This window comes from Macrotis lagotis, chromosome 1 (assembly GCF_037893015.1).
Source record: "Macrotis lagotis isolate mMagLag1 chromosome 1, bilby.v1.9.chrom.fasta, whole genome shotgun sequence".
NCBI lineage: Eukaryota > Metazoa > Chordata > Mammalia > Peramelemorphia > Peramelidae > Macrotis > Macrotis lagotis.
The window spans coordinates 239,896,833-240,018,587 of NC_133658.1; the positions used below are offsets into that span (position 1 = coordinate 239,896,833).

General features: G+C 41.8%; 5 protein-coding genes, 1 long non-coding RNA gene, 1 other non-coding gene and 1 pseudogene across 12 annotated transcripts; 4 read left to right on the forward strand and 4 right to left on the reverse strand.

The window, feature by feature from the left end:
- Positions 1-12,432: 12,432 nt before the first annotated feature.
- LOC141515511 (uncharacterized) lies at positions 12,433-14,558 on the reverse strand. The gene is made up of 3 exons (XR_012476340.1): positions 13,997-14,558; positions 12,746-13,379; positions 12,433-12,520 (listed from the first exon to the last, which is right to left on the reverse strand). It is a non-coding gene; the product is annotated as an uncharacterized LOC141515511 (long non-coding RNA).
- SLC30A3 (solute carrier family 30 member 3) lies at positions 13,124-20,721 on the forward strand. The gene is made up of 8 exons (XM_074227149.1): positions 13,124-13,489; positions 15,981-16,165; positions 16,685-16,831; positions 17,028-17,181; positions 17,580-17,778; positions 18,006-18,111; positions 19,209-19,343; positions 19,780-20,721. Exons 1-8 carry the CDS (start codon positions 13,395-13,397, stop codon positions 19,926-19,928), a joined length of 1,170 nt encoding a protein of 389 aa, XP_074083250.1. The 5' UTR covers positions 13,124-13,394; the 3' UTR covers positions 19,929-20,721.
- Positions 20,722-35,772: 15,051 nt separating this feature from the next.
- On the reverse strand, positions 35,773-62,848 carry CAD (carbamoyl-phosphate synthetase 2, aspartate transcarbamylase, and dihydroorotase). Its single transcript, XM_074209848.1, has 44 exons — positions 62,719-62,848; positions 62,400-62,539; positions 60,093-60,222; positions 59,614-59,756; positions 59,076-59,217; positions 58,754-58,925; positions 58,361-58,546; positions 58,076-58,179; positions 57,570-57,715; positions 57,174-57,305; positions 56,816-57,049; positions 56,499-56,720; positions 56,087-56,275; positions 55,530-55,654; positions 55,231-55,361; positions 53,809-53,921; positions 53,153-53,397; positions 52,642-52,888; positions 52,120-52,218; positions 51,781-52,005; positions 51,519-51,701; positions 51,112-51,330; positions 50,483-50,650; positions 50,156-50,338; positions 49,913-50,017; positions 49,117-49,356; positions 48,403-48,484; positions 47,938-48,104; positions 47,574-47,738; positions 47,266-47,397; positions 46,822-47,023; positions 46,316-46,506; positions 45,990-46,130; positions 45,199-45,297; positions 44,370-44,466; positions 43,617-43,661; positions 43,327-43,493; positions 43,160-43,234; positions 42,429-42,641; positions 37,772-37,897; positions 37,370-37,525; positions 37,101-37,202; positions 36,815-36,909; positions 35,773-36,602 (listed from the first exon to the last, which is right to left on the reverse strand). The coding sequence occupies exons 1-44, from the start codon at positions 62,798-62,800 to the stop codon at positions 36,500-36,502; spliced, it is 6,663 nt and encodes a 2,220-aa protein (XP_074065949.1). The 5' UTR covers positions 62,801-62,848; the 3' UTR covers positions 35,773-36,499.
- Positions 62,849-63,314: 466 nt separating this feature from the next.
- Positions 63,315-69,816, reverse strand: ATRAID (all-trans retinoic acid induced differentiation factor). Of its 3 annotated transcripts, XM_074209878.1 has the most exons (9): positions 69,581-69,660; positions 68,193-68,243; positions 67,935-68,056; positions 67,380-67,655; positions 65,031-65,102; positions 64,258-64,329; positions 64,055-64,176; positions 63,737-63,840; positions 63,315-63,502 (listed from the first exon to the last, which is right to left on the reverse strand). In XM_074209878.1, the coding sequence occupies exons 4-9, from the start codon at positions 67,562-67,564 to the stop codon at positions 63,398-63,400; spliced, it is 660 nt and encodes a 219-aa protein (XP_074065979.1). In that variant the 5' UTR covers positions 67,565-67,655; positions 67,935-68,056; positions 68,193-68,243; positions 69,581-69,660; the 3' UTR covers positions 63,315-63,397. The 3 variants fall into 3 exon arrangements, with proteins under 3 accessions (XP_074065979.1, XP_074065978.1, XP_074065977.1); XM_074209877.1 differs by lacking the exons at positions 67,380-67,655; positions 68,193-68,243 and having other exon boundaries at positions 63,737-63,837; positions 69,581-69,816; XM_074209876.1 differs by lacking the exons at positions 67,380-67,655; positions 68,193-68,243 and having other exon boundaries at positions 69,581-69,813.
- Positions 69,817-69,902: 86 nt separating this feature from the next.
- On the forward strand, positions 69,903-85,907 carry SLC5A6 (solute carrier family 5 member 6). Of its 4 annotated transcripts, none has more exons than XM_074209852.1 (17): positions 69,903-70,259; positions 70,834-70,900; positions 74,735-75,283; positions 75,563-75,628; positions 76,095-76,146; positions 76,817-76,884; positions 77,020-77,174; positions 77,695-77,835; positions 78,022-78,151; positions 78,819-78,907; positions 79,395-79,507; positions 79,967-80,034; positions 80,515-80,601; positions 80,767-80,945; positions 81,129-81,232; positions 81,529-81,644; positions 81,955-85,907. In XM_074209852.1, the coding sequence occupies exons 3-17, from the start codon at positions 74,876-74,878 to the stop codon at positions 82,105-82,107; spliced, it is 1,929 nt and encodes a 642-aa protein (XP_074065953.1). In that variant the 5' UTR covers positions 69,903-70,259; positions 70,834-70,900; positions 74,735-74,875; the 3' UTR covers positions 82,108-85,907. The 4 variants fall into 4 exon arrangements, with proteins under 4 accessions (XP_074065953.1, XP_074065952.1, XP_074065954.1 ...); XM_074209851.1 differs by lacking the exon at positions 69,903-70,259 and adding an exon at positions 70,326-70,420; XM_074209853.1 differs by lacking the exons at positions 69,903-70,259; positions 70,834-70,900 and adding an exon at positions 70,329-70,420.
- Positions 83,776-90,189, reverse strand: TCF23 (transcription factor 23). Its single transcript, XM_074209879.1, has 3 exons — positions 89,477-90,189; positions 88,532-88,774; positions 83,776-85,706 (listed from the first exon to the last, which is right to left on the reverse strand). Exons 1-3 carry the CDS (start codon positions 89,690-89,692, stop codon positions 85,530-85,532), a joined length of 636 nt encoding a protein of 211 aa, XP_074065980.1. The 5' UTR covers positions 89,693-90,189; the 3' UTR covers positions 83,776-85,529.
- A 7,546-nt stretch (positions 90,190-97,735) lies between these two features.
- On the forward strand, positions 97,736-98,499 carry LOC141504691 (eukaryotic translation initiation factor 4E pseudogene; annotated as a pseudogene).
- An 11,146-nt stretch (positions 98,500-109,645) lies between these two features.
- On the forward strand, positions 109,646-109,749 carry LOC141510477 (U6 spliceosomal RNA). The gene has a single exon (XR_012474961.1). It is a non-coding gene; the product is annotated as a U6 spliceosomal RNA (small nuclear RNA).
- The last annotated feature ends 12,006 nt before the right edge of the window (positions 109,750-121,755 follow it).

Consider the following 121,755-nt stretch of genomic DNA (forward strand, 5'->3'; position numbering starts at 1 on the left):
GAAGAGAGGGTGATGAGGTTGCAAAGGTGGGAGCAAAGCTGATTCATTCACATTCAATTAAATCAGGAGCCCCCAACCCTTTCAGGAAGGAGTTCTTATTTCCCCTAAAGCTTTATGATCATTGAGATTAGGGATAGGGGATTCAAACAGTGAGGATCAGGAGAACAACAAACCAATCAGAGCATTGCTACCTGCTTTCTTTGCCTCCATCCTCTCCCTGCTTCAGAGACAGGGGATGTCAGAGAAGGCACATGATAATGGTAAAACTTTACCAAGTAAATATTGTGATCTACCTGTGGCTTCCAATCTCCTGGCATAGGCTAAGATACTGAATGCTATATAGGAAGACTCACCTGACTTCAATTTACAGAAAGGATCAGAGGTAATGGTACTATCTCATGGCAGAAAAGCGGAAGCCTACTAGGGTAGAAAATTCTTTTCATGGTCAGAGTCTTGATAGTTTGAGATATTTTAAAATGTAACTTTTTTCTCTTTTTTACAAGGGAAGGTTCAATTGGCTGTGAGTGTCCAGAAATAACTGTGATGTAAAAGCACAAAATTATAAATAAAACTTTTAAAAAAAGATTGGATATGAGGAGAGAAGAATAGGGAAAGGAGACTAATTACAAGGTGACTCATTGATTTTTAAATTAGTAGTGCATATAAAACTTTTTAATAAGAACAAGTAATTTTAATTGTATTTATTGAGTTCTAATTCATTTTCATATAAAAGATCCTATTTCTTTATTGGAATAGGAACTGTACCTATCTCAATGACCTATGTGATTCCATTGAAATATTTGCCCAATTGGCAAGGCCAATATGTACCAACAATGAGATTTGAACCCAAGTCTTCCTGCATCCCAGGTGGCAAAGTAGATAGAGTGCTGGGCCTGAAGTCAGAAAGACTCCTCTTCTTGATTTTTTGCTCAATAACCTATCAGACACTTACAGCTGTATGACCTTGGACAAGTCACTTAATCCTGTTTGCCTCAATTTCCTCATCTGTAAAATGAACTGGAGAAGAAAATTTCCAAACTGAAGTAGTTTGCCATAGCTAATAAGTGTTTGAGGACACATTTAAACTCAGGTATTCCTAGCCCTAGACCCGGTGATCTAGCAATTCATCACCTAGCTGCCCCATGTATTCTACATATGTGTGTGTATATATATATATATATATATATATATGCATATATGTACATGCTCTCTGTCTCCCCATACCCCTCCCCTTTAGAAAGTAAGCTCTTTGAAATCAGGAACTGGTTTATTTTGGGTTTTTTTGTCTTTGTGTCTCCAATGAATGTATTAAGTGCTTAACAAAATCTTGATGTTTAATTAATAATCACTGCAAGTAGAAAAAAATGGACATTTTTGAGTGTTTCAAAATTTTGCTAAATAACATCTTTTTAAATTAAATTAAGTAAGAGACAACAGAACTAATAGGAATCAACTTGGATTATTTCTGCAACAAGTACTAAGGGGAAAAAAAAGGCCCTGTAATCCTCTGTCCACAGAGTTCTACTCATTCAATCTAAAATGCCTCCATCAACACTGTCTATTTACCATTTACAGCTGTACTTGGACCAATGACCTTGAAAGCTAGAGCCTCAGTGGACAAATATTTCTATAGTGCCAAGTCTGGGCCCATAATCGACAAGTAAAGGTTATCCTAAATAGAAAAGATCTGGGTGAAACCCAGGAATTAACATTCTACTAGCTCACATCTGGAGGGGGGGGGGGCTAGGAGGGAGGGGAAGAGAAAGGAAAAGAGTGAGAAAAGAATTAGGACTAAGGGGTCCTTCAATTGGAAATGTATGGCAACACAGTTCCTTTTCTTACTCAGCTTCTCCCTGCCCCCCCCACCTGCTATCTTCAAAGTAACTTCCTCTAAATGCTAATGAGCCAATTAACCTCAGGTCTTTATCCCTCAATTCAACAAACATTTAGCTAAAGGCAAAAGCAGTAGTCCTAGGGGTGGGGAACCTCCATCACTTTGGGCCATTTTGGTCTGGCATTGCCAAGGCAACTACAGGTGGGACTCAAAATTCAACAAATCTACTAGCTTTTTAGGAGTGAATTAATTAGATGTCTGACCAAATATAGCCTTCAGATGATGTTATAAATATCCAAATGGCCCTTGGCAAAAAAAAAAAGATTCCCCACTCATTAAGATATGGTACTCCTGAAAAAGTTATATAAATATATATTTTGTAGAGATGTGTCCTTTTTTCCTGTTTTTCTGGGTCAAAAAGTACATATAATTTAATAGTCTTTGCTTTCCAAAATGGTTAGACTAGTTCACAGCTCCACCAACGGTGCATTAGGGTATCTATTTCTCCATATTCCCTTTAATATGTCATTTTCCTTTTTGGTCATCTTAACTAATCTGATGAGTGTAAGTTGGTACCTCTCAAGGTGATTTTAATTTATAGTTTAAAATTATTTGTGATTCAGAATATTTTTTCATGTGGCTATTGACTGGATTTCTTCTGAAAATATATTAACAGTCTTTCAACATTTGAGAGCTAACTTTTATTCTTGTAAATTTGACTCAGTCCTCTATATATTTGAGAAATGAAACCTTTATCAGATAAACTTGCTGTTTTATTTTTATAAAAGGTTTTGATTTTATATCATTAAAATTATCTATTTTATCTGTTGTTTGGTCATGAATTCTTCCCCTTATTCATAAATCTGACAAGTCATTTCTTTCCTGCTCCAATGATTTGCTTATGATATCCTACTTTTTTATCTAAACCATTCACCCATTTTAAGCATATTTTGGTGAATCTAGTTTCTATCATGTTACTTTTTAGTTTTCCCAGAAATTTTTGCCAAATAGTGAGTTCTTGACGCAAAAGTTGGGATATTTGGGTTTTAATCATACACTACATTTTTATGTTCATTTGTTTCTATATTATATGTACCTAGTTTGTTCTAATGACAGTCTATTTCTTATCATACCAAATTGTTTTGATTATGTATAACTTTGTGGTATAGAGAACTAGTACTGTTCCCTTCTTTTCCATAGATTCCCTTGACTTTCTTGACCTTTTCTCCTTCAGATGAATTTTTTTCCTACTCTATAAAGTAATTCTTTGGTAGTTTGGTATGGCACTAAATAGGAATTTAGGCAGCATTGTCATTTTTAAAATATTGGCTCAGCCTACCTGTGAACAATTACTATTTTTCCAATTATTTAGGTCTACCTTTGTGTGGTATTTTGTAATTGTGTTCATATAGTTATTGTGTGTTCACTATCTATACCTTCCCACATCCCTCAATTTGTTGTTTTCTTCTCAATCACAGTTTGGTGAAACAGAACTTTGATTCTGGAGTCAAGAGGATTTGAGTTCACATCCTTTCTCTGACATTTGCTTACCTATGTGAATTTATAGTCACTTAATCTCCCCACTTAAGTATCAATTTCCTGATCTGTAAAAATTAGAGAAACCAATCTGAAGACCTCTGTGGTTACATCTATGATCCTTTTTGTATTTATTCGGTGCACATGATGCATCCCTTCAGTAGAATGAAAGTTCCTTGAGGGCAAGGGCTGATTTAATTTTTGTCTGTCTTCCCGCCCCCTACATAATTTTTGTTGTTTTTTAAAGGTCTACCAAAGGTCCAAGGATAAAACATTGCTTCACAGTAAATGTGTGGAGTAGGAGAAGATCTAGAAAAACTTCAGGAAAAGGGTGACATAGAGAGGTGGAAATTCAACTGGTATGAAGAGATGAAGGACATTTTAGAAATCAGCATGAGCAAAGGCAAAAAAAAAGAAAAAAGAAAGAAAATAGGAAAGGCATGTTCAGGGGTCTGAGTCTTTTCCCAGTAAATGTACATCTCTTGAGGGTTTTGGGCTAGCCTAGCTAGCACATGGTAATTAATCCTTTTTGGATTGTATTGAATGTAATAGTTTGACAGGAAGGCATTGCCAGTACAATAGTTGCTTGACAAATACTTATTGGATTAGATTGACTGGAGTGTAGAAATCATGGTGGGAAGAGGTTGTGTTTTAAATAGAATAGCTGTTGTTCATCAGAGGATAAATTATTCTTTGGACTGAAATGATCATAGAAATTTGACTCTGGGGACACGGACACACACACACACACACACACACACACACACACACACACAAACAAGGTCCACCATCCACTAACCTTGAAAATCCATTCCTTTCCCCCTTTTCTCTCCTCTTTCAGAAGCCTGGTGGCTTCTTTCAAAACACTGAACTAGGGAGTAAGAAGAGATAGAGTCCAGTGTCAATTCTGACACTCCCTAGGCTGATTTCTATGCATTACTTAGTATGGTATCTGACAAAGACTAAGTCCTTAATTGGTACTTTTGATTGATGCTGAAACAGTCACTTAAGCTGTATATTTCTTCCATCTATAAAAACTGTCAGTCATACCTGTTCAATCACACAAAGACTCAGTTTTGAAAAATATGTTATAACTGAGCTAAAACCTGTTTCTCTTCCTTGCAACCTGCCTCGAAGTCTGAGATTTTTTTTTTAAATCTATTTTCTACTTTCAGAGACATTTGGTCTCCCCTGGAGAAAAGAGAAGAGATAATTCTAATTTTATACACAAGACTTTAGTCCACTGGGTGGGCCAGACAATCATCTGAGAGACCCAAGAATCTCAGGCCTGGGCACCTACACACATATGCTAATCGGAGATAGGAGGCACAGATGCGAATACTCCCATCTGGAGGCTATGGTCTATAGGGTTATTGCCTGCTCTGTTCTGCTTCCTTAATTGCCTACTCTGAGATTCTTCAGTTGAAGTCTATTACTATAAAGGTCTTTCAGATCATAGATTTAGAGGGATCTTTGAGGTCTTCTAGCCCTTAGTATACAGAGGAGACTAGTAAGAAAGCCTCCTCTAACTCAAAATCCAGAGCTCTTTTCATCACACTATGCCTTGGGGCATCTTTAAATTTGCTGTTTGCCTTGATCTTGAAACCTTGAGCCCTTTTTCAAAGGTAACCCCAGACACTCTGTAAGGACTATATCACCCACAAAACAGGCAGCATGATTCTCTATATAGATGCTACAATGAATACTCACTCATTTATGCATTCACCAAATGTTTATTAAATTCCTATATAATGTATAGAGAGAGCAATGTATGTTTTGCCTGGAAAAATCCATTCCTGGAAAACAGACCTGGATAAAGACCAGACAAGTGACTCATACATTTTCCCTTCCACAAAGGGTGGACCCAGATGACGTCAGGTAATGATTCTCACCAGCTCTCTATCCACCCACCCAGGTTCTGGGTATGCTTCTGACCAAAAATACCTCTGTGAACAGCTTCTGTTTGCCATTGTCCAATATCTTGGAAGCTCTGGGTTTTCTATAAGAGAAAAATTTGAGGAAGCAGCTCATGATCCCCTTTTTAAGCTTCTTGCTACTCTTCACCTATCTAGGACATGACAATGGACTGTGGAGCTTCCTGATTGGGGTCTGGTTATTTGAAGGAAAGCATGGTTACTTATCTACAATCTGGGAGGAGGGAAGGATTGAGGGCAATCCTCCAAGAAGTACCTTCATGTCTTTTCTGTTTCTTCTTACAACCTCCTGTCAGCCCCACTCCCCTGTTTCCTAGATGTTTAGTGCTTCATGTTACCCTCCTCTGGTTTGTCTAGAGCACATCCCCCAGATCTGTTCTTTATCTCACCATCTCATGTATCAGAATTATTTTTGGCACCTCTCATTTCTGCACATCTAAACTCCTATTCTCCACCATGGGATTTATCAGACCCATTCTTTGGAGGGTAAAGGAATCAAACTACACCCATTTCTACTATACTTCTCCTTTATACTCATCAGATCTTAAGTTAGAAGGGAAGTCATAGACTCCAACCCAAACTTCCCCTCCCCTTAGGAATATATTGATAATTGAATTTTTAAACAAACATACACACACACACACACACACACACACACACACACACACACGCTACCTTCTATTCTTTGGTATGGAGGTGGTAGACCACAGAAACAGAATATTACATTTGTCAGATTAAGTAGATTTCATTGAACAGTTTTTCTTTCTGGGAGGGTTCTTGCAGGGGATTATTGGAAAGTGACTTGCAAAAAATAATTGTCAATCCAACATTTTTAAAAAGAAAAAGTCACTTCTCAACCCAAATGAATTTTTAATTGGTAGAATTTCAGTTACTAACAGAAAAGTTAATTGAAAATTTTCAGGCAGGTTGAGTGATCAAAGTTCTTTAAATTAGTGCTTGCTTATAGGTCACTTGCAGAGTCTTTGGGGGGGTTTTAGGGGAGAAAGAAGTCTTTATGGTCCTCCAGTTCCTTCTTCCCATCTGACCACACCAAGTATACTACTATGATGTTAAGAAAATAAATATATTAATATATTTAAATAATTTTGGATATGAAGGAGAAATATGAGATTTTCCTTTTAAAAAATAAAGAAAACTGGGGCGGCTAGGTGGCACAGTGAATAGAGCACCAGCCTTAGAGTCAGGAGTACCTGGGTTCAAATCTGACCTCAGACACTTGATAATTACCTAGCCATGTGGCCTTGGGCAAGCCACTTAACCCCATTGCCTTGAAAAATCTAAAAAAAATTTTTTTTAAATAATAAAATTAAAGTGTGACCCAAGTGAGAAGCATCACGTGATAGCAGCAAAAGCATTGGGCTGGGAAGTCCCAAGACCAGGGTCTTTCCTCCTGAGGACCCAGTTCCAGTCTTGACTTCATCTGTAAAATGAGGGTGTTGGACTAAGTTGATCTTGAACATACCCTTCCAGTTCAGACATTCTTTGTTTCTAATGTTTCCAATAAATGTACATGATCTAACCTTGCCCTCTCTTCCTCAGCTTCCTTTCCAAATTGGCTTTCCTGATTGTCGATGGTTTGATTTGAGCCCCAAATTCAGACTCAAAATAATTTTTGACTTATCTCCTTTTTGCAACCTCAAATCATAAATTATAATTTATCATTCATGCTTAGTTCTTTGATGACAAAGTCTCTCCCCAAAATTCTATCATTCTGTCCTTTGCAAAAGTAGGAAGGGAACATATGCCTTTCTTTCCACTACACCAATTCTCAGAATTTCTGTTCATGCATTCTTCCTCAGTATGTTATTGTTGTTGTTGTTGTTGTAGTTTTTGCTTTTGCCTGTTTTCCTGTTCCCATTCCAGCTTCTCCTCTGACTCAAATTCAGAACAGATAGTGCAGTTCTTAAGAAACTGACCTCAAATCACTTGTCTGCTCAAATTCCGTTTTAGTTCTCCTATGGGTTGTTGATCAGTTGTGTCTAACTCTTCGTAGATTTTCTTAGTAAATATGCTGGATTGATTTGTCGTTTCTTTCTACAGCTCCAGAGGAAACGGAGACAAACAGGATTAAGTGGTTTGTCCAAGAACACAGAACTCGTGTCTGAGTCAGGGTTTGAATTCAATGCCTCGCTACCTGTGGCTTTTTCCACTGGGCCACCTAGTTCAGTATGAAATTATAAAATCCATATCCCTTGCCCTGGCATTTAAGGTTTTCCAGAGTCTGGCACAAGTTTACATTCCAACTGTAATAAAAGTCCTTTATATTTCATTCCTCCTCAAAAAAAAAAAACCAGTCTTATAGTCCTTCAAACTCTATGTGCTTGCAAGTTACTGTTATTGCCTGAACCTCCCGCTCCAATCAAGTTGGTCTGCCTACTCAGATTACCGCACTAAAAGGAAGATTATATAAAAGACGTTGGATGACAGACAAGTGTCAGCAGGGGCCAGTCCCAAGCATTCTAGGGACAGCTTGTGAGAAGCAGGGGAGATTGGGAGGGAAGAAAAGAAATACCAAGTTCATTTCCAGCACCACGGGATTCGTTGGATAAACTCTGAACCGGGATAGGCGGGGGATGGGGGCGGAACTGGGGAAAAGGGAGTCGGCAGACTTAGCAAAAGCCGGGAAGCTGCTGCGTTTTACTCTCCCCTTCCCCTTACATTACTTGCCAAATTTCCTACTTGTGTTTCAGGTGCGAATCTACACCTCCTCCGCTCCTGGCAGCCAGCTGAGAACATGGAAGTGGCCGCAGGACCAGAGAAGTCAGACCGCAGGCTAGTGGGAAGCCAGAGTTCTGGAGTCCCTGTCCCAAATGTCCAAGGTTACTCATTCGCCGGGACCCTTTGTGCATCCCTTGGTTTCGTTCAATTCCTCTTAACAATAGCTCTCGTGTCTGTGACGCTTAGCAGTTTACAAAGCTCCCTGGCCAGACACCCACTGTGAAGCAAGCCCGGCACTTTGTTCAAGCCCGCTGCTGCTGTGGCGAGGCTGCTTACTCAGAAACTGAAGACCATCCATCATCACTGGTTTCTTGTGTTCAGAAAGAAGGCATCCTAGTCTAAGGGTGAAAGCCTGACAGTCATCATGTATTTATTGAGCAACATATTTACAAAGATTTGCATGCGTATATACATATATATAATGTGTGTATACACATACATACATATTTATGCATCTGCATATATCATATCTATTTGTGTATATGCCATATACACACGTAGTATATATGTATGTATGTATGTATGTATGTATGTATATACACAGAACACACTGGATTAAGAGTCACAGATCATAACGTTGGAATTCTTCTGTTACTCCCTGTGTGACCTTATGCAACATTTCTCCACTCTGGACCTCCTTTCCTCAAATGTAAAATAATGGTGTTGGCATGAAGAAGGTGGCCTCTAAAGGAGCTTCCAGCTCTAAGATCCTGTGATCCTTTAGATCTATGACAGAGAATTTTCTTCACATTTTCCTAGATCTCATAACTCCCCTTCTCTCTGTTCCTTTATCACCTCTCAGATCAAAAAAGCTCTTTATTCCAAGAGCCCCGATTCTGTATGTAGCATTCTAATGTCTTTACCTCACCTGAAGGATCCTTGGGCTTGGGAGAAGCAGAGTTAGATTCTGGCTCTTGACTGCAAAAATTAATGAACTATGTATGACCTCACTAAGTTCCTTGCCCTCTGTTGACCTTTGCTTCCTTACTGTAAGATAAGTGGGGTGAAGTGGATGATTTTAGTCTTTTCCAGGTCTAAACTTTTATTCCATTTTCAATCATGGTCCGAACTTTGCACTCTAGCAAGTCAAGACCTGAGCGTTTATGCTTCAGAAGGTGAGAGACAGTCACTGGACCTTCATACATAAAATCTAATCCTAACTTGATACTGAACTGTCTCCAGTTTAAAGGATTGTTGTGAAGATCAAAGCATACCACATTGCTTATTAACCTTAAATCCTGTACAAGTTGTCAGCTAGTATCAATAGCCAGGTTTTAACAAACTTAAGCAACTTAAATAATTTAACAATAGGAGCGGCTAGGTGGTACAGTGGATAGAGCACCTGCCCTGGAGTCAGGAGGACCTGAGTTCAAATGTGACCTCAGACTTTATTAATTACCTAGCTGCATGGCCTTGGGCAAGCCACTTTAGCCCCATTTGCCTTGCAATATCCTAAAATAATAATAGTTTAAGAATATGCCTCAGAATTTTAACCTTGTTTACAACATTATACAGTCCCAGGAGCTGGGTTATTGGCACCAAATAGACAAAATTTATCATCATCATTATCATCACCTGATCTGTGCTTCCCTTTCATTATTTCCCTTATAACAGGGGTTGGAATCTTTAGCCCATGATATTTTTATCTTTGGTTTGAGCTTGTAGTCCCTTCTTTATCAAGTTTAGCAAGCTCACAGGAACTAATATAGACAAGCAAATGGTGGGGATGAAACAAAAACAGTGTCAGGAAGAGTTGGTTAGATCCTTCTTCTGGCACTAGTGATGTGACCCTAAACAAGTCATATAATCTCTCTGAAAATCTCTAAATTGTCACAGAGTTATAGAAGGATTGATATCTGCCTCAAAGGACCTTCAAAATCACATATGTTTTAAAAGAGTAGAGGAAAAAGAATTGACAGGTGGTAAGAATTCGGGGGGGGAAGGGGGGTAGAAAAAGATCATAATGCTCTGGAGTAGTCAGGAAATATTAACAAGAGCTGACAATCATATAACATTTCATAGACTACCACATGCTTGATATATATCCTCTTGAAGACTTTCTTGATAACCCCCTCCCTCTAATACTTTTGCCCTTAAAGTTGCTTGGAATTATATATAGTTATACATATACAAATATATAAACTATATATATATGTGTGTGATTACATTTTATAGTCTTAGCCCTATTGAATATAATTTTTTGAGACCAGATACTTTTATTTTTTGTCTTTTTATCCCCAGTAGTTAAAATTAAAAATATTAATATTGATTGAGTGCTCTTATTTGGTCCTCAAAAATAATTTGGGCAATAGGACTTACCTAAATATTGTGGATCACTATTTTATAGACAGAGGAACTGGGGTGAAGTGATTTCCCTAAGGTCAGGTGGCAGATAAGAAGCCAGCTTCCCTGATTCCAGGTCCCAGTTTTTTCAAAGCACCCAGTTGCCTCAGGCCTCATGAAGGAAATTCTACTTGACGTTGATAAATGGAAAGGAATAGGAGAAGATAAGATAGAAGCCGCATGAGCAACAGTGAAGAGAAGACAATGTGGAAGATCATGGAAAGGGGAGGAGAGGAGAGGGAGGGATTGGGGAAATGACATTTTCACTTCTTGTTACTTACTCCCAATCCCCTATTTATCATTCAGTTTTTTTTTTAGGTTTTTGCAAGGCAAATGGGGTTAAGTGGCTTGCCCAAGGCCACATAGCTAGGTAATTATTAAGTGTCTGAGACCAGATTTGAACCCAGGTACTCCTGACTCCAGGGCCAGTGCTTTATCCACTGCGCCACCAAGCTGCCCCTTTATCATTCAATTTACAAATGATTTGTTCATTCCGATCTCCAAGCCTGGGCACATAACCATCCTCTCAAGTTCTAAATACCTAATTATCCACCACACCCTTCACAGTTCCATTCCAGTCCTCAGGCTCTTCAGTTTGTCCTCTACCCTTTCCTTTCTTAATTGCAATCATCTGATTATCTGGCATCCCCTTTTAGCCCTTACATAGTGATATATGCTATGGTCCCCATTCTCTTGTTCACCTGTTTCGAAAGGCTTTGTTGTGTATGTGGATTGTCTTCTATCCTCAGTTAGACTGTAAAGCCCTTGGGAACAGAAACTGTGTTAATTTGGTGTCAAACTATTTGCATGACCCCACTGACCTGATCACAATCTTTCTGATCTCAGGTTTCCTCTCTAGCCTCACAGAATGATTCTAAGATTCTGTTGGGAGACTGCATGTGAAAGTACTTTGCAAACAGCAAAGAGTTATGCAAAATGTAAGGTATTATTTTAACCTGTTATTCTATTTCGTTTGTTTAAATGTTTGTGGTGTGTGTGTGTGTGTGTGTGTGTGTGTGTGTGTGTGTGTGTTGTGAGAGATAGAGACAGAGACTGGCAAACTACCAGGGTTGAAACTGTCTTCATTGCAGACCAGCAATTGTTCTATATCTTAAGGGGGAGGGGGGCTACACTGGTAAATGTAGTTGATTCCCTGATCAGATTGGCAAAGATGACAAAAATGGAAAAGGAGAGTTGCTGGAGGGGCTAGTTAAAACAAGTATATTGATTTTCCATGTTGGAACTGTAAATTGCAGTCTAGCCATTTTTGAAAGCAGTTTGAAACTATGTGTAACAAATGTCACTAAAATTGTATCTGCATTTTGTTCCATTAATACTATTGTTAAACCCATAGATCACAGAGATAAAAGAAAAGTAAATAAATATTTATAATAACTCTTAATTATATAGCAACGAACCAGAAACTGAAAAAGTCTATTAATTGGGGAAGGGTAGAAAAATTATTGCATATGGATCCAATATGAAATAGTATTGTCCCCCCAAAAAAATTAGAAAAGGGATGGTTTTAGAGAAACTGGGGAAGACTTGTTTGAACTGAGTCAGAGTGAGGTGATCAGAACTAGAAGAACACATTATGTAAAACTCAAATAAAATCTTTAATAAAAGAAAACAAAAAAATTCCCTCCCCAAAAAGAGCACATTAGACAATAACATCATGAAGAAAATCCTTTTTTTCCCCTTTTTCTAATGGGTATAGAGGAAGCCCTAAAAGAGGAAAGAAAAGAAAGACCTTTGAAGCACTTAAAAAATGCAAGAAGAAAATAGGTCAAAAAGAATCAAAGATGAGGCGGCTAGGTGGCGTAGTGGATAATTTAGCACCCTCCCTGGAGTCAGGAGTATTTGGGTTCAATTCGGTTTCAGACACTTAATAATTACCTAGCTGTGTGGCCTTGGGCAAGCCACTTAACCCCGTTTGCTTTGCAAAAAAAAAAAAATAAAAAGAGTCAAAGACAATTGGGACAGCTTTGAAAGTTACATGTCATATATTTTAAAAGAAAGGCATGTTATACATGAGATTCACCAGCTTTTCTCGAATATAGCCATCTGAGTCTTGGCTCCGGGCAGCCCTTCAATTCTATTTGGCCCTCAGGCTCCACTTGTTCAGCTCCTGTCCCTGATACAGAGTCAGCCTGTTTGACTTCTCTAAGATTTTCTCTTTAATCCTCTTCCCGCTCCCACCCACCTACCACAATCTCCCCTACCCAGAGTAATAACAACGGCTCATATTTTTATAATGCTTCCAGGTTTACCAAGGGCTTTCAACCCCTGTATTACTCCTAGGTAATAATAGCACTATTCTCATTTCCCAAAATGCAGAAACTGAGATTCAGTAACTCACCGAGTGGCTGTGAAGGATCCTAATCAGGGCTGGTTTAGAATGGTTTTAGCCGCCCCACGTTGACTGCTTCCAGAGGTTCTAATTGCTCCAAATATTGTGCAAACCTCTGATAGATTCATCCCCTCCCTGCGATGGTCTCCAGTCAGGGGTCTAGGTAGGTTCTTGAATGAATGGGTGAAGTGCTCTTGGGCAGCCGCCTGCTTGATGGGGGTTAAAGACTTCGGGAGGCTGGGGGTTCCCGAGGTCACATTCCTGAAGCCTGGGGTGGGGGTGGGGGGCTGCTCTAGCTCTAAAGCCCTGGTCACCAGGTAGCGAGTAGGGGGCGGGGCCTGGTAGGAGGAAGGTGGGACCTGAACCTGAGGGCGGAGCTCGCGCTGAGGGGCGGGGCCCTAGTGGGGAGAGGCAGAGCCCCCAAGATGCGGGGTGGGGCGGGGCTCCGCTAGCTGGGGGCGCTGCAGTCCGGATGCCCATCGCCACTGTCGTCGCCGCAGTTCTCACAGTCTCTGCTGTCCCCGCTGTCCTGAGGAGCCCCTCTGGGGGTTCGGGATCCTGATCCCACCTGAACCATCCTCCGGCCCCGGCCGGGTCGGTGAAGAGCCGGCCTCTCTTCTCTCTAGGGCCCCGGACTGACGGTCTGTGTGGACCCAGGATGGAACCTCATCCGGCGGCCGCGGGAGACTCCGAGACAACTCGCTTGGTGAATCCCCGGGCTCACGGCGGCGCCGGCAGCCTCCGTCTCAAGAGGTCAGAGCCCAATTCCTCCCTAGTCGACCCTGGTCCCCTGACGTTCCATCCAGCTCCTCTCTGTCCATCTCGCTCCCCCCACTTTCGTGGTCTCCTTTCCTCTTTTCCTATCCCACTCCCCCCCCCCAAAGTCTCTCTTCTGTCTAGAGTCCCACCTTCTGTGCCTCGACCTTCCAATTCATCTGTTCGCCACCTTCCCTCAGTTTATCCCTAGGAGGACGTCTTCTGTCTCCCCACCTGTCCCTTCGAGTTTCCGGGGCTTCCTCTGGTCCCCTGTACCTCCGCTACCTCTGTGTCCCCTCAGCTCCTATATCTCAGTGCCCCCTCACTCCCCTATTACTCTCCTCTTTCTCGGCCATTGGGTTGCAACTGCCGCAGGGACAGCCTCAGACTCTGCTCTTGCGGGGTGCCCTCCCCTCTGTCAGCATTATCCCCCTCCTCATTTCGTCATTCCCTCCCCTCAATCATTAGCCCCTCATCCCATGCTCCCCCCCGCCCCCGACTGACCTGAGGACTCAGAGACTGGGAAGAAGCGAATCGCATTAGGCTAGCAGAACTGGGACCCAGTAGCCCGCAAATTTAGCCGCTGGAGGAAGAGAGGGGCACATTTGTGGCCGGCGGCACTCCTTCCGTACCATCCTGGGTGCCCCGGATCCCGAAGCTCCCAATTCCAACACCCTCAGCTCCCCAAGTTCCTCTTCTTCCTGATCCCCTTCCTTTGGATCCCCAGTCCTGATTCTTTTCTGCTGTGAGAAGGTGGGGGCTTCACCCCTGCCGCGTCCGGGGGGCAGTGGGGAATTCAGGCCTTGGCATCTGACAGTCTGTGAGGAGGGTGATCCGTGAGGTCGGCGTCAGGGGAGATGGGTCTTCTTGTGGGGGGACAAGAGATCAAAGCTAGTGTCAGGGAAAGCAAGGAAGGGGGGAGGAAAGGAGCAGGTGCGGTTTGGGCGGTGGGGGGTATTCCCGGCTCAGCACAGACGTGGTTCCGGGGGCGGCGAGGTGTGAAATGAGCCGCGAAGCCGCCAGGGACAGAGGGGCTGGGGGCGGAAGAACCGCCCCCATAGCTTCGGTTGGTTTTCCTATTTAATACCGCCCCCCCCAACCCATCCTGCTACACCCTTCCCACCCACCCCCTCAATCTTGCATTCCCTCTCTTTGCACCCTGGCCAACAGACTGCGTGCGTGCCTTGTCGCTCTACTTATCTGTCTGCTGTTTGCGGTCCTCGGACCGACTGTCTTTCTCTAGCTTTGATTTGTTTCTTCGTCTCTCTCTTTCTGGTTAAGCCTCTCGGTCTTTCTAGATGTCCCTCCTCATATGTCCCTTTTTCCTTTGTCTTTCCTATATTTCTATTCTTTTCTCTTTATCGGTTTTAGGAATTCTGTGAAGGAAAGCTGGACTAGGATGACGCTCTTAAGAGGAAAAGACTTTTTGCAAAAGAGCGAATATATAGATAGATTTAGGACCTCTGGTCCCTGAAGTTCTGGGCAGGATTTTTTTGACTCTGCCTTCCTCTCTCTTCCATGCACACCTAAACCCCCACCCTCAAATTCCTCTTTCTAGACAAAGAAGGGGGCTTGGAGGAAGGTTGAGAGGACTGTGAAGGGTATTCTTGGAATCTTAGACCAGCACTGAACCATCTCAATCCTGCTTCTGAAAAATAAACAAAAACCCCCTCCTCATATCTGATAGAACAAAAGAGGCCTGTTGCCTCCCTAGAGCGACAGATTCTCGATATCAATGTGTGTTTTGTATTGAATGGCCTTACAACTGAGTGTGTGCTTCTACACAGAATGCAGTCTGTACATAACTATCATCATTTGGTGCAATTACCGCAGCATAGGTCTCTGAATCTATGGGAGACCCTTTTGGAGCTCAGTTCATGCTGCACTCTATAAAACAAGAACTGGGTTGAAAAATTCATCTAAACCTCAAACACCTGGTTATGAAATTCATCCTCTTTATCTCTTAGGGGAGGAGGCCCAACCCTAACTTGGCTTCCCCCCTCCTCATCCCACCCCTCTCTAGAACCCTTTCCTCCATTTTCCTCCTCAACTGTCATGGGTTCTTTGGAATTCACTTTAAGAAAGGATTCCATTTCCTCTTAATGGGTCATCCTTTAACCTTTTTTTTTGTCAAAAGCAAAGGACCATACTACCAAAGGGATTTGGAAATTTAAGGATTGATTCTTAAATTCTGACAGGAGGGAGGAATGGAAAGGCCAAGGGCTGGTGAGATAGACTGAGCTTAGACCTGTGATTGAGTCCAAACTGAGGTGTGGGAAAGAACAGCATCTGAACCTCATGTTATTTTTGGGAGAGTAGGCTCCCAGAGACAGATATTGATGGACTCTGTCCCCAACCCTATTGTTTGTGAGGTTTGCTGTATGTGGATCAAATTCCCATTGATAGCCAAAGCAGAGCAGAGCCCTACCCCAAAGTCTAGGGGGCTGCCTGAAGAAGGCTGCTTAGCTCAGGGTTTCCCTGGTATCAGTCTCTTCACAGAGCCTTCAAAGTCCCCCCCGGATGAACAAGATCCTCTGGAGCAGCCCAAGTTCCGTCACTGCCACATAGACTGTATCCCTCCGTCTGGCCTTAGCCCTGAGCAGCTGCAGGCCCAGAAGCAACTGTCTGCTGCCTGTGCTGTCTGTTTCCTCTTCATGGCAGGGGAGATTGTGGGTATGTCATGCCACTCCCATCCCACTCCCTGTCCAAGGGTCCTTCCAAAGCCCTAATCTTCCTCCCTGCTCAACTTTCTGTACCTACCTCCTTCCAAACTCAGCTTCCCTAGAAAGGGTCAAGGATATAGCAGGAAGAAGTTAAGGATGCATGATTGAATGAAGAGAGTGTGCTGTGAGGACTTGGTGGTTCTGGGGTGAAAAAGAGTAATGAGGGCATTATCACAGACATGCATTTATGAATTTACTATTTTTCAAGCCTATCCTAAGTGCTTGGAATATAAGAGGCTTATACCTTAGCAGAAGACATGTGTACACACATACACTCATGTAAATAGACATTTTCAAAACACATAGAAAGCTGGAAAAGGTCGGTGTTAATTGGTGGGGGTAGGGTCCAGGAAAATTTTCCTTCTGGAAGTGGCATTTGAGCTGATTCTGGAAGGAAACCTGGGGATGGAATTGAGACTTTGTTGTAGAATGGTATTAAGGAGCTAGCACTAGTTTTGGGGTATTGCAGGTGGATATTTAGCTCACAGCCTAGCCATCATGACCGATGCCGTCCACCTGCTGGCAGATGTGGGCAGCATGGCAGGCAGTCTCTTTTCTCTTTGGCTCTCCACTCGCCCAGCCACCCGAACCATGACCTTTGGCTGGCACCGCTCAGGTAAGGGTTTCTATGTGATTCTATGTGTCCCCTACAGAACCTTCTGGAGCCCAGAAGTGGGCTCAACCAGACCTTGTTAGACTTTCCCTTCCAGCCTTTGGCTTTCATATTGTCCCCCAGATTCCCTTACCTTTTCCCTTCTCAGAGACCTGGTCTCCATTTAGATTACCCTAATATTTTGCTTTTCCCTTCACAGAAACCTTAGGGGCTTTAGCCTCTGTGCTGTCCCTCTGGATTGTCACTGCTGTCTTGCTCTATCTGGCCTTTGTACGTCTTCTGAACAGTGACTACCACATTGAAGGAGATGCCATGTTAATCACTGCAGGTGTTGCTGTGTGTGCCAATCTTTTGTACGTATGTACTGCTCTAGGATCACCTGGAATGCTTTGTGTTTAAAAAGGAGCCTGGCAGGCAGAACTTAGAGACGGGAGACAGGTGTGACTCACTCATTCATAGACAGGGAGAAAGATTAAATGAACATACACATACTTCCCACTGGTCCTTGGGAGGAGAGAGTTTGCTTGGAGAAGAGGCTGGAAATACTAGAGCTCCTCAAGGATTTTCTTCTACCCCTTCCTTCTCCTACCCTCCCCTTTGGGGCCTGAGCCTGAATGAAGCAGGGCTAGGGAAAAAAGATGCAGAGAAGGGACCTCTGGGGAATATGAGATTAGGTGAGAGAATAGCTCATGAGGTGAAGCAGGTGATGAGTGCCACAGGTCCAGTATCTTCTGGCTTTCCCCCTTCCCAGAATGGCTTTTGTGCTGCACCAGGCCTCTCCCGGACATAGCCATGGGTCCAAGGGAACCGAGTATGCTCCACTGGAGGAGGGGCAAGGTGGTCCTCTGAATTTCTACAACACCAGCGTGCGGGCAGCCTTTGTGCATGTTCTGGGGGATTTACTTCAAAGCTTCGGGGTTCTGGCTGCATCCATCCTCATTTACTTCAAGGTATGGCCAAGGGGAAATCCTGGTGCCTCTTTATAGACTCCCACCCTAGCTCCAAGCTCTACAACCCACTACAATTTCCTAAAGAACCCAAACCCTTGACCTACTTTCAGCCACATTTCCTACACTTCCTTCAGAATCACGGGTCATTTAGACCTCTTGGTCTGGTCCAGCTAGGAGCTCCTACTTCTCTTACTACCCCACCCCCTTATTGGTGTCCTTCTCTCTAGCCCCAGTATAAAGCAGCTGATCCCATCAGTACCTTCCTATTCTCCATCTGTGCTCTGGGTTCCACTGCTCCCACTCTCCGGGATGTTCTTCGGATCCTCATGGAAGGTAAGTTATAAGCCTCCTCAATGTACTCTGTACAGGGTATTTCTAAAATACACACCTCCCTCTCTCCCCATGCCCCCCGAAAAAAAAAACCCTTCCATTATCAGAAGCCACCAATATTAAATATACACACACACAACCCACTTTCTTTTTTTCTTTCCTTTTTAGAAGCAATCATTGTTAAGTGGCTTGCCCCAGGGTCACTGCTAGGTTAGTCCTGAAGTCTGACACAGTCTGAGGTCAGACACACAGTCTGAGATCAAATTTGAACACAGATCCAGGATTAGTGCTCCAAACACTGTGCCACCTAACTATTCCCCACTTATTTGCCATCAAACAATAAATCTTAATAGTATCAAAATGGTCTATTTTGCTTTTTTATGTCCAAGAGACATCTCCCCTTATTTCCTTCTTGGAGTTCAATTAAAACATGGGTTCTAATACATACATACAACACACCTGTTGATCCAATTCTCAGTTATTGAATACAGGGTGGTTTTCAATTTGTAGGTATTATAAATAGTACCACTGGGGATACTTTTTGTACAGATAGATATTTGCTCACCTCTCTGAACAATAACATCTTATTATCCTTGCAATGAGATCACCAGGTCAAAGACTATGGACTTGTTTTGTGGTCTTACTATATGATTCCATATTTGCTTTCTAAATGAACTCACCAAGTCCCAGATCTCCCAACAATGCCATTATATCACGGTGCTTTTATCCTCTCCCCCAAAGCTGACTGGCCCTGTCCCAGATTCTTATCTCAGTTCTTCCTTCTGGAAAAGGAGAGAATAAAAATATGGAACAACTACCTAGTAAGGTTACTTGGACACAGTTTCCTTTGGGAGGATGACTTTTGAAATTGTTTAGGGATTAGAGTATTGATTAAAGGTAAAAGAAGGGATCAAGAACTAGAGATAAGCCAGGTGGAAATGAGATCACTGGTCTTGAAAGAACCTCAGAAGTTAATTATTGGTCTAATTCTAGGTATTTTGGAGTTGAGGAAACTGAAGCTCAATGACTTACCTACAAGTAGAAGAGTAGGATTTCAACCCAGACTCTCTTAACTCCCAAGTCCCTGTATCACATTATAGGTGCCCCCTATGGCATCCACTATGAACCCGTTCGGGACCTGCTTCTGTCAGTGCCAGGAGTTAAGGCAATTCATGAGCTGCATCTGTGGGCCCTGACTCTCACTTACCATGCTATTTCTGCTCATATGGCCATTGGTAAGTATTAGGGCTGCCCTAGGTCATGTGTGTGCAGGAGATACCCTGACCCTCAGGGTATCTTCTTTTTTCCTAACTCACATCCTAGAATACAGAACTAGAGTGGGAGGTGGTGGGGAAGAACAAAAATGTCTCTCCTTCTGTGCTCTCTATTTTATCCCCTCCCCAACACACACACACACACACACACACACACACCCAAGGTTGAAACCGGAAAATAATATTTAAAAATAAAAAACAGATTTTCTGGAAAGAGTTTGGCTCTTTCACTAGTGTTAAACCTTGTTTCTATCTCAATTCAAATTGGTTTTAACGAAATACCTAAAGGCTTCCCCCCATAAACGTCAAGCCCCATTAGTCTTCATCTCATTCTCTTTTGCCCCTATTCTAATATCCCCTGGGACTCTGATGCTGCCTTCTTATCATTCTTCCACAGATGCTACTGCAGACCCTGAGGTCGTCCGGGCAGAAGCTGCCTCTCTGCTCCACACTCGCTTTGGATTTTGTACTATAACTCTCCAGGTGGAGCAGTACCAGCCCGACATGATTCAGTGCCCAAACTGCCAGGAACCCCCCCAGGCCTGAGCATATCAGGATCCCCCACCTCGTTCTTCCTGCTGCCCAGGGACCTCCTTTACTCTCACCACTATCATCTCCTCATCAGGCTGTCAGACCCAGATTTAGCACTGGACTCTTCTTATGCTAGGATCCTTTTAGGGAGGGTAGCTTCTTACCCAAGTCTGAAAATTTGATTTCTCTGCCCTAGGCAGAATGGACCATGGATGGGTCACCAAACCTCCCTTCCCCAACAACCTCAACTCTGAGCCCCACCCTCCTACCCCCCAAGCCTTGTAGCCCCTGTGGGCATGACCAAAGTAGGGGGTACCCTACTGGGTATGACCAAATCCAGAGGAGGAGGTCTAGAGTTGAAGTGCAGCCAATATGAGGAGGGGAAAAGGATGCTAGAGAGTATCATGATCTCCCTTCCTCTGTTCCTCCAAGGAGTTCCACATAGCCTCATGTTTGTGTACCTCATTTATCTGTTATCGTAGGCTGGTTGACTGACTCTGCTGATTGTATGATTGTAGTCCTTGATGTCTGTCTGCCTGCATCCTCCCTGTCTGTGTATAGCCCTTTGTCAATGCTGCTCTCTGGGCATCCATGGGTCCCTCAGTCTGCACTCTGTGTCACAGCCTGTGGCTTGTCCGTGTATTGGTGCTGTGTTGTGTCTGTGTGTGGCAGTGCTGTGGTCTCTGTGAGCCTACATCACCTGTTTGTCTGTTCTGTGTTCTGTCTGTTCCTCTATTGGTGCTGTGCTCTCATTATGCCCCAGGTTAGAGGGGTGATACCACAGCAGCTTTGGGCCAATAAAGGAATGTCAAACAGTACCAAGCACTGTCTTCTCTGTGTGTTTGGGTAGGGAGGAAGAAAATGGAAGGGAAAGAATCAGTGGAATCAGAAACCGGAGTTCAGCACCTCTTTGAGTCATTCAACTAACATTTATCAAGTACCTACTACATGCCATGCTTTGGTCCTGGAAACTAGAGGTTCAAGGCAAAAATGAAACAATTCTTGCCCTCCAGGAGCCTACATTGTCACATGTTTCTTATTCCTACCCACTGAAATCAAATAATTCTAATAATCGAATAATGCTCTACATAACAGGAACATCTTGAATCTCATTTCCACATTCTGAGGGATGTAGTCCCATGACAATAAAAGTTTGTAGAGTCTTGGGGTGAACTCATTATCATAGAATCCTAGGTTTAGAGTCGGAAGGACCATTAGAGGCCACTTAAAGTACAATGTCCTCTTTTTATAGATGAAAAAGCTGAGGTCCAGAGAAGTTAGATAACCATGATATCACAGGTCATAATAGCAGAACCAGGATTTAAACCCAGATCCCCTCACTCCATATCCTTCTGTATGTCATGCAAAAAAGATTCAGACTTTGGGAAGCTTTAATTCTGCTTATCTCAAGGTTTTTGATGTCATAGGACATAGTGCTAGAATTGAGGCATCCCAAGTCCCCACAGCTTCACGTTCCAGAGAGCAGGTGGGAACTGGTAGGGTGAAAAGTAGCATCCTGAGATTGGGAGGGCAGCTATGAAGTATAAAAAAATAAAAGAGGCTCAAGTCTTATGCTCTGGGACTAGGATGAAATTTTTAAAAGGGACTATTATAGACAATGAAGTGAAGAGACCTGACAGTGTGTCAAAGAATTAAAGGAGGGGAAGTCAGACCAGCAGCCCCAGCTGGTTTCCACGCTTAGCTAGTCCCTGATACCTTCTCGTTTTCTGTCTCATTAACTATGGGCCCTAGGGATGGGATGCGGTGGGGGTGGAGGAGAAACAGGAGAAAGATATAAAGATGAGAAAGGTGAAGGAGAGAAGGGGAGAGGGAAGGAAGGGAAGGGGAGAGAGAGAGAGAGGAAGGGAGGGGAAAGAGAGAGAGAGAGGAGGGGGTTGGAGGAGGAGTCAGAGACAAAGAAATGGAGGAAGAGAAAGAGGAAGGGAAGTTAGTTTGTCTAGTTTTATCTTATATATAGTCTCCAATGGCAGTTTTTCCAGACAAAGTTGAGTGCCCCTTTCCCTCTTGGATTTGTAGCATGGAACCCTTCTGGAGGGAATACTGGAATCCATCCTGGGGTTAAACAATTGAGTCTTAGTATATTGCTTGTGTGTTAAAAACCCCTTTGAGACCCAGACCAGTTTCCCACTGTAAGAAAAGCGGCTCAGTTTGCCCCACAGTGTATATTCTGCCTACCTACTACTATGAATCTCCGAATTAAGTATTTCAGCACTATAAGAGATCTTGGCCACCAACCAGTTCAATGCCTTTATTTTATAGAGTGGAAAACCAATTTAGGAACTAGACCAAGAGAATAGTTAGTACACATCTGGGTCTTGTGTCTCATAGGCCACTGTTTTATCCATCTCACATTGTCCCTAGCCTCCTTCCCAGTTTTCTCCAAGAGTTTCAATTCCCTCTATAAGGAGGGCTTTTCTTGACCCTTTTCTATACCCATGCCTGCCTCATAAACCCTCATAAAACCCCTACCCTTTCTGTTGTATGAGAAATAGCATGTATCTTGAGATATAGTGATTCCAGGATAAAGGAGGAGCCAGACCAACTCTCATCAAGGAACAGTTCCTGCTGTTGATGGGTTCATAGGATAGTCATAGGTCCTTCCCCATCAGAGAATCCAAATTCTTAGTTAGTTTTTTTAAGTTAGCCTAAGGAGACTAAAACACTGAACATCCTCAGAGGGAACACTCATCATGCATATTCTAATTTGTGATATTAGACAACATCTGAACTATTTAGGGATGTCTGTTTTGGAAGAGGCCCAGGGCAGGTTTTGGCCCAGAAGGTCGGGAAGAAATTTCCAGTCAGCTGGAAAGTCTGGTGGGGTAGGACAGAGATTGAGAGAAAATGTCTGGAGGATGGATGGAGCCTCAGTTAAATTGCAGTAAATTCTCTACTTTGCCTCACAGATAACAGGCTTCAGAGTATCTGTCAGGGTAGGACAGTGAAATACAGTGAGAATGGAAGAGCTTGGTCTCCTTGGAGTTCTTCCCCATTAGCCATGGTTTCTCCTGGGGGATTTGACTTCTGCCTTATCTCTTCTTCCAGCTGCCTCAACTGAGATTAGTTGTCTTTCCTCCTCTACCTTTCTCCTTTATCTCAGAGGGGAGAGGGGGGAGAGGGAAGGACAATCTGTATATCTGGATGAGAATATGGCAAGAAGAAGGGGGATAGGGCTCCAGAGAAGAGAACAAAGAGAAAGTAGGGAATGGGAGTCCAGTGCCCCCCCTATCCATCAGCAGTGGCCTTGGCAGCACTTTACACAGCTGATTAACCATGAGAGAGGAGGGAGAGCATATGAGACTGAGCAGTGGATTACACATGCACACACACACACACACACATACACATAAGACACACACACACTGTATAGCAGCTGCAAGTGAACACATGTATAGTGAGAGAAAAAAAGAATCAATGTGAGGGTGGAGTTGGATGACAGAGTACAAAAACCTTAGAACTAACAGATCCCTTATCAAGATTTATAGTTCCCTCCTAGTGGAAAGGAACCATTCCTAGAGACTTGGACTTCCCATTGTTCCTCTTATCTTGAAGCTTTAGGACCAGGAGCCTCTTAGAAGCTCCTTCCAAGAAGACCCAAACTAGGCAAAAGAAGAGCCTAATGCATAAGGTCAGAGCAAGAGCCAAACCTTCGGGCTCCCACCTTAAACATTTCAGTCTTTATTGACTTCTCAGAAAATATCCTTATTTCGTGGCTACCCTTCCATGTCCCCCCTGCCTTGATGAACTTAATGGTGGATAGCATCCAGATGCTCTTATTCTCTTAAAGCACCCTTTCACTTTGTTTTGTTGTTGTTTATCAGCTACTTTACTGATACAGAGCACTTAGGATTGATATTAATCAAATTTTCAATCCCATGTGATGTGCACTTTTCCTACATCTAAGTATCGTATGTATGCATGTATTTATTCATTCTTTTTTATTTTAATCCCTTCCTCTACTTTTTTTACAACATATTGATTTTCCAATATATCCTTCTTCCCTATCCCCTACTCAGTAAGCCTTCCCTTGCAACAAAGAATAAGAAAGAAAAGGAAAACAGTTAAGCAAAATTAACCATCAACACCGTTTCTAACAATTCAGAATATTGCAACATACCACAGACATAGACCACTACTCTCACCCCCTATCTCTAGTGAAAGGGGGACATGCATTTTCTTAGTTCTTCTCCAGGGTCAACTATGATTAACATTCGGTTTCATTTGATTGTTCCTTTCTGTTCATAATTATACATAAACACACGTGCACATGCGCACACACACATATGCATGCACACACACACATATATAATATATATATGCATGTATGTATTATGGTTGGTTAGTTCACTCTACTTCTACTTATATTCCTAGTTTCTCTGAATTCTTCATACTTGTTATTTATTACAGTGCAGCAAAAATATTATTACATTTATGAAACATGATTTGTTTAACTCTTCCCAGAGTAATGGGAATCTATTTTGTTTCTAGGTACCACAAGTGCTGCTGCAGTGACTATTTTGATGCATTTTTCACCCTCCTTTCTGACTTTGATCTCCTTGAGGTATATCAACAAATCTATAAGCATTTATCAAGTGTCTACTTTATGTCAGATACTATGTCAAGTGTTCTGGTATAAAGAAAGAAAAGAAAAAGTCACTTCCTTGAAGGAGCTTAATAGATGTAAGGCAATTTGTAGGGGGAGAGATCAGCAAAAGTTTCATGTAGAAAGTGGAACCTGAATTTTGCCTTGAAATAAAGCTTTTCTTTCGAGCTTAGCAATGGAATCTCTGTGTCAAAGAGTATGGACATTTTAGTCACTTTCTTAGTATAATTCCAAATTACCTTCTAGAATAGTCAGACCAATCCACATGGTCCTCACAAATGTATTAGTGTACTTATTTTGGGAGACCCTTTTCCAACTTTATCTCCAAATTCCTTAATTTTTTCTAAGGGAGAATTTCAAAAAGAGAAGTGTTGGACAGCTCCCAGACTCCACCCCATAAGAAAAAGATTATGTCTATGATGATCTTAGGATTTGCCTCACTTCCCTCACAAAACTCTGTGAGATACATAGTATAAATATTAGTATCCCAGTTTTATGGTTGAGGAAACTGAATTTAAAGTACTCTAAAAATTTACCCAAGCTAGTAAGGGATAGAGTTGGAACTTCAACAAAGTTGGCTAGGTCTAAATTCAGTGTACCATAAGACTGCACAGTGCTACTGAGATAATTTTTTAAAAAACAATTTCATTTCATTTCATTTCATTCATGCTCAAAAGCTGTAATGGCTCAATATTGCCTTTGGCAATGTTTCTAAATTGATCCATGAAACACTGAAATACTTATAAATTTGAAATATATGGATGGACCCCAGATGATAATTTGGGGGTTCAAAGGATGTTGATTGCTCCTTAAGGTTAAGGAAATTGAGTGGGGAAGTGGTTTTTGTTGTAATAATATTCAATGATTTTTTTTGGTTCTGAATTTTCTTCCTCCACCCCTCCCCCACCCATTGAGAAGACAAGAAATACAACATCCACTATACATTTGAAGTGATGCTTTTCCATATTAACCATGTTGTGGGGGGAGGGGGAGCAAGAAAAAGGAACTGAAAATCTGCTTCAGTCTACAAGGGAGTGGTTTTTGAAGCAAAATAAAGACAGATTTATTTTCATTAAAAATTGGTACATATTTTTGACATACATATGTCTTTATATTATATATATATATATATTACATAAAAATGTATATATACCTATGAAAAGCTAGGTGGTATAGTGAATAGAGTGTCTGACTTAGAGTCAGGAAGGCTCACCTTTCTGAGTTCAAATCTAGCCTCAGACACTTACTAGCTGTATGATCCTGGGCAAGAATTTTAACCCTGTTTGTCTCAGTTTCTTTATCTGTCAAATGAGCTGGAGGAAGAAATGGCAAGCCACAACAGTCTCTTTGCCAAGAAAACCCCAAATGGGATCACAAGGAATTGGACATGATTGAAAATGACTGAACATATAACTTCATATTTTAGTGGGAAAAATAAAACTAACAGGGACACACTGTCATAGAGCCTCTATTCACATTAAATGGAACAGGGGTGGCTAGGTGGCATAGTGGATAAAGCACCGGCCTTGGAGTCAGGAATACCTGGGTTCAAATCTGGTCTCAGACACTTAATAATTACCTAGCTGTGTGGCCTTGGGCAAGTCACTTAAGCCCATTTGCCTTGCAAAACCCCCCCCCCCAAAAAAAACCCACATTATATGGAACAATCAAGTAAAAGTATTTATATTTCATCAACCTAACATAAGCTTTATGCTAGGATGCAAATAAAAATGCAATGTATAAAGCAATCCCCATTCAAAAAGAGTTTACATTCTAATAGGAGAGAAATAAATAAATATTACATACACACACATATGTATATGCAAAATAAATATAAACTATACTTAACTCTAAGATAGTTTGCGGGGGAGCTAGCAGTTGGGATCAGAAAAGCATACAGAATCTGGTGTTTTAGTTGCATATTGAATAAAGAGGATTCTGTGAGGTGAAGATGAGAAGGAAGTATATTCCAGGCATGGATTCAGTAAGAAGTCACAGAGATGAGAGATGGAATTTTGGTTAAGGAAATAAAAATGTATTAAGCACTTACCATATACTAAACACTATACAAATATTATTTCATTTAATCCTCACAACAACCCTGAGAGACAGGTACTATTAGTATCATTCCTATTTTACAGTTAAGGAAACTGAGACAAAGGACAGTTAAGTGATTTGCCCAAGGTCAGGCAGCTAGCAAGTGTCTGAGGTAAAATTTGAACCCAGGTCTTCCTGAAGCCAGGTCCAGCATTCTTCACACTTTGCTACCAGCTACATTCAGAGAATACCAGCTTAGTTAAATTACAGAGGAGTATGTATTAATGTTGGGGAAGTAATACACAATAAAATATAAAGATAGGTTGGGGGTAAGGTTGTACATGGTTTTAAAAATTAGAGTAATTCATATTTGATCCTAAGATGCAACAGAGAACCTATAGAGTTTATTAAGTAGGAAGTGACATGGTCTGATCTGTGTTCGAGGAAAAGCATTTTGGCAACAGTATGGAGGATGGAGTGGAACAAGAAGAGGTTTAAGGAAAGGAGATCAAATAAGAGATTATTCCATTAATCTAAGAAAGTAAAGATGATGACCTGAACAAAGCAGAAGTCTGGGAGTAGAAAGAAAAGAGTCCAATGGAAGATTTGTTGAGGAGGTAGAAAAGCAAGATTTGGCAATTGACTGACCATGTTAAGATGTGGAAAAATGGGGTTCCATGGAGCAGTTTAGAAATTGGTGGCTTACAGGATGAAGTCCAAATTTCTTAGGCCTGTATCCAAGCCTCTTCATAGTCTGTTCCTAACTTAATTTGCCCGATTTTATCCTTGTTCCCTGTAGAACTTTTCCAAATCCTATTGCATTACTGTCATCTAATGGGAAATGTTGAGTTTTAGTGTTGACTTTTTATTTTTTAAATAAAAGTTTTGTTGACGCCTTCTTAAGATATTGCTGCCACTTCCCCAATACTTTTACCCCTCCAATTGAATCATATCTTGTCCCTAACACCACTCATTCATTCCTTTCCAAATCCAAACCCTGGATTACTCCTACTTTTTTCCACTCCTACTTACATGCAGTTTGACCACTGATAGTGGAAATCTCATATTTCTAATGATGGGGTCTGCCCCAAATATATGTTATATAATCTCAACTGGGTAATTCTCATAGCTCCAAGTCAATCCTTTTATTCTACTATGATTGATTCTTTGATTTCCCACTGAGTCTGTTACAAATCTTCTCATCTTAACTGATGATGCATGCTTGTAATTCTTGCTACTGGAGGGGAGACTAAGGCTGATGAATGACTTAATTTTTAGAGTTACAAACCTCAGTGGGCTAAATCAATTGGGTGTGCACATTAAGTCCACCAACAATATAGAGATTCCCTTGGATCTCCCAAGAAAGGAATACTAGAATAAATGAAACTCCCGTGCTAATTAGCAGTGAGATTGGGCCCAAGAGTGGTCAATACACTCACAGTCTGGGTAAGATATGGAAGACCCAATGTTATAAGAACAAATAAGCAAACAGTAACAAATCAAAACAAAACAAAATCCCGTGCCTTGTCTTTTTTCTTATTTATTTATTAACATTCATTTTTAAAAACATACTCTCCCTCTCACCCCTTGAGAAGGTAAGCAGTATGACAAATTATACATGTGAAGTCATACTGTTCTCTCTCCATCAAGCATCTCCCCTCTCCTGTTCTTTCTCCACACAACTGCCAAATAGAACAACTTAAAGCATAAGACTAATTGGCGACACTCTCCTGATCAAAAAGCTTAAGTGGCTCTCTATTGTCTTTAGAAGCAACACAAACTCCTCTGTTAGTCATTTAAAGTCCTTTACAACCGATGTTCTAGCCAAACTGAAATAATTGGTCTGCATAGTTGTCCATCTCCTCCTACCTCTCTCTCTGTTATGTCTAGAATACTCTCCTTGCTTCTGCTTTGTTAAACTTTTGGTTATTCTTCAAGGTTCAGCTCAAATAATTACTTTTATTTATAAGAGGTCAGTTCTTGCTCCCCAATGGCTAGAGCCCCACTCATAATTATTTAGTAGCTAGGTGTTACAGTGGATAGAACACTGAATCTGAAGTCAGGGAAGACCTAAGTTCAAATCCCAACTCAGAAATTTATTAGCTGTGTGATCCTGGGCAAGTCACATAATCTCTCTGAGCCTCAGTTTCCTTCTCTGTAAAATGAGGATAATAGCATCTACCTTTCAGGGTTTTTTTTGAGGACAAAATGAGATATTTGTATGGCACTTTGCAAATCTTAAAGAATTCTATAAATGTTAGCTGATACACACACATAGACATACACATCAATGTCTATGTTGTCCTTCATGCTAAAGAGGACCAAAATGATATCATTATGTTGGGGACAAGATACAACTGGCTGATCAGACCAAAACCAACTATCTCAGGTAGTTCATATGAACATTTGGAGTAGAGATGTCTCAAAATCTATGCAAATCACGTTTCTTGCAATTCTGTCTTACTCATAGAGCAACCTGGTTTAGCCTGTCCACCAGACTATTATTCACCAGGGTATGGCTACTATGCATGCTACAGCTTCTTGGGGTCACAGGTGAGAGTTGGGTGAATAAGATATACTTCAAAAATATAAGGCAGCTGTGAAAAGGGCTTGGCAGTCCCCATACCAGAGGGACTAGTCTTTCCTGAACTCTCTCTCTCTCTCTCTCTCTCTCTCTCTCTCTCTCTCTCTCTCTCTCTCTATATATATATATATATATATATATATATATATAATTTACATATATATGGGGCTGTATATAGACATGTATACATACATATACCCCATGAAATATACATATAAGAGATATAATACACACCTATAGGATATGCACATACACATATTGTATATACATATATGTGTGTGTGTGTGTGTGTGTGTGTGTGTGTGTGTATTTTTCTCAATCCATTGGCCTTATCTGACAGCATATGCCTTATTCCACACCTATTATCCAATCCTGTCTACTGAGAGTTGAAGGAGACATACTTCAGCTTTGGTGCTCTGAAAGCATCATTGATCATTGCATCCATCAGAGTTTTTCCTCTCTTTCACAATTACTTTTTTGTTACATCATTGTATATAATTTCCCCTTGGTTCTGTTTCCTTATTTATTATCAAAACTTATCCATCTTCCCAAAGTTTTCTGAAGTCTTACTTTTACCAATTCTTTTGGCAAAATATTGCTTCATTATTTACACATAATAAAATTTGCTTGATCATTTCCAATTATTGAATACTTTGTTTTCATATAAAGTGCTTCTATAAATATTTGCAAATAAAGAGCTTCTTGCTCTCTATCTCTGATGTCCTTGGGGTTAAAGGCCTAGGTGTGACACTGATCAGTCAAAGGGTATGCACAGTTCACTGACTTCTTTTGTACAAATAAATCCTAATGATTTGTTAGAACAGTTGGACCAATTCACAGTTCCACCAACAATGTGTACATTAAATGTGCATGTCTTCCCACAGATCTACAAGCATTTTCCTCTTTAGTCAAATTTACCAATCTGATGGGCGTGAGGTGAAATTTCAGATTGTTTGAATTTGCATTTCTATTATTAGTGATTTGGAAACATCTTTCATATGCTTGTTGATAGCTCGTAATAATTTCTAATAACATTCCTATCTATCTCCTCACTTACTAATTTCAGCCACAGGAAGATTTTTGCTTTCCTCCCTCTTTAGCTTGCCAGGGGGTAGGAACTGTCATTTCTGTATTCATATCCATAGCACATAAACTACAAAAAGTATTGACCTCAAGAGTGAGGAACAGTTGAAGTCCTGTCCTCTGATGCTAAATTTCAGTAATTTGAAACTACTAATTTGAAAAAGAGCAAACCTGAATTAGTGAGGGGAGGGATCATAATATTAATGAAATCATAGGTTCAGTCCCTATCCTCAGCATAAAGTAGATGCTTAGTAAATACTTGCTAATGTGATGGGCTTAGCTTCTTTCAGTAGTTCAGTTATTGAGGACAATTCTAAAAGACTTAAGATGAAAAATGCCATTCACATCCAGAGGAAAAAACTAGGAGTCTGAATTCAGACCAAAGTATACTAATTTTACTTTTTAAGCCTTAATTTTATGTTTTTTCTTTCTCCTGATTTTTTTTCCCCTTTAGTTCTGATTCTTCTTTCACAACAGGACTAATATGGAAATATGTTAAAAAATGATTGTACATGTATAACCTATATCACATTACTTGCTGTCATGGGGAGGAGAGAAGGAAGAGAGGTAGAAAAATAAGGAACTCAAAAGTTTGCAATAAGATGAATATTGAAAACTATCTTTGCATTTAATTGGAAATAATAAAATAAAGTAACATTTAAAAATAAAAAATAAATGCTTATTGTTTGATTGATCTGGTTTTTCATTCACTAGACTAAAGGCCTTAAGACATAAATGGCTCCTTTCTCCTCACTTGTCAATACTGATGGGAGAGCTTGTGGCAAGACTCCAATATCTCCCATTAGAAAGTGCTTCAAGTTGGCTCAGTGGATAAAGTACTGAGCCTGGAGTCAGAAAGTCCTGAATTCAGATCTAGCCTCAGACACTTAATAGCTTAATAGAAAAATGTAAAATGAGCTGAAGAAGAAAATGGGAAATCACTCCAGGATCCAAAGGAGTCACAGAGTCAAACTAACACTGACCAACAAGAATGTCCTTTCCTTGGGGGCAGATTGGGTTTGTTTTGTTTTGGTTTGGTTTTTTGCATTTTGTATTTTCTTTGTATCTCTAGTTTTTAGGGACATGTAGCAAGCACTTAAAAAAAACTTGATTGTAAGCTATTCAGATCTCCACTTCCAGTCCTCTGCCACTCCAGTTCAGCTCCTCATTATTTCACACCTGGAACTATTATAACAGATTTCTAGTTTGCAGCCAAACCTTCATTTTCTCCATTTTGCAGCCATCTCTTCTCCATGCTGCTTGTTCTTTACATATTATCTTCATCTCTCTCCATTCTAAGGATACTGGCCTCCTATCCTACTGGGAACCACAAACTTGACCTAAATCTTGTTGGAAACCAAGCCCCAACTCTACTTCCCAGACAGCCCCTCTCCATATTATTGTTATTCTGTTGTGTCTGACTCTTGGTGACCTTGTGGACCATAGTATACCAATATTATCTGTGGAGTTTTTTGGCAAAGATACTAGAGTGATTTGCCATTTTCTTCTCTAGTGGATTAAAGTAAACAGAGATAAGTGATTTGCCCAGGAGTCAAACAACTAGGAAGTATTTAGGGTTACATTTGAACTCAGGTCCTCCTGATTCCAGGTCTGATGCTCTATCCCCTGAGCTACCTCACTGCTTATCTCTTCACCAAGCCCCTTATGGCACCCTCCCTTTCCCCTTTAAGTGTTATGTCCCTCATTAAAATGTGAGTTTCTAGACAGGAATTGTCTTGCTTTCTTTTATTCATATTCTCAGTGCTTAGTACAGCGCCAGTATACCTGATCTGTCTAATTCAGGGTACCTTTCTGCACTTAGACTTGTGTGAATCCTCTCAACATTGATAGATTGTTCCATCCCTCCCTTCCCTCCCGCAAGGGACTCCCCACCAGTATTTTACCATTTGTCCTGCTGGTAGCCCCCTAAAAATGCTTTTCCTCAGCTGGACCAGCCTTCCAGAGACCTGCTCCCCTTGGAGGAGTTAATCTAATCTATTTTGGAACTGTGTCCTAAGGCCAAATTGTATAGATTGATGTATGAAAGGCAAGTTAGGAAGAGGGGAGGGTTTGAGGGGAAAGATAATGTGTTCAGTTTTGGTCATGTTTTGATTAAGATAGCTATAGGACATATAGTTTGGAATATCTAATAGGTACTTGGAGATGGGAGATGGAAGCTCAGCAGAGAGGTTAGGACTGGATAAGCATGTAGATGTAAATTGAATCTATGGGAACTGGTAAGATGACCAAGTGAAATAATATATAGAGGGAGAGGAAGACTCAGAACAACAGCCTACAGTGGGGATGGGGGATGGACAGCATGATGACAGCAAAGGAAACTGAAAAAAAATGGTCAGATAGTTTAGGAGGAAACTAACCAGTGGTCTGGGTAGAGAGGAATATACATGTATATTAAGGCATTCAGGATCTCCATTACTGATTTATCAGCTAGCTTAATTAATAAATTATTAATTACCCAGAAACTGTGGGGATTTCCAATTGCTCCAGGGGAGGAATAGATTATGGGAAATGACTAATTTGAAGAATTGGGAGGATAGGGTATTTAAGGGAAAATCAATATGTATACTGAAGTTTCTAAAGGGAGGTGAACACACACATTTTTTTTTCCTTTTCTAACTTTACTGGCAAGGTATGTCTTTGTGACTAATTAACCAAGAATAGTTTGTTTTGATTCCTGATTATAGATTTTACTCTTTTAGGCAGAATTTGATCATTTTTCCCTAAATATATTTACTTTCTTGTGTCAAGTTTTATCACATCTTTGAACAGATCTGTTGACTTAGTATAGCTTCTGTCATCTTAGTTTTTAAAACATGCATTTATTAAACATTCACTGACAAGGCACTGAGTCAAGTGATTTACAAATAGCTCATTTGATCCACCTCACCCTGGGAGGTAAGTGCTAGGATTAACATCATTTTACAATTAAGGAGACTGACCAGTGAATGGGTATCTGAGGCCCCGTTTGAACGTGGTCTTCCTGCCTCCAAGCCTAATTCTCTATCCAAGGCCCTACCTAGCTAGCTACCTTTCATTATCATACACTTTCCAGCTAACTCAGAGAACTGTAACCAAATCAGTGTTGCCATTGTTTCTGCAAAAGGCAAGACAATCCACTGCCCTATGACACCACTCAACATTTCTGTAGCTCCCTTTCCTGCCCTAGCTACCACTTTCTTATAAATGTGCTGGCTCTCCTTTATAATAGAAGCTGGAGTATGGGGACTATCTTGCTTGTGCCAAGTTTGAATTTGAATTCCTAGCATAGTTGCTTTGGGTGGTTTCAGTTGTATCTGGCTCTTTGTTTTCTTGACAAAGATAATAAACATTTCCTTCTCCAGTTCATTTTACAGATGAGAAAACTGAGGCAAACAGGGTTAAGTGACTTGCCCAGGGTCAGTGTCTGAGGCTGGATCCACTTCACCACTTAGCTGCCTTTGGTAGATAGCAAGTAGATATAATTTTGTACATTGTAATCCTCTGCCTAGGTAAATGGTTTGCAAATTTCTATCGAAGAAACTTTGTAATGAGTTACTCCAAGTGCAGTTGGACTGCTCTTTGGTAAGCACCAAGTCCAAAACACTGGTCAGATTCCTACATGTTTTTATATCATTCAACTACTAAATGACCTATACCAGTTATTATTTATCCAATCATTTTAAACTGCTCACACCTATATTCAACATCCTAATCTTACCCAGTAACATTTAATCTAATTCTAAGGTATTTTAGCAAGTATGTTGGCCAAAAGGAAGACTAGTGAATGTATGTAGCAAAATTTAAATGCTTAATTTCCAGAACTAATAAGTCTTTCATGGGAAGCAGGTGCTTAAAGATACATATTAATAATTCAGAGGCAAATCTATAGCTTTATAAAGATAGTTACTAGGAGTAGGGCTGCTCTAATCCAACTAAGGGCATCACTCAGAATTTGAATAGATCACTTTACTGTATCTATCAAAAATGTCAATATTTTGTAGTTCCATGTGACCAATTCTTCATGACCCTATTTAGGGTTTTCTTGGCAAAATACTGGAGTACTGATTTGGTTTGGGTTTGCCATTTGCTTCTCCTGGGTATCCCTATATTACTGAGACAAATAGAAGTTAAGTGATTTGTCTGGGGTCACACTGCTGGTATCTGAGGTTGGATTTGAACTCAGCACTTCCTGACTCCAGGCCAGGAATTTTGCTCCAATTCATTTGTGAAGGCAATATAACTCTTCTCCAACAGATGCTCCTTACAGGCAGCAACTGTTTGGTCTTTGTCCCAGATGTCTACCACGGTGTTTGTTTGGCACATACATAGACAGCCTAAGAATCAGAGCTTGCATTTGAACCGGTCTTCCTGAATCTTCTGTCACTCTATGGAGGCCTTTCACCAAATAACCTCACAGCTTTCATCTTTTATCGAGTCTGAAAGAAGCCTGGGGATCAATGAGGCCAGGTTTTGAACTATTTCCCTTTGCTCCACAAGGAGGTAGAACAGGCCACTAGTCATGGTGAGCAGGTAAAAAGGTCTTAAAAGATTAAGAAAAGAATGGGCACTGAGATTTATGAATGGCACTAGAGATAGAATGGTGCAGCAGAAGATAGCACTGGATTTGGAGTCCCAAACACCGGATTCAAAAACAATCATTAATATTTGCTACCTGTCCCATCTTAGGCAATTCATTTAACTTCAGATTCTTCACTCAGAGAGTGGGACTGGGAAGAGGGAATGAACTAAATTACTAAATTCCCTTTCATTTCTGAAAGTATGAAATTGTGAGACAGCAGGGCTGTTGTGGAGGCCAAAAGAAATTGTGGGTCTCATTAGTATTAGAAAGTCATGCTGGCCTAGTCTAGAACTCTGAATCTACTTGGGAAACAAGAGAGATTGGAAGGGAAGGATATTTTCCTAGGGAACTTTGCCTTGAAATGAGATAATCCTGCCCTGCACATGTCTAGCTTGGGATGGTTCCAACTGTTTGAAATGAAGTGCTAAGTTTTTCGCAAGGTGTAGAAGCAGACTCATGTGCTCTGATCCTTCTTTGGAAAATATGAAGAAATATTAGTATACTCAGTCTCAAACCTAATCCTTTCAAGGAGGCAATGTGTGCTTTAAAATTCTTCTATTTCATATTTCATCCTTTTCAAAGTCCTAGCTAGGTGGATAGAGCACCGGCCCTGGAGTCAGGAGTACCTGAGTTCAAATCCAGCCTCAGACACTTAATAATTACCTAGCTGTGTGGCCTTGGGCAAGCCACTTAACTCTATTTGCCTTGCAAAAACCTAAAAAAAAAAAAAAAAAAAAAAAAAAGTTCATAGGAGAAAACCCAAACTAAAAGCAGGGACATCTGATAAGCCAGTTAAGGAATCCTGCCTCCTTCCCCATCCTTGAATAGAATGATTGCTGGAAGATGTTTCTTCAAGGAATCAAAAATTTAGTTAATTTATCAGGATTCCATTAAAATGACTAAACCCCCCCCCCCCCACAGAAACCTGAACTGTCTCCTTGTTTGTTCCCCTCTACGATTTTGTCTATTTCATGATGACTATAAAAATACGAACCAGAATGATTGGTGCAATGTGATTTTTCAGAAGCATGGGGAGGCTTTGCCCTTTTTTGGATCTCATTCTCTGAAAAGCTAAACTGTCTTTGAAAGGCATGTTCCCTGACTGCAGAATACTAAATGCAGCAACAGATTCAGTTTCAGTAAACCTAATCCTATGTACATTTGGCCATAAGACCTCCCCCCTTTTAAAGTTTTTACAAGGCAGTGGGGTTAAGTGGCTTGCCCAAGGTCACACAGCTAGATAACTATTATGTGTCTGATTTAAACTCAAAGTCCTCCTGACTCCAGGACCAGTGCTCTATCCACTACACCACCTAGCTGCCCAAGACCCCTCACTTTATGGACAATGGCAAATTTGGAAAAAAAAAAAGATAGAGACAGCTCAGCTGTTTATTAAATTCAGGAAATGGCTCTTGTAATAGAAAAGTTACTATATATTTTTAAAAGCTAATGATGGGGAGGGATGGGGAGGTGAGTGAGGTGAGGTGGAGGCCCTGGCACCTGACACCCTGCCCCAGCCCCAAGCTGGAGAAGTCCCAGCCTGAAGGCTTGCAAGTTTGTATGTATCTGTGCTCGGGGCTACCCCATAATCTCACATTTAATGTGCTGCCCCCGTGGGGGGCACCAGGAATCCTTGCCCAGTGGCAGGAGCAGCTGAGAGAAGTCATTAGAGATGGGCTCTAGAACCGACCCAATACAGTTGCTAGGAGGGCCATCCGCATGTACATGCCATTCTCAGCCTGACGGAAGTAGGCAGCCCGGGGGTCAGAGTCCACCTCCACACTGCAGAGAAAAGGGAGAAGTCACTGTGGTGCTCCCAGAAAGCATGGCCCCAGTTATTCCTTTATCTCTTTTCCCCATTGGGCAGCCCGTAAAGAAGAGATGCCTAAACTAGAGGAGGTCTGAGTTCAAGGCCAACGTCTGAGAGTTGGGTCCTGACAGTTGTATTTCAATATACTAACAGCTCCACTGCTCTCACCATAAGCCCTTCTCACCTGATCTCATTGACTCGAGGCATTGGATGCATCACAACCATCTTCTTCTTGGCCCGGGTCATAATGTGGGGTGTGAGGATAAACTGGCCGAAGCACTGAAGGAAAGGAAAGCTGTTTGGCTCAAGGGCTCCTCAACAACCCAGTCAGAGGGGGGCAGAGGTCACAGTTGTGCAGCCAACAGGGAAAACCCAAAGTGGTCACTGTGGTGAAACCATCCTTTTCACCTTCCAGCTGCAGCCCTGGTTCTCCACCCCACCCCAGCTAAACCACTGTCCTGAGCACTCACAGCTTCATATTCCTGGCTGGAGCCAAACCGTTCCTTCTGAATCCTTGTCATATAAAGGACGTCTGTGTCAGGCAGTGCCTCCTCAATGCTCTCAAATTCCTCCTAGGAAAAGAAAGGGGTTAAGAATCCAGGGCGAAACCCAAGACACCCAGAACCCACTGCAGCATCCAATTTGCTGCTGTTTCCTGGCCCACTCTGCCCAGGATGAGCTGCCACCCTGACAAGATGGCAGAGAAACCAAAGTACAAGATTGTAAACAGTAAGCTCACCTGCTTAGTCCCTCTAGAAGCTACAAAAGACAAGACATCAGGTGGCATGCGCAGGCTGGGGGGTGCCACATAACGAAGGCTGACTCGATACTGAGTGAGTAGGCAGGCAAGGGAGTGTACTGTCCGTCCATGTTTGAGATCTCCTACCATTGTAATCTAGGGAAAAGAGTCAGGGCCCTTTGCTCAGAGGTTACTCCAAACACAAGAACCCTCAGCAAGACCTTTCTTTTGCCTTAAGCTACAGGCCATCTCAAGTCCTTATTTTCTCCTTCAGTATCAACCAGTCCATGACTGCCTCCAAAGTCATCCTCATGTAGTCAAGGCTAAAAACACAAGGTGGGTCTCCTTGGAGCCTGGAGGGGAGGTCCCAGGCTTAAATCCATCATAGGGATTCCCTCTTACCGTCATGCCATTGACAGTTCCCAGCTCCTCTCGAATGGTAAAAATGTCCAACAAAGCCTGGGTTGGGTGCTCTCCTACTCCATCCCCAGCATTGATTACTGGCCTCCGGCAGTGCTTTGCTGCCAGCTATACCGGAGATATTGAGGAAGAAAGTATATTAACAATTCTCAAGAGAATAACTGCAAAATGTTATAACAATCTAAAAAAGTGCTTATTTTTAACAACAACAATAATAATCAAGAGCAATTCAGATGAAAACAGGTTTATTACATTTACTGCTGGTGGAACATTTGAAATTTATACAAAACTTTATAAGCAGTGACCCTATTATGTAATTCAACAAGCATTTATTAAGTGCCTTCTGCATGCTGGGCAATGTGCTTGGAGCTGGGGATACAAAAACAAATGGTTCCTTGCCATCAATACACTTCCATGTGATCGGAGGAAAGGAAACAACACATACTAAGCAAGCATATACATATTAACACAAAATCTTTTGTTGTGGTTATTGGGGAGAGCACACTAACAACTAAAGAGAAAGTGAAAGGCAAATTTGCACCTTAACTGATCACTTAAAAGGAGCTAGTGATTCCAAAAGGTTTCAAGTAAGAAAGAACAACATTCTATGAAGAGACAACCTTTGAAAAAGGATGGAGTCTGGGGACCATGAATCAGAACTAGAGATGGAAGGTCACCAGAGGCTAGTTAGTCCAACACCATCATTTTGGAGAGGAAGAAACCAAGACCCAAGAAAGTTGATTTGCCCAAGGTCACACAGGTAGAAGCATCAGAAGCATTTCGGAACTTGGATGCTGACACCAGAGCCAAGGCTCTTTTTACTGCTGTGCACCACGAATGACATGTGGAGCAACGTGTCTAAAACTGGATGAATTTGTAGAATATGTATTTGGAAGTGAGGGTTAAGAGGGTTAGTTCTCAGATCACCCAACTATGGGAAATGCCTTAGGAACACAGTGTACACTCACACGGCATATGGATAGTCTCAAACCTACACACTTTATACTTCAGCCAAACTGACTTCCTTGTTCTTTCCCATAGACAGTAAGGATGACAATGATGATAACATTCACTTTCCTGCCTCCAGTCTCTGTCTCCTTCCCTTGGAACCCCACACCCTACCCTGGTTCAGTTCAAGTACTGACCCCCACACAAGGACTTCCCTGACTTCCCCAGCTGATAACTCTGTCCCATAATGAATTAAAAATACAGAGAAGTTAAACAACTTTTATGAAGTGGAGAACAAATAAAGCAGATCCAAAAGAACAATATGCTCAATGCTGTAGCAGTTGACTGCTCTTTTAAAGCTGCTTATAAGGGGTGGCTAGGTGGCACAGTGGATAGAGCAGCAGCCCTAGAGTCAGGAGTACCTGAGTTCAAATCTGGCCTCAGACCTTAATAATTACCTAGCTGTGTGCTCTTGGGCAAGCCACTTAACCCCATTTGCCTTGCAAAGACCTAAAAAAACCAACAAAAATCCTAAAAATATATTATATATATATATATATATATATACATAATATATAAATGCATGCAACTTTAAATGGAAACAACAGAAAAAAACACCAGACAATACTGGCACTAGTATGAATTATTTTTTTTCAATAAGTGGAAGTCCTCTAATTTAAAAGACTGTATGTACTAATTGTCTCCAAGAAGAAACCTATGACCTCTCAAGGTACCCCATTTCAGTTCTGACTAGCTTTAATTATTAGGGGGGGGCAGCTAGGTAGCACAGTAGTTCCTGGAATCAGGAAGTCCTGAGTTCAAATATGGTTTCAGATATTGACTGTGTCACTCTGGGCAAGTCAATTAACTGCCTCAGTTTCCCTCCTCTGTAAAATGAGCTGGAGAAGGAAATGGCAAATCACTCCAATATCTTTGCCAAGAAAACCCCTAAAGGAGTCACAAAGAGTCATAGACAATTGTTAGTGGGCTTTTCCTGATATCTAGTCTAAACTGACATTTTTCAGTTTCCACTTACTGCTCCTGGTTCTGTATTCTAGGCCAAACAAAAAAAAAAAACACATCAAATGCCTCCTCCACAGAACAATCTTTCAATACTTCTCACAACAGTCACATCCTCCTTGAGTCTTCTCTTTCCCAGGTTAAACACGCCCATGTCCTTCAATTGATTCTCAATTGACCCTGTCCTTCTTACACCATGTGCTGAGATCTGTGATGCCAAGACTCCAGAAAAGGCCTGTCCCAGTCTACCATCCCCTCCCTATTTCTGGAAGCCATGCCTCTCAAGCCGGACAAGACTGAATTCATTTTGCTGGTCATCCTTCCAGGCTGCTGAATCATCCAGAGCTTGTTTGGAACACCTGCTAGCTAATCATCCTTCCCTCATCTTCTGTTTGTGAAGCTGACTTTTTTTTGTTAACAAAATATAAGACTTTACGCTCATTCTGCAGTAATTTTTCATTATATTACATCCAGCCTAATGTTCTAGCTTGTTAAGATTTCGGGGCTTCTGATCACCCTCCTGTACCCACTAGCCCTCACAAATTTGAGAAGCACACCAACCTCTGCCTTTCTGCATACTGTTGATAAAAACATTAAATATCAGAGAGCCAAGCCCAGAAGATAGAAGCAAGGCCAAGTAATAGAAAATGAATGTAAAAGCATGAGATATACTCTAAATAAAGAGTGTGAGCTAAGGCTGAATGAGGGATGCCAAGCAAAAACAAATGGGATTTTGGTTTACATACTCAGGGAGAACAGAGAGGATCTAAGAAGAGACAGGACCTTAGCTTGGAGTAGTGTAGCTGACAACAAGGAGAAGGCAGGCCTGCCTGACTCATATGTTGTTTCTGTTTTCTCTGCAAGAAAATGGCCTTTACACTGGAAATGGCAGACACATCAATGACTAACAGGAAGCTGATGCTCAATATAAATAAGAAATGAATGATACAGCACCAGTCTGCCTTGGATGAATTCAAGAAACCTAACCCAGATAAACTTACTACATCCTCTGGTCCTGACCTGAAAGAACTGGGAGGTGTGATTTCTAAGCCTTTATAGTGATATTTGAAGCTCATGGAGAATAAGAGGCACCACAAGATTGGAGAAGAGTAAATGATGCTTGGTTTCAAAAAAGGAGAAGAGGACTAAACCTTAAAACTATCAGTCAGGGAGATAGAAAACTTTTTTTGATTCCTGGGAAAATCCTAGAAAAGATCATTAAAGAGATATCTAGTACCTGGGTTCAAATCAGGTCTCAGACACTTACTAATTACCTAGCTGTGTGGCCTTGGGCAAGCTACTTAACCCCATTTGCCTTACAAAAACCTAAAAAGTGATATCTAGATAAGGTAGATATCTAGAAAGGGAACCAGGGATTAGAAAGAGACAACAAGGCATTGCACAGAAAAAGTCATACAGAGCCCACTTCATGGACCTTTAAAAACAAGATTACTTAGATCCTCATAGGGAGGGTGAAGAGCTATGGACTAGATGATAATACAGATGAGGCAGACTCAGAATCAGTAGGATGGCTGGATCTAAGGACAAGGGGTTAATGATTCCAGGTCCATGATTCAGGTCTCCGATGGAGTGCCCCAGGGATCAAGGCTTTAGCCCTTTAACATCTGAATCCATGATCTGGACAAAGGCATTGAGGGTGTGAGATGATATCTTGCTAAGGTGTAGCAATAACAACAACAAAAAGATATACAAGGCCGACTCTGTGCTGAGCACTGAACTTAGAATCTCATTTGATTCCCACACAACCCTAGGAGACAGGTGCTGTTATTAACCCCATTTCACAGAGATGCCACTGACTCAGCCAAGATCACAGAGCTCTCTCCACCAGACCCCTAGCTGCCAGAATGACAGGATTAGGGTCCAAAATCCTCCCAGGCTAGAATCTACTAGGACAAAATTGAACAAGACAAATGCAAAGTCTTACACGTTGGGACAAATCGAAATAAACTTCGCCAGCATGGGTGAGGGCCAAGGGGCTACTTCTCTTGGGTGGCACAATGTTCAGGTGCAGAGAGAGGGCAGAGAGAGGGTTGTCCTAGGCCCTCATTAGACCTCATACTGTGTCCAGTTCTGTGGACCATATTTTAGGAAGGACAATGATAAACTAGAGTGTGTCCAGGAAGATAATCAAGATGAGGAAGGGTCTTAAATCCTGGCCACATAATATCAGCTGAAGGAACTGGGGAGGTTAGGCCTGGTGTAGAGCAGACTCGGGGAGGACAAGGCAGCTGTTTTTAAAATATCTGCTGGCAACTATGTGAAGGAGAGATTAGAATTGTCTTATTTGGTCCTAGAGGACAGAATTAGGAGTAATGAGTAGAGAATGCAAAGAGGCTCATTCAGGCTCCATTTCTGGGAAAAAAATTCCCTGCCAATGAGAGTTAAGGTGGAATGTCCCATCCTAAGAGATGATGCACTCCCTCACCCCAGAAGTACCTTCCATGTCTCCAGTTTTCCACAGCCTGTACATTGTGGTTGATTCAATTCAGCATATGCTAAATGTGTTTGTATTTGTTAAAATGAAATTTCTTAATATAAATTCTTAAAAAAAACTGGGGAAGGACCTATTACCAATAAAATTACTCATTCTCTCCCATTGTCTTCCTGGTTCAGTTCCAAAACCAGCATTTCAGGCCGATACCCTTCCTACCTCCACAGCTCCAGGCTGGGGGTGCCGAAGCACAACAACATCAGCATAGCAGCTCATGGTCTGGACAGAGTCTGCTAGGGATTCTCCCTTCTGGACAGATGAAGTAGCTTCAGAGAAGCTGAGCACCGAGCCCCCAAGCCGGGCCATAGCTGCTGCGAAGGAACTGCTCGTACGAGTGCTCACTTCATAAAACATGGAGGCCATCACCTTGCCCTGGGCGGAAAGGACATGAGGAAAGTAGAGTCACTCCAGAGAATACAAAGCAGGGCTCCACAAAGGGAAGAAGTGGTAGTCCACCTAGTCTGTAATTGGAGAGATACTGAAAAAGCCCACCTACCCAGAAGTATTTGCCTCCCTGGTTAAAACTTTCTTTCTAGAAATTCACTGTTAAAAAGTATGTGGTCCCTGGCAGGTCCTTTCTAATAATACAATAAAGCTAACTTAAGTCAGATTAGCTAATTGAGATTATGAAAAGCAAAACAGTAAAGGGGATAGGTATGTTTTGAGTTTTTAGAGGGTCTACCCCATGGATTATATACAAGATTAACCTCTTGCAATACTTTGGGAAGAGAGAAAGAGACATTACAAACTATGATACCCCATCAATGTGTGGGAGAAAGGAGACATACATGGAAACAATAGACTAGCTTCACTTTTACTGCTGATACAAAGGTCATCAGAGCAGCCCGGCTCATTCTTCTTCCCTATAGACCCACAGCCTTAGTTCTTACCTTGAGAATGTCTATGCTTCGTTCCTTCTGCACCATCATCCGCAGGGTGTGGGCCACATTGAACAGGTGGGACATCTGAAGAGGGTCACAAGTCAGTCAGGGACAACAGCTTTTCAGATTTCCTCTTCCAAATCCCTACAGACCCCAGAATTCTTCTGACAAGATACCTGATCTTTGGTAAACTGGTGAACGGACAGTATATGCTGCCCAACGAGAGAATGCAGCAAGGGGGAGGTCTGAGTATGTAACAGGCTAGGAGTACCCAGGTTCTGGGGCGATGCCTGCCTAGGCACTGGAAGCGGGTAGCAGCAGCTGTCAGGGGTTCCTGCTAGATCTGCAACGGGGGCCAGGACAAGTTTCTGTCAGAGCAGGGCCCACTGCAGCTTGGGGGGCTCAAGCTTCCCTCATCTCCTCCCCACCAGCCCTGTCACTTCCCATTAGAGAAAGAGTTCCCCACCTGGCTCCACTGCTTTCCTAGAGGGCTTTTCCTTGGGCTCTTCAGCTACAAAGGGAAAGGGTAGAAATAAATTTTTGTTTGCAAAACAAACATGAGTAGTCACTTATGACCCAGGATTCCTCCTTATTACATTATTACACTGTGTATGTTAAACTAGTTCACACCAAGGCAGCCACAGCAGGTTAGTGGAGGGAAGAGAACCAAGGAGCTCTGATCTACAGGCAGAAGCTACACACAGACACACATGGCCTCCCTCAGAAAACTGTACACAGGGAGCAGATGTCCTCATCCCCCCACCCCCTCCCCAGGCCTCAGCCCCACAGCAGCATGGCTCTTAGGCAAGACGGAAAGGCTAGGCTCACAGCAACTTAAGAGATACTCCATGGGGAAAGAGTCCCCAGATTTACCCCACATTCTTTTGCCTTGTGGGGTCCTGGCTCTTGGGCTGAAGAATGTAGCTGCCCATAAGAAGAGAGGAGGAATAAGGGGAAGCTGGGGAGGGGAAAATCACCCCAGGTCTTATTTATCCAAAATAAAGGATGAAAAAAAATGGATCAAACTTGGAGGGAGGGATGGGGATGGAATGGGGAGACAGGAATAGGGAAAGGGGAGGAGCTAAAGCAAGGAGAGCTATTAATGTAGGGGTTGAGCAAGAAGACAACTTGGAAAAAACTGCTGAGTCCTCTATCCTGAGTCCTTAGAGAAAGGAGAAGAGACCATCCCTATAGTCAATAGTGGCAGAATTCCTCTCACCTGGGAGGCCAGGGTCAGAAGCCCGATGGATTCGAGGTGGGAGATGGAAGCGCCCATCAGGAAGACCTGGGATGCCGCGTCGGGGCCTCTCTGGAGTCTGTGAAGGTAACATGGATCATCCTTTTGAGGCAACACGCAAAAGTCCTTCCTTCCCTCTGTTCTGACAAATTCACATATCCCTCATCCCTCCTCCCTATCTCTAAGAAGATGACTTTCAACATTAATCATGAACAAGGTCCTTAGAGCATTCATGTTTATGACATGAGAGTATCTTTAATTTGGCTGTTGGTGTAACTTAATAATGACCCTATGTCTGTCACAAATGTTCAAATGGAACCACCATTATCCCCATTAATTCTGAGTAATTCTGTGTTTCCTCCAATGGCAAGGCAGAAACTGAGCAGAGCAGGTTCTAGAGGGAGATGACTATACTAGTGAAGGGATTTGAGCCATATCATGCCAGAAATCAGTGTCAGTCAGTGATTTGCTTGGCAAAGGGAATACTCAAAGGAATGTGGTAACTGTCTTCAAGCAGGTGAGGCTATACTGTATAAAAGAAATTAGATGTGTGATCCCAGAGGGCAGATAAAAGAGAAAGAAATAGATTTTGGGAGAAAGGTACCTGGTTGGGGATGGGGGGGGGGAGGCAGGAGGGGGAAGAAGTCCCTATCCCTGGAGGGCTTCAAGGGCTTCAAGTATATGATTGGAGTATAGGCACAGGTTAGATTACATAACCCTAAATTCTTTTCCAAATGAAACTGCAGAGAAAATGTTTGAGAAGCCCCAGGCGCCCCTCCCCCAAATCAGCCTGCAGTCCTCAGCTCTGTACCTTGGTGCTCTCACTGGGGGGTGCAGAGGGAAGGAGCTGAGCCACTGGACCTTGAGGCCACTTCCTCACATCTTGCCCATAGCCAGGAGGCACCAGCACCTGTACACAACAGACCAGGAAAAAAGGAGTTAGGACGGGGTCAGGGAGGGAAGACTGAAAACAGTTCAAGGGCAACCAGGGACTGGAGTCGATGCCTTTGTGAAACCAAAGGTTGACATCAGATTGTCGTCTGGAGGTCACTGACACACAGTAAACTCAACAGACAATCTTCAGAACAATTAGAAATAATCTCACCTAGACTTGCAAACTAGAGATGATTTTTTTTTTCAATTTTTTCCTTTAGGGAGAGAGGCAAAAGTCCAGTTGGGGGACAGATGGAAAGATATAGATCTGCCTCATAAAATTATTTCTGCAAATAGCTTAAAGGGTTCTCATGCAACAGAGGTGTTACTTATCCTGGTTGGCCCCCAAGGCTGTGAATGGGAGCAGTTAAAGGAAGCAGATTTTATCTCAAAATAAGGAAAATATTTCCTAACAAATCCAAATGGTATGGGCTGTATGGGTGCACAGGGAGAGAAGTGCCTACACAAGGGTTGAATGACAAATGGCTATTATGCTCTGTTCGATTTAATGATCTCAAAGCTTTTGGAGTCTATGAGTCTATGAAATGAACTGAATGACTATGGAAGAAAAGAATGGAAGAATTATCTGATTGAGGTAGGGTTAGAAAACAGGCAGGAGAGCTTGACCAAGAATTGAGAGGGAAGAATGGAGGTCATGGACTCAGATACCTGGCCATCAATATAGGCAACTTCCCCTCGAAGAACAACTCGTCGAATGGTGCCCTTCACCCGCTGCCCCTCAAAAGGCGTCCAATGTGCCTTGGAGAAGGGCATGTAGCTGGGGATGGTCCACTCATGTTCCAGATCCACCTGTCCCAGACATGGGGTGGGGGGAGAGTCATGACTGGACATAACCTCTCCCCAGAAGACAAGCAAACTCTGGGTTTCTTCCTCCCTCCCTACCATTCTCAGCACAGTGTCCTCCCCTTTTCACAAAGACCTCGATCTAGGGGGTCTTGTTTTCCTTTGTGAGCCTTCCAACCCCAAGCCCATACCTCAACATAGGTGTCCTCCTGCTGAGGCAGGTGAAAGATTCGCCTGGGGTTGTGGTGTAACTTCTGTAGCAGGTCATCCAGGCTGAGGCGGCCCTCACTCACAGCCGTCAGCAGCAGGGGGAGCATTGTCTCTAAGCCGGGGAAGCCAGGGGGAGGCTTGGACCCTATTTTTTCTTCCAGGGTGTGAGGAGCTAAATAAAAGGAACTATTGATGGAAGGACCAAGATGATTTTCCTACCTGAGCACTCAGAATCAACCACCTCAGGAGACTCAGTTCCTCTCCAAGGAAGAAATAGAAAATGTGGGTGAAGGAAAGATACTGTATTTTTTTCCTCTTTGTGAGATGAGGGAAAAGCAGAGAAGAACTTTGCCTCTCCCCCCTTCACCATGCCCTCAATCAAGAGCTTACACACCCCCATACCTCTTACCTCAGCGAATGCTCACCCCATAACTTAAAAACCAAACTAGCACTTGGAAAAAGTCCACATGGAGTCTCTCCTTCTTACCATGGTCAGAGGCAAAGCAATCAATGATGGCCATGTTCTCCCAGAGTGCCTCCACATCCTCAGGGGAGCCAAGCTCAGGCCGGACATCCCCTTTCCCAGGTCCCAGACGCTCAAGATCCACTTGACTTAGAAATAGATGGTGTGGGGCCACCTCACAGGTCACTGGTACCCCCCGTGCCTTTGCTGCTTTAATTAAGAGGATCTGGAGATTGAGAGAACAGGGAATTTCAGAGGTCAGCTCTGAGAATGATCCCCCAATTTGGTCCTTTTCACTTTCATTTGTATACTATCAGAAAGGTGTGAAGATCCTGACTGTTTCCTATCTTGTACCTTGTGACTTTTCTATTGCCACATTTCTTCTATTCCTCACAACAGTGACACGGTCCCCTCTACCCCTCAAACATGCATGCAATCACACAATTTCCTTTGCCCTCAGCTTTTTACCTCCTCCTTCCGGGCCACATGGCAGATGTGTACGGGCCGCTGAGCCAGCTGAGCTACCATGAGGATGGCAGCTACAGTCTGGCGTTCTGCATGAGCCACAATGGGAAGATGACGTGGCCAAGTCTCAAAGTGCTACAGATAGAGAAGAGAGAACAAGGTAAGTCTGGGACCCCCCCCTTATGTTGTTAAGGCAGTGCCCATGGTCCTTGGTCCTTCTATTCTGATCACCAGAGCAGGCCAGCCTTCTATCATTCCTGTTATCTCAGCACCACCCTCCCAGCCACCCAGCCCAACTTCTGGCTTCCCACCTCCATCCAATGGCCAATGTTGTTCAGCCGAAGTTCAGAGAATGTTTCATTGAGATAGAGTTTCAATCCTGCAGCTGCCCCAGCCACAGCACCCAGGGTCCCTGCATTCTCCGATGAGGCCCCAAGGAACAAGGCATAGTCACAGCGGGCCCCAGTCTCTGCCAACTAGAGGATGATGATAAAACATATCAGTGCTGGCCTGAACATCTCAGAGTTAGCTTAAGATACCCTCAAGAGAGTTACTGTGGGCCCCTGGGGCCTTACTGTGTCTTAAAGGAGGAGTTAGACTCTAAGAAGGTCGATGAAAAGACTTACTGAAAAGGGAGGAAACCAAGTGGATAATGAAGGGTCGGAGGTCACTCACCTTCTGGGCAAGTGCAAATGCTGGGGCATCTATGATTGGAGGCCTGGTGTTAGGCATAGCACACACCATGGTGACCCCCCCAGCAAGGGCAGCTGCTGTGCCCGATGCAAAGTCTTCCTTGTGGGTACCACCTGGTTCCCGCAGGTGCACATGTACATCAATAAGTCCTGGGAGAAGATGAAGAGGGGGAAAAAAATCTATTATAGGGGCATCTGAGGAGTTTTTGTGTGGGGCAAAAGAGATGGAATTCCATCTCGCAAAAAGGAAATGAGGGGCAGATGAGGAGGAAAAGTTGGAGTTTTCAATTCAAAAGAGCAGGAACCTGGTGTGGGGGATAATCCTAGAGAGGAAGCAAATCTAGCTGTGCATGGGCAGAAGAGAAAAGGGAAAGCAGAGACTGACACAGCCCACAACCCTATTTCCTCACAGTTGGGCTTAAGGGGGAGGCAGAAAACTGCCACTGACCTGGCAAACGCACCAGCTTCTGTGAGGTCATGCAATCCACATGCACTTTCAGCGGGGGAGCTGGCCCAATCTGACCCAAGGCCTGCAAAGAGGATGACAGCAAATTATTATTTAAGGAAGATAGCTTGGGGAATGTCCGAGCCACTGCTGATAGAATAAGGATTCTAGACTAGTCTTGTTTTATTGTTTTTTAAAAGAATTTGTTATTATCGAAAAGGGAGATGGGTAGATGAAATTCTTGCTACCCTGAAGAAAAATAGGAAAGTTCCATGGGAACCTTTAGGAACAATAGAAGTACTGTTACTTGCATGATTAAACTCCTTTATCAATTATCTATTAATATGTTTCTTAGACTATCACTCTAAGGTTATGTTACAAATCTCCCCTATATCTACCTCCATTCATCTCCCAGCTATATGACTTCAATAATCTCGTCTACCTTGGTTTAACTTTTGTTTGCAAAAGAACTGTAAGAGCTAAAGAACACTTAAACAAACATTCAATGAACAGAAGCCTGGTCCTGCCTCTCCCTACCAACTTCTCTCTTTCTGGCAACACAATTCTTCCAGTTAGAGAATAACAATATTTTATACTGATACCTGCCTTCTCATGCCTTCCCAGATCCCAGCCACCCAATTTATTCACTAGAAATGCCTTTTAATGCCAGTACCAACACAATAAAGTCCCACTAATCATTCTTTATATCCCAGTCACCTCTACAAACAGTTTAGTGCACTTGATGTCGATGATGAGGGGCACAGAAAAGTCAGCGGCCAGTCGACGAGTCCGGTAACCCTTGGTTACAAAGGAGGAGAGGCGTCGACCTCCTGCCCCCCTCATTGACAGGTTGATCACCAACTCAAAGTGATTTTCTGCCAACTGTTCCAGGATGCTTCGTTGTGGGGGACATTCACCTTCAACTGCTTCCTCAAAGTGCCAGTCCACAGCTGTGACCTATATACCCAACAAGCCAGCATATGTCATCAAAACAAGAGCAGGGTCAGTCCCTTCTAAATGAAGGATACCCAGAGGAAAGGCAGATTAAGGAGCCTTTGGGTGGGATCTAGGAATCAACTGCATCTAAAATGGAAAGGCCTAAGGGCCCAGTCAGAAAATTTGATAGAAATGAGTCCTAACTCAAGGACTAGATCCTCAGAATTTGAATCCAGACCTTGCAGATAAGCTAGAAACCCCAGGAGACCTGGGTTTGAATTTGGAATCTGCCATTTCCTAACAATGTGACCAATGGGCAAGACACTTAAATTCTGAGGCTGTTTTGTCTTTGTAAAATAGCTGCTCTATCTCCCTCACTAGATTAGTCTGCAGGAAGAGTTTTTAAAAACTTAAAATGCCATAAAATGATTATTAGCTGCTATTATTCCCCTAGACCAATCCTGGAAAATGAAAGAAAAAAAAGCATCTCAAGGGACTCGGGGTATGTGGAATTGGGGTTAGGTGAGGTACAACTGTAAGAGACAGAGAAATAATGTAGGGGAGAGAGGGCAGGTACCTTGACACCATGCTCAGTATAGAAGTCAGCAGTGCCCAAACTGGCATATAAGCTATAGCCTAGACTCTCCAGCAGCCTCACTGTGGGGAGCAGCTCACTCTTGTTCTGAAGTAGGCAAGAAACAGGGACAAAACAAAGTGTTACCAGTCATTGGTGACTTAAGGACACTTCTGAGATTCAAGTCCTCCTCTCTTCTTCAAAGCATCTCAACTCTGACTGCTCTCCAAGACCTAATTATCATACCTTGTAACTACCAATGGTGAGCAGGATATTCTTCTTTGGGATCTTGAAGCCAGTGCTCAGCATAGCCTTGAGATAGGCCTCACAGCGGCTCTCCCCAAAGCCAGCCACCTCCCCTGTGCTGGTCATCTCCACTCCGAGTACCACATCTGCTCCTGCCAGGCGCGAGAAGGAGAACTGGGGCACCTGAAAGGTAAGAGTTTTAAGGGGGGAAGGGTTTTAAGAATTACTTTGGAAACATTCTTTAAATCAGGAGGTTGGCTACAGCCACCACAAAAAAAAAGAGCTTGACACTTCAACTTCAATCCTAGGGTTCGAAGACTTTTTTACCTTAACTCCTACAACTCCAGTTCCAGCCATAAGACCAACAGGCTCCACCTCCTCACCCATGATGATTCGGGTAGCCAGAGCCACCAGATCCACTCCAAGTGTCTTAGAGACAAAGGGAAAGGATCGAGAGACACGGACATTGCACTCGATAACCTTGAGCTGGTCATCCTAGGGAGAATAGAGATAGTGATGATTACCAAGGCCCACAAGAAGCAGGCTCTACTACTAACTAGCTAATTAGCCCCTCTATCCACTCCACTTTTCTGAACTACAAACTAAGTTTACAATGTAACTGTAACACTATAATCAACTTGCTGACTGTGGACCTGAAGGACTGAATGAAGGCAGGCAGGCCAGCAGCTTGTTGAGTCAACACTGCCCCTGCCCCCCCCCCACTTTGACTTAAAAATTCACAGATGCCAGCAAGCTCACTTTTCATGTTATGACTAGACAGACACTTTTGACCTTCAAAATTCTGGCAGATCTTACAAATCTGGCAGATCCTACTCCCTCTGTAATCACAAAACTTTAGGTACAGAACACAAAAATTTCTCATTACCAAGTTCTCTAGCAGTAGAGAGGACATTAACCTTTAACTTCTAATTCCAATCCAATTCTTGCTCTGTTACCTTGGCAATGAGCTGCAGATTAAAAGGCCCCGTGACCTGCAGCTCTTGACCCACAGCATGAACAATCGCTTTGATCCTTTCCAATGTCTTGGGTGTGATGTCTTGTGGAGGAGTCACCAATGTGGCATCCCCTGAGTGCACCCCTGCATTCTCCACATGTTCTGAGATGGCTACAGCTACCACTATGCCATCACAGGCCACAGCATCCACATCGATCTCCTGAGAGCACAATACAGAAAACTCCACACCTTGGGCATTTCTCCCACTCAATAACCCTGCTCCATCCCTCATTCTCTAGGCAACCACAACAATGGTTCAAGAGATAGGAGATGACAGAGAAAGGGGACATCAGCTAGGAGCAGGGGAGAGAAAGAATAGAAACATTCTGCTTGCTCACTGTCACCAACCTTGGCCTCTTGGATGAACTTGGAGATGACCACAGGGTGCTCCTTGGAGACAGCCGCAGCACTGCTCAGAAAGCGCTCCAGGTCTCCATCAGTGTAGGCCACATTCATGGCAGCACCACTCAGCACATAAGAAGGGCGGACAACACAGGGGTACCCCACAGTCTGGCAAAACTGGTGGGCAGACTAAGAAGAGCAAGGAGGTCAGGCTGTGCTTATCAGACCCAGAGTGACTTGAGCTCTGCAGCCCCCACACCAGGCCTACCTCCAAGTCACTGAGTTCTCGCCACTGAGGCTGACTGATGCCGATGGTATCAAGGAGTCGAGAAAACTTGAATCGGTTCTCAGCAGAGTCAATGGCCTCTGGAGAGGTCCCAAGAACCCGACACTGCTGTCTATGCAGAGCCATGGCCATGTTGTTGGGCAGCTGACCTCCCATGGAGAGGATCACCCCCTCAGGATTCTCCAACTCATAGATATCCATCACAACCTGCAAGAGGTAGGATGCTAGGGGTCAGGAAGCAGAGGCCATCTGCCCACCTCACATGAAACCCATTACAATTGCAGAGCAAGTTAACCCTGCCCTTTTCTTCCCTTCTCTTACCTCAAAAGAGATCTCATCAAAGTAGAGTCGGTCACACATGTCATAGTCAGTACTGACAGTCTCAGGGTTGTAATTCACCATGATGGTCTTATACCCCATCTATGATATGGAAATGTTATTCAGACACAACAAGATAACAAGAGAGAGGTGGAACTAGTCAGAGACTAAGAAAACTGTCCTTACTAAAACTGACCTTCAGGGCCCAAGAATCACCTCCCTCCTCAGTCCTGTCCCCCAGCTGTCAGACAAGGGAACAAGATGCCTCAAGAATTCAATCTTTTTGTGCAATTGTTAGAATGGGAATTACTACATAGGTGGGAGAGGCTGGACTAGATGACCTCTAAATGGTTCCATGATTCCTAAATCTATGACCCTTTGAAAGATATGAGGTACAGAGAATTGTGGCTTAGATGAATAATTATTACCAAGTAAATGTGGGAAGAAATCTCCTTCTCAATTAACATTTGTTTAGGATTACAGAAACCAGAGGACACAGTCCTAAGTTTTTATTAAAGCCCAGACCTTGCGCAGCTGCCGGATGCAGCCCACAGCACACCAATCAAATTCGACACTGGACCCAATTCGGTACACACCAGAACCCAAGACCAGGACATGGGGAGCATGGAATGTCAGGTCATGGGTGGTACCCCCATAAGTCAGGTACAGATAGTTGGTTTGAGCTGGCCACTCTGCTGCCACTGTGTCAATCTGTTTCACTGCTGGACAGATGCCCAGTTCCTGCCGTAGTTTCCGGACAGCCAGCTCTGTGCTGGAGAGAAAGTAGGGAAAAGAATTGGGCACAGAAGAAATGGCACATGAAACTGTCCTAAGACAAAAATTAAAAAGGAAAACCTGAAACAATTCAAATCAACTAATTAGCCCCCAGCCAGAGAAAAGATTTTGAGGTCTCTAGGTTTCTCCTCATCCAAAAAACCATCTCTGACTCCCTCCAGAGCCCTGGAGACCTGGTACCAAGGTTCTCTGATCAACTAACAGGCCTTGCCTCTGACCTCCCCCCCTCTACCCCCCTGACCTGAGCACTGCAAGAGCAATCTGCTTGTCGGAGAAACCAAGGCGTTTGGCCTGGTGCAACAAATCAGGGGGCAAGGGCTGCCCACGGTGTGCTTCCAGTTTTCGAGTGTGTTCTATAATGCGCTTCATGCACTGCAGGAACCATCGATCAATGCGAGTAAGCTCATAGAGTCGGTCTATGGTATATCCTGCCCATAAAGCAGCTGCCACTACAAATATCCGCTTATCAGTTGGTGTCTCTAGCTCCTGGAGAGTGGGGCGGGGTTGAAAATAAAGGAGTCAAGGTTGGAGCAAAAATATTGAGAATAGGGTCAAAAATATTCCATAGGGGAAGAAGATAAAGCATTTCTATAGTGGTTATTATGTGGCAATATCTGGGTAACAATCGTGCAGCACAACAGCATTTTTTCCATCCAATTTTTCCATCCACTAGCTGTGTTACAGCTAAGGAAACTCAGGCAGAGGGTCACATAGGTGGTGTCTAAGCCTGCATATGAACTCAGACTCTCCTGACTCCAGGCCCAGGGCTGGGTCCATTGTACCATCTGACTGCCTCAGTCACAGGTCAGTCCCTAAGGTACCATCAACCCAAATAAACCCTAGGGAGGGTTAATGCCTGGCCCTATCAGTGATAGAATGGATGGATTGCCCTCTCACCATGTCACTGACAGGTTTCATAGTGTGTTCAAAACCAACACAGTTCTCATCCACCATGCGCAATGCCTTCTGGAATGCCTCCTCAAACCCACGTCCAATAGCCATGACCTCTCCTAGGGAAATGAAGAAAGAGGGAATGGGAAAGTCAACCTGAAGATCCTAGAGATTCTTAGACAAGCCTCAGGGTAAGGATGCCTGATCTACCATATGCTTCATTAGGGTGGGGGGTTGAGACTAAACAATAAACCCATGTTTTCATGAGTATAGTCACCCCCCCATAAGGAGTGCTTCTAGCAGGGCAGATCAGCCACTGAGTTTTACCAAGATCACTCAGGGATCAGACTTCCTCAATCTAAGCCTGGCATTCAATGCAAGATGCTAAAAGGTTACAAAGGCTGTTCACCAGTTTAGTCATTTTGGCTTAAAGTTTGATGCAATTTTACATGTGGCCACATTGTCTAAATTAAGTATGTATTTGGAATCTAAAATTATAACCTAGAACATTGAAAAAGTCTTATCCATTTACTTTGTTCCCATTTCAATGTCATTGTTTCCATTATCTCTTTACATTTTTTTACATTATATCTATTTCAAACACTATATATCTACTGATGACATGACAAATTCTCTTACAGGGTTAGCTAAAAAATAATAGTTTGAATTTACCTAGAGCTTTAAGGTTTGTGAAATGCTTTACAAATATCTCATTTTATTACACAACCTTAAAAGGAAAGGTACTATTTTTACAGATGAGAAAAGTAAGGCAGACAGAGATTAAGTGATTTGTCCAGGGTCATACGACTAGTACTTGTCAGGCTAAATTTGAACTTGGGTTTTCCTGACTCCAGATCCTGTGCTCTATCCTCCATGCTACCTAGTTTTGTTATTTCCAAAATCACTATTACAACTTCTTTTTACCCAAAATTACTCAAAAACATTTCAGAATCTAGCAAAGTCCATTCATTTCCTTATGCTTGTTATGCGATCCACTGTTTTATGAAGAAAGTTTTTTTTTTCTAAAATGGTGCAACACACACACAAAAATGAGAAATTTGTATTGTGAATGCTCAAGGGAACATATGCTATTAAAAAGTTGAGCCAAGTCTTTGGATTGCCCTGGTTTCTGTTAAATTAAACAATCAAAAATATTGTGGATTACACCTTGTTTCTGATCTTTGTTTCAGACATAACCTAAGTTTCTAGAATTCCTCTAGAGGAGAAGGGTTCTTACATAATTTTTTTTGAGTTGCTGCTTTTTGGAGAAAGTAGAGAAGTACATCCACATGTGAGGAACATTGAAGATATTCTTTTTGCAAAATGCATTCAGATGCTAAAAGGTACTCTGAGCCTGGAGGGCTTAAAGAGGCTATTTTATCACAATAAATACTTAGTGGTAGGTAATGGGGTCTTTTGGTTTCTCACCAACACTTTTCATGCAGCTTCCAATCCGTGTGCTAACCCGTAGGAACTTGCTGAGATCCCACCGAGGGACCTTAACCACACAGTAATCCAGGCTGGGCTCAAAGGCAGCTGTTCCCCCAGTTACAGAGTTCCTGAGAAGCAGTGGCCAAGGGAGGGGTAAAGAGGAAAATCTAATAATGCCATTTGATATTCCCATAACTCTTGAAGGACACCCTTTTCATCTTCTCTGTTCCAAGAGGATTGCATACTTTTAGTCCCATCCTCCATCTTCCTCCAAACCCTCCCTCTACACCTCATACCTGAGTTCAGGCAGGGAGATGCCCAAAGCTAACTTGGCTGCTACATAGGCCAGAGGATAGCCAGTGGCCTTACTGGCAAGAGCTGAACTTCGAGACAATCGTGCATTCACTTCAATGATATAGTACTGCAAAAGCATGTAGGTGAAAGGAAGAAGTCAGTGAGTCTGACTCAGAAGCCTTGTGTCTCATTGGCTAGGGAACCCATGTAGGGTTCTCTTTCCACCTGGCTGAACTACGGAAGGGTCAAGGAAGAGGGGCCAATGTCTCCTCTGAAGGAAAGAGCAAAGTCCTCCCTGAAATGGATGACAGGAGAAAAAGCTCCACAAGGTCAGTATGTCCCAGCAATGGGACTTAGGGTCTGAGACACTCCCCCGCCCCTGATTTTTCAGATCTCAATGGCTTTTCACTTTGGGGAGGTCATAGGGTTTTGCTAGATAGATGGTGGGGGCGAGAAGAGAGACAGAGAAGAGGTCATACAATCAAAGAGATCTACCTCAAGCAAGTTGGGTTTGGTTGGGAGGGGAAAATTGGAAAGTTCTTAAGACACAGGGGCTTACCTGTTCGGACTCAGGATTCAAGGCATATTGTACATTGCACTCCCCGACAATGCCCAGGTGTTGGGTCACCTTGATGGCAGTTTGTCTCAAGAGCTGGTATTCCCGGTCATTCAGCGTCTGGCTTGGGGCCACAACTATAGATTCACCAGTGTGAATGCCCAATGGGTCTAAGTTTTCCATGTTACATACCTAGGAAAAGGTAGAAGTTGCACTTAAGATCAATGCAAAAAAAAAAAGCATTCTTAATCAATGCAAGGGATCCTTTCTAAGGGTCCCTTCCCTATTTCTGGACCCAGAAACAATCTAATAAAGGTTTTTTTTAGCCCTAAAGTTTTCCTATCATCTCCCTTAACTTTAGTGCCCCAAAGACTGTCCAGAATTGGTGAGGATCACCACCCCCGACACAACTTACCGTTACACAGTTGCCGTAGGCATCTCTCACCACTTCATACTCTATTTCTTTCCATCCCTTGAGGGACTTGTCCACCAGCACTTGGCTGGTGTGAGCAAAGGCTGGGGCCACCAGAGAGGAGAGCTCTTCTCGGCTGGAGGCAAAGCCAGAGCCAAGGCCACCCAGGGCAAAGGCGGCACGCACCAGGACTGGATACCCCAAGCGTTCTGCAGCAGCTTGTGCCTACAGCAAGAAAAGGAGAAATACAGAAACACTGTCTGAGCTCTCTCCTCCTACTCATGCCCAAAACAATGCCTAGGGTCCCGGTGCCACTATACCTGTTCTAGGGAGTTTGCAGCCTCACTGGGGGCCACATATTCACCAATCTCTGCCATTCTTGCTGCAAAAGCACGTCGATCCTCAGTCAACTCAATTGTTTCTACAGGGGTGCCTAGAACCCGTACTCCATATCTAGCTAGAACCCCAGCCTTAGTCAGCTCCACACCACAATTCAGTGCTGTCTGCCCTCCAAAAGTCAGTAACACACCATCCGGACGCTCATTACGAATGACCTGAGATGGAAGACGGGCAAAGCATATTGGTAAGCAAGAGATATAAAAGATTAGAATCCTAAAGCAATGACTATCATACCACCATGCCATCCCCAGTGCCACCACTGCCTCCTGCTGATAATACCTGAGTCACATAATGAGGGGTAATAGGCAAGAAGTACACTTTGTCAGCCAGTCCCTGGGAGGTTTGCACTGTGGCAATATTAGGATTGATTAGCAGTGTTTGAATATTTTCTTCCTTTAAAGCCTTGATTGCCTGAAATTGTAGGAAAAATATGTCACCAAACAGATGTCAAACTGTCTTTGTTCAACAGTTCCCTAGCAATCCTTAAGTAACATTCCCTTTCCACTCTTCCTCATCATCTATATACCCTTGTCCAAATCTCGGGTTACTTTCAACCCAAAAGAACACTCATGTCTCAGAACCTCTCTTTTTATGCTTTCTGTCTACTGGGGGGGGGGGGGGGGGGTCAGGGAGTAACAGACATCAGAGGAAGAAAAGAATGAGAGCGAGTCTAACCTGAGAGCCCGAATAATCAAACTCTCCAGCCTGGCCAATGGAAAGACCCCCTGAGCCCAGGATCAGCACCTTTCTGGGAAATGGAGGCCTGTCTCCTGGGGTGGGGGTACCAGAGGGACAAAGCCACTCCATTAGCCTTTCACGAACTATAAAAAGATAAAATCAGTTAGTCACAGAAACTTAGAGCTGGAAAGCTCCATAGAGATTATATACTTCAACCTTCTAATTTTACTGATGAAGAAATTGAGGCCCTAAAAAATAAAAAAAGAAAAAAAAAGGGACTTTGTCCTAAACCAGAGTTAGTAACAGAATAGCAAGGACTAGAATACAGTTTGCCTTATTCCCCTTTAGGGAAATAAATAAACCAATCATTTTGTGCCTCAGGCCCAGAACCTTCAAATCTTATCAGTTTTCCCAAGTCATCTGATTCCCATCCCAAAACCACCACCCCCATCCAATCTTGTCTGCCTTTAGGACCCCAACTATGTCCCACTCAGGCCCCTCACCTGTCTTGCCCCCAGCCCTGTTCTCCTTCACGGTCTCCAGGAAGATGTCAAAAAGCAACTCCATATCAGAAGGGCCGGCTCGGTGCTCAGGATGGAACTGGACGCTGTAGAAGGGGAGCCGGGAGTAGCAAACCACCATTATTATAGTTTCTGTATTGCCAGTCTATGCCTTCAGCACCACCCTCAGCCCCCATCCTAGATGAAGGTTCTTCCATCCAGTGATTGCTCCTTTGCTGAAGCAATCACTAGACAGAGATGCCAGTCAGCATCTACTCTGGCCCCCACCTGAAGAAGGGCAGGGTCTCATGTACAATGCCTTCATTGGAATGATCATTGGCATTTGTGAAGAGGGAGGTCCAGCCTGGTGGCAAAGAGTCTGTTTCCACTGCAAAGCCATGATTTTGGGATGTTAAGAAGCATCGTCCAGAGCCCCCCAGCAGGCATGGCTGGTTGTGGCCACGGTTGCCATACCTAAGGGAGAAATCAGCCAGAATATTTTTTCACTTCTACAAATACCAACTTACAATTTCCCCTGCCTTTAAAGATGTCTCACATTGCCAGATTACTTATTTTCACCCCCCCCCCCACCTCTCAGAGTATTCTAGTATTTTGATTCCTCATCCTATAGGTCTTAGCCCCTTAACACATACTCTCTCCCCATCCCAACACATTTCTCACCTCATCTTGTAAGTCTTGGCCCCAATGGATAAGGCCAACAGCTGATGACCCAAGCAGATACCAAAGACAGGTCGGGGGTTTGGCTCAGAAAGGACACGGCTCAGTGTAGATACCACGGTGGGGCAAGAAGCAGGGTCTCCAGGACCATTACTTAGGAACAAACCCTCATACTCTGATAGGAGAAGTCATAGCATCAACAAAGATACTACAGCCACAGCAATTCTTTCACTCTTCTCTAGGGCAGAGCCCCTCAATCCCCTGCATCTTTATTTCCACCAATTCTGGCTATTGTCAATGATTCCAGGTCACTTGCCCCACTCACCCTGGCTGTCTAATTTGCAGTCCCAAGGCACCACAGTAACCTCAGCTCCACGCTGGCACAGGCATCGGATCTGACTGTATTTTAACCCACAATCCAGTGCAAGAATTCGAGGACGTCCCCCTGCATTATATACCCTTGGTTCCTGAGGGTAAAAAGGTAAAATAAAGCATTTTAACAGCTGTCCTAGCAATCACTAACCTCCTCTCCCCATTACCCCACAACCTTTCCATTCTTCAAATTAAAAAGATTATTTTCTGTTCGCAAGACCCACCTTTTTCAACATGCAGCAGGCAAAAAAAAAAAAAATTCTAATGTGTTAAATATCCACTATGTGCAAGGTAAAAGAAAAAAAAAAGACAAAAATCAAAACAGCCCTGGTCTTTAAGGTGACTGGCCTACATGACTTCTAAAAGTCTATGATGAAGACACAAAATTCTCTTTGTTGTTTTCTGGAAAACTGCTAAAGGCACAACTGATGCACGGAATCAGCCGGGATGACACTCAGGCTCTATCCCCCTCTCCCCCCCAAGATCCATACCTTAATTGAAACCTCAGGTACAAGAGCTCGAGCATTGGGATCCAAAAATGGCAGGGATGAAGGCTCTATCCCATCTAGCACCAGCTTTCCCAGAAGTGATCCCTGTTCCCGCAACTTCTTTGTCAGTTCCCTTGTATCGACCCCTGTTACATCAGGAGATCAATAGCTATTACTCCTATCCAACTCAAACTCTGCAGAGACATTAGACTACAGGATGAATTTCCCTTTCAATATAACACCAACTAGATCCATAGGAATCTAAGTCCTGGACCAGGGTCTGCCCCCAGAGCAGATAATCTTTACTGCCACAGCCCCAGGCCCGCATCCTTCATTCCTGATCCTATTATATCAGCTTCAGATCTCCTGTCCTAACCTCATCCCATTTCCCCCTAATAGTAGCTCCTGATTCTCATCAACTCTAGCACATTATGTTCTCTCTGACCAAACCAGCAACACCCACCCCCCTTCTCCTCTAGTACCTTGTAGACCAGGTATACCATGCTCCTCCAGCCACTGGTGCAAGGTTCGGGTGGCACTCCAGTGACTAGGTGAAGAGCAACATTCTCCCACCACCAGTCCTGCCACATGAATCCCTGATGACTCAAACCACTGCAAAAGAAAGTTAATGAGAAAGATCCCAGGGGTTACAACCCTCCACTATGTCATCAGTTACTGTCAATCATTACTACTGACTGAACACTCTACAGCATTTAGTATGGTACTGAGGCACTATGGAAAAATGGTATAATTTGGAGATGTTGAAGTTCCTTACCTTAAAGATGTTTATAATGTGTAAGAAAACATGAGAAATAAAAATGCAAACCAATAAATATGCACTGAAATGAAATATCAAAAAGAGAAACATTTAGCACATTTGGGACTAAAAAAGATACTTACTATAGGCACAGCTTAACAGTGGAATGTTTTATAGAAAAGACAAGTGAAGGCCCTTCTTTAAGGATGGAGAGGACTTTATAAAAAGAAAACTGGTTCTTTCTTTCTCATGCTCCTCCCCAGTTCTTCCATAGCTTGACTAATGTAGAAATATGTTAAACCTGATTTTACATGTACAACCTATATCAGATTGTTGGATGCTATGGGGAGGATGGAGTATGAAGGATGGGTCAGAAAAATGTGGAACTCAAAAAAACTTTTTTGCAAAATGAATGCTGAAAACTATCTTTGTATGTATTTGGAAAACAAACAAATAAGTAAATAAGAAGGGAGGAAAAAAGAAAGAAAACTGGGAGTCCATTTCAAGAAGAGGTTAAACAAAGGGAAGATTTCAACAACTTCAAATGGAAAAAAAAAAGCAGAAAGTAGGCCTCTATGGCAAGAAAAGAAAAATTTTACGAGAATAAAAGCAGAAAATAAGAGAAGTTGAGGAAGGGTGATCTAGAAAATCAGAAATCAATTCTAGCTTGTTTTTTAAAGGTAACTAAAAACTTACTCCTAAGGGAATGACTAGTTAAGAGAAATACCAGAAACTGGTTCTTAGGTCTTTTAGCTTTAAGCAAATACAAGAGCTCTTTAGTCAATCATTTCATCTTCCATCTTTCCTACTCAGTACCCACCCCCCACCAATCTAATGTATTCACTCCTAATAATACTAATCTTCCTCAAATCACTCCCCCAGCTGCTGTTTGGTTGTTCAAGTTCAACTCTTTGTGACCCTGTGTTTCATAGCATACCAACGCTGTCCATATTTTCTTGGCAAAGATAGTAGTTATTTACCATTCCTTTCTCCTGTAAACAGAGATAATGATTTGTCCAGGGTCACAAAGTCGGTGTCTGAGGCCATTATCTGAACTCAGATCTCCCTGACTCCCAATCTTCTGGACTCTATCCACTGAGCCTCTAGTCATCTTGACAAACTTCAGCAGTTTCCATTTGATCCAAACCCTGAAGCCTGCTTCTCAAGGTCTTTCATGATCTTTGGGTTCAATCTACCATTTTAACCAAGTTGCCTGCTACTGCTTATGCTCTAGTTAAATCAAACCTCTGATGCCCAAATAATTTCCTGCCTCCGAGTCTTTGCTTAGAATGCTTTGTTCAGTTGATTGGCAGAATCAGCCAAACTGTCTCCACCCCTAGAGGCTTAGTTCAACTGCCAAGTATTTTATGAAGACTTTCCTGATCCTTACAAAAAATGAATTTTTCCCTAAATTCTGAAAGAACTCTGAATCTTTCTTATGGCAATCATTCTGCCCTCTATTGGGTATTACATACAGAAAGCATGATACAATTACCAATGATTATCGTCATTGCTATTTATTTTGTCCCCCCCTACTACGAATATATACTCCTTGAGGTGAGTCTGGTGAGAAGACTAAGTCTAGAATCAAGAGAACCTACTAAGTATGTGATTTTGTACAAGTGTCGATTTTTTTGGATTGTATTTCATTACCTGTAAAATAGGTGTGATAAGCGCCCTACCACTTCATGGCAACATCGTGAGGATCGTGTGGTACTGTTTTGTCAACTAAAGAGTACTACATGAATGCCAGAGATCATTAAGTGCATCTTCTTCCCATGCCTTGCTTCCCTCAGCAACACCCCGTAAGCCATCTCTAAATACCCTAAGTCAAAATGGGTGTGGCAACACCCCTTGGGGAAGGTTCAGGCTGAAAGGCAGCTGCGGGCGGCCAGTCCTTAGCGGCGGATGCCCGGGGCCGGGGCCCGCTCGGCCCCTTCCAGAAGCAGGTGAGGGGTCGGCTCGAGGCTGGCCCAGCGGCCGGGGGTGGGGGGCCCTTCCCTGGGGCCGGGGGCGCGGCGGGGCCCGGTACCTGGCTCAGGCCGAGCTCGTCCTCTTCGTCCGGGGGCACGCCGTAGTTCCCCACGAGCGGGTAGGTCAGGACCAGGATCTGGGCTTTGTAGGAGGGGTCGGTGAGGGCCTCGGGGTAGCCCACCATGCCGGTCTGGAACACTGGGGTAAGACGGGCGGGTCAGCGCCTGGGGAGGGGGCGCGGGCCGGGCGGGGGCCGGGCGGGGGCCGGGCGGGGGCCGGGCGCGGGCCGGGCGGGGGCCGGGCGCGGGCCGGGCGGGGGCCGGGCGGGGGCCGGGCGGGGGCCGGGCGCGGGCCGGGCGGGGGCCGGGCGGGCTTACCCACTTCCCCGGCGGCGCATGTGGCCGCGCCGAAGGGCTGGCCGCGCAGGACCGAGCCGTCCTCCAACACCAGCGCCGCCATGGAAGCCGGGGCCGGGACGGCGAGGGGCGCGGGGCGGCGGGGGGCGCGGGGCGGCGGGGGCGCGGGGGGCCGGGGCGGCGGGGGCGCGGAGCGGGGCGGGAGCCGGGCCGTCCACGTGGCCCGCGGCGGCGGAGGAAGCAGCTGCTCTAGCTCCCGGGTGGCGGGAGCCGCGGCCGAGACGCGCCGAGCCCACGACGTCGGGGGCGGGGCCGAGCGGACGCAGGGGGCGGGGCCCGGCAAGGGGACGACGTCACGGGGCGCCTCCTCCCGCAGCCCCGCGGTGCGGCCAGACGCACAGGCACAGGCACAGGCACAGGCACAGGCACACAGACACACAGACACACAGACACACACACACACACACAAACAGGCACAAGCACATAGACACACAGCACTCAGGTCCTTAAAGAAGAGGGTTTTATTAGGCACAAACATCCCTGACAAACACTTCTAACTTCAAGCCTGGTCCAGAGCCAGCCAGACCACCTGAAGACTCCAGCTCTCCTCTTCTCTGCACTTAGGAGCCTGGCAAGAAAGCGCCTGTGCAGGGCCCCCATAGGAGTCCATTCGATTTTTAGGTTCGTAGGAAGTCCAGGCTCAGGAAGCCTTGATTTTGCGAAGTTGGGTCCCCCAGAGCAGGATGGAGATACAAAATGTGGTAGTGCCCAGGATTCCAGAGAACATGAGGAGTGGGAAGGAACCCTGTAAGTAAAATGCCAGGAGAAACAAGTGTCAGCAGAGCCTTTCAGAGACCTTTGTCATTTCTGCTCCACCCAGGCACACCTCCCTAAACAGCAGTTGTCCCTGCAAGTTCCCTCTTCATGATTCCAACCTACTCCTGGTCCCAAACCCACTCCCCACATCCTACATCTTCTGGCTGAATACAGCTCACTACAATGTTTTCATCCCAAGCTGGTTCATGTCCCCAATCTTTACCTCTCGTAGACATTTGTAGCCATGGAAGTCACTAGTACAAAGACACTGGAAAAGGCCTGGGCCATCAGGGACACAATATGCATTCTCAGGACACAGAGCTGCTGCTAAAGCAGGAAAGAAGCCATAGTACATCAGTGATAGATCCATCAGATAATGAAGGCTGCCCATACCTCTGCTCCAATCCCAAATCCTTTAAACTGCCTTCCAGGTCAACAGCAACAATAGAAAGGATGAGACTGATCACTTGCTTTATCTACATGGGGTGAGGGTCTGAAGGAAGTGAGACTGTTCCTAGAAGCTGTTAGGAAAAAGTCATACCTGGCTGCACAGTGCCATTGCACAGACTTCTTTGTCCCTGGCAGATATAGCTGTCACCATCAAAGGTGATATTATCCCAGGAAACATTCCCACCAGGACAGCTTAGTTTCAGTGGCACCACCCTAAATATAACATACAATTGTCATACCATGCAATCAGACGTTGCTGCTCTTAATGTATGTTTCCTACTTCACTCTACTCACAGTGTCTGGAGCTCAGTGAAATTACGGAAGGCTGAGGTAGGTATATTCAGGAGGGGGTTTGCTCGTAGGTCCCTGCAAGTCAAAAAAACTGTTATTATGCCTTATGTAGGGAAGCTCCCTGATTCCACTTGTGAGAAATGAATATTTCTCCCTATATTTAATAACTAATTATTGTATTAGGACCAAAGTTTTTCCCCTTTTCTACTTCCTCATCCAGAAATTAACCAGTGTGGGAAATCTCTCTTAAGAGATTTACCCAAGTCAAATCTAATAATCAGTAAAAGAAATCTTAAGTTTTGCTAATGGGTGTAATCTTTTGGAGGGAAGAGATGTGGAGTCTCCCTATTATCAAGACATATGATATGGAAAATGCTCCCTCTTTGACCAAAATTTGAATGACCCAAGTCACATACCCCAAGATAGCCCACTTCCCACTATGTTAACTAGTGACTATTTGAATCAGAAGCAACTTTGTATGGCATATCTCACTGCCATTAAAGGTCTTTGGTCTAAGAGAAACAGCCAAATGATCGTATTTTTATTAATAACCTGCTGGCCTTATTACTAAAATGATTACTCAGAAACTATGTCTCTTGAATCTTTTTAATTGTCACACATCTATATTTCTCTCAGAGCCTATTGCTCATCCTGGATTGCCAGAAGGAAGGACCCCCCCACATTTCTCCTGGAAGGGCTCCTCTCTCCCTAGTGACCCAGATCTTGCCCCTCTATACTTAATGACCTCTGGGAGGAAGGGACCCAAGAACACTTACAAAACAATGGCAGAATGGGCCTCAGCAAAGAGTGGGTCCAGTTCTTTCAGGGAACAGTTCTGAAGATCTAGTCTAAAAGAAGAGAGAGGTCATTGTAATCTTGTCCCTCTTGCTCCATCCACCACTTGTTCTTTCCACCAGCAGGACTATTTTGCCACCTTTTCCAGTCAGCCTGCATTTATTACAAGCTAGCTGTGCAGACAGGACACCCTAGGTGCTGTGCTCCATCTTAATCTTTACCTGTCTGGGACCAATCTGTCAGAATATTTGTGTCCATTAGGGCAGCTATATGCCACAATGGGTAAAGCACCAGCCCTGAAATCAGGAGGACCCAAGTTTCAATCCAGCCTCAGACACTTACTAGCTGTATGACCTTGGGCAGGTCACTTAACCCTGACTGCTTCTCATTCAGGGCTATTTCTAGTAATCCTGATTCATATCTGGCTACTGAACCCAGATGGTTCTGGAGGAGAAAGTGACTTAGCACAGCCCCCTTCTCACTAAAAGTCAATTCATGTGCATGTTATGGTCTTCTTCAAGAATGAAGAATAGGAGTGGCTAGGTGACGCAGTGGATAAAGCACCGGCCCTGGAGTCAGGAGTACCTGGGTTCAAATCCAGTCTCAGACACTTAATAATTACCTAGCTGTGTGGCCTTGGGCAAGCCACTTAACCCCATTTGCCTTGCAAAAAAAACAACAAAAAAAAATCCTAAGAATGAAGAATAAAAGGGGCAGCTAGGTGGCGCAGTGAATAGAGTACTGGCCTTGGAGTCAGGAGGACCTGAGTTCAAATCCAGCCTCAGACACTTAATAATTGCCTAGCTGTGTGACCTTGGGCAAGTTACTTAAACCCATTGTCCCTTTAAATAAATTTAAAAAACAAACAAGAAAGAAGAACAAACATCATTGTCTATCAGGAAATAAGGAGAGGGTTCTAGGCTTCTAGGAAAATGTCTCAAACCTTTCACCAGATTACTGGTAGCTCATTACAGAATGGTATAAAATGAAAGTTATATAAAAATTTAAGTTCTTTTTAAGTACAGATATGAATGTCCACAAAACTAAAATCCTCAGGGTTGGAGACTGTGTTTTAGTCTTGTTCTTTCTTCAATATCTCTTAGTTATTTAACAAATATGTACTGAGGGTTTACCATGTGGTATGTATTACTATGTAACAGTACTATGAACTATTACACTGGCAGATGTAAACAAAGATCCCTAACCTCAAGGAGCTTATAATCTCTTGGAGGGAGAAGACAAGAATAAGACATAAAAATAACTAAAAAATTACTCCAGTTTTAAGAACAATGTAACAATGTCATAAAGAAGCATTAGATATCATATGTTACAAAGCTACAGAAGATCAGAGAGAAGGATCAGGATGGGCTAAAATGATCAGTGAAGGTTTTTGTGAGAGAGATAAGATTAACTAGGATGAGTATAGAAGAGGATGGACAGTATTATGGGAAGAAAGGAAAAAAACAAGGATGTGCAAATGCGCTTGAGAAACAATGAATTTAGCTATAGCTAGATTCATATCACAGAGCTGTTGTTAGAAAGAAAGCTTGTGGGGGCGGCTAGGTAGTGCAGTGGATAAAGCACCGGCCTTGGAGTCAGGGGTACCTGAGCTCAAATCCAGTCTCAGATATTTAATAATTTCCTAGCTGTGTGGCCTTGGGCAAGCCACTTAACCCCATCTGAGGAAGGAAGCAAGGAAGGAAGGAAGGAAGGAAGGAAAGCTTGTGTCCAGAATGCCAAGCTCAAGAGTTTATGCTTCATTCTGCTGGCATGGGAAACTTAAGTTGATCTGACAACAAAACAAACAATTCTGAGGACAGGATGACTAATTAGGAGGCAACAAAAATATATGCTTTTAAGGCTAAATTATGATGATGCCAGTGAGAAGGGAGAGTAATAGAATGAAACAGATGTAAGAGACAGAATGAAGGCAGAATGAACAAATTTGGTGATTTACTAGGGGCAAAGAGGGAAGAGTCAAACTGATTCAGAGGACAGTGTATTTGAAGTGTTCCCATGAAAAGTTTAAAAGGTAACTGATACATATGTCACAGTAGTTTGTCCTTAAAAAAATACATTAGTAATCCAGTGAAAAAACATGAGAAGGAAATTACTAATGTTGAAATTTTAAAAATAATTTATTTTAGAATCAGAAAGATGTAAAAACATGTTTAAGGATCAAAAATAATTAACTCAATCACTGGATAAAACAAAAAAGCTCAATTTCAAATATAAAATGCATACTGACTGCATAGTCATAACTAAACTCAAATCAATCATTGATTTCAGCTGAAGATTTATAGACATTTTGTGAGTCATTTGAAGGATACCTTTCTGAACTTAAGACATATATTCCTTTTTGCTTTGAATTCAATGTTAGCTTCAATGTCAAAACAAAGGAAGTAACGGCAGATAATTGTACTTTTACAAATTTTACAGCTAATATCTTTGTAGGATGGCTAAGCGTCAAAGTGGATAGAGTGGCGGGCCTGGTGTCAGAGAGACTTATCTTCATGAGTTTAAAGCTGACATCAGATACTTTCTACTATGTGATCCTGGGTAAGATGCAATCTTGTTTGCCTCAGTTTCCTCATCTGTAAAATAAGCTGGAGAAGAAAATGGCAAACCACTAGAGTTATCTTTGCCAAGAAAACCACAAATCAGACAAGACTGAAAAGACTAAAAAACTATCTAGTTAGGCATGAGGTATAGGACACTGTTTTAGTGCAGCAGCTATGTAGAGTCAAATGGGACAGATGATCCATAGGGCTTTCCCTAGACAAAATAGCATAAGGATTAACTAGCATAAGAACAATATGTTTGTAGGGTTGGATGTTTCAAACTACATAGTTGTATATTACTCATTGCCCATTCTTCTTCCTTACCCCACAATGGTACCCTGCTTGTTCAGACAGCAACGTGCAGTCAGATTTAACTCTTGTCTCTGCTTACAGTAATGGTAAACTTCTGATGTGTCATGTGCAGGCCCAGGACAATATTTGCAAATCTGCAGGACATGTAAGGTTATGAACAGACAAAAAAAAAAAAGTGGTCAAAGTAGTGCCAACCACCAAGTTCTTACCTTATAAAGGAATGATGAAATTGCATTTTCTCTTCACCCAACATAGAAAAGTTAAACTCACAATTCAGATTCTTTTGAAAGACACTCTATCCACTCCTCCCCAGAATCTGGCCTGGAGAAAAACATATTTCACTCTTTTACCTTTCTTTTGTATTAAGTAGTAATTCTTTCATCAGGTAATACCCTTCTACTCTTTACAAAACTGAAGCTGTTAGGAAAAGCCCCTCACCTACTTACAGATCACCATACAAAAGCATTTATTAAATAAGCATAGTAATTTATAAATGCAAATCTGTCACACTGATTTGGAGACATAAAAAATATTTACAAGAACTCAACAGTGGCAACATCCTACAGTTTTGGAACTGCATTATAGGCAGGCATTTACTTAAGGAAGGTTTGAATTGACCCTTAAAATGGTAGAAAGGGCAAAGGGAGTGATATTTTAGGAAATTATAAACCAGTAAAGCTGTTAGCAAGATCAGGCTACAGAATGTTAGAAAGTGATTTTTAGAGATCGTTTCCTCCAGCCTCCTCTATCTCTCAATTTCATTATTTATTGGGCACCAGTGATGTCCTGGATGTGACTCTCAGTAAATCACTTTAATCTCTCCTTTCCAGGCAAGTAAGATTATACAGAACAAAGAATACTACCTTTGCAATCCAAGGACCAGAGTTTTAATCCTATCTCTTAAGTATGAAATAAAGTTAAGTCCTTGAGACTCAGTTTCCCCATCTATAAAATGAAGGAGTTGGACTACAAGAACTCTGAAGTCCCTTCTAGCTCTACAGCTAGGATCCTAAGAGCTAAGGAGAGGAAAAATGATTTGCCCAAGATCACAGAGCTTCTTCCGGGCACATGATTTGAGAGAGCTAGATGATGCAGATAAAGCAGATAGAAGTTTGTTATTTGTTAGACTTGTGTTCCAATTAAGACACTTGCCAGCTGTCACTGGACCTCTACCTGTTCGGTGTCATCATCTGTAAAATGGGGAGAAGCACAGCAGCTACCAGCCGGGTTTTTGTGAGAATAAAATGCGATACGATTAATTTATAATGCGTTTCAGAATATAAATGATCCTATTCTGGGTCCTGGGCCAGGCTCTCCTAACTAGATAATAACTGTAACGAACGTTTAACTAATTGTGCCGGCGGGGATAGATATTTAAACCGACTTTTAGCAAGGCTGGCTAGTAAGAAGAAGCCGGTTGGAGCTCTGCCCGGCCGCACTGGCCGCGGGAGCCCCCCGGGGATGACCGCCCCGCACTCCGGGGCGCCGGCGCGGTATCTGCGGGGGGCCACTAGGCCTGAGCCTGCCCTAACGCTGTAGGTTTCGCAGTTCTCCAGGACGCGGGGCCGGGCCGGGCCGGGCGGGGCCGGCGTCCGCTCCGACCCGGCGAGCGCCCCTTTTCGCGCCTCTCCCGACCCCACCGACTCCCTCTTCAGTACCTCGGGCTGCGCCGGGACCTTTCCCGCGCCTAGAGCGAGGACGAGGGGAAGCCCGAGCAGCCAGCCCGGACGCGGCGCCATTTTCCCCCTTCCCTCGGGGTCGGCCGTCACGTGTCAGAGCGCGCGAGCGCGGCGTGACGTCCCCCGCCCCCAGCCCGGGCCAAGCACGCCGCCGGGGCTAAGCTTCGCGGGCCGGGGGCTAAGCTTCGCGGGCCGGGGGCTAAGCTTCGCGGGCCGGGGGCTAAGCTTCGCGGGCCGGGGGCTAAGCTTCGCGGGCCGGGGGCTAAGCTTCGCGGGCCGGGGGCTAAGCTTCGCGGGCCGGGGGCTAAGCTTCGCGGGCCGGGGGCTAAGGGCGATGCCGCACGGCCCCGCCGCCGGCTCTCCAGCGCCTCGGCGGTTTCCTTTCCTGAGTCCCCAAGCCGGGGACAGAGCTCCTTCCTTCCCCCGCCTTCGTCCGGCGACCCGGCCGGATCGCTCGGCAGCTTCGGGGGCTCCCCGGCCCCCTGTCCTCGGGTCAGCCCCTCGAGTGGCCCCGGGGCCGGCCGGCGCCTGCCCTCAGTTAACATGGTGGGCGTAGCCTCGATGGGCGGCATTTGCTCCAATCAGGAGGCAAAGCAGAGGAGGCCCGGCAGCGACGTCATCAGTCCGCGCGCTCCCGGCTCCGAGTCACCTCGAGCAGGTAACCCACGTGTGCCGGAGGCCGGCGCGCTCCTGGGGGTAGCTGCCCTGGGGCTGGCCGGGCTGGGTGGGGTGGGGGCGGGCCCGCAGAGGTGGAGAGCTGGCTCTTCCCAGGTGCATTATGACCGGGAGGCAAGGAAGTGAAGAGGCTGCGGGGCAAAGGTGAGCCGTGGGGCTGGGGCCCAACGAAGGCTTTCGGGGGAAGGGTCCTTTTTTGAACTTCAAGGGGGAGGGTTATTTTTACGCAACCCCAGGTCAGTGCCCTCTTTGGGGGTGAGAAGGCCTAGAGCTTGCCGCCTGCAGACAGACTCTCCCCCCACCTAGAATGGAAGAAGGGGGGAGGGAGGGAAGGGACAGAGAGAATGGAGTGGGGGGAGGGATGAACCATAATGTAGGAAGAAAAGAGGACCAGAGGATGGAGGAGCAGTTAAGGGGAGAAGCAGAAATGAAGGCGACTATTGCTAAAAAAAAAAAAAAAAAAAAAAAAAAAAAAAAAAAAAACAAAGAGGAACTGCCAGGCGAAGGTAAAGAGAAGCTTCGTCGGATGTCCAGATCTGCCATTTCTTTAAACACAGAAAAGTAAATGAGGAGGAGCTGGAAAGACATGGAGGGAACTTCTTAGCACTGGCCTAATCAAAGCAGGTAAGACAGTTGGCGGCACCATGCACAGTCCAAGTCGAGACCTGGGCTGTTTTCCCAGCTTTGCTGTTTTCGTGACCTTGGCCAAGCCACTCATCTCTGGGTCTCTTGTTGCTTCTGTAAAATAAGAGGTTAGATCTCTAAGGTATAGACCAGCTCTAAAAACTATACAAGGGAACGAGGGGCTATGCTAGGGAGATGAGAATGTGAGGGGGAGAGATTAAAACACTACCCTTTCAAAGGGTTTGTATCGGTTTCTTACTAATAAAGGAGTAGTAGGCAGAAGGACCTTTGCTAAAATTGTGATTAAGATGCTTTGAGTACCTTTTGACTGTGAGTCAACAAGCATGTATTAAGTACCTACTGTGTATCAAATTCTGTGCTAAGCAATAGGTAGAGATTGAGAGAGAGAGAAAGAGAGAGAGATTGATTCACATATAGGGGACAGCCAATGACAATATAATGAGGTTATGCCATGCTTATTCAAGGAACAGCAAAGAGTCAAGTGGCACTGAATCCTAGAGCACATGGAGGGAAGTGAGATGTTTATAAGAAGGTGGGAAAGAAGGGCACCTAGATGGAGCAGTGGATAGAGCACCAGCCCTGGAATCAGGAGGACCTGAGTTCAAATTTGGCCTTAGACACATAATACTTAGCTGTATGATTTGGGCAAGTCACTTAATCCCATTGCCTTGCAACCCCCCCCCAAAAAAAAAAGGGAAAGATAGGAAGGAAGCTAAATTATGACTGGTTTTAAAAATAGGATTTGAAGAATACTAGGTCTGGAGTCAGGAAGATCTCCACACAGGTAGTCTCAAACATTTACTAGCTGTCAGTCTGGGCAAATTACTTAACCCATTTGCTCAGTTTCCTTTTCTGTAGCACCTGCCTCCCAGGGTTACTCTAAGAATCAAATGAAATAGTCATTGTAAAGCACAATAGCTCAATATCTGAGATAGAGTAAACACTATATACATATATGTATGTATGTATGTTTATGTATGTGTGTTTATACCCATATCTATGTTAGCTATTATTTGGTCCTGAAGATAATAACCACTGGAGTTTTTTGAAAAGGAAGGTGATAGGGCAGCTAGGTGGGGCAGTGGATAGAGCACCAGCCCCAGAGTCAGGAGGACCTGAGTTCAAATTTGAACCAAACACTTAATAATTACCTAGCTGTGTGACCTTGGGCAAGTCAGTTAACCCCATTGCCTTGCAAAAAGGAAAGGAAGGTGATGGTGGTCAATCCTACACATGAATCTTTTTTTTTAGGTTATGAATGTCATTTTAATAGCTGAGTGGAAGATAAACTGGGAGATCTGTGGCAGACACTAATGGGCAATAATTACTCAACAGCAATAGGAAGGTTAGGAAGAAGGGAAGTCTTAGAAAGATGATGAGTTCAGTATTGAATAGGTTGAGTTTAAAATGTCTTTGGAACATTTTGTTTGAGATATCCAGGAGGTACTTGGAGCTGTGAGACTAGAAGTCAGCACTTAGATTATATGTCTGCCAAGGGCAGTCTTGCATCTGACTTAGCCATTTAACAGTTAATTTCTAAAACATTAGAGGATTCTGAATTTTAAAAGAGTATTCTTAAAAATGAAAAATTAGTTTTTTAATCCCAGGAAATATCAGGCACACAATGACAAGCATGGGAGGAAATATTTTAGAGCAGGACATCATGTTCTTTGTGTCTTGGCACCACTATTCTTGCTTGTGAAACTGGCCCTATCTAGTAGGATTCTCCATCTCTAGTTTTTAGGACAATATTTCCTAACTTTTTAAAGTCTAATACACATTTGGGAAGAGAATCTAGTAATTTATCAGTCCAAGTATTTTCCTAACCAGAACCATATAATATTAGACTTTCCTCATTTTCTAAAAGAGAAAACTGAGGTCCTGTGAGATAAAGTAATTTGCCCAAAGTTATTCACTTAATGGTGGTGCTGGAACTAGATTCCCAGTCACTTGATTCTTAGAACATTTCAACTACCTACAGCCATCTTATTTTTGCCAGTTATGATCACCTCCACCCCACCATAATGCTGAGTAAGAGGGAGGGAGGAGACATAGATTGTTGCAATTAATATCAAGGACATCTTTTTATCAAATGAGAAATTCCAAATCAGAAACAGTTGAGAAGTTTATGTTATGCAGAGCATGTGATTCCCCAGATCTGTGTCACCTGAGTCTCCTTCCACCTGTTTTTTTTTAAGAGTTCACAGATCAGGGTTGAATTTCATGAAGTCACCCTCTGACTTGTCTTGTACAGAGTGACCCTTGTGGGAGGAAAGCCAGATTGTTTCTTTAGGGAGCAGAGGAAAGCCTAAAGGGGAGGATTAGACTGGGGAGGGAGAACACAAAGTATGTTAATCAGTCTCTAAGAATACTTGAAAACTAAACTCTGTTTCTAGGGTGACCGAAGGCCCATTCCCAGATTCTGGCAGTAGAGGTTAAAAGGTCAGAGTAGCAGCATGAGCTTTCTCAGTTTCTTCTCAGAGTTCTAGATTTTTCCTGGTCACCTTTTCTATTATACCAATCACATCTCTCTCACAATTTTCCCCTGGTTCTTCATTCACAATAAATGGTATTTACTGTCATTTGTTCCCCTAAATTGTTTATGTTCTCCCCAAAGCAGATGCATCAATTTCCAGGGTCAGAGCCCCTGATATTGACAGCAGTCTGGCATAATCTGTGGGATTAAAGAAACACCTTTTCCTTCTGCCCATCCCCAGTCTCCTTTGGCATAGTGCCAAGTGGTGCCCTACAAGAAACCTTATCTATCTAGGAATATTCTAAAACCCTGGTGTTCCTCTGCCATTCACCCACTTCTAGATCACTCTGGTTTTGGCTTAATTTTGTGGCCATAAGGTCACTACTCCCAAAGTACTAGGGAATTGCGGCTTTAAAGATTAATTCCATGAAGGCTGGAATGAAACTTAATCATTAGTTACAGGAATTTGTTCACACCCTCATCCCTGGCCCCACCTCAGTGGATTTAAAAGATCAGACCCTTAGTCTCTCGTCAAAGTTCCAACCATAGGAAGCTTGACAACTCTTTACCACTTACCCAGCCAAGCTCAGCTTCTATAGAGAGATCTCATCTCCAGGTGTGTGTCTGCCCCCAGGAAGACCACTGTCTTGTGGGCTTGCCCTTGATCTTTCCTTCTCTACCTTCTATGTTTCTGCTTAGGGGAATAGTACTGGGGTTGGTTGGGAGAAGTTTGGAGGAAGAGGTGCCAGGTTGTTTGTAACTGGAGATGTAAAGAATAGCATTTGTAATAGACCCAGGAGAATCCTAGCAGAGTATTGTTAGAACATTGCAGTTACTTCAGGAGGATCCTGAGAAGAGACAATAAAGATGCTAAGAAAGACAATGAGAGTTTGGGAATTCATGACCAGAAGTCCAGAGTGAAACGATGAAATGGTTAATCTTACATTCTGATTCCCTGCTGGGCTCTGGCGCCAGACTGGGCTGCACTGGCTTAGTGAACTGTAATTGTTGGTTCTGTGCCGTCAAGACTTTTGACTGTAGTTGTTGAAGCAGTGGGTGACCCTCTAACAGCTTTGGACTTGAGCAGATCTCTAGACCCTAGCCAAGTCTTGATGTCTCCTGCCCTATCTCTGTGCTGGCTTTCTGCCTCACTCCAACCTTCTCTGACCTATACTACAGACATAACTGTCTGCTTTCAAATCCTTCTGTAGTCCATGGCTGACTGGCTGACTTCAGGCATGGAAAGCACAGGGGTGGGAGTGCATGTGAGAGTACAAGGAATCTGACCCTGACTTGGTATGAGTTCCCTTAACAGAATTCCTTGATTCCCTTGACAGCTTGGCTTCTACCATGCCACCTGGCAGAGGAGGAGAACAGTGAGGAGAGTGATTGAGCACCAGGTTGTAGTTGCAATTCATCTTTTGCTTTTGCACGCCTGGAAAGCATTGCAGAATCTGAGGGATACCTAGGGACAGGGCATGGGCATCAGAGAATTCTATTCGGGGGTAAGTCCATCCACCATAGCCCTTCCAACGGCAACGCCTCCAACACCCCAATCCCACTTCACCCTTGTGGACTATGGAGTATGTGTGCTGTTGTTGGTGTTATCGCTTGCTATCGGACTGTTCTATGCACGGCGAGGCAGGAGCCAGAACACAGTCCGCCATTTCCTGTTGGCTAACCGTAGCATGGGCTCCCTCCCTGTGGCACTCTCTCTACTTGCCACCTTTCAGTCAGCTGTGGCCGTCCTAGGAGTCCCTGGGGAGATCTACCGTTCTGGCACTGAGTATTGGTTCCTAGGCTGCTCCTACTTCCTTGGTCTGCTGGTGTCTGCCCATATCTTCCTACCTATCTTCTACAGACTGAATATCTCCAGTGCTTATGAGGTGGGTGCAAAGGGAAGGCTATACAGGGATGGGGATGAGGAAGTAGAAGCAGTGATGGGTGTTCAGGCTCAGGTATCCCATAAAGAGCAGATCTTGAAAACTCGAAGGGATGGGTAGATAATTCCCCAACTCTGGTATGTGACAGAACTAAAATTTTCCCTCCTCTTCCTTGCCCTCTGTACCTCCATAAACAGCCTGAGATCAGAAATGTGGGGCTCAGAAAAAAAGGTGGGAAAACCTGGGGTCTGACATGATTCTCTTCACCCCGACATATTCTAGTACCTCGAGCTTCGATTCACTAAGGTTGTACGACTGTGCGGAACCCTAACATTCATCTTTCAAATGGTAAGTGGGAAAGGGATAGAAAACTAAGTGTGGAATGAGGCATATTTTCTTCAGATTTGGCCAATACATTCATTGTTTTACTTGACCGTATTACTTCCCTGTATTACAAGGAAGGGTCTTATTATCATGAACTCATTAGAGTAATATCACATTGATTTTATTTAAGCAAATCAGTAGTTTGGATTTTTTAAAAGAAGGTAGAGAATGAATGAGGCAAAGAGGGATACATAGGAAATACACACCTTCCTGCCCTAGTCTCTGAAACCTTAAGCTCAGGGCAGGGTCCATAGAGACAAACCTAGTGCTAAGAGAGAGAGAGAGAGAGAGAAGAGTCCTTGGTTGGGTACAGGGGAGCAATATGGGATATTAAAGCTGAGATCTAGCTCTCACTCCCCTTCCTGTTCTTTCTCATTCCCTCTTACTCTCTCCCCTTTTCTCTCTTCCTCTTCCTTCTTTCCCCTAACAGGTAATCTACATGGGTGTTGTTCTATATGCCCCAGCTTTGGCACTCAATGCAGGTAAAGAGTCACAGCCCCTGTATAGGAATGGCAAGATGCCCAAGAAATGAGGGAGGGTAGAACTTCCCCAATAAGAATCAGTGCTAAAAAAAAAAAAAAGAATCAGTGTAGAAAGGTGAGGTTTGTGATTTTCCAGGCCCTTTGGACTAGTTTGTATGAGGGAAATAACTATTTGAATAACTAGAAATGCAAACTAAAATGGTTAATAAACAGCTTTTGGTGTTATTATTCGGATACTTTAAGCTAATGAATGATACACTTTGGCTTTAGATAGACATATGTCAAGGCATCTTTCAGCCTGCATTTGAAAAGTTTTTGAATTGAATTAAATTGTGTCTGAGGAGAGAAAAAACTAAACAGACTCCAATTGTGACAAACAACCTTGGCTGTAGAGAAGAATTAAGAAAATACGTCTCTCCTTTTGTAGAGATGGGGGAACTATGGGTGTTCCATATTATACATACTGACAGAGTTGATAATACTGAGCTGCTTGTTTTCTTACTCTATTACAGGAGTAAGGGGTGGGGGGTATATTTCAGAAATGAAGGTTATGTAAAAACAAATATATATATGCATATATTGTGATTTATGTGTTTTTTTAAATAAAAATAAATTATATATAGGCACTCCCCCCCTCCCATGAGAATTTTACTTTGTGATCTGCTTACAGTGACGGGCTTTGATCTGTGGGGCTCTGTGCTGGCTCTAGGAATTGTCTGTACTGTCTATACTAGTCTGGTAAGTACCCTGAGGGATGGGGAAGGATGGGGTGGAGTAGGTGGCAAAGGCAATACCTGGAGGAGAGTGGTTGGGCCTGGATGCCAGATGTTTTGGAAAAGAGCTGGATAGAATCTGTCTTCTTTTCTTCTGCAGGGTGGACTAAAGGCAGTGATTTGGACAGATGTGTTCCAGACAGTGGTCATGTTCCTAGGGCAGCTAGCTGTTGTCATTGTCGGGGCTACCAAGGTGGGCGGCTTGGGGCGTGTTTGGGATGTGGCTTCACAGCATGGCCGTATCTCTGGGATTGAGTGAGTACTCCCCTATTCCCAACAAAGTGACTAACTTGTGCGTAGTTGTGATCCAACTTCATAAAATGTATCAGAAGGCAACCTAAGTCCTAGGTAGAATTCTGAGACTAGAAAAAGAGCTTGATCATTGAAGAAAGGAAGGGAGACAGCAGCAGTTGCATAGGACCTTTGAAATGTATCAGGATTCAGGATTTTACATGAGGAGTAAAGATGGTGTGGTCAGAGGGCCATCCCTAGCACATATATATATATATATATATATATATATATATATATATATATATATGACTATTAGGATTTTAGAAAGAAATAGAAGAGCTAGTTTGACTTAATTGAAGCATTCACTTTCCTCAGCTTTCCTGGATTTCCCTTTAGCACATCCAGCACTTGTGTAATGGTTTGGACTTTGGTGTCCTACCTCAATCCCTCAACCTAGTCCCAGTTTAACCCCAGGCTTGCTCTGCCTTTGGGGCCTTCTCTATCCAGGGACCCATCATAAGGTGACTGATCACTCTTGCAGCCTAAATCCAGACCCATTTGTGCGGCACACCTTCTGGACTCTGGCTGTTGGGGGAATCTTTATGATGCTGTCCTTATACGGAGTAAACCAGGCTCAGGTACAGCGCTACCTCAGCTCCCGCACCGAAAAGGCTGCCATTCTGTGAGTTGGAGGAAATGGGAGTGATGAGAGAAGAGGGATTCTCAGGGAGTCTGTTGGAATTGTTGTCCCTGGGATGGTGGCCCCACTGTGGGGTCCCTGTGCTTGGTCTCCTGGAGATGAGGGTTGTTGTATCCTGGCATTCTGTGATAGATGTCCCCAACCCCACTATCTTGACTTCTTTTGCAGTTCCTGCTATGCTGTCTTCCCCTGCCAGCAGGTGGTCCTCTGTATTGGCTGCCTCATTGGCCTCATCATGTTTGTTTATTACCTTGACCATCCTCTAGCACCAGAGCAAGCTCAAGTCTCCTCTGACCAGGTGAACCTCCTGTAGGGTATCATCCTGCTCTGCCCTAAGAATGATGGCAACACACAGCACATTCACATTTACAGAACACTTTTTATGGTAGTAGAACATGAGCTCCTTGAAGGCAGGGACCAGCAGAGATGATAAAATTGAGATTAAGTAATTTACCCAAAGTCACATAGCTAGGAAGTACAGAACTGGGGTTCACTCAAGTCTTTTGATTCCAAATTTCTTTTCTGTTGCCACATTTCTGTGTGGATGGTGTATGTATTGAATGTCTGTGCATCAGTTCCCCTCCTGGACTTTATGAAATCAGGTACTCTATTTTAATCATTGTAGCATTTCCTTCAGCATCTGGAAGAATTGGGTTAGAGGCTGAACATCAGGCTCTCTAATTCTAAATCCAGTACTCCTTCCTCCTAACTATGCCATTAAGGCCTGGTATGGTAAAACATTAATGCAGGCAACAATTCCCTGTCTCACAGCAGACTGCTAGCTCCTAAGAACTGCCCCCCCCCCAAGTGCATGCACACAGCCTTTCCTCAGTCCTGCAGGATTGAGATGACCTGGATGCCTTGAACTGTGAAATCCTGATAATATCCTTTGGAGAGTTGAGTGGGTCACATGTTTGACCTACACAGCAGCTATTAGACTATTGGATGCACTGCTCTGTCTACAGATGGTCCTCTACTTTGTGATGGATATCCTGGGAGAGATACCTGGCTTACCTGGGCTCTTTGTTGCCTGTCTTTTCAGTGGTTCTCTCAGGTAAGGTCTTTGGCTGATTTTCCCTACAAAGTTAATGATGCTGTTCCTTGGCCCTACCTAAAGTTAGAGAACATGGTCCTTCTTGCCCTGAGAAGGGAATCCCATATGTGGAGCATCTTATAACCTGATTTTATTTGCAACTCCCAGGTTTGACAAAAGACTCCATTGTCCATGTAGACCAGATAAGAAAGCTACCTTCTAGAAGGTGTCCCCTCTGTTACACTAAACCATTCCCTGAAATTAGCACCCCTTTACAGAATTTATCTTTGAGCTCTGCCACCCAGAATGAAGGCTGGCTGTTGTTGGTATTCCTTGATCCACCAGCAGAAGGCTGTTCAGGCTGTTAACCAGGTGACAGCTCTCCTGTAACATTTTCACAATCTTACCCAAGGTACCCTGCACTTCAACCAGTTGGGCTTCTTGGTGCAAAAACTTCCCTACTCTGCCTTAGAGTCAAAGCAAACCTCATCCTCATTTTGCTTTTCAGCACTATCTCCTCAGCTTTTAATTCACTTGCAACAGTCACTATAGAAGATCTGATCCGGCCCCACTTCCCAGAAATCTCAGAGAAACGTGCCACTTTAATTTCCAAGGTTCTTGGTAAGCCCTTGTTCCCATATCCCTTCATCCCAGTGGCTCATAAGCTTCTAGAGAGCAAGAGGATAAGGGCTGAGTTTTTCTGTCTTTGTATTCACAAACTCTGACAGATAGGAAATGATTAATAAATGCTTGTTGGATTAAATCGAATTGGCCCTTTTGTTTTTTGTTTTTATTTAGTCATTTCTAATTTATCATTACCATTGTGATTTTACTTGTTCCTAGCCTGGCTAGTTCATTCAGCACTCAGAATATAAAGCTTCTTTTGTATCTGTGAGCAAGACAAGCCCCCAGCTTCCCTTGGAGAATAAAGAAAGAAGCTCCTTGTTGGAAGAACCTGGGATTTCTAGAAAAAGTATAAACCTTAAAAGGAGGCAGGGAGAAAGAGACTAATCCTGCTTCTTCCTACTTTCTTCCATATTAGGATTCATCTCTTTGTCTTCTTCCTTTCTCTTTCCCTAGCTGTAATCTATGGCCTGATATGTCTGGGAATGGCCTACCTCTCCTCCTTAATGGGGCCTGTGCTGCAGGTGAGGAATACAGTGGAAAAGAGCTGAATTGTTTAGGGAGGTGGGGGGAACATGGGACACGAGATCAAGTCAGGAGTTGAGTTCCTGTAGTTAGGAATGACCTTCAATGTTCCTTAGTCACCCATTCATGTTCACCTGTGGGACAGCTAGACCCACTTATGATCATGAAGCAGAATTCTTTTGGTAGCTCCAAATTTTAACCTTTGTTTTTTATTTGTAAATTGAATGGATTGGAAGAACTCTAATTGTGATTTGGATAGATTATACCCATAGAAAGGAATCCAAAAGAAATTACCCCTCTCCCCACCCCAATCCCTCTGGCCCCTCTAGTCTTTACTCTACCCTATGTGAAGTGATTGATGGGAAAAATGCTCCAAATCATGGGAATTTTGAATAGGCAGTAATTGTACCCAGATATCCATGAGGCTACTAAGTATTTATGCTATTTAATCTTCCTTTGTTTAATCCTTTCCTCTCCAGGCAGCAATAAGCATCTTTGGAATGGTTGGGGGACCTCTGCTTGGACTCTTCTGCCTTGGCTTTTTCTTCCCTTGTGCCAACTCAACCGTAAGTGTCTCCCGTCAGCCAGATGAAGAGGTAGCCCCAAGAAAGGGCCAAGGAGGGACAAGAAGACTAGGCCAGGGCCTTGGTTTGGGCAATGGAGAGGGGAGGGAACATGCTGGGTAGAGATGGGTGAAGCTTCTGAATTCTGAATGAGTGTATGTGATGTAGGGTGCAGTGGTAGGTCTGCTGGTTGGACTCATCATGGCCTTCTGGATTGGCATCGGGAGTATGCTGAGCAGCATGACCTCAAGGATAGTGCTCCCTCTGCCCAATGGTACTGGCTTCCCCTCATACAGAAATGCCACAGTTACCACTGTGACCACTCTAATGCCTTCACCAGTGTCCAAGTGAGTAAAGACTGTATCTCAGGTGGGATGGGATTGGAGGGAGAAGTTGCTGATCCCTGGGCCATCCTAGGATATGTCTAGGAATGTAGTTTCATGGTGTCTGGTGTCTAATAACAAGGGAAAAACATAGAATGTTGTGATACCTCCAGTCTGGTACTCCTCCTACTCTTCTGCTCTCCTCAGGCCTACAGGATTGCAGCGATTCTACAACCTGTCCTATTTGTGGTACAGTGCACACAGCTCCACCACGGTCATTGTTGTGGGGCTGCTGGTCAGTTTTCTCACTGGTAAGGAGAAACCAGGCTTGGGGGTGGATTGAACAATGATGGAGGACAGGAAAAAGTAGTGATTAGAGGAGCTTTGTGAAATTGCAGGTGGCTTGAGGGATTTTGGAAGAGGGTAGGAAACTTGGGCAGAAGGAGAACTGATCCCAGGTATCTAGCTCTTCTAGAATAACCAGGTTTTTTATCTAAGATATGTGAGGGTACTTAGATAGTAGAGCATTGACAAAGAAATGATTGCTTTGGGACTGGGGAGAGTTGAGGCCTTTGGAGATACTTTAATTAGGACCTTTGATCTTTAGGTGGAACAAGGGACCAGCCCCCAGACCCTCGGACAATTTACCCTGTGTTACCACGGCTATTTGCCCTCCTTCCTGTCTCTTGTCGGAACCATCTGCCCTGCCAGGGCTACAGCCAAGTAATATATGTAATATTTAAATATCCTTCTACATTTGTTCTTTGTGTCCCTCTCCAGCACCTTCCTGTCACCTCCATTCCTTCACCTTGTCTAATTTCCTCTCCCCCCCCTTTTTTTTTCCACTATTGACAAGTGTGAGATCTTTCTAAAGACCTTATTTGAGCCATATCCCTTGGTCCCCAGAGTATAGAGGAAAGATTAATTTCTTGCATTTTTCCACCTGTATAAGATGGGAACTGGAATCCTTCACCAAGCCCCCTCTTTCTCCAATTCCTATATTGCAATTTTATCACATCTGGTTTATCTCTAGGACCTCTCTTGTAAGACAGATAAGATCCCAAAGAAGATGAGCAATGGAATGATGACTGGCTGTGGGGAAGAGGAAGTAGTGGCAGTACCTGAGCAAGGTCATATCCAAGGGGACCATGGTCATGCCTTCATACTGCATGAGACATCACTGTGACCAGGGAGCAGAACTGAATCAATTGTCTCTGATTTTCCCTCTACACATGAGGCAACACATCAACCCTCTCTCCATTAAACCCAGAGCAAAGCCTTTGTCTGTTCCAGTGGAGATATCTGAGCCTGGTGACCCAGAACTACATCAATAGCTGGAGCCATGATTTCCTGACACTCTTTTTCTTATTATTATTTCTGATTATTAATTGGCTTTCTCCCTTAAGCAGAAAGGAGTCTATAACAGAAGAGGAACTACTATAGTGTTCCTTGGGAAGAATGCCTTCTTCAAAGAGATTTAAAGGAATCTCATGGGAGATTGGTTTAACTTAAAACCTTCCATTCCCTCCAATAAACTCCATATACCAACACCAACTTAAGCACAACCCCAACGAGACACAGGATTCTCCAGATGGAAGTGGAGAATAAACTATTGTCCCCAGGAGCTCCCACTGATGAAAAATTTGTCTGTTTTGCTATTGTTGCTAATCAGAACCAGAGGGATTAGACTGTTAAACTGGTAAGGGAAATCTCTAGCACCCTTCAGGAACCAGGAGGGATAGGTCAGGTTCTAACCAAAAGAAAAAACAAAGCACTTGACCAAACTAGCAGGAATACCCTCTAACTGGTCTTGTTCTCATATCTCTTGTCCTGGTTATTCTGCTCTGTGCCATCCCACTGAATATCATTCTGCTTGTTGAGACTTCTTCACCTATATTTATCCTGGGGAATGCAGTTCTTTTACCTGGACTCATCTAGCCTCCTCTTTATTGCAGCTGTCCTATGCCATCCTGAAGGTACCTGACTTTATAGCATAACTAACAGATCCTCCTTTGCCTATCTGCTCAGGGACAAAAATATAAGTCAATGGGAATTTGATCTGGAGAACTTTTCTTCTTGAAAAAAAACTCTGGGGAAACTCACTTTTCTCAAGTCCTCTTTATCTCTTGCTCTTTCCATGGCCTTCCTTTTCAAATATATTCTTCCTCTCCTTTGTCAGCCAGGGCTCAGGCCTTCCTTGCTCTGGTAAGTAGGAGTTTGTAGGAGCTGTGCTGCACTTGGAGGGAGGTGCTCTTTGGCACCTGGGATGAGATATAAAGGGGTTATTCCTAAGAAGCAAGGAGAGCTCTTAAGCCCCAAAGGAGATTGTGACAGTCAAATCTTTAAGTACTAGGTGGGAGTCAGGGTTCTTCCTCCACTACCTTACCTCTGATCTCATGTACATCTACCATCTCTGCCTTCCCTCCCAGGGAAAAAAGATCATGTAGTGTGGGATATCTTAAAGTAAGGGGCCCATGCCTCTTTCTTGAGACTTGGAGCAGGAAGAAATATTTATTGAAAAGGTCGAGGGAGAAATAGGCAATTGAACAGTCTTCCCTATCCCAACCTAAGCTAATTCCAATCCTTCTGTTTTTCCCTAGAAAGATTGTTCCCCTGTTCTTCATCTCTGGAGTGTACATTCCCAGACTTCTTTCTCCCCCTTCACAATTCTTACCCTCTCCTCTCCCCCCCCCCTTTCCCAGGCCATCTTAACCCAATGAAGAAGACATTGCTATTTGACTTTTAAAAATAGAATATTTGAGCTGGACTTTTATGGTCTTGGAGTAAGGAACACTCTGCTCACACCCTCCTCCCACACCTGGACACTCTACAGCCCCCAATTCCCTCCCACCCCCAGTGCAGCTGCCTGAGAAGCAATTCCATCCAAGCTCCCCATAGCCTGGTCCTGAGCAGATTTATGAGTTCAGCCTTGGCTGAGGCCGCCTTCTCATGGCTTCCAGCCATGTCTCAACTGCTCCTCCACATCCTGGGCAGCCCCAGTCCTCAAACCCTCCCAATTTCTTATATCCCACTTCAGTTCAATCTTTCTTCTTCAGCCTCATTCTCTTTTGTGCCCCTGACCCTCAAACTTCTAGCTCTGCAGCTCTTCATTTCTAGAATCCAGGACCATGGCCACTTTTGTCTTAAGTACTGAAAAAATATATATTCCTTGATATTCCCATGACTCCAATGGCTTCTATGTAAGGACAAGTTGGAAGGAAACTAAAATCTGTCTTCCCATCCCCATGGCCCAATTAGACCCTTTCATAAAAGGTTTTAGGCTAAGGGCTGATCCAGAGAATCGTACTGCCTCCATATGGGCTTTGGGCTCTAGTCCCTGTTACTTTAGGGCAAAGAACTGTTACAATGACCACATTTCATATGTACCAGTACAGGTCAGGATGAACCTGTAGAGGCCGGTTAGGGAGAGGCCTAAGTGTGAGCAGCAACAGGAGTGTCCTCTTGAGGGAGTTGGCTGGAAATAGAATGTTTGGTGGAAAGCTCAGTGGTTCCAGATTCATTAGATTTTCAGGATTCAAATCTTGTTCCAGATGCATGTGACCTTGGGTCATCAGCTCCCAGGAGTTTAATTTCCTCTAAAATGTGAGTTGGATTTGATGACTCTTGAAGACCATTCCAGCTTTGGATTTAGGATCTAGTAATACTGAAATAGACAAAGACAACTGGAGCTTTTCTCTGGAAATTTGAAATGTAAGGGCTGGGCTTTGTTTACATGTAAATATTACTTGCAGAGGAAGGAAAAGGAATGAAGAAGTAAAGCAGCAGGGTCTGCAAGGGAAAGAGGAGGGGCATTGGGGGCATTTATTTGGAAGTTTAAGACACAAATGTTCTGCCCAACAAAACTTCTTTGGTTACCATAGACTTGGTTTTTTAGAACCCCACCTAGTCCTCTAGCACACACTCTTACATAAGCTCAAGTGATGCCTTTCCAATCCTTGGGCCAAAAGATGACTGCCTAGTTCTTACCATAATTTTGAACTTTCCAAGATCACCTTGAATAGCTTCCCCTCCTTAATTCCTAATGGTACTATATGCTTTGCTATGCCTGCCATAGAAGTCTCTTCATAATTATTAGGTAGTTTTTCCTGAGATCAAGTCTATATTCTCTTCTGGGTAATTTTAAGATCTTTGTTCCTAGTCCTTACCTCCACCACTTAGAGGTAAACTGTTATAGAATGACCAATTTCAATATAAAGCTCCTGGGATCCCTCAGGATCTTCTACCATTGCCCTTTGCCGGGGCTATTCTCATGCTCTATGGAGTTAATTCAGAGGCAAGAGGGAGAGATGTTTTTGAATTGATTCCTTCACTCCACACAATGACAGGCATCCAGAACTGTCACTCCCCAAATGGTAACTGAGTTATACTGAAGCCATATCTCAAAGATTCAAGTCCTGGTACTTCTACCTTCCACCTACCTGTTGTCCCTTAGTCAACCCCCCCACCCCCACCCCGCCAGCTAGGCCCCAACTGCTTTCTTCATAAGGGATGTTTGTGTACTGGGGATTCTGAAAGTAGACCGTGAAATGGACCAGTAGGCTAGAAAGTCATAGAAGGAGTAAGTAAGCACAAGAAAAACAGATGAAGTTATTTGCTGCTGCAAGTTGGTGAGACTGGCTTCGGAGGAATGAATTCCACCTCTCCAGGGACTTCAGGGCTGACTGCTGATTCCCACATTCTCTGGCCAGGAGCATTTGTAGTAGAAGGGTCAAGGCCAGATGGCCCCAAGGCTCCAGCATAGAGGCGAGATCTCATTGGCCATTTCTGCAAGATATGAGGATAGGAAATAAGTAATGTTAACAATTCCAATTACAGAAATCCCAAATCATCCTCTTGCAAACCCTGAACTCTTAAAACCCTCTAGCATCTCTACCTCATTAAATTTCATGTACCCCTTGAAATTACTTTGCATTTAATTTGTATTTATATCCATGTGATTGTGTTGTTCTCCCACTTAACCCCAGAAAGAGAAACTCAGAAGGGCTGGGACTAGTTCTTTTGTCTTTGTTTCCCTAGCACAAAATTGATAAGTGTTGGTTGGGGGTGGCTAGGTGGATAGAGCACCAGCCTAGGAGTCAGGAGTACCTGAGTTCAAATCCGACCTCAGACACTTAATAATTACCCAGCTGTGTGGCCTTGGCCAAGCCACTTAACCCCCTTTGCCTTGCAAAAACTTAAAAAAAAAACTGATAAGAGACTCAACATGATACTTTAAAAACAGAATGAAACTTTTCCACATACTTTTCAGGCAGTGTTGAGTATGGCAATATTGATAGTGATTGAAAGCTATAAGGAGCCTACTTCTGAATTGAGGCCAGGAAATGAATACCCAGTCTGCCCTAAATTTAGTTGGTCAATAAAAGGATTAGGTCAACTTCTCACCTATTGTCAACCCACTCTCATGAGGTCCTTGAGTAAGATGAAGCCTGAGTTATTGTTCATTGAACATGACCTCAGCTATTCATAGAACTTATGGGCCATCTAGTCTACCCTACATTCAAAAGAATCCTCAATATCTCCACCACATGGAGGGCCTCCAGTGAAGGAGCCACTCTGGAGCCAGTGCAGTCTGTTGTTGGATGGCTCTTATTAGATAGCTTTTTCTGAGATCAAGTCTATATTCTCTTCTAGGTAATTTTAAGATCTTTGTTCCTAGTCCTTACCTCTACCACATAACTATAACCTACATAAACAAAAGTTCTTTGGAGTCCTTAACAGTTTTTAAGAGTGTAAGTTGGTTCTGAGACCAAAAAGTTTGAGAATTACTTGCTCTAGTGGAAAGAGTATTCATTAGTCTCAGTGTTAGGTGGGGTTTAAGCCCCACCTCTTCCACTTAACTAGCTGTTTGTCCTTGGAAACCACTTCCCCTCCAGTGGCCAAGTTTCCTCATTTACAGAATGAGGAGATTGGCCTTCTATGATATCTAAAGTCTTCAGTCTTTAGCTGGAAGAAAGGTAAAGTAAGGTGATGGCCAGACCCTTCTTTAACTAACAGAATTCTCATTCCATCTTTTCCCAGACCCAACTCCCAAGTCAATTGCATTATCTGCATGATGTAAAAATTCTCATTCAAAATCCTGCCACCACTCCCCACCCCCAACCCCAACCCCTTGGACTCCATCAGATTCTTGCTTTTAAGCTAAAATTTCCTACTCCACTAACCCTAGGTAATCTGTCTACTAACATTGATTACTACTTCTCTTATGTTTTTGGATAACTGTTAGTGTTATAAATGAAGAACAGTGATAGGGTTGTAGGATATAGAGAGTTGGGCTTGGAGACAGGAAGGCCTTAGTTCAAATCCTGCTTCCTACATTTATCAAATTTTTTTTTTAGGTTTTTGCAAGGCAAATGGGGTTAAGTGGCTTGCCCATGGCCACACAGCTACGTAATTATTAAGTGTCTGAAGCTGAATTTGAACTCAGGTACTCCTGACTCCAGGGCCAACTGCTCTATTCACTTCGCCACCTAGCCACCCCATTTATCAAATTTTGTAAGCCTGAATAATGTACTTAACTTCTCAGATTTAGTTTTCTATCTGTAAAATAACAATAGCTATCTTATAAGGTAGTTTTGAGGATATGATATGATATGAGGTGCTTTGAAAAGCTTAAAGTTCAATATAATATTAGCTATCTTTTTTTTTAAAGAAGAAGAGGAAAAAATTCAATACTCTGCACCAATCTGGTGATGGGCCTTGCCAAATTTAGGCAGGGCCTTGGGATGACAGATACAGTGTCCATGAAGCCTCTCTATCCGTCCCAGAAGGATTATTCATTTGAGAATGATAATAATCTTCTTAAATCCAGTGTTACATTCCCACCATGGTAAGGTTTCAGAATAGGGCATAGGTGAAAGAAGTTTTTAATAAGCTCAAATATTTTCTTGATACTATTTAATTTTTTAAAGTGATGAGAACAGTGTCTTGAAGAAGACTAAAGTTAAGTTCCCAGGCTAACATTGTTAACCCCCATTATAATATTATTTTCCAGGAATAAGGGCTTCTCCTTCCCCACATACCTATCATCTATATTCTAATGAGAGTGTGCTGCTGTGCACATAGGGACAATGGGTAAGAAGCTGGGTGCCCAAACCTGTTTTCCATCAGAGGAAGGGCTGTACAATAATATTAGGAAATAATTACTGGGGACCAGCCAGCCAAGTGTCTTCCTGGCTATTCCTCTCTATTTAGGAGGAGGCAGACAGGGTCGGCCTCAGACTCACAGCAGCACAGAGCTGCAGGAGACCTCAGAGGCCATCAAGTCCAAGACCTTCAATTGACAAAGTTGAAGCCTGGAGGGATGATCGTTGATCACCTAGTAGGTGAAATAGCCACAGTAGGGCTTCAAATTCCAGTCCTCTGATTCCGTGAACTCCTTTCACCACCCTACACATACCCTGGACCCTTCCCTGCTCTAGAGTACCACTAACTCTGACCCTACTTGCAAGAAGGCTGGATTAGAAATCTGCCCACTCCAGAAATAGTATTTCCTATGCAAAGAGAAATCCTGAGCCCCACATCCCCAAAAAAGAGCCTACTGTTTCAGGCATCTTCCCACCTTATCGCAGGAAGAAGTATCATATAGTTACCTTGAGAGGGTGCAAGTATCGTAGTCCTCGAAAGAAGGGGGGCCAAGCTGCCCCTGGAAGCTCCTGGCCTAGGGTTTGGGTAAGATGGGCTATGTAACTGGTGGCCAGGACCAGTACATCCAGTTTGGAGAGCTTGGTGTCTGGGGGCACTGCAGGTAATGCTGCCTGCAGTGTCAGAAAGGCCTGACGCAAAGTCCTCACTCTACTCCGTTCTCGGGCTGCATTCTCTGGACTGGATTCGCCCTGCGTAGAAAAACCCAGGATAGAGAAGAATTAACACTACTGATCTTTCTCTCAAATACACTGCTTGGCTCCCTTATCTTACTGTTCCAGTTCATATCACCTCCTTTCTGAGGTCAGTTCTAAGGCCCTGATACTGAACCCCATTCTCCACCCCAAAACGTGGATATTAAAATCATAGTGCCAAGTTGTGAGGTGACACAATAGAAATAATAACTATCATTTCTTTGGTGCTTTGCACTTTACAAAGTACATTCCTTATACCATCAAGTGGTAAGTAGTGCAAATAATATAAGCTCTATTTTATAGGTGGGAAAATGGAATCGCTCAAAGAGGTAAAGTGATTTGCCTGTGGTCATACAGTAAATTAGTGACACAGCTGAGACTTAAACCAGATCTTTGGATTCCACAGCCAACATTCTTTCCAATTTACCATTCAGGAGTAGGTGCCTGCCTTGCCAAGAACTGGATTTTAAACTCAGAGTTTCAATGACCTCCTTTCTACAAGAGGAGCATTAGCATTGTAGTAGCTCTAGCCTTCAAACATGGCGCCTCACCTTTGATAGAGCTGCCACCCTCCTTACATACTCTTCACAAGGAAACTCTTCCCACTCTGCTCCCAAACCTCTTATCTCAGCCAGTTACCCTTGGCCCTGGTGGGTCAGGTCTTTGTTGACCTTCTCTAAGGATGACCTTTCTCCTTACCCTGCCAACAGCCAAGCTCCTGGCTCTGGAAGTATGGATGGTGTGGCCAGGTCTGCTCCATCTCTGGCTGCCCCAGCTAGTCTCTCCCCATAATCCCTGCTTTGCCTTCATCAGGCGGCTCCTCTTCCTGTCAGTGCCCAGTGCCAGCCCAGATCCGCTGCTGTGGCCGCCCAATCCAGGCATCCCTGGAGAAGTCTTGGCTTCTCTCTGTGTCATCTTGCCCTGCTGAGATGGGGTGCTCCCCACAGGACAGGAAAGCAGCTCCCGTGTGGGCCCCTGGGCTGTGGCTGGCCGGAGCTAGATGGTCAGCTGGCCAGGAGTGTCTTTATCTGTGGGAGCTGGCGCCAACTCGGCCCTGCTCCACTCCTTGCTCTGGGAAAACCGCCCACCCAGCCCATCCCCCTCAAAAATCTCCTGCTTGCCTTGCACCCCAGCCTGGGCAGGGGGAGGACACTATGAGCTGGAGGGGAGGCAGGGCAGAGAGAAAAGGGAGGGAAGAGGGTGATGTCTACTGGGAGTGGCTATGCATTGGGAGGGGACCCATGCTGAGGAAGGCTAGAGGATAGATGGAAGCTGAAATCCATCCCCTTAGTCAGGCCCCACTCTGAAAGAATTCTTTTGGTGGCTTTGGGAACTCAGTTTTAGGACTCCAGTCCTGCCTGTTGGAGTCCAATAGAGACTACTAAGACCCAACTGCATCCCCACCCCCCAAAAATAAATCCATCTAGTCCCTGTGAAATGGTGTCTCAAATAGTACGGCGCTTATGGGAAAGTTCATCTATTTGCCTTTTGGTGAGAGTACTTCCTCTCTCTAATCTCCAAGACTCAATAAGTATTTACTAGGCTCTTTGATACAAAGATGGCTATAGAGACAAGAAGGAAATGGTACCTGCCCTCACAGAACTTCCATGGCCAGAGTGGGGAGAGAAAGGGGACAACAACACATTATGTGTAATAAAAGTTTGGGGGATATGGGGACAAAGACAAAGTGCATAGAGAATATTTTGGGAGAGAAGACCTTCAGATGACTTGGATCTAGGAAAGCTATATGGAGGAGGTAGTTCCTGAGCTGAACCTTGAAAGAAAATAAGTCTTCTGGAAGGGTTGACTAGAGAAGAGAATTCATTCCAGATCTGGAGGGTGGTGAAGGGAAGGGGGGGGATGTCCTCTAGGTAAATGTAGGAGATGGCATGAATTCAGGAAACAGATAATAGTCCAGTTTGGCTAAAATGAGGAGTACAGGAAAGAGAAAGATGACAGAGGTCCTTAAATGTTAGGGAAAGGGATTTCTATTTTATCCTAGAGGTTACAAGTCGCTCAAGGTAACTCGTTTTTGTGTAGAGGACTGGCATGGCTCTTCTCAAGTCTTGGGAAAGTTCTTTTGGCATCTAGGTAAAGGATGGGTTGGAGAGAGGGCAAAGACTGGGAAGGCCATGCATAGGGAAGACAAATGAGAGACTATGGTAAGAATACAATTTAGTGGGTAATGAGGTAAAAAATTAGGGTAGAGGTCATGAAAGTAGAAAACGATATAGAGACAAAAGAGGATGTGAATAGAGAATCTGCAAAACTTGGAAAATGATTTTTGAATGGGAGTTGAGTGACTCTCGGGTTTCAAATCAAGATGTTTGGGAGGATGGTGGTGCCCTCCAGAGAAATAAGAAATTTGGGAAAAGAGTCAAGTTTGGGAGTATGATGATGAATTCCATTTTGAGTTTTAGATGCTAGCATGTAAAGGCATCCAATAGGCAATTGGTAAAAACAGAACCAACATTTAGAAGAGAGAACAGAGTTGTAGATAGAGATCTAGGAGTCATATGCATAGTGGTGAAAATTGAAATTATGGAGATTATGGAGTTCACCAAGGAAGGTTTAGAGAGAAAAGAGGAAAGGGTCCAAGATGGCACTGTGAAAGACACCCACACTTGAAAGAAGACTGAGGAATGGTCTGACAGAGAGAAGTGGGAGAAAGAAGAGTATCCAGATGAAAGCATTAACTATCAACAGTGTAGAGGTCAAAGAAGTGGAGGGCAGAAAGATCATTGGATTTGGCACTGAAAATCACCCACAGCCTTGGAGAGCAGTTTCAGTAGAAATTGGTCAGAGGCCAGACTTGCAAGTATTGAGGTGAGAAGTAGAAACTGAGAGGGTAGCTAACTTTCTAGGAGTGGAAAAGGAAGACAGAGATATAGGAAAATACCCTAAGGGGATTAAAAAGTTCAAGTAAAGGTTTTCTACTTCCTCCTTTGGAAACTCAGTCACAGTCCAGGCCTGAGAATTAGGCTTAATATTATTATACTTTGTGGTACAAAGATCTTCCCTCTCACAGTGTCTGATTCAGAAAGGGAACTACGACAATAATGACTGATATTTAAAGCCTTCTGTAACCTTTTATCCTTCAAAAGGTACAGAAACCAACAGAAAGAAATTTTAGTCTAGACAGCCTTCTCACAAGAGGGTGATAGTTCCAGGAGGCTTGGAAGGAGATACTCAGTATTATAGAGTAGAGCAATTAAATATCTAAGAGATCAGAGTGTTTGTGACTCCATGGCAGGTAGTCCTGGACAATCCATGCAGGCAGACATAGAATCGGGCTAGAGATACTAAAGCAGAGTGAAACATTGTGGTTAGAGGTTACTCTTCAGATAAGCTAAGAGAGGTCTCTCTGTCTCTGTCTCTGTCTCTGTCTCTCTCTGTCTCTCCCTCTCCCCCTTCTCTCTCTCTCTGTCTCAATCTATCTCTCTATCTCTGTCTCTCTCCCCTCTTTCTCCTCTCTCCTCTCTTTTTCTCTTCTCTCTCCCTCTCCCCCTTCTCTCTCTCTCTCTCTCTCTTTCTCTCTCTCCTTTTCACTGTCTAATTCTCTCCCCCCTCCTTCTCCCCCCCTGCCCCCTCCATTCATCCCCTTCCTCCTCCCCCAAAATGCCTATGGGTCAGAGCCTAGGAACTGATTGGACTTGAAATTCAGCCAGAGTTACAACATGGACAATGAATTTAAAGCATGAGTTTGTGGATATTTGTGAGATTTCTTTTTTCAGACTTTGACTACTGAGGCTACAAAAATATTTGGACTTGCCTGATTTCAGGCACTGAAGTAGAATTCACACTAGATACCCAGGGTCATCAGCTGTTTAGAGAGTTTCCTATGCAAGGATATTTTTTTTTTTAGGTTTTTGCAAGGCAAATGGGGTTAAGTGGCTTGCCCAAGGCCACACAGCTAGGTAATTATTGTCTGAGACCGGATTTGAACCCAGGTACTCCTGACTCCAGGGCTGGTGCTTTATCCACTGTGCCACCTGGCCATCCCTACAAGGATAATTTTCTGGGTAAAAAGGAAAGTGGGATTGGAGAGACATGACAGATCTTTTACCTGAGCTGCATGCAGGTGTTCAGAGACTTAAGAAATTTTTATTTTATGAAGTAAAATATAACTCTAAACCATAACGTGAATTGTTTTCCTTTTAGGTCACTGAAAGTTGTAGAGACTCAAAATATTAATGGAATAGGAACAAAATATGAGCCAATTTGTGATAAATTTGTGCAATATTACATGTCAATGATCCTAAACTTAAAGGCCTCAACCATGTTGAGAGGAATATGGGCCCAGGTTGGGAGGGTAGGTACTTTTATTTTTAGGAAATCTTCTTATACTATCTATAAATTCAATATCAATCCTTTTCATATGGAAGATACTAAAGTCTCTACATGCAGGCTTCTATGCTACTTTTGGTTACACTGAAGAAAAGCCAAACAAAGGGATAGTATCACTGCTTGAGGGAGGATGGGGGCATGAAATCATTACTATTTATCAAAGAGAAGGAAGAGCTCTTCAATTTTTATGGAATATTTGCTTATTTTTTATTTTTTCCAACAAGAAGGTACCAAAGGAGAGAAAAGCTTTTGTGACTTGTGTAATCACAGGGGATATATCACCAACAGAGTTTCATTACTTATGGTCCTGTGGTGGCATAATTAAAAAAAAAAGATGGCAACCATGCCAGATGTGTCTCTGGAACATCTGTAAAGACATCAAACTCGCAGAATACTGGTGAAAGTCATTCTAACTCTTTGATCTGGGTCTCCCACCCAACCATTCCTGTACATTGGGAAGTCAGGTCAGTATTGTATAAGCTGCTGTTGAGTACATGCCTGCATACTAAAGAGATCAGGCAAAATTTTAGAGCCCTGCAAGAGGAGCCAACCATGATGCCTCTGCACCTTGGAAACTTCAGTGGCCATCAGACATCAGAGGTCACCTGGAGACAGACTGGAACCTGGTTGCTAGTACTACATAAGTTAGACTAGGATATATTGCTTACCATATGGAAGAACAATTATTTCCTACCCCAGAACAAAGATTGGGTTTTTTTGCCTTTTTATTTTTCATGCTTAACAGAGTACCTACACACATGCCTAAATACATAGTGTTTAATAAATGCTTGTTGAATTGAATAAAGATAAGGAACTGAATATGTATTTAGGCATCAAGAAAAGAATAAATAAGGAGAGATTGAAATTAAGAGAAAGGGAATTATTAATGGAATGAGGTCCTCAAAGAGAGGGGAAGGAAAGGAATCCAAGGAATAAGTGGAGCAGTTGGCTTGCCAAGAAAAGTGTCTTTATGCTCTAAGAGAACCTTTGTATAAACTAGCTAGAGGGGAGTTAATCTGGGAAATCATAGGTTTGCATAGAAGAAGTCTTATGCTACAGATCCTAGTGTAACAGTGACTATCCCATGGAGAATGTGTGGGGTCAGGCCTTCATTCTATACATATTCTGGCTCAAACATCTCCTATGATAGTAACAAAATTCATATGGAACAACAAAAGGTCAAGAATATCAAGGGAACTGATGAAAAAAATGTAAAGGAAGGTAGCCTTGATCTACCATATCCAAAACTAACTATAAAGTGGCAGTCATCAAAACTGCCTGGTACTGGTTAAGAAATAGAGTAATGGATCAGTGGACTAGGATAAGTTCACAAGAAACAGTAGTAAATGACTATAGTAATCTACTGTTTGACAAACCCAAAGACATTAATTTCTGGGATAAGAACTCACTATTTGACAAAAATTATTGGGAAAACTGGAAAATAATATCTCACACCCTTTATCAAAATAAGGTCAAAATGGGTACAGGATTTAGACATAAAGGGTGATACTGTAGATCAATTAAAAATTGAAGAAACACTATCTGTCAGATCTATAGGAAGGGGAGAAATTTGTGACCAAACAAGATTTAGAGTATATTATAAATTGCAAAAATGGATGATTTTTGACTATATTAAAAAGGTTTTGCATTAATAAAACCAATGCTTCCAAGATTAGAAGGAAAACAAAAAGCTGGGAAATAATTTTCACAGTTAGGGGTTCTAATAAAGGTCTCATTCCTAAAATATATAGAGAATTAAATCAAATTTATAAGATTATAAATCATTACCCAATTGATAAATGGTTAAAAGATACGAACAGGCAGTTTTCAAATCAAGAAATTAAAGCTATATATAATCATATGAAAAAATGCTCCAAGTCATTACTGATTAGAGAAATGCAAATTAAAACAACTATGAGGTAATACATCATACCTATCAAATTGACTAAGATGACAAAAAGGGAAAATGATTAAGGTTGAAGAGGTTGTGAGAGAATTGGAACATTAATGTATTGTTGGTGTAGCTGTGAACTGATCCTACTATTCTGGAGAGAAATATGGAACTATGTACAAAAAGCAATAAAACTGATCATACCCTTTGACCCAGCAATATCAATACTAGGCCTATATCCAGAAGAAAGCATAAAAAATGGTAAAAGTCCCACATGTTCCAAAATATTCATAGCAATTCTTTTTCTAGTGGCAAAGAATTAGAAATTGAGGAGATGCCCATCAATTGAGGAATGGTTGAACAATTTATGGTATATGAATGTTATGGAGTATTATTGTTCTATAAGAAACAATGGTCAGGGGCGGCTAGGTGGCGCAGTGGATAAAGCACTGGCCCTGGAGTCAGGAGTACCTGGGTTCAAATCTGGTCTCAGACACTTAATAATTACCTAGCTGTGTGGCCTTGGCCAAGCCACTTAACCCCATTTGCCTTGCAAAAAAAAAGAAAATAGAAACAATGGTCAAACTCTAGCTGAGCAAAGGGAGCAGAACCAAGAGAACATTGTACACATTAACAATAGCTCTGTGAGTTGATCAACCTTGTTGGATGCAGCTCCTCTCAGCAGTTCAGAAACCTAGGACAATCCTGGGAGACCTGTTATGAACAATGCTATCCACATTCAGAGAAAGAAAAAGAAAACAAAGACCTGTAGAATCTGAATGAACACTACGTTCACTTTTTTAAAATTTCTCTTGTGTTTTTCTTTTCCATCTCATGGTTTTCTTTCTTTTCCCTTAGTCCTAATTCCTCATTCAAAAAATGATTAATCTGTAAATATGTTAAACACAAATGTAAATGTACAATGTTTACCAGAATGTTCACCATTGGGGGAGGGGGATGAGAAGGCAGGGTAGAAGGAAATTATGTAATTTATAAATATGCATATACATATGGGTGAATGTTGAAAAACTTTCATAACATGTAATTGTAAAAATAAAATAAAATATCAATTGGGTTTTTTTTAAAAAGGCACATCTCCCATGAAATATTGAGCCTTTGCCCTGGTTACTTCCAGTGAGACATGTGCTTTTGTCTCTTGATAAAGGGCGCACACACACACACACACACACACACACACACACACACACACACATACACACACACTGATTGATCCCCATAAGTCCTACTCCCTTCTCCATCACAGCTGCTCAGTGACTGAGCAACAGGTAGATTATGAAATGAGAGGCAACTCTTCTGCAGTTGTGTGGCCTGCTCTCCCTTGATTTGTGGGGAAGGCAGGGGAGGAATAGAACTGCACATGACAGAGAAGATCTGAGACTGACTCTCAGATCCTTGAAACCTCTTCTGTTTTATGTCTTTCCTAGATTATATGTGACCAGAGTCCTTTGTTTTTGAAGAGGATCACTTGGTTCTCAAAAAGGATCAGTCGTTGAGGGGATGATGTCTTGAGATGACATGAACAAACAGTGAGCCTGAGACAAACACTTCTAGTCTTGCTGGCAACAGAAGGTGCACCTCTCAGATATGACTTTTCATAAGGGATGACTGGGGATTTATAGGAAAATGAGCCATGAATGTATGCATGCCAGGCTGACCAGAAGATATGAACCTTGAATAAACTACTCAGAGAGCACAAGCTTGAGGTGAAAAGGAAATCTATACAAACAAGCTATATCCAAGATTAAAAAAAAAATTAACAGAGGAATATCACTAGAGTTAAGAGGGATTTGGAAAATCTCCCAGTAGAAGACTGAATTTTAGTTAGGATTTAAAGGAAGGCTATACTGTGATGGATTGTAGAGAAACACTTTGTTTAAAAATCTCTCCCTTACTTTAGAGAGCCCTAGTACATAAGATGGGCAGAGAAGGAAAAGGAAGAATGGAAATAATAATAGCTAGAATTTACTTTTTGTTCTAAGATTTGAAAAGCATTTTATATATGCTCTCTGATTCAATTCTCACAATGTTTTCAGTTTGAAAAATTTTTTTAACCAAAGGGAATAATAGTAACTTTAATATCAATGCATATACTCCCTTGGAGAAGATCTGTTTTTTCCCAAAAATAAAGACAGTGTGATCTACCCACTCTTTTTAGAATTTAATTCGGTCCAGTTAGTAGTATATAATTTCTATATGATTTAGGTGATGTAAGCACTATTATTAATCCCCAGTTCACAGATGAGAAAACTGAAGCACCTATTAGTTAAGTGATTTGCCCAGGGTTACACAGTCATTAAGTATCTGAGAATTTGAACTCTGGTCTTTCTGATTGCAAGTCCAGCACTCTATTCACTGTGCCATCTAATATATAAAAGAGGATAGGAAATTCAGTCATATGGAGAATATAAAAAAGAACATACAAAAATATCCACAGAAGGCTATATAGAGAATCAAAGGAGTGTAGAGCAAGACATAATGAGAAGACCTTAACTTCTAAGGCCTCTTGTGTATTATCAAAGAGGTGGTGAACAATAGGATTGAAATGAGATATAAATTTTCAGACTAAGACAATATACTGATTTACTTTGCTAGACTACATTTATTTGTTACCAGGAAGATTTTTTAATGGGAGAGAGTGGAGTTATTGGGAAGCTATAGTAGATAATTAACAGTCTTAAAAAACTATTTTATGGGATCTAAGATGGCGACTGTGGAACCGGAAACCACCACCACTCCTAATCCCCCACCTGCAGAAGAAGAAAAAACTGAAACCAATCAGGAGGTTGCCAACCCTGAACACCACGTTAAACATCCACTACAGAACAGATGGGCACTCTGGTTTTTTAAAAATGATAAGAGTAAAACTTGGCAAGCCAACCTTTGTCTGATCTCTAAGTTTGATACTGTTGAGGACTTCTGGGCTTTATACAACCATATCCAGCTGTCTAGTAATCTAATGCCTGGCTGTGACTACTCACTTTTTAAGGATGGGATCGAGCCTATGTGGGAAGATGAAAAAAACAAATGAGGAGGACGATGGCTAATTACATTAAACAAACAGCAGAGACGAAGTGACCTTGATGGCTTTTGCCTAGAGACACTGCTGTGCCTTATTGGGGAGTCATTTGATGACTACAGTGATGATGTGTGAGGAGCTGTTGTTAATGTTAGAGCTAAAGGCGATAAGATAGCAATATGGACTGCTGAGTGTGAAAACAGAGAAGCTGTTACACATATAGGGAAGGTATACAAGGAAAGGTTAGGACTTCCTCCAAAGATAGTGATTGGTTATCAGTCCCATGCAGACACAGCTACTAAGAGCGGCTCCACCACTAAAAATAAGTTTGTTGTTTAAGGAGACACCTTCTGAGTATTCTTTCATAGGAGACTGCGTCAAGCAATTGAGATTTGAGAGCTGAACCAAAGTCTCTTCAAAAGCAGAGTGGACTGCATTTAAATTTGATTTCCATCTAAATGTTGCTAAGATGTATGAGAAGTCTCATTCACCTTTGTCTTGTACTTCTGTGTTCAAATTTTTTTCTATTTTGACTAGAGTAACTATTATCCCAATCAAAGAATTACAGTACACATCATCCCCAGAATCCATAAATGTGTTCCTGGCCCACTCTGTAATAGCTTAGTAGAAGCATTACTATTACAAAAACATTTATCTATCCACAATATTCAGAAAAGAACTTGCATGTCTTTACCTTACAGAGAATTACTTCTGTTGTACATTGCATTGCATGCGGTAACATATTTTACTGGTTTGGAAGAGTATGATGCATACCATTTTCTAGCAATTTTCTTTGTTTCTTCTTTACAGCATTATTTTTTGCTGTAATCTATGCTGATGGCTGCTAGATTTAATTTATTTGTTTCCCTACTTGATAACATTAGTGATTCTGATTTCATTTGTGTTTTTTTTGTTTTGTTTTGGTTTTTTGTTTGGGTTTTTTTTTTGCTCATGTAACATTGGTGAAGGATCTGGGAATATGACATAAAGGTGGAATAAACATTAATTTTGTGCAAAAAAAACTATTTTTTGTCTTGGGAAATATTAAATATCAATTTCTTAACAGATTATAATGGTAGTTTTTAAGTTAAGTTATTGAATCCTGTTTAAGTTCTGTAAGTGCATGTTTGTGATTCTTTTATGATTAAGCATTTCTTGTGTATGGAGGAACAAATTATCTGTCCCATATCCAATTCACAGTATACATTTAGTATTTTTGATAGTTCCCATTTGAAGAAAAACCTTTTAGGTATGAGTCATAACTTTTTTTTTTGAGAGTTAAGAGTTTTAGTTTTATTTTTTCCTACCAATCATAGTTTTTTGCAAGGTTTTGAGTTTTACAGTTTTCCACCTCCCTCCCTTCCATCTACCCTCCTCCCAACAGAAGGCAATCTGATACAGGCTTTACATTTGCATCCATGATAAGCATATATTGAAACTGAACTTGTTATGAGAGAAGGAGCAGTCCAAAAGGAAGAAAGAAAACATTAGAGATAGCAAAATTACGTATTACATAAAAAGACTTTTAAAAATTGAAGATAATAAGCTTTGATCTTCATTTAAACTCCATAGTTCCTTCTCTGTATACAGATGATTTTCTCCATCACAAATCCCCTAAAATTATCCCTGATTATTACACTGATGGAATGAGCAAGTTCATCATGATTGATCATCACCCCATGTTGTTGTTAGTGTATATAATGTTCTTCTGGTTCTGCTCATCTGGGAGCTTAAATTAAAACGGAAGTAAAACTGTCCCAGGGTTTCCCAGATAAAAGTTTTAATGAATATATATGTATATATATATATATATATATATTTTTTTTTTTTTGCTAGGCAATGAGGTTAAGTGGCTTGCCCAAGGCCACACAGATAGGTAATTATTAAGTGTCTGAGACCAGATTTGAACCCATGTTCCTGACTCCAGGGCCAGTGCTTTTATCCACTGAGCCACCTAGCCTCCCCTTTAATGGATATTTAAAAAAAATAGTCCTCTTTCATTTGGTCACCTCAGAATTATATCTAGTTCAAACCAAATGCCTAAGCACAGACTAAGTGGTATATTATCCCAGGTCCTCATGATTAGAAATCAAAGACAATCAGTTTAAGGGATGATTTTTATTCCTAGGTCAACAAAGAAAATTAATCTATGACTAAATCATTTAGAAGTTATATACTACTGAGACTAAATTAAATCCTAAAAAGAGTGGCTGGACCACACTGTCCTTATTTGGGGGGAAAACAGATCTTCCCCAAGGGGGTATGTGCATCGCTGTTAAAATTACTGTTATTCCCTTTGGTTAAAAAAATTTTTTTAAACCAAAAACAAGTACTTTAATTGTGTCAATGTTGTAGAATTTCTTCATCTCTTGTGTCAGGATTACTAGAAAAATGAGTTGGAAATTGCTTGGGTCAGAGAGTTGTCTATTTAGCAAAGGAAACTCTAGCCAGAATCTCTCTCCAAACAAAATGCTTGTAAAATAATAAAATGTCTTTCTGACAGATCTGGCTAACACTCAGAATGTGGAGTACTTTCCTTCCATAGAAAGAAAAAATGAGTTCAATGTTTTCTTCCTTCTGTCATATCCTCTTTTTTTTAGGTTTTTGCAAGGCAAATGGGGTTAAGTGGCTCACCCAAGGCCACACAGCTAGGCAATTATTAAGTGTCTTGAGACCAGATTTGAACCCAAGGTACTCCTGACTCCAGGGCCGGTGCTTTCTCCACTGCGCCACCTAGCTGCCCCTCATATCCTTTTTCAAAGACCCCTCAACAACTCCCTTTTTCCAGTTCTTTGAATGATCATCCTTCCCTGATCCTCCAGAAAAATATACCTTAAAGAGGATGACTACTGATTCCTACCCTTTGTTGTAGTTGTTATTTGTTCTTGAAGAAGACTCTGACATGATGCCATGACATACAAGTGAACTGAATTTAAGTGAGGGGGAACTATGCAAAGACACCAGCCTCATTTTCTCCTCTGGGGCCATCTGGGTCCAGTGGCAAGATATGGATCAAGATGACTTGGAGATGGCCCTTCCTTTTTTGCAGAGGTAGAGAACTATGAGTGTGAAATACTGCAGAATTGTCAGACTCTATTGCTGTTTTGGTTAGTTTCATTTTCCTAATACTGCTTTCTCTAGCCCCTCCTCCCCTTATCTTATTTCATAATTATATTATTATTATTATTCCTTATAGGGCTCTTAGGGAGGGAAGGGGGAGATATATATTTGGAAATGAAGATGATGTTAAAATGAAAGATTATCAATAAAAAATTTTTGAAAAGAAAGCTATGCCTATTTTTAAAATAATATCCCATCTTCTCATCCTCCTCAAAATACTTATGGGGGTGAAAGAGAAGGAATAGGAGAGAGAAAATATTTTGATTCTTGGACTGCTGGATTTGGCATTAGGAAGATGGGTTTAAATCCTTCCTCGGAGATTTACTAGCTTGTGACCTATCTTGTATTTTCAAGCCCAGGTTCCCCTGTATATGTAGCACGTATGTCCTGGGACTCATTCTCCTAACCCCACTCAAACTAGCATTCTGGATCCTCTGAGCTGGCTGGTTATATCTCCCCTCAGGATTTTAGGGATATCCTTGAGAGGCTGGGAGGTACTTCTAGTTGTTTATGAATCTTTATCTGATATACTCCTGCCATATTGTTTGGCCAGTTAGTTAATAAATCTCCAATTTCAAATGACTAATTGTTCTTTCATTTAATCAATTAATGTCAGTTACAAGGGAAGAAGTACAGAAGCCTCAGAACCTAGGAGCCCACTCTCCTCCACCACCTAAGTCCTTGGAGAGAGGAAATTCAAACAGCATGGTTGCTTCTGTTCAAGAATGTTCAGAGTTGGGGGCAGCTAGATGGCACAGTGGAAAGAGCACTGGCCCTGGTGTCAGGAAGACCTGAGTTTAAATCCTACCTCAGTTACTTAATAATTACCTAGCTGTGTGATCTTGAGCAAGTCACTTAAGCCCATCTTGCAAAAACAAAACAAAAAGAATGTTCAAGGTCCTTGCTAGCCAGTGAATAAATAAGCCAGCAAAGGATACAGACATAACAGACAAGGCAGAGGTAATATTGCTATTTAATTATCCACTCAAAAATATGATTCACTATCAATATGTGATGAATACTATCAGATGTGTGTGTGTGACTTACAATTCCACAGGTTATATGCATTTTATATAATAATATTTCTTAAAATTAAAGATAGAGCAACATTCACATTTTTAATGTTCTTTAGACCTACAATAATCTTTCATTACAGAGGAACCCACAAGGCTAAGAGTTCAGAAAGAGCATCTTGGTGGTTCATTTTTATTTCCCTGGTATGGTCAGAAGGCTAGGTTTACAGTAGATGGGATCTTCAGTACTTTTCCAACAGGGAGTTCTCAGCTGTACTTTGGGTCAGTGTTTTGAGTTACACCCACTGAGGAGAGGGATTGTTAAGGATAATTATTCTATTAATGTCAGAAATAATCCTTTCTTCCCAACCTTGAATTTATCAGTTATGCTAAAAGTTTTTTGGTGGGCAAAAGGGTAAATCTTATCAAAGCCTGGTTGGAGGGGGTAGTGGAGGAGGAAGATTAGGGGTATAGTCTGATGGAGTTTAGGGGCTCTAAAACAAAATACAGCTATACAATTGCAAATTGATTCAGCTATCAGAATTTCCTTAGATGAGCTGTAACCTTTCCACCCACCTTGTCTTAGAGGTACAGAAATGAGCTAAATAGAAATATAGATTCATAATTGTTCATAAATATATATATATATGTACATGTGTATATGTATATATATTCTCCTCTCTTTCTCTTACACACACACACAAACACACCTAGGCAATAGAGTCCAGAGAGTCCTTATCACCTCCAGGATGAAAGATAAAACTCTTCACAGGCCGGACTCCTCCTACCTTTCCAGTCTTCTCATACCTTATTCCTTTCTGTACAGTGTGTCCCAATGACAATGCTCTTTGCTGTTCCTTACAAGATGCTTCATCTCTCAACCCCAAACATATCCTCTGACTCCCCCCCAACCTGGAATTCCTCCCACCCTTCTCATCTTTGCCTCCTAGCTTCCCCAGTTTTTCAAGTCCAAGGGAAACTTCTACTTTCTAAAGAAAGCCTTCCCTCATCCCCACCTTTTCCTGTTTTATCTCCAGTGAACCTTGTGCATATCTTGTCTGTAAATAGGTATTTGTGTGGTTTCTTCCCCATTTATAGATTACAGTGCAGAGCACTTTGTAGGTACTTCAGGCTTTGTTGACTATTTGGTACTTTTTTATGTGAACTCAATTTAAGCATCACATGGTAGGAATGCTCTGACTTGAAGACAAGGCCCCTTTAATAAACAAGCCTTGAAGAAGGCTCACCATGCCTCCATGTGGATTGATACCACATATTGTACAATTGTGCTCCTTAAACCTCTTCTTGCACATATAAAGCAATTTTGCAAAAGTTAAAATACTAAGTATGAATAGTTAATTTTTTTAAACTTCTAAAAATTTTATTTTTTTTTAGTTTATTAGAAACTTTCTCTGAAGTGTTGCTAAAGCAGATTTGTGGAATCTCTGTTTTATCCAATGGGGAAGCATAATGAAGTCTAGAAAGACTTGAGGATGGAGGAGAAGAGAATTGGGAAAGAAGAATTTTGTGAATGCAACTGATCCAAGTCAGCCAGTAATTACTATTCAAGGTCTAAACAGAGTCACCATAAGACTTCGATGCATTTCATTTGAAAGAGCCTGAGGAACCCAAATGTTCACAGCAAGAAAATGAGTCAGCAAGCTAAAGGAAGATAGGGATAATACCAGAGAATGGGGGATATGGCAAGATTTTATTTTATTTTATTTTATTCTTTACCAAGAAAGAACCATGGCAATTTATAGTCTTAGAAATGACTAGAAAACTTACAGAGATTAAATGTCTTGCTCAAAATTTTCCCGCCTCTGAGAATATCCACTCTATCATGATACTTTTCAACTCATACTGTTTTTTTTATCCATTTATACATGCATATTTCCAAGTTACAAAATTTCCTTCCCCTCCCCTCAGTAGGGAAGTCAGGTTAGCATTTTATATACATATTTTGTTAAACATATTTATAAAATTAGTAATTTTTAGCATGTGGAAACAGGATTAAGGGAGCTATATAAGAGATAATTTTCATAAAGTGTTCATCAAGTTTTGTAGGGGTGGTTTTTTTCCTCTGTGTGTTTTGTTTTTCTTCCTCTGGTTGGAGATAATATAGACCATTACCAGTCTAATACTTTTGTCCTAGCTATAGAGAGGAGCTGATTCCATCAAGGTTGTCCATCTCATAATGTTGTTGATGTGTACGTTGTTATCTTGATTCTACTCCCTTTGCTCAGCATCAGATCCCATAAGTCATTCCATGCTTCTCTAGAATCTGACCATTTATGGTTTCTTATAGAACAATAATATTCCATAGTATTCATGTACCATAATTTGTTTAGTCATTCCCCATTTGATGGGCATCCTGTCAATTTCCACTTCTTTGCCTCTACAAAAAGAGCAGCTATTAATATTTTAGAACATGTAAAATTTCTCCCATTTTTTACAGTTTCTTCTGGATATATATATATATATATATAGTCCTAGAATTGGAATTGCTGGGTCAAGGGATATGAATAATTTTATTGCTCTTTGGGCATAGTTCCATATTAGTCTCCGGAAAGGTTGGATCCATTCAGAACTCCACCAGCAATGCATCAATGTCCCAATCCTCCCACAACCTCTCCAATATTGATCATCTTCCCTATTTCTCATCTGGGCTAATCTAACAGGTGTGAGATGATACCTCATTGTTGTTTTAATTTATGGCAAGATTTTATGCGTAAGGATACAGTTCTGCCTTTCTTTTGCCTATGAAAGACTTACCATAAGCCACATGGCACAGGAAACAGAAAAACACAAAGCATTCTGACTGGGATTCTTTACCTGTAAGTGAGTCAGTCACATAAAACTTGGGAAATGAACTCTTTGGCTTGTTTCATTGATGATGTTCAAACCTCTATTTTGCAGTAATTGGGATCAGCATCCAGTGGAAAAACTGAGGGTCACATGTGGCTCAGAAATGCAAACTGCCAATCAAGAATATGGGGCTACTAAGGGGAATTCTAATTCATCAGAGACCAATAGTTATGTCAAAACATAGAGGAATGGTAACAGGACCAGAAAGATATCAAGACTGCCCTGTCTTTTTTTTTTATTTTTATTTTTTTAGGTTTTTGCAAGGCAAATGGGGTTAAGTGGCTTGCCCAAGGCCACACAGCTAGGTGATTATCAAGTGTCTGAGACCGGATTTGAACCCAGGTACTCCTGACTCCAGGGCCGGTGCTTTATCCACTGCGCCACCTAGCCGCCTTTTGTCTTTTTTTTTTTTTAAATTCAGAGGTCCATCTTGGGTATTGGCCCTGGACACTCACAATTCTTTCTCTTTCTCCCCCCCCCCCCCCGCCCCCATGACATGAGGGTAGTCAGGAGAAGTTTGAAAAAGAATGAGATATGGATGCTCAGATACCCCAAGTAAATGCCCCTGGTTTCTTTCTTTTCCATTTTCTACTATATATAATAAACTAAGCAGCCACAAAACAGTTTGCCTTAGCCTAATCAATGTGTGAATATCAGACTCAGCATGGAGGCTGAATCAGTGTTTTTTGTTTTGTAGTTTTCCAGTAATTCTAAGCAAGACCTTACATTAATCCTTAAGACTAAAATTCATTGAGAGCCAAGAAAAGCCTGAGAATTTGGGGCTGAGTGCCTTCAGATGGCTAATGAGGAAACTGCAGCCTTTTAGGTTGAATCTCTCTGAGAACACTTGGCTGATACCTTGAGAAGACTACCATCTAGTGGAGGAATTAGATATTGCACTCCTTTACTGGATAACTATTGAAATGTCCATTTGGGGGATTTAAGCTAATGCAGGTCTCAAGTTTCACAAGGGGCACCCACTATGTATTACTTATGACCTATAATAATGTCATATTTGGGGAGTCATCTGAGATAATTTTATTTTTTTTAAAAAGGTTTGTCTTTGTGATACATAATAACTAGATGTTCACCTTGGTTATTTTTTTATGATTTCCAATGATTGGTTGAATTTTGTGTTTGTTTGCTTTTTAGGGGAATAGTTGTTCTGTTTCAGTTTTAAATTTTGTAATATTTACTTGTTTCTTTCCTGGAACTTTTTCTTTCTAGTTCATATGTGCTTTTAATGTTTATTTTTAATTTTTCTTCTATGAAGTTAATTAATTCACCATTACTTCATAGGATCCCAAAGATATTATGGTTGTGGTTTTTTTTTTATCATGCTATTGGTTATTACTCTATTGATGACTTTGCATCTTCTTTATATAGGGTTTTGAATTTGTGGCTATCAGTTGTCCATTCATATGCTAACTATTGCTGCAAGTTGTTCAGTAATCTGAATGATATCTGAATCTGCTGCATGCTTCTGAGTGTGTTGTTTTGATAGTAGTACAACTACATTTGCATAAATTCCATGGTTTTTATTTATCCTTTCCTCCATGCTTGGTTGTGTGCTTTAGCATTATTGATTTTATGAATGCCACTTTAACTAAAATTTGAACAGAATGGAGATAGTCTAGAAAATTAGTGTGAAGTCATGTATATAAAGTCACCAAAAATATTTTAATTCTGGAAATAGATGCTGAACTCAAAGATAAAGATGTAGTTAAAAACTTTGAGGAGAACTAGAAGAGATTTGAACAGATGAATAATTATCAACAAGTTCAAACTATGAAATGCTACTCAGTCTGTGTTATGAATTACTAGATTGTTGATTACTTCAAAATTTCAGATACAGTGACAGTAGGAGATAATACCTGGAAATTGATTTAAATATTTTGGAAAAGGAAGATCTGATTAAAAAGGTAAAAGCCAGGCAATGAAGACTTTCCATTGGAAAAACTGAAAGTCATGGTTTAACTTGAGAAAAAATGCTGACTCCAGACCTCCCATAACACAAAGTAATCATAGGCACAAGTCAGATGTCTTTTTTGACAAGCACCTTGGAGAACCAATAGAAATTTGAACTGATCATATGACTAAATTATGAGTGCAAGATTCTGAGATAGAAAAAAAAATGAATAAACTTCTTGGGCTGTTTCTCTGGAAAGAGGAGAAGGAAAGTGGGAGAAAGTGTTGTTTTTTCCAATGTATTGATTAGTTTTGCTGCTTTTTCGCCTCTTCATACTCATTTTTCTTATATGGGATGACTTTCTGGTGGTGGTGGGGAGAAGTATATTAAATAAAATCCTGGTATAAACAAAAACCAACCAAAAGATAACCATAAAAATCTATTATACAAAAAATATTCTTTAACATTCACATATCACAATTTGTTCAGTAATTCCCCAATTGGTGGGCATCACCTTAGATTTTAGCTTTTTGATTGTCTTTTTCACCCACATTTTTAATCCTCCTTCAGAATCAGGAAGGTTTTTATATTTGCTTCCTTAACCCTGGTATTATCCTCCTTCAACTCCCTCTTCCTAGCCCTACTTATTGTAGTTGATATAGCTCTTCTGTTTGTGTCTGTGTACTTATTCAACCTTCCTTTGTCCATTTCAGGAAAAAAAGAGTTTCACCTGATTCTGGTTTCTTCCACCCTTTCTCCATATATGTATACTTTTTCTCATATACCCTAATTATGAATGTATCATGTCTTGATCACCTAAGATAGAGGCATCTACTTTGAAGCCAGGATCTCAAGCTGGACATGGCTGCTAGCCCAGCAGGGAAGCCCTGAAAAAATCAGGGTCTTGGGTTGCAAGTCCAGGGTTTGAATTTGAACTTGGATGTACTATGATATATAGAAACATAAATTATGAACTTAATCCTCCTCCTTCCCCAAAGGCTGAGGTGGGGTAGGAGAAATTTATGCTCCCAAGGTGAAAGGAGAATTGTAAAAATCTGACTGTTAAGAAGTTAAATGGAACTGGGTTGTATCAAAGTATAATACATTTCTCTAAATTATATTCCTGGTAAAAAGACTGAGTTCTTTAAAAAGAACTCAGTCTTCACATTATAGTCACCTTTGCCAGTAGGTAAGAAGTCAAGATCTATGAATATCTACCCCTGTGAATATCTACAAACTCAGGAAGACAATGATCAGCATGTTGGAAAAACTTTTCCTGTCCTCAAGATGTTTAAAATCCAGGAAGAGATAATTCATCAGATAGTCCTTAGGAGAATCAGCTAACAATACTGTGCAACCTTCATAGTCAGACCACCAAAAAAATTAATGATTTCCCCATCTTTTGTTTTTGGATAAATAATTCCCACTTGCTCCAGGGTGATCATTACCAATATGGCCTCCACCTAAAAGTTTTTTGGTAAATCCCAGAGAATTAAAAAAACTTCATGTCTAACCTATACATTCTGTCATTTTATTTTAACCTTATATTTTTAAGGTTTACAGGTGTTAGGGACCCCCTTAAACTGAGGAAACAATCCAGTGGTAACTTGAGCTGATTAAAATTACTGAAGAACCCTGGGGAAGAGTGTTGAGATGTAACATTTTTCCCTTTCAGAAGTGTCAGAATAAACATGATTATACAAGAAACAGAAAGTTCATCCTTTTCTTCCTCTTTTTGTACATTAATGTTTTTCTTTTACCCTCCTTTCTCTTTCCTGTCTTAAAATCCTTAGAAGTTGGGGTGGCTAGGTGGCATAGTGGATAAAGCACCGGCCTTGGAGTCAGGAGTACCTGGGTTCAAATCTGGTCTCAGACACTTAATAAATACCTAGCTGTGTGGCCTTGGGCAAGCCACTTAACCCCATTTGCCTTGCAAAAACTAAAAAAAAAAAAAAAAAAAAGTCCTTAGAACTCAACCAATCCACCCTCCAGATTATATGTCATCATATGGTTTCTTCCAATTGCTCAATGAAATTTAGCTTTCTAGATTTCCCTTGTCTCTGTGTTTCTATTACAAGTTCCTATTCAGCTATTTTTTCTTTTCTTTTTAATCAGAAATACTTGAAATTTCTTTATTCCATTAAAAGACTTTTCTCCCCAATAGGTTTATACTTGAGTTTGCAGGTTGCAAGTTCTTGTTAGTTGTAAATCTGTACACATATTTTGCATCATGATATTCCAATATTTTCTTTTAACTTTTAGTAAAAGTTTAGAAGTAGTAGATGAGTGAATCTGACTGTGGTACCTTGATATTTGAACTGCTTCTTTTTAAGTGCTTAGAGTATTGTTTGCTTGATGTGGATTGTGACTGTGAATCTCTGAGATTTTAATTTTTTTTCCCCTGGATCAGTAGCTGGCATTGTTTATGATCATCTTCAAAGTTCCAACTTTCGTTCTTGAATAATCAAAATATTATTGGCAAATGCTTTTACTTGGGTTAGTTTTCACTGGTTTAAGAATTTCACCTCCTGCAACACAATACAAATGCCCAGGCAATCCCTCTTAATTATGACCAATAGAATGAATGACAGAATGTTAAAGCTAGAAGAGATCAGTACTGATAGCAATACTGAAACATAAAAGAGATGAAGTTATTTGCTCCAGATCAGGAGGTGAGTCTGGGGTGCTCACTTCAGCAGCACACATACTAAAATTGGAATGATACAGAGATTAGCATGGCCCCTGCGCAAGGATGACATGCAAATTCATGAAGCGATAACTGTCTGGGGAGTAGAATCCTAGATCTCTTTTTTTCTTTACATCAGGCCATTTTTAAAAATAACTTGGCAGCATCTGAATACAAGATGAAAATGTTGGATGAAATAATGAAAAGATTCATGTATTTTGAATCAGAAGACCTGGGATCAAATACTAGTTGTCCCACACTAAAGGAGTGGCAATCTCTCTCCTCTCCCCCTCAGCCACTTCCCCTGTTGCCTTATTTTTGAAAAAAAATGTGTAGTATTATTTCATTTTCTACTACTTTTGATTCCAAACCTTATGAGAACATTAATTCTTGTGAAATTTAACTTTGATTCTACATTCTGGCATGTCAAGATTTTTTTGATTCTATCAACCAACATATTAGCTATCTCTCTCTCTGGTTTATTTCATATAAAAATCTGATAAAACATGCCAGTTCTGGGCTTCCATGCTTAGAATGGACTCTCCTCCCTACTAGATTCTAATTTCGCTCAAGGTTCAGCTCTCCTCCTGGGGAAGCTTTATCTCTCCTAAGTTCCAGTACTGCATTACCAATTGTTGAATGCACAGAATCGGTTGGCAATCAAGAAAAATCTCAAACCAAAGAAACTCAAAACAAAACTCATTATTTTTCCCTCTAAACTCATCTCTCTTCTGAATTTCCCTATTTCCCTAATCTAGCTATCCAAATTATAAGCTTTGGGGGCATCCTTGACTCCTGATTTTCACTCAGCTCTACATATCCAATCAGTTGCCAAGTCTTGTCATTTCTTTCTCAACATCTTACTGTCACATCTCTTCTGTCCGAGGTGGTACAGTGGATAGAGAGCACTGGCCTTGGAGTCAGATGGAAGGGAGTTCAAATGCGGTCTCAGATACTTGACACTTACTAGCAGTGTGACCCTTGGGCAAGTCACTTAACTCTAACTGCCTCACATCCAGGACCATCTTCAGTCATCCTGATTCACATCTGGCTACTGGACCCAGATGGCTCTGGAGGAGGCAGTGACTTTGCACAGTACTCCCTCACTGAAATCCAATTCATGTGCACATCATGGTATCATCTCCCTGATGTCATGGTCTTCTTCAAGAAGGAAGGACAAACATCATGATCATGATCATGATCATCATCATCATCATCATCATCATCATCATCATCATCAGGTCTTTAAGTAGTCTCATCTGGATGATTCCAATAGAGGCAGCTAGGTGGTATAATGAATAGGGTCCTAGGCCTGAAACACTTGAATTCAAATCTTCACTCGAAATAGCTGTGTAACCATGAGACAGTTATTTGAACCATATATGCTTTGGTTTCCTCTGCTGCACAGTGGGATAATGTACTTACCTCCCAGGGCTGCTGAGACTATTCACACTAAGTGTTTAGTCCAGGATCTGGCACCTAGTAGTCACGTCATGCTTAGCTCCTTCCTTTTATTCAAGTGTCCTAATTGGTCTCTCCATCTCAAATCTCTATCCAACCAATACATTTTTTATACAGTGGTCAAAGGGATATTTCTAAAGTGTAAGCCTTACCAAGTCACTCCCTACTTAACAAATTCAAGTGTCTAGCCATTACCTCCAAAGTCAAACATGAGTCAACATACTGCTCCTCAGAGAAGGCACTGCTTTTCATCTGTTCCTCTATACTGACTGCCCCCAGGCCTGAGTTGCATTTCTCTCACACTTCCTCCTCTTAGACTGCCTAGTTCCTTGCAAGACTTTGCTCAAGCATCACTTGATCTCCCCAGCCTCGAGTCCTACATCCTGTCTAATCTGATATTCTTTAAAATGGAATTAATATTCCTTGATCTATATATTTCTGATCAGAAGTTAATCTTTTAATCTTTAACTGATAGTTATAAAATGTCAGTCTGCTATGTAAGGCTTGTCACCTATAATGTTGACTTCACCTATGTCAATACTATCTGGTCATATCAGTAATAACACCAATAAATTCCTTACTTGATCAAAAAAAATCTCAAGATAAGAGACATCTTGGATGAGCAGAGAGAAAATACTATTGTAATTTGTAAACATTTACTCTTCAGCATAAGTGGAATTCTTGTCAATAGGAATTTTAAGCAAATATAATAAGATTTGAGAGAATCATATTGTAAAACCATGCCATCTATGTGAAATCTCATTGGTTGGTCACCAAAAGTTTTATGATTCTTTGTTAATTTTAAATAAAATGCCCCCCAAATTTTGTATCAGTGTTGGTATTCACAAGGATGCCATTCACCCATGGGTTTTGGTAAGATCCTAGAGGATCAAACTTTATTTATAAAACCAATTTTGTTATTTCATTTTTCTTTAGATTAAGGAAATTATGGTTAACAATAAATGGCTCATGTGACATCAGATCTAGGCTTGAATTTGAAAGAGGATAAATTTTTCCTCTGGACAACTCATCAAAGAGATCCCTAAGAAAAACCAGGACAGATGTTAAGCCTGGCATGAATGACTTGTCTAAAGGTGAAATTGTTGTTTTTCAAACTCAAATTGCCCTAGTTTGTGAACTGTGTTCTTTTCTGAAATGAAGTTCTCTGGGATTGTTACTAAGGTTTGGGCAATTTCACAGGTTGGTGAAACTTTGCCTGGTTTTTGTTTTCCAGCCAGTGTGGGTGTCAGGACTTATTTCTAGATCTAAAGGAGGTATCTTGTTGGTAAGATAGCTCAGTGGTTAAATCTTTGGCATTTTTTGTTTGAATAAAACACAAAGGAATATTTGTCTGGCTTTTTTATCATGTCTAGTGTCTGTATGTTTCTGTATATAGTTATTGTTAATTGATGGTTGAAAATATGAGACAATGGGAGTGGCTGGGTGGCTAGGTGGCGCATTGGATAGAGCACTGGCCTTGGAGTCAGCAGTACCTGAGTTCAAATGCGAACTCAGACACTTAGCTGTGTAGCCACTTGACCCCATTGCTTTGCAAAAACAAAAAAAAATGGGACAATCTAATTCTAAAATTAAAGAGTAGAGAGAACTCCTGCATTTTTTTTAGGTTTTTGCGAGGCAAATGGGGTTAAGTGGCTTGCCCAAGGCCACACAGCTAGGTCATTATTAAGTGTCTGAGACACTTAACTCCTGCATTTTACAGGACCAAACATTACAATTCTAGTGTTTATGTATCTTGTCAAAGGTGGCAAAAACTGACCAGTGACAATACTCAGCTGAGCTGGTCTAGGTGGGGCGCATTTGAATAAGCTAAAGTTAATTGTATTAAGACAAAATTAATTTTAAAAACTAACAAAAAAGTCTAAAAAGGAATACGAATGTTTTTATCACAGGTTCCATGAGATGTTAGAAAGGGAAAGAGAGTCTGAGAGGGCCTCTCTTCAAATTTGTAGGAAAATTTCTCCTTTAAAATCCCCTTCCCCTGATAAGACCCAAGAGGCAAAAAGCCTCCAGTATGAGTCAGCTTCTGATTATCCTCAGGCCTTGGTCTCTGCTCCTCCCCCTCTACGGAGCCAGAAGAGCCAGCAATAAGCATTGCCTCTACCTCTGTTTCAAAAGTTCCAATCTCTCAGCCCCATCCTGTTTCGGTTTTACCTCTGTATTCTATGTCTTTCCCCCTTCTCAAGATTATGTCCCTCTGTACCCTGCCCTACCAAATTTTAAAGAAATCCTCTTTTTCTTTGTCCTTGCCCCCTCCTACCTATTCAGATATCTCTGCCCTCTCCCTATTCCTCTTCTCCTGGCCTTTCCATTTCTCCTCCCTTTCTTTATTCACCTGCTCCTCCACTTTGCTTAAATCCCCCATTTCTTCTCCTATTTCCTCTCATTTCCTTTTTTATTTTTTATTTAAGGCAATGGGATTAAGTGATTTGCCCATGGTCACACAGCTAGGCAATTATTAAATGTCTGGGGTCACATTTGAACTCAGCTGTTCCTGACTCCAGGGCCGGTGCTCTCTCCACTACGCCACCTAGCTGCCCTATTTCCTCTCATTTCTCTCCCCCTTCCTTACCAGTTCCAAATCCTCATTCTATTTTCCCTTATTAAAACCTTCTCTTTATTCTCCACATTCTTCTCCTACAATAACTTTTGTTTCTTCTTCTCTTGGACCTCCAATTCCCACTCTTTGCACTCTTATCTTATCTCCTTCTTATAGTTTTGATTATTCTTCTATTCAATTTCAGCCCACTCACTCTCCTTACCCCCCACATTCCTCTTTGTCTTCTTTATTCTGTCTCCTCTTCCTATTCTCCATTGTCCCCTCCTCAAATTCTTCTATTCCAACTCCTTCCTTTGTCTCTGCTACTGTTCCTCCTTTGTTTGCCTTGAAAGATCCTGTTCTCAATACAATTTCCCCATCTCCAGATAAGAGTCTGAAGTCTGTACTTGATGGTATCCTTTCAAGATAGTAAACACACCATGTCCTCAGGCCATTCAACCTGTGGATGGAAGACAGGCTGGATCATATATCAAGCTTTATACTTTCCCTCACTATAAGTTTAAGCCATTGGACAGGCATTAAAGAAAGGTTTTTCCTGAACTAGCTAAAGATCCTATTGGGTTACTGATCAATTTAAAATTATTAGGGGCAGCTAGGTGGCTCAGTGGATAGAGCACCGGCCCTGGAGTCAGGAGTACCTGAGTTCAAATGTGGCCTCTGACATTTAATAATTATCTAGCTGTGTGGCCCTGGGCAAGCCACTTAACCCCATTTGCCTTGTAAAAAACTAAAATTATTCTGCAATCCTCTCACCCTGGGATCCCACATATTTGCCAGTTAACTGTAGCTCAAGTAGGAAAAGAGGAGGCAAAGAATTGATTTAAAAAGGCAGATATCGGGGCGGCTAGGCAGCACAGTGGATAGAGCACTGGCCCTGGAGTCAGGAGTACCTTGGTTCAAATCCGGTCTCAAGACACTTAATAATTACTTAATAATTACCTAGTCTTGTGGCCTTGGGCAAGCCACTTAACCCCATTTGCCTTGCAAAAACCTAAAAAAATAAATAAATAAAAAGGCAGATATCAAAACTACTTTTGAAGAGCTCCAAAACACAGATTGGGTAGCACGTACTGATGGGGAAAGGCACTATGTGGAAACCCAAGCTATAGGGGATGCCATTTATGACACAATTCCCTGGCATTTCCCCAACAAGTGGACTTTTTAAAAATTAAAACTGCTGTTCAGAAGCAAGATGAAAGTGTTTCAATTTTCTGATCACCTAGCAGAGGCTTTCAATGCAAATTCTAGCTTAAAGCATGATAAGGGAGGAGGACAGACTCAGTTTCTCTCTTATTTTGTTAATAATCTGCAACCTACTCTGTCAAGAAATACTAAGATGGGGGAGGCTAGGTGGCGCAGTGGTTAGAGTACCAGCCCTGGAGTTAGGAGTACCTGAGAGTACCTGAGTTCAAATCCGGCCTCAGACACTTAATAATAATTACCTAGCTGTGTGGCCTTGGGCAAGCCACTTGACCCCATTGCCTTGCCAAAAAAAAAAAAAAATACTAAGATAAGTCAGCCAGGTTGGCAGAACAATACATTGTGGAATTAGCTCAGCAAATGACAAAATTTAATAGAGCAAAAAGAAAAAGATCTCCAAGAAAAGAGAGAATTACAAGCAAAACAGGATAAGGTGGTAACTATGTAGCTCAAGCAGCTTACAGTCCCCCCTCCAAGATCCTCCTGAAGCTAGGAGGCAGTCTGAGGATCAAGCAACCAGGGTTTGTCATTATTTTTTTTTTTAGTTTTTTTGCAAGGCAAATAGGATTAAATGGTTTGCCCAAGACCACATAGCTAGGTAATTATTAAGTGTCTGAGACCGGATTTGAACCCAAGTACTCCTGACTCCAGGGCCGGTGCTTTATCCACTGTGCCACCTAGCCGCCCAGGGTTTGTCATTATTGCAAAATGTTAGGTCATTGGAAAAAATAGGATAGGTCCCTTCTCAAAGATTTAGAAAACAATAAAAACCCAAAATTGAGAAGTCCTTCCCCACAGTCTTTCCAAGTTTTTAAACTTCTCTTTCTGCTCCTCTTGGACAGAACCATATTCAGCTATTGTCCTGCCTCCCTCTCCCGTGGAGTACAATCCTCCCTCTGCTGCAGGATTCACTGCAGTTGACCTATGTAATGTCTATTTTTCTATACCTGTTCTTTCCAGCAATAAATACATTTTTGCTCTTAAATGGGAAGGTCAGCAGTCTGCGTGGACAGACTTGTTTTTAAAATGACTTTGGATTGTAATGAGGCCAACATTTTTTTTAATAACTCAATTGTTCAGAAATGGAACATTCTCTGGATTTTACCTCTGGTTCACTGGGGATTTGTCACCTTTAGTGGTATTTATTTTTGTTTTCTGGCTGGGGTGGGTGCTGGAGATTTGTCCCTAGAATGTACAGGTTAATCTGGCACTCTGTTGTCTATATGTGTTTGTTTTAAATTATGTGTTCTGTGTGATGCAGGCAGAGGGAAGTTCTCAGCTGTTTCTGCATGGTCAGGCCTGCTGTCATGTTTCTGTGTTCTGACTGGCCAATCTTCTCCATTCTCCCTTTTCAAATTGGATTTTTTTCTCTTCCAAAAACTCATGCTGGCACCACAGGACAGATTTTCCTGAAAAATCATATTGTTTTGGAGGGAGAAGGGGGTTCTATCATTTTCTTTTCTGGTCTGATTGATTGGCAAATTATGCATATAAGGGAACTAAAGAAACTGAAATTGGCACTAAAATTATTTTTGACTGGTTTTAACAGCATATTAATAAAATTAGTAATGCTAATAACAATAATAATAACAATAATAATGATAATTTAGAATGGGGTCTCTGTGTATTGCTCCCCCAGCAGCTTTTCTTAGTCTCCTCTGGCCGGGAGATCTAAGAAAAGACCACTGGATTTTTGAGGATTTGGAAGGACTAGGCCCTAAAATCTTGCAACACAGGATGCCAGTGCACAAATCTTTGATCTACTAAAAATCATTTCTGCAGGGGGTGACTAGGTGGCATAGTGGATAAAGCACTGACCCTGGAGTCAGGAGTACCTGGGTTCAAATCCGGTCTCAGACACTTAATAATTACCTAGCTGTGTGGCCTTGGGCAAGCCACTTAACCCCATTTGCCTTGCAAAAAAAAAATCATTTCTGTAAACAGTACTGGTTGAGTGAGTTCTCATAAAATAATTAAGTGTTGGGGCAGTTAGGTGGCACAATGGATAGAGCACATCAGCCCTAGAGTCAGGAGGACCTGAATTCAAATCCAACCTTGGATACTGTGTGACCTTGGATAAGTCATTTAACCCCATTGCCTTGCAAAAAGAAAAAATAATTAACTGTTGATTTCAGAATAAAGAATGGAAGCTGAAAAATCTTATTCTGATACTGTTTCTCAGAAACTGCAGAAAGAAAAGTTTTTTGGTTTGTTTTGAAGAAAAAAAATAGAGAAGAATACATGTATCAGACATTAAGGACCTAGAAGTCTAGATTTGGGGCTGATTTAATCCAAAATTTAGTTCTACAGGGAATAGTAACAGGACTATATAAATTAAGAAATGTATTAAAGCTATATGATCACATTTTTAATGAGATAACCATACATGGATTATCTGTACTAAGTATATACATTGTTTAACTTGAGAGGGTTTTTTTTTTAAGTTGAATAATACATAATTTGGAATATGATACTGTGAGGTTCAGAAAATTCTAATATTAAGAAATATTTCTCAATAACTGGAGTTTAAAATTGTGTCATTAACAAGCAGAAAGAATGAAGAAAAACTAAATTTCTTATGTATTATTGTTGCTGATTGTAATCATAGTTTTTGACATTTGACTCATGAATTTCATAAGATTGTTAAGTACAAAGAAAATCTTGTAATCATAAAGAAAAAGGATATTTTAGAACCATCATGGCATATAAATCTTTGTCAAGAATTTTCTGTAAGGAAGTCTGATGAGTATTTAACAATTTTAGCCACCTGATTTTAGTAATTTTAATTAACTTAATTGTCAATGAATGAGTTAATTATATGATATCAATCTTTAAAGCCAATGGTTGAAAGAATTTGACTTAAGGTTGTAAAAGTAATTTAGTTAGACATATTTCTCCACGTCTTAAACAGACAGACTTTTCCTTTTGCACATACCCTCGAGTTCAAGGAAGGTGGTACTTAGAAGTTCTGTGGTAATTGAGATTTATATGAAGAATTTGTGGGATTAATTTATAATACTAAGAATAAATTTTTATACCAATTTAGGTTTGATAAATTCCATTTTCAATTTCTTTTTGCTTTAAGATTGAGTAAGAGGGATGTCCATAACTTTACAAGCCCATAATTAATAAATCATCCTTTTTAACATTAGGAATGTTTATAGCTGTTCTAAAAAAAAGAGGACTCAGAAAAAGACTTTTGTAAAAGTTATTTTATGTATTTTGTATAAGGTCTACTAAATTTTCAAATCTATAAGCTAATTTACTGCAAATAATGTGATATTTGCTTATAGTTGTCAAAAATGTTTCTATATTTTTTTGTTTACTATTTGTGAAACAATTAGCTGTTGAGTTAATATTAAGAGCATTCAAAGTAGAAAAGTTCTTGTTATGATTTGAAATTATCATGTATGTAAGGGCAGCTTGGTGGCACAGTGGATAGAGCATTAGCCGTGGAGTCAGGAAGACCTGAGTTCAAATCTGAACTCAGACACTTAATAATTGTCTGTCTGTGTGACCCTGGACAAGTCACAACTTCATTGCCCTAAACAAAAAATTTTTTTAAAAGATTCTAAAGAAATTATCATGTATGAGATTAAGTTCCTGAGGAATCTCATTTTCTTTTAAAGATTGAAAATAAGTATATTTGGCTAGAAATGATTAAACTTATAAAATTAATAGAAGCTGTGCTACTGTGCCACTGTACCACTGTGCCACCTAGCTGCCCCAGCACTTAATTATTTTATGAGAACTCACCCAACCAGTACTATACAATAACCCAACCAGTACTGTACAAATAAGATAGTGACATCTGTAGTCATATCACATGGAATGGAAAATATAAATGTCCCATGGTCAAACAAAGAATATTTAAAAGAACATCCCTTCATATCCTCTGAAGAAATGTGAAGTTAAAAAGGCCCTCTTCCTTTATTTCTTTTTTTTGGTCTGCAGGTAGCATTATGTGCCCCCTTTGACTCAAAAAGAAAAAAAAAGGGGAGGAGTGATAGTGATATAAGATTTAGTATGATTGTTAGTGTAATTTTGTAACAGTAGTTTTGCATTTTAAAATATGGTAGTAGCTATTCCGTAATAATCAAACATACTGTGAATTACATTCTCAATTTTATATGTATAGTTATCACTATGCTTTAAATTTTTATTACTAATAATTTTTTTCTCCATTTTTACTGCAATGATATCACCATTGTATTTATTGATTGTCACATTTTTAATTCAGAACATATTTGTTATATATGCAAGTGTTGAAGCATATTGATGGAAAGTTTTAAAGTAAATTTTTTTGTTTCTATGTGTTATATGTTTCAAACCTTTTGTTGTAAAAAACCCATGCAACATGGATAACATTTTGTGATTCTTTTTCCTATAATATTCATTGTTACCACTATATGATCATAATCAAAATATGGCATTATTTTTGATCCTTTAGTCTATGAAGTTTAGAGATCAATCTCTGTCTGATTATAGAAAATTGCTATAAAAAGATTACATGGGAATGAAATTGGCATTGTATCTTAAATCTGAAATTCAGATATTAAAGAAAAATGCTGGTGGGCCAAAGTCCATAGAAGCCAGAAAAGAAACAAAAACCCGAGGGGTTTTGTTGAAATTTTCAGGTGAAAGATTTATTGGAGTAAGAGTTGAAAGGGCAGCTTTTTTAGGAAAAGAACTCCATTATCTTATGTAATTTTACTATCTCATACTTTATTTTTCTTCCTTAAGGATATGATTTCTCTGTCATCACATTCAACTGAGATCAATGTATAACATGGAACCAATTTAAAGACTAACAGAATTCCTTCTGTGGGGGTGGGGAGAGAGAAGCAAGGATGGGGGGAAAATTATAAAACAAAATAAAAATCTTTCCAAAAAAAGGGCAGCTTGGGCGGCTAGGTGGCGTAATGGATAAAGCACCGGCCTTGGAGTCAGGAGTACCTGGGTTCAAATCCGGTCGCAGACACTTAATAATTACCTAGCTGTGTGGCCTTGGGCAAGCCACTTAACCTCGTTTGCCTTGCAAAAAAAAAAAAAACCTATAAAAAAAAGGGCAGCTTTTCAGTATGATCTAAGGTTGGAATTTTTCTGACTCAGTTTCCAAAAATGTGACATTCATAAAAATGTCTCTCACCTGACAGAGTGAAGGTCTGGTTTGAGGCAATTGGCTCCTTAAATAACCTCTGCTTAGAGCAGTGCATAAGAGACCATTGTCCTTTCTTTTATGTCCCTGATCTTTTTTTGTTTGTTTGCTTTTGCAAGGCAGTGGGGTTAAATGACTTGTCCAAGGTCACACAGCTAGGTAATTATTAAGTGTCTGAGGCCAGGTCCTCCTGACTCCAGGGCTGGTGTGCTCTATCCACTGTGACACCTAGCTGACCCTATGTGCCTGATCTTTATGGTAAATTGCTATAATCATGTCAGACAATAAAGATGAAAAATAAGTTATAGAAATTTAAGTAATTTTGTCCTATATTTATCGAAATTCAAATAGCTAGATTAGTGTGTAGTTTGGCATAACTGTCATGAAAGTTTGTTTTGTTAAGTGAAAAAATATCCTACAAATTGGGAATAACCAAAATAACATTAATAATCTGTTTGTAACTGAATTTTCTGTGAATATCAGATCAAATTGTAAATTATCAAGATTACAATTTACAAATCATCAAGATCTAAGGGATTTTAGAATTTCATTTTCTAGTAATTATAATTACTTCTTAAGAAGTTTTAACAGAAAAATGAAAATCTCTACAAGTAATCTGGATTAAAGAAACCTCTGAAGCTATACCCTAAATCATAGAACTATATCAAGTGTTACAGAAGAAATGAATCTGAATCTCTTACTTTGTTATTTTGTGTTTCCTATCTCTATGATCTATACAATCAAAAAAGGATTGCCCCATAAAAATGTGCATAACTTTTGATCCAGCAATACCAATACTGGGTCTATACCATGTAGAGATCACGAAAAAGGGTAAAAACATCACTTGCATAAAAATATTCATAACAGCTCTGTTTGTAGTGGCAAAGAATTGGAAATTGAATGGATGTCCATCAATTGGGGAATGGCTAAACAAATTGTACATTTACATTATGGAACACTTTTGTTCTATTAGAAACCAGGAGGGATAGGATTTCAGAGAAACCTGGAAAGACTTGCATGAATTGATGCTGAGTGAGATGAGCAGAATCAGAAGAACATTAACAGCAACATGGCATTGATGGTCAACCTTAATGGACTTACTCATTTCCTAAGTGCAACAATCAGGGACAACTGTAGGGTATCTGCAATGGAGAATACCATCTGTATCCAAAGAAAGAATTGTGGAGTTTAAACAAAGACCAAAGACTATTACCTTTAATTTTTTTAAAAGTATCTTATATTATGTAATTTTGCTCTTATATTTTATTTTTTTTCCTTAAGGATATGATTTCTCTTTCAACCCATTCAATTTTGATCAATGTATAGCATGGAAACAAAGTAAAAAAATCAGACTGCCTTCTGTGGGGAATGGGGGGAAGCTAGATTGGAGGAAAAATTGTAAAATTCATAAAGTAATTAAAAAAAGGGATTGTCCCTTTTGAATCTCTGTAAATTTTTTTAAATTTGTGATTGTATTACTCACTTGTATGACTGTTATGGATCTTATATTATTTTCCCATGGTTCTCAGAAAATCTAAGTCCCACTGATATATTATTTACTCTCCAATATACTCATTATCTTCCTAAATTTTTGTATGATTGATCTATGAGGAATGTCTAATCTGATATTCTTTAAGATGGAATTAATATTTCTTGATATACATATTTCTGATCAGAAGTTAGTTTCTTTTTTTTTTTTTTTAGGTTTTT

Coding starts and splice junctions, on each gene's coding strand:
- SLC30A3 (XM_074227149.1), top strand. CDS start 13,395: ATGGAACCTCATCCGGCGGCCGCGGGAGACTCCGAGACAACTCGCTTG. Junction 16,832..17,027: donor CTTTGGCTGGCACCGCTCAG/GTAAGGGTTTCT, acceptor TTCCCTTCACAG/AAACCTTAGGGGCTTTAGCC. Junction 19,344..19,779: donor TTCTGCTCATATGGCCATTG/GTAAGTATTAGG, acceptor ATTCTTCCACAG/ATGCTACTGCAGACCCTGAG.
- CAD (XM_074209848.1), bottom strand. CDS start 62,800: ATGGCGGCGCTGGTGTTGGAGGACGGCTCGGTCCTGCGCGGCCAGCCC. Junction 48,105..48,402: donor GAAGCTGGTGCGTTTGCCAG/GTCAGTGGCAGT, acceptor ATCTTCTCCCAG/GACTTATTGATGTACATGTG. Junction 45,298..45,989: donor TTGCCTATATTGATGGCCAG/GTATCTGAGTCC, acceptor TGTTGTGTACAG/GTGCTGGTGCCTCCTGGCTA.
- ATRAID (XM_074209876.1), bottom strand. CDS start 69,661: ATGGCGCCGCGTCCGGGCTGGCTGCTCGGGCTTCCCCTCGTCCTCGCT. Junction 64,177..64,257: donor TTCACTGAGCTCCAGACACT/GTGAGTAGAGTG, acceptor TGTTATATTTAG/GGTGGTGCCACTGAAACTAA. Junction 63,503..63,736: donor GCTACAAATGTCTACGAGAG/GTAAAGATTGGG, acceptor TTTTACTTACAG/GGTTCCTTCCCACTCCTCAT.
- SLC5A6 (XM_074209852.1), top strand. CDS start 74,876: ATGGGCATCAGAGAATTCTATTCGGGGGTAAGTCCATCCACCATAGCC. Junction 75,629..76,094: donor TAACATTCATCTTTCAAATG/GTAAGTGGGAAA, acceptor TTCCCCTAACAG/GTAATCTACATGGGTGTTGT. Junction 80,946..81,128: donor ATGCCTTCACCAGTGTCCAA/GTGAGTAAAGAC, acceptor TGCTCTCCTCAG/GCCTACAGGATTGCAGCGAT.
- TCF23 (XM_074209879.1), bottom strand. CDS start 89,692: ATGACACAGAGAGAAGCCAAGACTTCTCCAGGGATGCCTGGATTGGGC. Junction 88,775..89,476: donor GGAGCTTGGCTGTTGGCAGG/GTAAGGAGAAAG, acceptor TTTTCTACGCAG/GGCGAATCCAGTCCAGAGAA. Junction 85,707..88,531: donor GATACTTGCACCCTCTCAAG/GTAACTATATGA, acceptor CATATCTTGCAG/AAATGGCCAATGAGATCTCG.